This window comes from Harpia harpyja, chromosome 6, assembly GCF_026419915.1.
Source record: "Harpia harpyja isolate bHarHar1 chromosome 6, bHarHar1 primary haplotype, whole genome shotgun sequence".
Classification (NCBI taxonomy): domain Eukaryota; kingdom Metazoa; phylum Chordata; class Aves; order Accipitriformes; family Accipitridae; genus Harpia; species Harpia harpyja.
In genome coordinates, this window is record NC_068945.1 from 49,997,725 (window position 1) to 50,141,903 (window position 144,179).

General features: G+C 38.6%; 2 protein-coding genes across 14 annotated transcripts; one reads left to right on the forward strand and one right to left on the reverse strand.

Moving 5' to 3' along the window:
• Nucleotides 1-1,735: 1,735 nt before the first annotated feature.
• Nucleotides 1,736-28,704, reverse strand: ZBED4 (zinc finger BED-type containing 4). 5 transcript variants are annotated; one of them, XM_052789957.1, is made up of 4 exons: nt 28,519-28,704; nt 27,364-27,508; nt 21,665-21,742; nt 1,736-7,024 (listed from the first exon to the last, which is right to left on the reverse strand). In XM_052789957.1, exon 4 carries the CDS (start codon nt 6,614-6,616, stop codon nt 3,098-3,100), a length of 3,519 nt encoding a protein of 1,172 aa, XP_052645917.1. In that variant the 5' UTR covers nt 6,617-7,024; nt 21,665-21,742; nt 27,364-27,508; nt 28,519-28,704; the 3' UTR covers nt 1,736-3,097. The 5 variants fall into 5 exon arrangements, with proteins under 5 accessions (XP_052645917.1, XP_052645918.1, XP_052645921.1 ...); XM_052789958.1 differs by lacking the exon at nt 27,364-27,508; XM_052789961.1 differs by lacking the exon at nt 21,665-21,742.
• A 64-nt stretch (nt 28,705-28,768) lies between these two features.
• BRD1 (bromodomain containing 1) lies at nt 28,769-106,588 on the forward strand. 9 transcript variants are annotated; one of them, XM_052789947.1, is made up of 16 exons: nt 28,978-31,828; nt 32,391-32,505; nt 32,920-33,004; nt 36,517-39,524; nt 45,982-47,362; nt 61,547-61,703; nt 68,123-68,254; nt 71,659-71,787; nt 72,606-72,918; nt 73,714-73,974; nt 77,214-77,702; nt 92,659-92,794; nt 94,113-94,240; nt 99,740-99,849; nt 102,225-102,379; nt 105,123-106,588. In XM_052789947.1, the coding sequence occupies exons 4-16, from the start codon at nt 39,503-39,505 to the stop codon at nt 105,304-105,306; spliced, it is 3,597 nt and encodes a 1,198-aa protein (XP_052645907.1). In that variant the 5' UTR covers nt 28,978-31,828; nt 32,391-32,505; nt 32,920-33,004; nt 36,517-39,502; the 3' UTR covers nt 105,307-106,588. The 9 variants fall into 9 exon arrangements, with proteins under 9 accessions (XP_052645908.1, XP_052645914.1, XP_052645907.1 ...); XM_052789950.1 differs by lacking the exons at nt 32,391-32,505; nt 32,920-33,004 and having other exon boundaries at nt 36,517-36,649; nt 37,673-37,810; nt 39,422-39,524; XM_052789948.1 differs by lacking the exons at nt 32,391-32,505; nt 32,920-33,004 and adding an exon at nt 28,769-28,907 and having other exon boundaries at nt 31,575-31,828.
• The last annotated feature ends 37,591 nt before the right edge of the window (nt 106,589-144,179 follow it).

Genomic DNA, 144,179 nt, shown 5'->3' on the forward strand with positions numbered 1-144,179 from the left:
TAAGTCTGCTTACTCAGTTTATTTCTTAAGTTGCTCATGTACTGAAATTAGCTGTTTAAATAAAACCAGTATCACTGTTGCAGGTTCACCATACCATTATGCATTAGGGAACTGTCTGCTGCTGCATGGACTGGTGCAGCACAAACTCAGCTCAATGAGAACTCCCACTGTTAACAGCTTGTGCTTTATTACAGTCCGAGAGAGGGCAATGTAAAAATAGGGGAGTTTCCTATATATTACAAATAGGAGAAGGGTTAGAAAAACCAACAGTTTTAGCAATCGTTAAGAATTTATGTTAAAAATAATAAAGTAAACCCAACACAAACCCCACCCACTCAGTAACTTACCTCAATACTTCATTGAAAGCTTTCAGCCGTTCTTTTGAAGTCATTCTTTTCTCACAGGCGGCAGCCTGAACTGAAGATGAAGATGCTCCCGTAACTCCTATAGAAGGATCAAGGCTTACAACTGAAAAATAGCAACTTTGTGCTTTCAGTCTCTCCTATTTTTATTTAAGTTTTTAAGAACTAAGTGTTTCGATTTTAAGGCCTTTTGGGCCTGCATATTATCTTTAAAGAAATTCTAACATAAGCCTATTATTAATTCTTAACCAAGCTAACACTGAAAAACTGCAGTCTTAAGAACTAAGCCCTTCAAAAAAAGAAAGGAAATTGCGGGTACAAATAAAGTAGACTAACTTTAACTGATAAAATTTTACTTTTAAAAATAGTCACTAGTTCTCATGCTCTCAGGAAAAATTTTGACAAAAAGCACAACTATACAATTAAGTTTCCCCATGAGTAAGATGCAAATTGGGGGCAACAAAATGCCATCACTTCAGCTTTCCACATGAGAGTTACATAGGAGCTACAGTGAAGACTGCCTTCAGAGGAGCCAAGATGCTCATTTCCAGAGAACTGGGATTTTCAGGTAAACTTGTTCACTGCCAGCACTCCTGCTGGTATGATGCAGCTCTGCAATGCTTTAAGCCAAAGGCTGTATTTACATTCAAGCCTTGAGTGAAAATTCTATCACTCGTTTAAAAAGGAAAAAAAAAAAAAAAAAAAAGAAGTTTCTTCATCCTCTACCTCCATCTCTACTGGTTTGGAAAGATTAAACATCTCCTTTACAAAGGTCAAGGTTATATTCACAGTTAAAATGCAGGGAAAAAAATTGAGATAATAATTAACCAGTAACCATTTAAACATGTTTCCCAATAAGCTGCTTCAAACTCACCTAGTTCCAACTATACATAAACTAGAACAAATGGTTTTATTACTGCAGAAAAAACACACTGTTCTCATTTAACCCTAGAAGAACAAAGAAATGCTGACTGTTGATAGAATGAAAAGTTACCTTTTAAAATACTGCAGACAAAATGCAGTATTAGTTTTTCCCAAGTACGCTATATAATAATTTACTTAAATAGTACAGGTGTAAACATAATTGATGGAATAACAATTGAAATACCTGAAACCATAAAACGTTTAGAGAAACGTCACATGGAAACCAAAGCCACCCGGGAAAGAATTCAACAAATTTTCCTGACGTTGAATAGCTTGAGTGAAATGAAAAGAACCAGAATCCAGGCTTAAGTCCAAAGAGCTAAGTGGAAGACCAATCTTTTCACATAGCATGTTCTGTGGTATACTTATGATTACAAATGTATCAATTAATTTTTATTCAATGGTTGTCTTAAATCCATCTGAAAAGAAAAGGCAGTGTCGACTACCACTAGAAAATTGCAAATAAAATGTTTAATTTCAGAAACTGAGTTCACCATTTATAAATACACTAAAACATAGTAAATGCAAAATTAGATTAGGCATAGGTACAGTATTTTAACAAAGCTACAACTTTTCTAAAAGGTCATAGGCAAATGATGACTTGTTTCCCAAAAAGTATTCAAGGAAAACTGAAATGAGAAGATTAATCTTTCTAGAGTTAAACCATGGAGAACATTCCTTTCAAATTAAAATGCTGGCTATTTTTTTCCATCTTATTTGAAGTTTTCAGGGCTCTATATCCCATTTGCCTGATGGACACCAACAGTTAAGAATCAACCCTACTACATAAAATTCTAAGCAGTGCACCATATCCGTAAGGCTATTACTGAAAATCAGAAGATCAGTTATTTCTGTACTAGGAGCTTTAAGACAGGCTGTTCTACACAACTGAAATTACCTTAGGAGTAAGGGCTCAATTTTTACAATAGGGAACCTTATAGTTTCGATGCACTAAAGATTAGAAAAAGCTTTAGAATGACATTAGAGTCTTCATGGTAAGTTTCTTGCCTTTTTTTGTACACGGCATTAAATAACAAGCATTAATTCACAAACTTTGATAAGACTTCCAAGAGCTTTTATAAATACCCAGAATATTTCTGTAGTTCAGTTAAAATGTAAAACCTGAACAGGAGAACCCAGAATGGGAAGTTTTACTACCAATTGCTGTATAACTGACATTCTGTATCATCTCAAATTTAAGGTTTATTTTCAGATACTAAGTCAATAGTCTCCTGTAAACACATCTTCCTCAGTAACTCTTCCTAATCTTTTACGTACTCTAGGGCTTGCAGTTAAAAACACCACATGATAAAAAGATGGCTTGAACCCCATCTTTCATGTACAGCTTTCTTTTGACAACTACAAAAGCTGTTTTGTTGCAATTAAAGCAATGTTCAACTAAAATACAGTACCTGGTTTATGGTTTTTACATAATAATTGAATAAAAAACTACAGAATAGAACTGTTTACATCTTTTTTTTTTTTTTGCCATTCTATTAAAACAAATGACTGAGCTTTTTTAAAGTTCATTTACAATTATGGATTAAAACCTACATAATTTTGTATAATTTGACAAGACAGGCTATCTCTAGTGTGAACTTTTAAAAAACATATATACAGTATCTGGCCTGAAGTACTATGAATAAGGCACATGTAGACATATTGAAAGCTGAAAAAAATTAAACTAAAATTTGGAATTATAGTCACTGATTAGATGTCATACATGGCCCCTATTGGAGCAATTTAAAAATCCAAGTTACAGTTATCCAGTGAGCAACAATAGATTTAGTCTAGCAGTTTGTTCATTAGTTTCAATACTGGAAGTATATTAAAGGAAGATTCACTTTCAAAAAGATAAGCTTTTCAAAGTGTTCAATCATTAACCTTGACTGACTAAAGTTGTTGCTTTCATTGGATGTATTGAACAATCTCTCTGAAGGAACAATGCTTGGTGGGCAACCCAAGAACCTGACAGCCAACTTTGACAGTACTGGCCAAGATGACTTCTTAAAGTTCCAGTAAGTGAGAGGATCACAGTTATGCTCAAGCACTTCTTCCTCCAAGTAAGAAAGCACCATTTCCTCTGGTAACTTTGCTCTCTCTTTCAGATCTTTTGTTTTCTTCATGTCACCCATGAGTGACCAAAGATTATCTTCCCCATATGAATTTGTAGATGGTGAACCTATATCACATCCATTGGAAACAGGTTTATCATCATCTGAGGTAGAACTCATTATTTCCAGCTCCCTGATTAAGTCTTGTTTATATTGTTCAGCCTCCTCTTCTGTAAATAAGGATGTTTTATACCGGGGATCCAGAAGTGTAGCAAAAATGTACCTTGGATCATGAAGTGTGGAGGACAATCTACTCACCATAGCTTCTTTTAAAGATTTCAGCATAGTATCTATGCCCATTGTTTCCTCAAATAGCATTTCTATTTTCCTGTTAAGTATATGAATCATTGGAATCACTTGGCTTAGAGTAGACATGTGTGTACTCATCTCCCTACTCGCAGCTTCAAATGGTTTGAGAGCATGACACACCGACTGCATGACTTCCCACTGATCACAACTTATTAGCTCCCGAAAGCTGCACTCTATTGACATTTCATCAATTGCTCTTTTCTGTTCGATAAGACGTTCAAGCATATGAAAAGATGTATTCCACTTTGATGGAACATCTTGTATTAGCTGATGCTGAGGCAACTCATACTCTTTTTGCAACTCAGCTAACTTCTCTTTTGCTTTTGCTGACCGATGGACACGTTCACAGATCTTTCTTGCAATACTAAGCAAATTCTGAACCATTCTCTGGCTTTTGATAGCCTCATTTACAATGATATTAACAGTATGACTAAAACATTGTACACTTGAATGATCACCTTCATTTAAAGTTTTCTCTATACTCTGATTATCAGTAACAGTAATCCCAACCTGAAGGCCAATGGAAGTAATCCATGTTTCCCACCAGTACTCTAACTGCTTTTGAATACTGATTCCATTGTAGTCGCAATCAATCTGTGATACATTTAATAGTGCTGAACAATGGTAATCCTCACACTGTGGTCGAAATGAAGACTCAAATGTTACCCAATGAGCTGTCAGGGTTAGATATTCTCGTGTTTGGTTGCTCATCCATATTCCAGACGTAAAATGGATCACTCCACTTTCAGCCTCTTTAAGATGTGAAATAATTATTTGTTTTACATTATCATACATATCTGGAATTGCTGTCCTAGAAAAGTAAGATGGAGAAGGTAAAGAATACTGAGGTTGCAAATATTCAAGCAGCCTGTTAAAGCCAATGTTGTCTACAAAAGAATATGGCTGAAGGTCAAGTGCAATCATTTCGGCTACGAGACTTGTGATTTTTTTGGCAACTGGGTGAGAGTCACAAAACTTGTCATTGGTTTCATCAAAATTTGAAGATCCTAGTAATTCTGTGCTCAGTGGCATGTGATTATCCGTAGATGAGGGTAATACGGTCTCTGAAACATCAGTTTTCAACACATTGTTATGAAAACGCTGCAAATGTCTTAGAAGGCAACTCGTGCCTAGATTTGTTGGCTTTTTCCCCCTACTTATTGTACGTCCACAGTGCATACATACTACTTTTGTTGAATCTGCAGAACAAATTGAAAAGTGATTCCACAGTTTTGAGGTCTTCTTACTATTAACAGGAAATATAATTTGATTATCATGTGTAACCATTGTAGGCAAGTCAGTCAACTTTGAGGATGAACATTCTGCAGAAGCCAAAGTGGCGTAAGGAGAATTTGCCAAACTCACATCAAGAAAGCTCTTTTGGTTTCCAATTACGTCAGGATGGCGCCTATATAGATGCCTCATCAAGCAGCTTGTGCCCACATCTCCTTTCTTACCACGACTTATCATACAACTGCAGTATCTACATACTGCTTTTAGACTGTCTGCAGGTGACAGTGAAAAGTGGTGCCAAACTTCTGATTTAAGCCTTTTCATAGTTCTTTTATTTTGCTGAAATACAGCAGCAGGTTCAAATATTAGTGGACCTAATCCCTCACACTGTTTCTCAGGAGATGAAACAAAGGAGACTTCGCCTATATCATCAGAAGACGACAGCATTGAGTCTTCCACTAGAGCATCTCCAGAAGAGAGATTAGTATGGATGTCCTCAGAGATTCTGTCTGGAGAAGAAGAAACAGAAGTTGATTCTTTCATTAGTTTTCCAGGAGAGGATGACATAGAATTCAGATCGCTATCTGAGGGTAGTAAAGAAGGCAACAGAGTTGGAGGTGCAGTGTAGAGAGGTGGTATGCTGGTACCACCCCCATTCTCTTGCAGGACAATGGATCGATGGGCTCTCCACATGTGTCTTATTAAACAACTCGTTCCCAGGTCTTTCCCATTTTTTCCTCTACTGAATTCATTCATGCAGTGGATGCAAACAGCTTTAGAATTATCTAGAGGTGACAAATAAAAGTGTTTCCAGACAGCAGATCTCCTTCTGGAACCTGATGTGCTCTTTGGAATTACAACATTTTTTTCTGCTACATTCTCTACAGTGTCATCATACTGGTTGTTGGGTAGCTGTGGAGATGACCCAACCATGACTTCTTCTTTGCTGCACTTTTCAGAAACTGAGAGGTCTGATATTTCTTCAGAAGAAACAATAGAAACAGATTCCTCAATTATCCGATCTGGAGACGGTATTTTCGAAGCCATTTTCTTGACCAGTTTTATGGGGGATAACATAGAACTCAGATCTCCAACATCTGCAGACTGAGGTGGCAGTAACAACGTAGGTGAAGAAAAGGAGGATATACCTGGCATACTTCCATTTTCTTGAATTAGTACAGTGGGATGGGCTCTCCTCACATGTCTCATGAGACAACTTGTACTCAGGTCCTTTTCATTTTTACCCCTGCTAAATTCTTTCATACAGTACATACATATTGCTTTAGTACTATCTCTAGGAGATATAAAAAAATGGTTCCAAGCAGGCGACTTTTTTCTGGAGCTTATGTTTCTGCTAGAAAGGAGGCTTTGCGTCACAGCTTCCATTGCTACATCATACAGCGTACTACTATACTGAGGAAAAAGAGATCCATAATCATCTTCATTTTCTGTAGATAAATATTTGCCAGCGTTATTGGTAATGAAGTTCTTTTCTTTGTCTTCCTGTTCATCACTGCTGTCCACATGTTTGAAATCATCTTGTTCTGTCTTTATATCCATTCTTTCTAGAGTGCAGTTAATGCTGTCTTCCTCTTGCTCTACTTTTAAGTTATTGATTTTACCCAACACAAAATTACCATCCATTCTGGGGTAACCTGCTTTACTCCTGTCCATGGATGACAAATTCTTCTTGCCAAGTCTTCATTTATTAATAAATATAGATAATTTAAAAGATTATTTAAAATTTGATTAAAATGATTTATCTTGTATACTGAATGCACAAACACAAATGTGCGTATGTGTTAAAATAACCTCTGGTTTATGAATTCTGTATCTGTGTTGTGACTAAGCAAATATGATTAGTCATAAAAATGCATTTAAAAATTATAGACTTAATTAATGGAATCTCATTTTTTCCCCAGGATCAGGACATTTCAGGTCATACATGAACGTTCTCAAAGACAGCTACTGTTAAATGCTTCATGTTGTAGACATATTTCTAAAAAATGAATGTTCTATTTTCTTGTTGAAGGAAGCCATTCTGTTAATCTTGATTGGGCAACTGTGATTCTTTTGCACCATCTAGAAATAAAAAAAACAGAAGACAAAGTTGACTAACACACTTTAAATAACTACAGTAAAGGTGAACTGAAAACACGCACTAAAGGTTCTGTCATTTTTTTTTTTCTCCTTTGAGATAAAAGAATTCAGTGTACTACTTAAAAAAAGAAAAAACCCCAACATTTACTCAATACATTTATTGTAGGCAAATACATGTCTATACATGCAGCTCTGGTTCAGCTCTAACAAAATCTAGTGTCCAGGCATCACTTTTGTATTTGCTTGGACATACGTATGCCTTACCCTACATCCTAATTCAACCACTACATAATCATACATACACACATATATATACAAACATTACTATGTATGTGTCTGTATCTACAGATATAGAAGACAAGCAAGCATTTAATCATGTTAGCACAGAAATATGTACTTAAAAAAATGTTAAGTTACACTCCTGTACCTGTGAGCCCTTCAGTACTGACAGCCCTTCATTACTGACAGCAGTGTTTAAAAATACAACATTTTACAAGAAACCTCTGTAAGGGTATCCAGTGTTGTCATACTAATCTCTCTTTCTCTGACCATAGTCTCACATGGTTATACTCATGCCCTAACACTCCCAGACAACACCATACTATAGAAACAAGCTACTTTTAGAGTTCCACAATTAAAAACTGAAATGAGCTATGCAAATGCCATATATACACTGAGATCACCCAAAAGCATAACATCACTCAGAAGCAAAGATACATACGGTTGCATATGCTGCTGCCTATTGCAGCACTGCCAGCTCAAGTTCCTCACATACCTGAGGGTTATACTAGAAAGCCCATTTACACCGAGATAGCTTATTTCTCTCATGGGTAAAGATTTCCTCCACCAACAATTGCAGTACAAAGACTAGGTTTTTGATGTATAGCTGCATAAAAATCACTGGGCAACAACAGGCTCAAAAACCAGAACCCCCCACTGGCCCCACACAAACCTGAAAAAGCTGTCTGCATTTGTCAGCTACTTTTTTTTTTTTAATTATTTTTTACTACAGTTCTATCAGAATTCTAAATTTTGCCAAACCCTTCCTCATTTATTCTCTTGTGTCATTACTGTAGTTATTGGTACTTGTCATTCAAGGTGATAAACATTTTTTTGACCACACAGGTGATGCTATGCTATGCACTCTGATTTGTGCAAACAGGATTTTATGGGACTCTTTCTCCCCAGCTGAAGACAAAACACAAATTTGAAGCAGCTATTTTAGAAACTTCTCACACAATTTTCAGGTGTTACTCAAACACAAGAAGGATTTCAGCAGACAAAAGGTGAAATTAGCCATAGCTACAAGACACACAAAAAAAGTCTAGGTTGTACTCACGCAGCCAATCCCTCCCCCCCGCCCCCCCCATACAAAGACCAATGTCATATTAGGTTTGTAACCTATTTTAATTAATATTTCTCTGAGGCCTGTTTACAAGAGACATCAATAACAATTATTTTCTGTTGATTTCAGATTTCTGGAAAGCCTATCGTGGTGAAAACTTACTTTCTTTTCCAGTGCAGGGGAAGGGGCAGGGAAAAGGAGGGGCAATCAGCTTATTGCAGCTATTTTAAGAAAAGGGAGATAGAGCAGTCAGAACTTGCGAAGAGGAAGGCAGTAACTCTGGTTTTCTTTCTATGAAAGTTTTAGTACTTGTGCTCTGCCTTCCTCTCTCCTTCTCAGGGAAAAAAAAAAATGTTTTTGGACACCAAAAGATATGAGGGTTGAGCATGAAGAATGTCAGTTCTAATGAAGGGAGAGACTTGAAGAAAAAGAAAAACCTTAAATTTCTAGAAGAAATTTAACACATTACACAGTACTTTCCACAGGTTGTGAAATCACATCTAAGAACAACTCTGGCAGCAGAGACTAAATTTACATCACTCAGTATAAAACTAAATGAAACACAAGTCAGTGATCACACACGTATTGAGGACATAGAATCATGTGCATCTGGGACAAGAGAGAGCATAAGACAGTCAAAATTTTTAATAGCAATTAATCTAAGAGGATTTTTTTAATCTTTATTTTGATCTAATCTGTGAATTTGAAGCCTGTACTTCAAACAGTAAAAGCAAGAATATATAATAAACTGTTGTGACTTAGGATCACAATAGAAAGGCTCACAAGCAAGTGACTCCATGCAGAGCTTACAGAACCTAAATTATGCATGCAAGTGCCAAGTTACAGTAAGCACATTACAGATTCCTAGCTAGATTCGCACAAAATACACACATGCATCCATTGGCATCAAGTTCTGATGAAGGTGTGCACACCTCTAGCCTGCAATTCCTGTAATTTCTTAACTACGCCAAAACAATTCTAGGCTTTGAACAGAAAAATCCATGGAGATGCTTCACTTGTCCCTGCCTTGATAAGCAGTTACTGCTTAACACAACTAAGCATAAGGTAGCTGTGATGGGAAGATCTGGAAACCTGATAAATGAGACCAGTTGCAAACTTCATAACCAAACTTAACTAGATTGACATTCGTTAACAATACACATTACCAATGGTTAAATTCTTAATCATTATCAGCCATTATCACCACATATTCAAACAGTTAGGCCCTAACCATCTTATCCTAAATTAGTTTTGAGTACACAATACCACTGAGCTGATGCCATGTAGTTAAATACTGATGGCTATGGTCCTTGATGGTCTTAGTTGCTGAAGTTGAGGTGAAAAGATGAGAGTGCTGTTTGGACTCTGAAGCAGGAACGGCAGTGGTAGACTTCTTTCTTCCCTATTTCTCCTTGCTGTTGATGGGTGTTTTTAATGCTTATAATCTCTTCCACCAAAAAAGGGTGTGGGAAGCAATCTCATCTGCTCCTGACATTATTTACCTTCTTTTGTTTAGGATCACAAACTGTTCTTGTTCCACCGCAAGTCTTTCTTGCTTATTCTGTATCCTTTGTTTTTGCTTGCAGATTTTACTACTTGAATTGTTGATTCACGTTTTTCTGTCCCCTGTTTGTGCAATTAAACATAGGTCTCCCTTTCCAGCTACATATTATTTCTATACTTATGCTTAGCTGTGATATAAAATGCTTTCACGCTGTTAGGAGAGTTATGCTATTAGCAGTGTTACAAAGCACTTATATACTGTGGCCAGCGACACTATATTAGTGTACTTATGGCTGAGTTTAAGACAAGAAAACATTAATTATATCTTGGCCACTTTATGGTGTTACAGGTCTCTGGCTACATAGTACATATTGTTCTGGGCATTGTTGCTGCCTTCTAGGAATGCAGAATAGCTGAGATTTAGGGGAGACTCGTCAGGGCTGCTTGATCACTTCCCGGGAAATCCCCAAAGTTGGATGCCCCTTAGAGGATTTTGCATGTATTTTTTTTCCATTTTCTTTCAAACATCTAAGGAAGATCTCTATTGCTTTGAGTGTTACTACATCATACTGTAAAATTAAGTCAAGCTCCCTCCCTTCAAACACCCTGGAGGGTCCAATACAATTTTCTTTAGAATACAGTCCACAAAATGCTCAGGGTTAGAAAAGTAGATATGTTTTTCATCTCCCCCTACCATACCAGCTCTGTGGAAGAGTCAATCTGTTTTAAAAACAAACAAAACACTCTACCCTATTTTTAAATGTTATAGTAACCTAGAACGAAGTATGAATTTCATTATGACCACCTTTACATAGCTTAGTTACACTTGGACACAAGCTACTTTAAGTTAAGGACTACTGCTAAACAAACAGGCTATTCAAGGAGAAGGAAAATGTTTTTAAAGGTACAAAAGGCTACAGGCAGTCAGCTCAAAATTAAAATGATTTATGCCTTTGAAATCTCCTCAATTAGATACAGACAAGAAGCAAAACAAAGAGAATTAAGAGACACCTTGCAACAAAAATCTTCAAAGAAAGTAAATGGAACTAGAGAACAATTATCTACTCAAATGTACTACTCTAGACTGTTAGCTCCTGAGCAGCTGTAGACAGTCAGTGGTTTGCTGTGGCAAGAAGCCTGCACAAACATTTTATAGGATTTTCCATTCAAAATGGGATTACTGAAAGCGTATGGTGGTTGACAAGAAATGTCAGGAGAATGTCACTGATCCAAAGAGTGCCACAGCAGACTGCCATGGCCAGAAGAAATCACTGCTGAAGGAAGAGGGTAAAAAAAAAAAGAAACACTGGTGTCTTGGGATTAACAGACACAGAAGTATGAAAAGTATGCAAGAACACTGAACCATGAGCAGATTATTTGTTTGTAAGGCAGATAGTGGCCTGCAAGCTTTAAACAATTTTATATTGAGTAGTCAGACAGTAATCATGGACTTGATTATGTTGCAGAATCCTAGCGCAAATAATGGTCTAGAGAAAGTAATTTAAAACAAAAACTTCAAATTATTATTATACAAGTACATATAGTGTAAATACAGACAAACACACATGCATGCAAAATGCAAGAGGAGTTGTTTCAAGAAACATGCAAAATGTGGAGACAAAGTGAAAGCAAAACTATTGTACTAGTTTGAAAAAAAAATCAAAAGCAGTGAGATTTTGAGCATAGAAGGTACATAAAAGCACATTAAATAACAATTTGCACAAACAAATGTCAGTTTTGGAATAAATAGTGCTAATCTTGTTTATTTTTGGAAATGTACAGGCATCATTAAGAACATCAAGTAAAAAAAAAAAAATCCCTAAAAGCAAGAATACAAGCAATAAGGAGGAGACATTTTAAGAAATTATTATTAGCTTCTACTTCAATGGCAGATACTACGCTAATTAAGGAATATTTGCTAAAAAAACCCAAACAAACAAACAAACAAAAAAACCCACAAAACCCCACACCTCCAAAAAACCTGAAAACAAAACACATCCAAAAACTTGTAACACATAAGCAGAACATTTTTATAAATTTATAGGCCAGATGAACCTTACTGCTTTGAACAGTAACATTTTCTCTACAGGAATTTCCTATGACAAAATATCAGTGATAGCTCACCCATTAAGAGCTGCAGAAGTTTGCAAGACACTGAGCAGTTAAAATGTGGTATTAGAAGAGACTGCAAAATTAGCATGTTAGTCACACTCTGAAGCAAGGTGGGTCCTACGCTCAAGTCTCACTGAAGCTCACAGGGATCCACACAGAAGTACAAGCATGTACTAGTGGATGCAACAGTGTAATTGGCATCAAAGTACAGAAAGTTAGGCTTAATAAAAGAAACAAGCTGGTTTAGACCTCATGGGAGGTATGATTTGCAGAGGACTGTTGGGAGAGAAGAAAAAAGGAAGGTAAAGCCACCTTTACTATTCCATTACTTCTCCAGTCACCCAAAAGGCAGATCTTACATTAAATGATAACTGTTGTGGTTTTACAAAGGTATTCCCTCCAACTTGCAAAATAACCTCTCATGTCCACAACCCCAAATGCTCCATCTGGACACGAAAGAGTAAAGTGTGGAAACAGCACCACCAATACTGTACATTGCTCCTTGTGGACAGGAATAGTCTTCACCCTATCTGAATACTGGAACAGAATATAACAGTCAGGACAAGTAACATTAAACATTTTTATTAATCTTATATGAAAAAGCTGAAGTTTATAGGAATCTGTATACTTAACAAAATATGTAACAAAAAAAAAATCTGAGAAGCCTTTGTTAATGGAAGGGGAAACATCATAACCAAAATCATATCTAAGTCAATAAAAAAAAAAAAACAAAAGGGCATATACAGAAAAAGGAAAGAAAAAAAAAAGATAGAAACTATTACTTGTATAAGTGCTCTCTTTTACTAGATAGAAAACCCCTGGTGTTAGAAACTGGAAGTATTTTTATTTAAAATTTCAACTATTTACTATGCTTTTTTTCCTACTTATATCTTAAAAAAAGTGATATATGGAAGTAACAAAAATACAACATTTTTGAACATTGGCTGAGAAATAATATCTAGGTTTAGCTCTTGTTCTGTCACAAGCTACTGGTCTTGCAGAAGTCTGAACTTCTCCCTCCGTGACTCCCTCCCAATTAGGAGGGCTGTAATATTTTATCTTTCATCTTTTGTTTTTATTCCATCTATTCTGCCATGAGTTTTACAGGGTCATCTTACTACGTGGCTTATCCATCAAGGTCTCACTCTCATGAAGGCTCCCCAAGTACTCCTGAAAAACTTGCAGAATGAAAAAAAGGTTTTATAATTATTTTTAAAGTTCCATTTTGGAGTGAGACAAACATTTAGAAAAATCCTGGTTTACACATAGGGAACATTCATGTACAGTTTTATATGTTTGTGTAAACAAGAAAAGACTGATTCAGCTCTCAGACTAGGGCTGGTGATGGGAAGGAAAAAAAAAAAAAAAAAAGGGAGGGGGATTATTCCCTCTAAGGGTGGAGCATTTCACGGATGTGTGGCCAGCCAAGCAGGACACCACGGGCAGGAGCTGTAACAGGCTGGGAGGCAGGAACCAGGCAGCTCCCGAGGATACTGCGACTGCTGGGCTTCAGCTGCTGGAAGAAACAGGGCAGCATCCTGCCAGGGCAGCTGATGCCCTCAACTCCCTCATCCCTGAAGAGAAGCTGGGAAAAATTACAAAGAGAAAATAACATGTCCAGAGTAACGCATAAGGAAGGAAACGAAAACATGCTTTGGAAAGCAATGGGACAAAGGTACATGCTCAGAGGCTTGGGAGACAACGCAGGTAGAATGAGAGCCCTCCAAGAAAGGTATGTGAACTCCCCAGTGCGCTCATGCTACTTGTCAGGACATGACACAGAGACCTCCGATTTATCCAAGTATAAAGATCATTCATGCCTCTTCACGTTGCTGAAAAACTCAGTGCTTAGTGCAAGCTGGGGCCTAAATCAGTCATTCCAGACAGAGAAAAACCAAGGTGTGGAGAGCTGAGTGTAGTAGCCATAACTATCATCATTAGACACTGGATACTCAAACCTAATTAAATATGCAGGAATTTAGCTAAAGTAGAGACTGAAAAGTCAAAAACACTACCAGCTAAATGTAAATATCCCCCCCTTTCTTGCCTCCCATCTCCAGAAACATCAAATAGTTTTACTGTGCACATGGACTATTTTATATTAAGCAGTAAAATAGACCTGCTAGTGCCAAGTTAATATTTCTTTGGTTTAGCGGTCTCTGGACTCTTCTCTCTGTCTTCTATTTTCACCACCACCACTAAATTAACCGTAATGCAAGAAGATAACAATCAACAGCACAACTCAGAAGCAACAGCTTTAGTCTTAGACTATTGCTAAAGGGACAGTGTCGAGTTAAAATCTAACCAGCACGCAGAAAACACCTAACATTGCACAAACACCAACTCCTCAAACTTAGTCTCTTACTCTTTTAAAAGCTGGTTTATTTTGTACATCTGTTTTCTCCTCTTGCTGCTGTAAACATCAAAATCTCTATGGGACTCTGCTTACTGATCATTTTCAGATATTCCCTGAAACCTCAGGAAAGGTTCAAGCACTAAAAGCCCCAGCTTTGTACAAATATCTCCATCTCAAATCTTAAATCATCTGCATCATGGTGCATGGAAGAAAGTGAGCACACCAGCTCCCCCTGCACAAAACTACACTGCCTCTTCCACTGATGTATAAAAGGAGTGAAAATAATTCATGACAATGGCAAAACTGAAGAGAAACGGTACGATTTCCAGATTAGCATAATTTAAAAAAAAAAAAAAAAAGGCACTTAGAAATATACACAAAGCAGAAATGAAGTATGATTTCTTTTTAAAAATTAATCTTTTTTAAAAAACAGGATCTGGTTCTTAATTCAGTTCTTACACCAGTATATCCTCAACCATAAAACTTCTTAAAAAGATTGAGATAATGTTTTTTAAATATTATACATTTCATATTCATTATTTTTGAAGTCTGATATAAATAAGGATGTTTGTGTTAGCATGCTTATTATTCACATCTGGCTGACATTTAGTTCTGGCATCCCTGTTTAGCGCCCAACTGGATTTGCTAAACATGCTCAGTACCCAAATGTTTCATCAGACCTCAATGATACAGGCTGAGTGCTCAGCATGTTTAAGAATAAAGCAAGCGTCTGATATAGGGTAGAGAGTCAAAACTCAAGCTTATTTCTGGAGAAATCAGTCTTCATCATTTATTTGACAATTTATTAAGCATATATATATTTGAAGCATCATCCTCCACCACCTAGGTTTAAGCAGTACTGTTAAACACTATAAAGCCCATAGCACAGAAATCTCCATTCCATATGATTTCAAACAGCATTCATGTTAAAATAAAAATGCAAAGCTAAAACAATAAAAAAAAATCACTTCAGCCAAAACAATGTCACTCCCAAGTTTTACATAAAAAAATTAGTATCAGTGTTGTATGTACCACCATACATAATACTATGTATCACCACAAATAGTAACACTACTCAAACCTACAACCACCTGATAAGCCTTTAATAGTTGCTATTTTTTTTTTCTTAGTGCACTAAAAATACCATCAGATCTCAAATGGGGCGATCTTCCTTCACACGTCCTTCGCTAACTTCCCATAGCAGCACACTATAAGAAAGGAGGAAAAAAAAGCAGGCTGTACACATGCTAATCATTTCTGTCCCAGCTTTTACCAAGAGATAGCTTATAAAAAGCGCATCTGTCACAGTAAGCAAATTATGTCAACATTTGTCTAGGATCCCAACTGTCTCTTAAGTGTTGAAGTGTTCTTTCTCATTATCTGGTATGATACTACTGAAGCAATACTTGCAAGATATGTTTCTCTGCTATTGTTCATACCTACCAAATGTCAGATCTGCCTGTCATTTGTTAAAATGCTGGTGTTTTAAGCAATAATTTCATTAAAACTTTAAGCAGGATTTTCCTAAATCTTACGCATCAGTTCAATGTTCCTCCAAGTGAAAGCTACAGATTATACTCTTATTTTGATATTTTTATCACTTGCAAATTTTGACAAACATACGCTAATAAAATGGGGCAATTCTTAATGTTACAAGAGATAAGGTGGTTTTCTTAAGAAAAATATTTAGATTTTTTTTTAAACAGCTGAAGCATGTATTGTTCAACTTAGAGCATTTTTAGTGCAGGACAAAACTGCTTTTAGTATCTCATGTGGTACAATTTGGGGCTGGGAGGAGGGGAGATTAATGAAGGTTACAGTAACACAACACGAGGGTAAAATGGAGAAGATGATAAAAATAAGAACAGAGCAGGGAAGATGCATCAGTATTATCATGGAACGGGAAACAACACACAACCAAAGACACAGTACCAACTGCTAAGTTCCAAAAGAATGAAAGACAAAAGACGAAGCATTTACTCCACGTTGCTAGAGAACAGCATCCTGCTTTCAGAAAAGCATCAGAAAATTCAAAGCAAGGCTCCTCTGATACTTTTCCCCAAGAGATCAATTCCTCTGCTTAGAGGAGGAAGAGAAGAGTGTAATGGGCTGTGCAGTCCACAGGTGACAAAATAAATGCAAAAAGATTAGGACAGGAGATTCTTCTCCTGACTAGTCCACCTTCCTATCTTGCAATATAGTAGAAAACACACTTTTTTTTTTTTCTTTTTTAAGATGTCTATCTTTAAACTCAGTAAGAGTGAAACTTTAAGCAATTTAAGGATAATTTCAAACAGTTAAAAATGAGACACCTGTAAAGGAGAAAGCTGAGTGTTACAAAGCTAAATAGGCAGGATGATGAATGAAAAAGTGGTTAAGAGTGTACAGTAAGTCTTCTTGGAACTCTTGCTGAAAACATACATGTAAGTATAAAGTGAAGAAAAACCTCACAAAATGTTAGCAGGGTCCTTTACAGAATGTAATGTTATATTGAACTGTTTGAACTATAATTTTTCTAAAATTAAAAAATTGAACAATATCTGTTGAACTGCTAAGACTATCATATGTTAGTGTCTATTCTGACACTAACCAGATAAGTCTGAAGAGGTCTGTTTTAAAAACCCTTCATAGCTACCCATTAATCCAATTCTGTGTTCATATTGATGCCAGTTAGTTACATGTCCTCAGATAGTTTCGCTTGTGCTATGGAGAGGTTTTCCATTATTTACACGTATCGTATTCATGTATGTGTAATATGACAGAGCACTATGCTTGTATTATACATTTGTATCCTGGAATGCTTGTACACACAAAGGCAGGTTAGAAAGAAAATGCAGTTCGTAGTCCCTGAAAAGACAAAAAATATTTTCAAAAGGATAAACAGTAGTTTGAATACTTCGTAGGGATTTTTTACAGCTAAGGTTAATCATTCTTTTGTCACAAAACTTTATTTCAAGTCAGAAAATACACTCAATTGCAAATGATTCTCCAAAGAAATCTGTTTCTTCTCTGTACCAGGTATCTTTTTTTCTTCCTCATGCAATAATATGAGGAAATCCAGCTAGATTTTACTTGAGGCAAGGAAAAGACCATCTCTCTATTAAATATACTAAATATAACAGAAAATTAATATTCACAATACCATCCAAGATAATTTTTATAGAGTTCAGAAATACTCAGTTTCATCTTGCCAACAAGCACAAGAACTGCTACAAAAACAACCAGGTAACTTTAAAGCCAAGCTTCCTTATCACATGCAGGCATAATCAATCATGTCCATGATAACAGTGAACTTCTTATGCCCCTTTCAAGTATTTTTTGTCATTCGGTATTTTCTAAGTAAACTGTACGTTCATCAGTAGCATATGACATTTTTTACCTGACATCCCAGTTTACAATGACCTCAATTCTGTCCCTCTCAAAACAAACATTCCTATTCATAAAATGGGGGAGAGGGAGAAAGAAATGGGCTTACAGATCTCCCTATTCACTTGTCAACCAGCCTGTCCCTAGCCTCCCTGACAAGGGGTCTTTTCCCTCTTAACCTCTTTTATGGACATATTCTCTTTGCCTTCTTCAAGGCAAGGTGAGAATTTGCAGCAAAGACCCAGCTGACACTGACAACCAAGCCAGGAAAGCCGACGTTGTTTCCACTAGCACCACATCGAGCATTAGCAGGAAATCCAAAGAGACACTCCTGTCCCTGGCAAACAAATAGCTCAGTATTCTTCTCCCAAAAGAAATGGTTTATAGGACAACCATCCTACTGCCATAGACACAATTTTAATTTGAGCAAATAAGGTTTTGCTGGAGGAGTTAACAAAAAATACAACAAGAATTTTAATTAAGAATAAAACTTTTTGTAGTACTTATTCTAACCAGTGCAGTTCATGAGCTTTAATTCATGTAATGCAACCTGTAATTTAAATAAGTTTTACAGAAGAAAGTTACACAGGTGTTTTATTCAGAGCAGGATCCAATTGCAGAACAATTTCAGTACCAGAGCAGGTAAAGGATAGCCCTTGCTGTTCCCATTTGCTTGATTTCTATTATTACACAGAAGACATAATAATTATTTTAATAAACCTAATATTTTGTGAGGTATAGAAAAGGGAAATAAATGAAAACATTTAGAGAAAGGAGAAGGATCAGGAATCTCCCTGTTCTTCATGAGCAATATTGTATTTCCTGTCATAAACGGATTGCGGTCTCCCCACAGCACAGTAAGACACAGAAGACAAAATCAGTAGGAAAGGAAAAGAAGAACGGAACCTCAATTCCTCCTGTTTCCCACTGTCAAAAGCAAAGATGCTGCCAACAGCATGGTCTGCACACCATTTAGTTCCCTGAAAGCTGACCCACTCTTCCTATTTCAGTGGCTACTAAAGCAAGTCGCAACGAGTGAAAACCTCTCATGTAAGAAGTACTACCCTGTTGTCTTTTTGTTGTTTTTTTCCCGTCTGTAGATATGCTCCCACAGTTATTAGCATATCATGTTCCCACCTTTAATGCAGAAGAAAGAAGGGGAACCACAGAGTAAAAATAGAAAATATTACATGATTGCCGTTATCAATGCCGCATTTTAGCAAGGATCTGTGGTCCCGAATCTTAAATAAGAAAAACTCTCAAGAGTTGGGAGCCAGTAGTTGGGTAGGAGTTATAAACAGGCAGCAGCAGTTTCCACACTGCTCTTTCCTCTCCCACCTCCTCATGGCATATCTGACACTACTAGATCCCTTTAATCAGGAGCTATTTTCTTCAACGATCTAAACTGCACATAAAAGCTGCTGCATAGCATATGCACTGGAAGTCTTCAATTCTTACAGTGGATACTAAAGGGTGTATACCTATAACATTTCTGATCTACCAAAATTCAAAATTTTAAGACAAGACAACATCTGGACAGCAGAATATTCCCATCTTTGTTCTCAGGAGACTCCAGCTCTATGTAAGTACCCATTCTACCAAAAGAGTGCCTTCTTAATCACAAATGAAGAAAGCATCATAGACAGAAGGCACATTTGCAAAATGCTAGCTCTCTGGGCCGCACTACTCAACTCCAGGAGCTAATATGCAGTAACTTGTTCATAATACACTGCATGGTGCAATCTGTACTGGTGAATACATCACATGTTGCATATTGATATGCTGAAACACAGAGGAAAAACAAAGTCAGTCTTCAACTACCATGCCATGAAGGAAAAGAACCCCAGCAGGAAGTAGTACGAGATCACTTAAAAGATATACCTCACATTTCGTATTTCCCAAAATAAACATGTAAAAATTACTGCGTTCTATAAAACCTTAACAAAATAGTTAAAGAAAGTTGTTGCAAGGAACTCAAAATATGTTCTATAAATGCATTTTTTTAGGGTGACCAAAATTATCTAAGCTCTATTCCAGAGTGTTTACAACTTGAATTTCAATGAAGCACATGAATATGAGAAAAAACAGGTGATAAAATGTATACGCTTTCCTGTTGGAGCTTGTATTGGCATTTAATGTCTTTAAGACTAACTACTTACAGATTTTATTATCTATCAGAACAACTAAACTTGCAGTCAACAGTTATTTCATCTGGGATTATAATTCACACAATAGTTCTTTAAGATACTAAGACTAGACACTCATTTTCAGTAGACAGGTAGTACTAAAGTGGGTATTTTCATTGAAGGCTTTTAGCCTTGAGAGCCACATTAGAAAGGCACTTTAGGTAGAACTATAAAATGCTACAATGCTTGACATCATGTAATGAAACGGTGCAAAGCATACAGTGATCCTGAAATATAAGAATTCAGCATTAAATACATGAAAGTGAATTTCCAGATATTCTGGCAAAAGCAACATTGTCCCTTTTATCAGATTTCTTCAGAGTGGTCTACAACTGACTCAAAAGGCTGCTGCAAGCAACGACTACTCTTACCTGCTCTTTGGCTACACTACGGACTTGGAAATCACTAGCAGTTCCATTTTTGCTTAGACACTGATGAGGAATGATCCACAAGCAGATTTAGTATGTAACAAAATCCCCCATACCTTTTTTATGTGTCACCTAGGAAAACTTTCCTTCAATAAATGAAACTGAATCATGTTTTTATTTTTCTTTTCCTCCAGAGGCCAGAGTCTTATGAGTAAAGGCTGAGAGAGTTGGGGTTGTTCAGCCTGGAGAAGAGAAGGCTCCAGGGAGACCTTATAGCAGCCTTTCAGTACTTGTAAGAAAGGGGGCTTATAAGAAAAATGGGGACAGGCTTTTTAGCAGGGCCTCTTGCGATAGGACAAGAGGTAATGGTTTTAAACTAAAAGAGGGTAGATTCAGACTAGATATAAGGAAGCGATTTTTTACAACGAGGGTGGTGAAACACTGGAACAGGTTGGCCAGAGAGGTGGTAGATGCCCCATCCCTGGAAACATTCAAGATCAGGCTGGACGGGGCTCTGAGCAACCTGATCTAGTTGAAGATGTCCCCCATCGCAGGGGAGTTGGACTAGATGACCTTTAAAGGTCCCTTTCAACCCAAACTATACTACGATTCTATGACCCTGCCAAGACTTCCTAGCTCAGCATTTTACCTATCTTAACCATTTTGTCCATCTGTTGCTAAGATGTGTGTTAACCAATAATACAGGCAGCTTAAAAGTTGAGCTATTTTATTTGGGGCAAGGGGGTAAGAAAAAAAAATAAACAGAAAGCTCTGAACACTATACAAGAATAACATTTATTGTTAATTTACATATAAATGCTGATCTGCATACGAACAATTTTTTTCTATTGCATCTTAGTCAGGAATCTCAGGCTTCCAAAAAATCTGTAGTCAACAGCCCAACTGAATATATAAAGAAAAAAAAGTTTCAGACAAAAACCCTAGAAGAAAATATTAAAATTTACTTTATCAGTGAGGACATCAAAATCTGAATTAAGATGCGTGTAATTTGAGGATAGGATGAATGTAGCAGGTAAGTTACTTCCCCCTTTTTAAGAGGCAGACTGCAGGGTAAGGATGTATATATGCCAGCTGTTACCACAGAGTAAGAGGTGCCCCACAAATCATAAACTAGTTACTAGTAGTCTAACACTGTAAAGATATCCAGGCTTCCAAACTTAATTTTCAAGTCTCAGGCACTCACACAAACCTCCTGCTAAATTACTAAGCTCCATACAAGTCAATGCACAAGCACAGAATTATTCATTACCTTTATCCATTGGCTTACTCTAAATTAATAACAACAGCAACGATACAAGACCCAAAACAAACAAGCTGCCCACTAGTTTATTGAGAAAAACAAGAAAAACAAACACACACACTTACACATCTGTTCCACTGCACGCAGGTGGCTTCATTTGAGGTTAAAAACTTGCTACTCAAACTTAATGATGATGATTGTATCTAAGAAAAAGAAGAAAGTAATTCCTTTTAATAAATTTTTTTAATCATGTTAACTGCCAGAGTGGCAAGTCATGGGATGTTTCAAGTTTCTCTTTAGGTGACATCTCCAGGAGTTGCACTTACATGACTAGCTCTCGCTTTTTTTCAAAATCCCTAGCCCTCCCTCATAATCCCCAAGAAAAATTAGACATTTTCAACTCTAGCGCTCCAAAGCAGAAAAATCAAAATATGCCTGTGAGGGGCTGGAAGAGCTAAGGCCTCCAACGTGGCGGCGGGGCGCGCTCTGCCCGACAACGGGCCCGCCCACTGCAGGTGAGGAGCCGGTTGGCTACAGGGGGCAGAGGGCGGGCCGGAGGGGGCGCAGCTCCCTGCTCCGATAGGCCGAGCGGGGCAGCTCACCGTATATGGCCAAAGGTCAAAGCACCCTCACGCCGCCAGGGAGGGAGAAGTCGCTCCCCAGGCCCGCCCACCCCTTTCCTGAAGGTTCTGGAAGCACAAACCCCGCGCGACACCTGATTAGCCTAATGAGTTCGAGTGCCCCCCCAAGGCGGGGCCAGGAGGTGATAAAAGGGCACCAACTGAAGCCCTGCACGCACGCAAGCCCGCCGGAACCGGACCAACGCTGGACCCGGGAGCGGCGACATCTGTCTCTCCTCTCTCTCTCTTGGTTTTTTTGGGGGGTTTTGGGGGTTATTTTTGTTTGTTTTTCTTCCTGTAATCCCTACACCTCATCCCTTTCGACATAAACCCTTGACCAAGTCTGGGACGAGGAGCAGATCCAGCCGCCCCCAGGCTCCTCTCTGAGAAGGGGTCTAGCAAGCAAGAGGGTCTGCTCTGAACCTCCTGACCCAACGGGAGGGATCTCCTTATGGTCTTCCCTGAACCGATCCCCAAAGAAGCGAGGCCTGTGCTATAGGTTTGGTGACGCATGGTTAGCACGTGTTATACACGTATTCACTGACGTAGTTTCACGCCAATTCTTGTGGTGAGCGAATAAAAGTTGAGTTTAAGGATCCCTGGTGTCGTTTCACCTGAATCCTGACCTGGGAATTGGTGAACCTGAGTCATCCTGGGATGTGACAATGCCCCCCCCACCCCCCCCAAATGAGTACTAAAATGATTTAAAAGTCAAATTTTTGTACTTGTCTTGGCGCTGCTCCATTTTTTTTATGCTTAGGGATGACTACATCTCATGATGAATGAAACCAAGTCTATACCACATGCAAGATTTCAAAGGAGCTTGCCGACACCTTTCAATGCACTACAGGATTCATCTGGCGGCTTGTTACACCTTCTCTTCAGGAGCTAAACACGCTGTTTACACACTGCACCTAGCACGTGTATTAATCAACATGCAATAGGACAGGATCAACACAAGATTATCATCCCCCACGTATGAGAAAGGAATGATTGCAAGTGGAGCATATTAAGTCAGATATTTTGACTCAGCAACAAAACAGACCAAAACGGTCTATCACAGGACACATTTTTGGAGTTTTGCAACTTCAGTCCCACTGACCATTACACAGACATGAGTGTCATTATGCAGAGGCCCGAGCTGTTTCACTGCCCCAGTACACTAAAAAAAAAAAAACCAAAACAACCAACCAAGAAATCTTTCTGCCATCTTAGAAAATCCAGAAAGTAAACTGACTCCAAATCTGAATGCAGAAAACACTGGACTCTGCAGTGCTTAGTGGCCAGGATGGTGCTCTGTCCTCTTTTCTGAGCTTCATATGGATTAAGCATCAACGGGTTAAATCAGCAAAGCATTCTCCCCACCAGTCAGGGCTTACTGCTCTTATTCAGATCGTAAGACGGTGATTGATATATACACATACATATATATATACACACACACTTTTTTTTTTCTCTTGAGATGGAGAACACCTCTCAGAGGGTGGAAAGTCCCAATTGCTGGCTTACTGTGTGTTATGGAATGAATTATATTACTTCTTTTACTGACATTTTCACTTAAAAATACTTCCCTACTCCCTCTTAAGCAAGTGAAAACATCTCCAGAGCTGTGCGGCTGGCTAATTTGACTGTTAAAATGAGAAACTTCAGCTGTCCCTACTACAGTGAACATTTAAATAATGTATACAAAGAGGAAGGTGTCAGCCAAGGAGACACAGACCCACCCAACGCAGGGTGCTCAGCAGAAGCAGTTGGGGAACTCTGCCGAGATGTGGATTCAGCTCCTCAGGCAAAGCAGGGAAGCGAACCTGGCTCTCCCACATTCCTTGCAAGTGCCAGAGCCAGACTACAGGCAAGATAGAGTACAAATAATGCATCTTTATCCTCCCCGATGTCTTTAAAAAACAATACCAAAACCTCACAACCCTTTCATTCCCATTTTCCCATTCTTTTATTTGTTAAAGATGACTATAAAAGAGTCTCAAGCCGGGCCAAACATTTCATTCAATTCAAATTAATGTTTGGGTTTTCTTGATTGTTTATTTTAGTGAGAAGAATAACAAAGAAAAAGTCATTTTAGCTGGATCTGAGCTTATTTTCTTTAGAGGCAAACACTGATTCAGAAAGTAGCATACAGAATTACAGCAACAGGTAAGCAGCGTAGTTATTGAAATGCTAATTAAATGAACCTATTTGGGGCAAAACTGGTACGAATTTGTTAATCATTGTCATGAGACAAATACATTATTAATTTTAAATACCTTTTTCCATACATTTTGTGAAGAATTGCAAAAGAGTATTGCTAAAATACATCGCAGCTGTTAAACCAAGCCTATTTTCAGCCATAATTTTCAAGCTATTCACTACTGAAATCCAGAACTGGCTTTTGTGTTAAAGGTACTGAAAATCTGAGCACTTGGTGCAAAAATTACTCTACCACAGCAAGGGAAAAATATATCTGTATGACACTATAGAATGTAAACTAGCAGACATGATTCAAAAAGAAAAATCCAACAAGCTTTCAGACAGCTATAACAGTGAACTAGTAACCCTCTACACCTTCAAAGAGGGACCGTCCAACCCAACATGTCACTACAAAGCAAAGGGAGAAGGGAAAGAGTTGAGAGTTGGAAGGGAGGCAAGCGTGCAGTAATAGCTAAACACAGCACACAGGCTGCAAGCTTAAATAAAGATTATGGTAATACCGTAATATTTCGTATGTCAACATCCACTGAAAACCAGTCTTATACTGGTTATAGGAAAGACTGATACTTCACTTTCCAGTATGTTGTTCAATATCAAAAAGTCACAATTTGTTCTGAATTGTGACACTTGAATGAAAGTAAGGACCTTAAAAATCAAGCTATTTCCCTGTTGTTGCTTTAACAGACCATCATAGTATGCTCTGTCTCATCACAAAAAAAAAAAAAGAAAAAAAATCAAAAACCAAAACAATACTACCATGGCTAAACTATGTATCACACTACATAATTTAGGATAGAAGTTCCTCTACTTTGGGGAAAAAAAAGAATAAAAGCTTTAGTTGTTGTTCTTGTTGTGTGCACTTTAAACTCTAGATTTCACTTGAAAGTTATCTTTAGGCCACAGAAACTACTCAATTTTTTCACTAGTTGGTTGAAATTAAACAATCCCACAGTTGTGAATTGACATATATTGATGATGCCAGTAGCAAATGCAAAATAAACAGCCAAAATTGTACAGAAAACAATGCACGTTTGCCGCATGCAAGAGAACACCTTTTTGTGAAGCCTTTTTTGAAAGTGTGTATTAGAACATATAACATGTAAATTACACTAATTCGTGTCAATACTAGGAAAATACTTAGACTGTCCCTACTTAAGGAAAAAAAAAAAAAGTCAGTCATGATGATGAGTTGAACATTATGGTCTACACTGTGCAAAATCCCCAACTAAACTATCAATAATACTTTTTTTATAGCTAAACCTAAGCTAATATACATGTATAATCACACCTATTTGCATAAAGCAGATTTTTTAAAAATTGTACATTACAGTGGCAACCCCATAGTACAATATGCTCATTTTGAAAATGAGAACTCCTATAAATTAAAAGTGAGCCTCAAAAGACAGCATTTGCAAAATCCTCTCACAGAGTCCTCACTGTGAATGGTGGTAAAATGCAGCAAGGTGTTGGGAGATATGGCCCAAAACATCTGCATTCCTTAAGTCAAACTTTCTCAGAGCCACAAAAAAAAATCTCTTAAGAAGTTACCGTATTCAGGGTTCTGGAAAGTTAGAAGAAAACAAATTCCAAGAAAAAGGGGAGGAAAAAAAAGAAAAGATACAACAGGCTCAAAGGCCACATAAACCAGCAACTATTCCCTACGACCTAAGAGTTTGCCAGGACTTCCTTCAGTAAGACCTAGTTCTTAAGAGTCTTTGATAGGAGGATATTTACGTGGACAGACAATTTTAAATGTGTGAAATTCAGTTGCCCTCCTGTACTTCCAAAGGACCTGTTATAAGCCTTAGTGATGTATTATGTGTACTGAAGTAGACCCCCTCCGCACTAACCACCCGTGACCCCATGACACTAGCTGTTCTGTAAACACAATTCTTGCTCAGAACGTTTGCAGTCTAGGTTTAAAAAGAGCCAGAATAGGTGGAAACACCAAACAGAGAGAGAGAGGCTGTAGCAGACAAGGTAACAGAAAGGCAGTAAGCATTACTCTAAGCTCATCACCTGTCTAGCCTTCCGCTATTATATACTTTGCCTTTCACATTATCATTGAGGATGCTGTACCTGTCCCAATTTTGCTTTATACAGAGTAACAGTAAAAGAGTTACAGTTATTCTACAGTACAAATGTTTAGAAAACTTTTCTCTGAGATGCTGAATTTAGATATTTCATTTTACTTTCATTTTACTTATTCTCAATCAATTCTTACATTTGTCTGCTCTGGAGAACTTCTATGGAATAAATTCCTCAACATCTGTTAAAGTTGGAAGATACTAGCAACGCTGTGAGTATCAAAAGATAAACACCCAACCGTATAAAAACTTCCAGCACCTTGCCCGTTGGTCTTATACCAGCATTCAAATTTCTAAGACTCCACAAAAGAATTTCTGCTGCTTTTAATGTACAGTGAAGAGATGTGAGATTTTTTTTCTCCACAAAACCAGTCTCCATAGTAAATAATAACTAGAATGCCCCTGCCCAGTATTTGTACAAATATAAGCTTTCCAGTAGCAGCATGGTATCTCAGGGATAGTTGATAAAGTCTTCCAGACTTCATTACCCCCAGGATGTACTCTGTGAACATCCTCCCGAGGGTGCACATCCGCGCTTTAAGTGAAACGTTCCATTACTGAAGATAACCTTTAGAAGAACTGCGCTCACTCTCTTGAAAAGCAAAACACACGCACATACAGAGCGGGCCATACAGACAACACATAAGGAAAGCCCGAGAAGTGTGTTTATGTTATGGTGGCTTGAAAGACTTTCTCTGCTTGGCATTATAGGCACAGCACGACAGCTCACGCTGAATTATTGAAATCTCTCGAAGATACCCCCCAGAAACAAGACACAACTGCTTCTAACACATAAGCACCAGGGCGAAAGGATTAGGGAAAAAAGGACTTTTTTCTACACTGCAAAGCCAAACGCTACTAAACTTAGCAACGACAATTAGAATCCCCGTTAATGCAAAAGAGGCCTTTTACCTTTCATTGCATTACTAAATGTTTTTACACTATTAGTAGACTGCATGTGCAGCAGGCAACTTCAAGCGTATCAGTCACCCTCTGAAATCCAGTAAGCATTGTAACGCAGCCAGTCTCTACCCCCAGCAGCTGTCTCGGTGTAGATCTAGAAGTTACAGAAGAGACGTTTAAGCAAAATTACCGCGTCCCAAGTAGAAGACGAGAGCAGCAGTACGTGAAAGTTCAATTCTGCCCTTTCTCCACACGCAGCCCACTTGAGCGACTCTGCCCAAGAGGGACGGGGCTGGGAACTTCGCCCCACACAGGAAGAGATGCAGTGTTTACGCCGCGGCCGAAGCCGCTGGCAGGCGCCTGCCCCCCTCGTGTCCCGCGTTCTCGGAGGGGGAACGCTTCCCATGATCTCCTGGGCTTTTCGGCGCCGGCGCCCGGCTAGCGAGCCAGTACCGGCGGAGCCCGCCCGCCCGCCCCCCGGTCCCCGCGCAGCCCCGGCCCGCGCCGCGCGCCCTGCGCCGAGCGGCGGCCGCCCGCGGAGGGGGCGGCGGGCTCTCCGCCCCCGGGGCTGCCCGGGCCATCTTAGCTCGGGATGGCAGCGGCCACATGGCCACCGCTCCCTCCGCGGGCCCGGCTCCCGCGGCCTCCCGGCGCCGCGGCCCCGCCAGGTGGGAGCGGGCGCGGAGCCCCGGCGGGTCCCGCCGGCCCGGCCCGCGCCGCGCACAATGCCGGGAGGGCTCGGGGCGCGGCCAGCGGCGGGCACCCCTCCCCGGTCGGGGCGAGGACGGAGCCTGCCGGGCGATCCGGGCCAGCGCCGAGCCCCCCGGGGACCGGCGACCCCCGCCCGCCGGGCCGGCCGGGCCCCCTCTCGGGGCCTCGCAGACAATGGAGCCAGCACCGCGGGCCTAGTCCCCGGCTTCCTGCGCCGCCCCGCCGCCGCACGCCCCCTCCCCGGCCTGGCGGCGCTGTCCTGCGGGCGCTCCCAGGCGGGACGGGGCGCCGCCGGGCCCGGGGCGCGGGGCCCCGGCCGCGCAGGCACCGGCGCCGCTGAGGCAAAACCCGGCGGCGGGGGCGGGGGGGGTGGCGGCGGCGGCGGGGGCCGGGGGAGGGCGAGCCGGACCGCCCTGCCCGGCCCCCTCCCGGTGCCGGAACGGTGCCACTCACCTCTCCGGGCGGCCGCCGCAGGGGAAGCCGGAGGTCGCCGCCGCCACCGCCCGGCCGGGCCCGAAAGAGTTAAAAGGAAGGGCCGGGCGGGACCGTCCCATTCATTAGCCGGGCGCTTTGTCTCCGGCCGCTGCCGCCGCCGCGGCGCTGAGCAGGCTGCCCCGGCTCGGCCGCCACGGGGCGCGGTGCGCAGGCGCCGGGCGCGGGGGGCGGTGCCGTTCCGAGCGGCGGCACGCACGACGCGCAACATGTCATCCGGTCCGCGGCCCGCAAAATGGCTGCCCCCGGGGCTCTGACGCCCGGGGGGCGGCGGGGCGGCTCCGCTCCCGCATCCGGATGGCGGCGGCGGTGGGGAGCCGGGTGTCCTGCCGCGCCGCCCCGGGGCCGGGGTGAGATGCGAGCTTTCTCCGCAAAGGCGCAGCCGCTTGCCTTCCCCCGTTTCGTTTCTGCGGCGACTGAGGGGGGCGGCAGCGGCGCCGGCCTGGGGGTTCCTGCGGTGCCGCGGGCCTCCAGGGAGCGCCGGGGCCTCTGCCCGGCCGGCAGCGCCTTCCCCGGGAGGCCGCGGGCGGGCGCCCCGAGCTGCCCGCGGGCCGGCCGCGCCAGGAGCGGCCGTTCCCGTCCTCGCAGCGGGGGCCGGCGGGTGGCGCAGCGTGGGGCGATGGTGCCTGGCAGGCGGCCCGCTCACGGCGGGCTGCAGGCAGGGCCCCGGCTTCAGGAAGGGCCGGCAGCCTGCCCTGGCCGAAGCCCCGAGGAGAGGCCTTCGTGGGCACCGCTCCGCTGGAGCGCGGGCACGCCGCAATGCTGAACGCAGCCCTCACCTTTTCAGGAATTTGATCTCCGTTATGCATATTTTCGTTTAAAAAAACCCCACCTCGATACGTCTTTGTGGTGTACCGCACGCTCGATTTGGTTCTGGGCTCTGTTTTGCTGTACTTGCAGCCACTGTCTGGCTCGGGAGGGGCACTTCACATGACACTTCAGTCTGATCTGGGTAGCCATCGCAGGGAAGGCTGTTCTGGGGTGAAGGATATGCGTCACATCGGTTCAGCGAAGCAGTGGCTCGCTATGTGCTTGAGATCTTGGAATTTTTCTGGAGAAAGCTCCTCCAGTTTTGGTGTTCAGTTGTGGGTCGGTGGTTGTTGTTTCTGATTGAGAGAGATTAGTCAAGGTTGTCAAGTGGAGTGAGTCATCCCGGCTTTTGGGGTAGAGGTGGGGGTGAAGCAGAGTGGTTTGTTGCAGTTTTTTTTAATGAATGCCATTTCTGCAGAGAGCTGGGTAAAGATATGATTTGGTGAGATTTTGATATTTGACTGTGTCCAGTTTCCAGTGGCAGTCATAGATTTCTGCTCCTTTGACTTCAATGTCGCTGGTCATAATAACTTACGTCTTAACTTGGGAGCGGAAGCAGGAGAAAAACATTAACAGCACTGTTTTGGAAGCAATGCTAAGTTTTCGATTCAGACAGTGTTTAGAGAGAGAAATAGTGTTTAAGCAAGTACTTGTTTTTTGGTCTGAGTTGTTTTCATTGGTTAATTGACTAATTTTTATTTTTTTTTTAGTTGAACAGATATAGTAAAAAATGTTTTGGTGGATATATGGCAGTATATGAAGAAATCAGTTGATAGCTTTTTGATTTGAAATAGTGGAGCTCTTGAACATTCTTTTATAGTATTCTTATGTTTGTACTTCTATAGCACTGGTGTGGTCTTCTAAATGGACAGTGCCAGTCAACATGAAGTAAATGATCTGTTAGGGTTAATGCTTCCTTTGGAAATCTCATGTGAAGTTGTTTTTTTTTCATTCATGTGCTACTCAAAATCCCAACAAAATAGCTATTACACTGCATGCTGGCAGTCCTTCTTTGTTCCATATTAGTAACTTTTTAACTTGCAGTGTGTTTTTACTGATACAGTTCAACTGGTACTATAGACGATTCAGGCCAAAGTGATTTGAGGTAAAGTTACTTTGACTTGCCCAGTTTCTACTGTTACAAAGTGCATTTATGTGAATACAACTACTTAAAAATGAAGTTTGGTCTTGGCCAGATCTGCCAGCTAAACTGAGTAATAGAGGCATGAGAGCTTAGTTAAGAAGCCTCTATCACCAGTCTGTTGACGAGAAATTATGGTGATTATTTAACACACAATAATAAATAGAAACAGATCATTGCATAAAGCATCTCTTGGAGAACTATAAAATTGTTACAGTTATGTTGAATTTTACTTGGAATTACATAGTTACACTTACCACACCACAGAAAGCCTGACAATATTAGAATACGTGGCTCTATTAACTGCTTTTTTTTTTTTTTTTAAACAGCTATGAGTTTAAAGAGTTTCCCAATTGGTAGTTGAAAATTTTGCGGTAAGTTAAAAAAGACTAGATACTCACTTTGTGCTTTCCCACTGCATGTTGCTCATTCTGTCTGCACCTCTCTGTACCTCTTCATTGTTTTTTATACATCCTCTACTGAAAATTTCCTTAAGGGTTAGTGAAAGTTGAGATTAATGAAAGTTGATTTTTTTTTTTTCTTTAAATTACCTTCTAAATGGCTTGAGAACCAATCACTGGTTCGGTATATAATCTATTGATGTGTATCACAGATTGAGTGAAATAGTTGGAACTTCTTCCTGTTTTACAAAAATACACCAGAAACTTAAAGTAGGTCTTAAAAATCTGAGCAAAGCTGAGGCCAGAAAGTCTTTTCACGAACAACCAAGTAATATGAAAAATAAAACAAAGACATGATGGTGATCTGGTGACAGGCAAAGGAAAGAGTAAGGAACTGCAATTCCTAGAGAAGGCTCCAGACTGCCAGCTTGTGCTGTATGTAGCAGCACTGGTGTAGCAATAGTCTAAAGATACAGATTCTCCATAAAGCATGCAGTCTGAGGTTTAAGTATGTGAAAGAACATAGTAATTTGGCAAGATGGATATTAGGAAAGTCTGTGCAAGGCATCTTGACAGGAAGAAACCACAACTTTCCTTACTTAACTTCATAAGAGTAATTTTTTTTTCTTTTTCCCCCATTTATAAACTTTTTATCTGTTTTTCAGATACTGTGAATAAACATCTTTATTTGCACGTTTAACTGAACCTGGCATGAATTAAAAGTGACCTGATGTTAAATGAATACAAAAAAGTAATTTCTCACTCCAGCCCCTGGAGCAAACTGCAAGTACCTGGCTGCCCGTTATGTTTTGTAGAATACTGGAAAGCTAAGAGACCATGCTCCCAAAGAAACTCTTTGGGTTCTCTGGACAATAGAGGTTACAGGTTCAGAGAAGAAGGAAACATCACTGCAGTAACCGTAAGTAACCAGCGCTCTGTCGTTCTCAATATTGGGGTGCACATTGAACTCGGAAGGCTCCCAGGAAGGCTGTAACAAGAGCCTAAAAACAGTTGGAAACTAGATTAAATCCTTGTATGCCTTCCTACTGTGACAGAACTTAAAATATGCCTTAAATATACCTATTTCTCTGTCAATATTATGTTATGTGTTATTAGATGATTGTAGATGTTCAGCTGGTGCAGACAGAGCTTTGTGTTCTGTGGTCCCAGAGTCTCTCCAGTCACTGAGGTGTTCATCTTAATCTGATTTTTTGCTTCCTTCCATCCATTTCTTTCTTGGTAATAAAGATAACATTGGTACTGTAGTGATAAATTGATGTAGTTCTGTCTTTCTGAATTTATATAACTTTGGAAACGTTAAATGTTATAATGGCATATTGAGAATACCGGCGTTGGGAGTATTAGCCCTTTTGCTGCTGTTACCTTGTTTTAGCAGAATTAGGCAGTTAATGCATTTATCTCCTGCTCTGATAAGCTTATTTTCCTTACTGAATCACTCAAACCTTTGGCTTCGCCCCTAGCAACTTCTGCATCAGTGATGCATTTTCCATACGACATCATGAAGACAAAAACTATATCAAGAAATAATAGTTCTTAAGTCAAGTACAAAGAATTGCTGCCTTTGTATGCACTGAGGTAATACATCTAATAAAATGATCTGTTTTCCTCCTATAGACTCCAGCTTCTTCCAGGACCCTATCTAGGCAGTGTCACCTTGATGATCAAAACCTTAAAATAGAGGTCAGAAGTACTAAATTTGGATGTCCAATTTTGTATCACCAGGGTATGATTTCTAAGAACACTTAACATAGGAGAGTACTTACATATTTAGCATACATACCCCATTAACTTCAGCAGGCACTTGACTCTGCTCTTCAGATCCAAGGTGTCAACTGCTCAGAAAATAAAGAATGAGCAATTACACAGTAGTTGTGAGCAGCTGTAAGCAACGTTCACTGCCAAAACCACGATGCCTTTGTGCTTTTATGTTAATGGCCTCATTTGTTACAAACACAACTGTCTAATCTTGTTATCATCCTGGATTTCTAGCACATCGGAGGTCTACATCAGTGATTTTTGACTTGGAGTTGAGCATTGTCACATCCCAGGACGACTCAGGTTCACCAATTCCCAGGTCAGGATTCAGGTGAAACGACACCAGGGATCCTTAAACTCAACTTTTATTCGCTCACCACAAGAATTGGCGTGAAACTACGTCAGTGAATACGTGTATAACACGTGCTAACCATGCGTCACCAAACCTATAGCACAGGCCTCGCTTCTTTGGGGATCGGTTCAGGGAAGACCATAAGGAGATCCCTCCCGTTGGGTCAGGAGGTTCAGAGCAGACCCTCTTGCTTGCTAGACCCCTTCTCAGAGAGGAGCCTGGGGGCGGCTGGATCTGCTCCTCGTCCCAGACTTGGTCAAGGGTTTATGTCGAAAGGGATGAGGTGTAGGGATTACAGGAAGAAAAACAAACAAAAATAACCCCCAAAACCCCCCAAAAAAACCAAGAGAGAGAGAGGAGAGACAGATGTCGCCGCTCCCGGGTCCAGCGTTGGTCCGGTTCCGGCGGGCTTGCATGCGTGCAGGGCTTCAGTTGGTGCCCTTTTATCACCTCCTGGCCCCGCCTTGGGGGGGCACTCGAACTCATTAGGCTAATCAGGTGTCGCGCGGGGTTTGTGCTTCCAGAACCTTCAGGAAAGGGGTGGGCGGGCCTGGGGAGCGACTTCTCCCTCCCTGGCGGCGTGAGGGTGCTTTGACCTTTGGCCACATACGGTGAGCTGCCCCGCTCGGCCTATCGGAGCAGGGAGCTGCGCCCCCTCCGGCCCGCCCTCTGCCCCCTGTAGCCAACCGGCTCCTCACCTGCAGTGGGCGGGCCCGTTGTCGGGCAGAGCGCGCCCCGCCGCCACGTTGGAGGCCTTAGCTCTTCCAGCCCCTCACAGGCATGTGGGAGCATGTTCACAGGATTTATTCATACTCACCCTTTACGTGGAGTGAGGATGGTGCTGGAATACGTCTTTCAGGAGCGCTCAGTTTGAAGTTCCTATTCTAGCATTTTTTTGAGCCTGTTCGAGAGTCTCTGCTTTATGAAGCCGTATTGTATATCAGACCCGATTTATATATGTGTGAGTTTGGAAGATCTCTTTATTAGCCAGCATCAGGCACTGGCTGAGGTGGTAGATGCATCTGAGACAAAGCAAAGCAAACTTGCATAGGGCTCATTACTGTTTGTTAAACGATTGTCCTGGTTTCAGCTGGGATAGAGTTAATTGTCTTCCGAGTAGCTGGTACAGTGCTATGTTTTGAGTTCAGTATGCGAAGAATGTTGATAACACTGACGTTTTCAGTTGTTGATAAGTAGTGTTTAGTCTAATGTCAAGTATTTTTCAGCTTCTCATGCCCAGCCAGCGAGAAAGTTGGAGGGGCACAAGAAGTTGGCACAGGACACAGCCAGGGCAGCTGACGCAAACTGGCCAAAGGGGTATTCCATACCATGTGACGTCCCACCTAGTATAGGAACGGGGGAGTGAGGGCGGGGAATCGCCGCTCGGGGGACTGGCTGGGTGTCGGTCGGCGGGTGGTGAGCAATTGCAGTGTGCATCATTTGTACATTCCAATCCTTTTATTACTACTGTTGTCATTTTAGTAGTGTTATCATTATTAGTTTCTTCTTTTCTGTTCTATTAAACCATTCTTATCTCAACCCACAAGTTTTACTTTTTTTTCCCGATTTTTCTCCCCCATCCCACTGGGGTGCGGGGCAGGGGGAGTGAGTGAGTGGCTGCGTGGTGCTTAGTTGGTGGCTGGGGTTAAACCACGACAACGATATGTATGAGTTAGGTTTCTCTGAACAGAGGAGGCTATGAGCTTTTGTTTGTTTGGGGTTTTTTGTGGTTGTCATGTATTAAGTCTTGCTTCTGACTTATTTTTTCACTTTATTTTTCCTCCCCAGATTTTGATTTCACCTTGCTTTGTAGTTCTTCCCCATGTAAATGAGGAGACAAGGTTTTAATTCTGAATAAGCCCATCTATTTGGGGATTTCTTTTGCAGTAAATGAGTAGGGATTCTAACAGCGAAGCTTCCTCCATTGCATACTGTCTTAATCATCTGCAGACCAGATCTGACCTCTAGAATGAATGAGGAAGAGGTAGTGAAGTAATTAAGACTGGATTTGTGTCTCATTGCTGATTGAATTTTAACTTAATTATACTAAGGCTGAAGTATTAACTCATTGTAAACATTGGAGATCGTTTCTTGGAGATACACCTTTGTGAGTGACCTAACTAGGAAAACAACTTCACTCTGTCTATACTTCATCACATATTACACTTGTACGTTTTGATACTGACAGCAAGGAATTGAGAATAGAGAAGTCACTCCAAGGGATTTAATAAATAAGAAAACCTTTATATATTATTGAACTTTATGAAGGCAGTGAGTAACTTTTCTTTGCTTGGATGAAGGCTGTGTAGAGGATCCTTTCCAGTGTAGAGGAAAGGATCAGGGAGTAGGAAGGGGTTATCAGAGAAAGTAATAGTGTGTTTGCAGTAATATTGTTTATGTGTATGTGGGTTATGCTGGCTTAAGCAGTTACCTGAGTTCATGCTAAATAAAGTATCTTCTGAAATCCAAACCTGATGAGAAGAACAACCACAGGGAGAAATTAGAAGTAAAAGTACTGAAACTGATGTTTGATTTGAGAAATATATTGTGTATCAGATATTTGTGTGGAGAGCACTTTGTTTTCCCTTCGCTGTGGCTGCCTTTGACAAAAATTTTCAGTTCAAATAGGTGCAAAAAAAAAAAAGTCAAAATCCAACGTAAATTGTTTAGCCACCATGTTTTGGGATTCTTTGCTTTGCAAGTATGCTATTTTTAGAACTTTTCACATAGTAATTACTGTTTTGCTTTTTGATTCCTACCCATTACCACTGACATTTTGTCTTTGCCCATAACTTAGGCCAGTTAGTTATGCTATGTAATTTGACAGACACTCCAATTCTAAACACGCAGCTTCTTTTGCCAGCTAAGCTGATGATGGCTAATGACTAGGGATGTTGAAGGGGCACTCAAAAACCCTGGATTTACTTTCCTGCTGCCTCCCTTGCGCTGGCAATCGTTTTCATCTGGTCATGCAGGGAGGCGGTTCAGGGAGCTAAACAGAAAATCGGTGACTTGTTTATAAAGGGTTATTCTGATGGCAGTTACCATTTGGCAGGAATACCTTCCCATAAAGACCTTTGCAGGTGGAGTTACTATGCAGAACATAATAAAGGTGCCAAACTGTAAACACTAGGAATTGAATAATTAATGCCAAAGAGGCAATGACGGGAGAGAAGGGGAATACTATTCCCTCGTTTATGGCTCTGTCTGCTCTTTTGTAAACAACAGTATCATTGCATAAGAGTGCAAGTAACTCTGCTCCAAAGGTTTGTACTCGATAAAATAGTCTCCAGTAAATAGTAGTTTTGCTATTTAGAAGACCTACAGGTGAGTAGATGGGCAAGCTTTGTGTTTTTGCTATAGCATTTTGTAATTTGGGGATGGTTTTTGTTTTGTTTTGTTGAAGTGTAGTTTACATATGCTTTCATGTATACCCTAATACTGAAGTTCGTTGTTTTTTTTTTTTTTTATCTTTGCAGTGTCTGTAGGAGTAAGCTCAAGCTTCACCTTCCATCATGCAACAGTTATAAGCTTATATGTTAAAGACCGTCTTATAACTGCAAAATCCCAAAGGTACGTGATGTTAAAGGATTCAAGCTAGATAGTGGAAGGGTAAGGCAGGAAGTAGGCTTCCCTGTCAATTGTGTATCTCAGCGAAGTGCTTAAGATATCTTTCTGTCTGCAAGTGACAGTCTACATACCTCTTCCTGTAGTAGGTGACTCCAAGCAGTAGTTCCCACAAATGCTTAAATGGAAATGGGTAAGGGCCTTTGTATAGCAGCTGTACAGCTTAAAGACCACTCTGTCAAATGATCTCTAAGTATTATCTATAGATAACATTCCATAGGACTGCTTAGCAGATGCAACTCACAGAAGTGTTTTATAGGAAGCACACTGATGTAGCTTGAGTTCTGATGGAGCTCTGATGATAAAAGGGCTCTGTCTTTATCAGTACCATAAAAGGCATCGACACAGCCTCTAGTCTGTTTTAAAACTTGTGTTTTGGTGAAGACCGTTCATTTGGATCAACATGAACTGTTCTGGATATCTAAAGGGTCTTCTTACCAATTTTACAAATAGAGAACCACTTCAATTCTGAGGATGACAAAGATGGTATGTGCAGGAAGTAAGAATTAGTGAGGCCATAAGAAGCAGAAAACTTTGATTCCTTAGCAGTTGGTGAACATGGATGAACACCAATATTACTTCATCTTTACTCACCCTTTTGTCATAATATGGCTAAAACTTCAGGATCAGAGGAATGAAAAGGAAAATGCAGACAATTCTTCCTAGCCTGGGAACAAGGAATATATTCAGTAAACATGTAGGGGTAAAAAGGGCCAACACTTTTCTTCCACATTTGAAGCCAAAAGGTTGATCCCCATTCTGGAACTGTCATCTAGGACTTTGGACCATATATCCCACTCAGTCTCATATGAAAAAGAAGTCAGCCTTTCTGCCAAAGTATCAATGATAACTAGGAGATGGATCAGTGATATGTGGATTTGTCTTTAAATATAGTAGTTTGCAAAGATCAGCCAGAAGAGGTGGAGGGACACTACACCACTTCACAGACTGAAGATAACAGTTGTGGTTTTGTTTGTCAGCACACTGCCGTAACATGTCTTTTGATAGGGTTGCAGCATCTTTTCCACAGCGCATGCTGTTCTGGCTTCTGTGAGGTTTGGGAACAACCTTTCTTTTGAGAACAACCAGCCTTGCACAGTCATGCCTGCAAGTACTTCACCAGTGCCATATACCACAACTGATGAGGTAAGTGAGATGAAAAAGCATCCCCTTGCAGGATGAGAGGACCACAGTAATGTTGTATCTTACAAGACAGTATTCTGGAGGGGAATACTAATCATGCATAGTTGAGTCTGAAGGTGTAAACGATATAGTGGGGAAGCCAAACATAAAGTTTATAGTGATAGATTGGCTTGAGGCATCATACAGAGGCGTCACATGACTTAGCAAGGTTAGGCAGATTAGTCATCATGATAGGAAGAAGACCCCCACACACATGCTATGGCAGTCCAAAACCTATCCTGAAATGGAAAGATTCTCGCACGTTCTAAAGAATGTGTGGAGCCAGGTCTGCCTCTTGTTTGTCCCTTCACCAGCCAGCTGTTCAGACCAGGAAAGGGATACAGAGTTCCATCCAGGGAAGATCAGCACCACTGCCGATATTTAAGTGCTGCAGCAAGCCTGAGTTGATCTTTATTAGTAAAACAAAGGTGATACTATGTAGGTGATAGACTTCAGCAACGTGGAAATGTGTCTCATGAAGTTTGATTCTGCAAGGAAAGAGGAGGATACCAAAGCAGATAAATAGCACTTGTGTTTGTTTTCATGACCCTTACTTCTTGAAGTGTTTCCCTTGAGAATTTGATAACTAGTGCAGGTGAAAGCTGGTAGGCAGAAGATACTCCTTCTGTGGAAGTCTTCCATGCAGGGTGAGTCAGCAGTGGCAACTTGAACAAAAACTTGATGCTGCAAAGTAGGGGTGTGAAGATTCTGATGGACTGGGACTGAAGCCCCATGCACATGTTGAGCTAGTGCCAAAAAAGGTGGTGAGGGTCCTGTTGCCATCAAACTGTGGTTCAGAGGGCCAGTTATTTTTTGCTTGAAATTGTACAGTACCCCAGTAGAATTGTTTCCTCCTTGTCCAAAAATAGAAAGAATACTATTTTGAGGCACCAAGTCTCAATTGTGAGATGGAAAAGGCAAGAGAAACAGATCTTTGAGATTATAGTGCGTGCTGAGGACTGGTCAAATGCCCCAGACAATACTACATACTGTTGCATTTTGAAATAATGTGGGCTAACATACTAACATCTAACGTGGAGGCGTTGAGGATCCTGATCGTAAGGTCAATGAGAAATTATTCGAAAGTGTAAGGCTTCTAATACTGAACTATGTGTTGAGCCTGCCCTGATTTTTGTGCCATTGCTCTGAAGTACCGTATCAAGGAATGACATGCATTCTGTGCCAGAGCCTGGACAGTCCATAGCGAAAACTCCTCGTACCTTCTTACTGAGAATAATTGAGAGGGTCTAGAACACTGATGAACCCTGCCTGCGTGTTAGTAATTTGAGGTGGAGACACTGTCTTCAGTATGGGAACCAGGAAATGAAGCTCAGCAGTTCTTTGAAATTCTGTAGAGAATCTGAGCAGCAGGGAGGCCTTTCTGCATTAGGCTAACGTGCATCAGAAGCTTTTCATTTCAAATCTGTTAGGAGATCAGGTTCTTGCACCATAGCATGCTGTTGTGATTGATTCAGGCTGTGCTATGAGCCCTTGGTCAACAGGTTGTGGGAATCGATGCTTTTGCTGTCTTTTTAATGAAACCGTTTTGGAACTGCCACTTCCTGTTTTTATCAGCATCAAGTTTAAGACCTTACACCTTATGGATGGAGTGTTTTACCAAATGTGCGCTATGCACTGGGCAGGCAGAGCAGGAAGATGAATCTCAAGAAAAAGTCACGTAAGTAGAGCTTACTAGAGAGAATAAAGTGTGAGTTTAAACTACAAAAAGATGGTTAAATGATGCAAATACCAGTAAGGAACGCTGCATTGTTGAAGGGATGTCCAGCTGTGGAATGCTGTAGTCCACCTGGCAGAAAAAAGGAACTGGAAAAGTGCCAGACTTACTTGTGCATTAGACACGTCAGAGTATGGACACCATCAAGCTCTCTGTGGAAAACTTGTCTCCAGTTATAAAGCATTTGTACAGCTGCAGGGCAGATACACATGTGGATTATCACTTAAAAGATAAAACAACGTGCTTTCTATCATAAATGAGATATTATTAGCTTCTTGACAACACTTATAATTTCTAGTCATTTTTATACTTTGCGCACTAATGTGCATGATTTAGTATGCTGCTCCCTCTTTCATATCTATCACAAGCTGAATTCCAGTGCAACAACATTAACTTACATCAGCATGTTGTAAAACTTCTGAGACTGATGGTAGGATCACTTAAGTGATACAACCAGAGAATAATTCCTCACAGGCAAGTACACAAATGAACAGATGGCCTTGACAGTTCATACAATCTGGTTTTTTTATATATATATATTGGAAATTTAAGTTACCGGGCCTATCTGATCCTAATGATCTATTTCCACACCAAGTACACTGCACAAACGTTAGCTGTTTCAGTAGCTTCTGTTTTGTTAAGAGATGGGTCTGCTGGATGGTCCCTGATGGGGAAAAAGGAGTGGGAAAGTACTTTGCCTATTCTACAGGGTTGCCTTAGTGAAGTTACTTCAGCTCTCCGGACCTTAATTCACTTTCTACAAGTAATGACAGGTGTTAAGCTATTTCTGATTTCCTAGTCATAAATTTATTGTAGGGCCAACTACCGATTGAGGCAAGCGAACGCAGAAGTGGTAGAGAAAACGTAAAAATGAATCAGGGAGTCGTTTTGAAGAAAGCTTTACTCGGTGGATGGTTGTTAGAGATGGGCAAAGAGAATCATAGCTACTCTTGACTGCTTTTTACTACATGCAGGACTTGTTCTGTGTGATCGGCAAAGGCAAGCGCTTGTCTCGGGCTGGGCTAGCTAAAAGTTGTTTTTTAAGCATGTGGGTGCAGCTGCCTCGCAGGAATGTACTGCAGTAAAATCCTCCAGATCTCGAATGTGGCTGTAATGGCTGTCTAAAAATAATACCTAACAAAGGGTGTCCTTTGCAGGGAGAGCTAGAAATAACTTGCTTTTGCTTTGTGGAAACGTAAGGCTATTCTCACTTAATTTACAAGCAGCAGCCTGACCTGGAGACCAGGCGAGAGCTAACTTTCAAGCGGATTTTCTACCTACGACGCTGGAGCTCGGACGTCCCCCAGAGAAATAATAAATACCACTCGCTTGTAGTTTCGAGCCTTGGTTTTGTAACAAGCCGCGGCTCGGCCCGGCCCGGCCCCCTTGTCCCCCTCCCCCCCTTCGCCCTTTCGTTCGCCCTGCTCTGGGGCGTTTCGACGGTCTCGCTGGGGGCCCGGGCCCGGCCGGCCCTGGGCGGGAAGGCGGCGGCCGGCGCAGCGCGGTCCCGCCCTGTCCCCCGAGGCGCGGCCCGCCCCGCCCCGCCCCGCCGGAGCGCCCCGTGCCGGCTGGTGCCAGGCCGGCCGGCCCCGCGCGGCCCTCCGCCATCCGGGGGCGGGGGAGCGGCGACGCGCAGGCCCCGCCCGGCGGCGGCGGCGGTGGCGGGGCTGGGCGGTGCCTGGCGCCCTCACGTCCCTTCCCTCCCTCCCTCCCTCTCCTCCCCCCCGTCGGCGCAGCGCTGTGGTGAAGCCGCATTGTTTGTGCCGAGGGGGGAGGGGAGCTTCTCAGCCCCGGGAGCTGAGCGCCGAGCCCGCAGCCGGACGGCGACCAGCGCCGCGCCTCACGAATGCGCCGCGCCCGGCTGCAGCAGCAGCCCCGCAGCCAGCGCCGGGTCGCCGCCGCGGGCAGCGCGGCCCTCTCAGCGCCCGCTCGCCCGCCCGCGGCTGCCGGACGCGGGGCCGGGCGGCAGCACCGGCGGGACCTCCGCCATTAAACCGGCCGCAGCGTTCGGCCGCAGAGGCGGAGCGGGAGGTCTGTCAGCCGCGCTTCGGCGGCTCCCACAGCGTGAGTGGAGCCGGGCGGGCGGCGCGGGGGCCGGCGGGCGGGGGTGGGGGGGTGCTGCGGGGCCGGGAGCCGGCGGGTCCCGCCGCGGCGAGACGGGGGCCGGCGGGGGGAAGGGCAGGGCGGGCTGGGCACGGTAGCCGGGGGGGGGGGGGGAGGCGGCCGGGGGCGAGGCGGGCGGGCGGGGAGCGCTGCGCGGGGGGGAGCCGAGCGCGGCGGTCGGGGGGAGGGCGCCGTTCGAGCTGTTTTGTCAGCCGCCATATTTGTGGGCCGAGTATTTTCGCGGAGGGGAGGGAGGTGACTGTGGGGAAGGGTTGGAGATGATGGGCCTGGGCAGGAACCATCCTCCCGGGGGCCGGGAGGGGGGAATGCCGGGGCCGGGCAGGAACCATCGGCGCGGAGGGGTGTGTGTGCGCTGGAGGCTCCCTGGGCGTGGGCAGGAAGTGTTCGCGCAGAACCGGCGAGGGCGGGCCCGTGGGCAGGCCCCGCGCGCGGGGTGGCGGAGCCGGCGAGGGGGCGGCGGGAGCGGCGGCGGTAGCCGGGATGGCTGCGTCGTCCCGGGGGGGGGGGGGGGGTGTGGCGGCGTTGGCGGTCTGCTGCCGGCTCGCTCGGGGGGAGAGCGGCGCTGGTGGTCGCCCGCGCCCTCAGCCGTCCCCGGGCCGGTTGGCGGGGCTTCGTGAACCCCGGTTCTTTGCCTCCCCCTGAGGGCATTGCTCTCGCTCCACAGCTGAAGTTGCGGGAGGCGTCCGCCCCGTATGCCTGTAAGCACTGTTTGCTTACCCTCCCTCATTGTCTGGGAGTATAGAGCATTCCTGTGTCTTTCTCTTTTTAATGGTCTGCATGAAAGTGTCCATTGAGAATGGAATTCCCTTTTCCATTGAGCAGGGGATCCAGGGACCAAAGGCAGTTTATTTGAAGAGGAGGAAGGTAACTAGGGCAGAGACTGTAAAAGGAATTTGTAATCAAAAAGCCTACGTTATCTTATTTTTCCTGTTGGTTTTAGCTGTCCTACACCTTGATAAAAAGTAATTTTTGCCTCATACTGTGCGTTCCACGCAAACGGCTGTTTTCCTGTGCTTTTGTTGTGGTGAGGGAAAGTGTCTGCTGGTGACTTTCTTCCCATGCAGCTGATAGAATTCCAAGAGAGGAAAGCTGTGGGTAACTTTCCTGTTTTATCTTCTGCGGTCTTTTGAATTGTTGCAAGAGGCAGGAAAGTGCTAACAGAAGTACATTTAAGTAATTTCATTTTGCTGTTAATGGGGTATCTTTATTAATGTTGGATGGAAACTGTCTTAGTTTATTGTTTTTTCCAACTTAGAGCCATGGTCTTCGTTCCTGTCGACCTATAGGCTACTATGGAGGGAGGGGAGAAAGATACCTGATAATTAGGAAAAGCAAACCGGTTGCCAGTCACGAATTTGCTATGCAGAAATCTGGTCTTCATCTGGAATATTTATAGGGCATTTGCAAACAGAAGAATTTTGGAGAAACAAAACAAAACACTGCTTTGCCTTCAGGAGCATTTAAGTTGTTCACACGAAGTTTCTATGAAATTTGGCCAGAGTACTACCAGTTCCAATTCTGTGTTTATTGCGTTGTATTTGTAGGGTATCCATTCTGTGTTTAACTGTGACTATAATTTGTTTCCTAAGGTAGCTTTATTTACAGTTGAGTATTACAGGGAAGATGCTTAGATGTTATCTCAGTCGGTTTTTATCATTCTGGTTCTTACACTTTATTTGACTTTTATGACAGTAGTCCTAAATCTTAAAGCAAGAAGACTTGTACTTTTGGATATCTTCTTCCTGTTCTTATTGCCTGCTTGCAGCCATGCTTAAGAACGTTGGGAACAGAGGGGGGTGGAGAGCTTGGAAACCTAGCATTAATACGTTTTTCTGTGGTAGTGGGTTAGGTTAGATAGTGAAGTGTGGACATGTTGCACATTTTTTTGATTTCTGAAGGCTACCTCTCGTCCCTCCCCCAGTATTTTGTTCAAAACAGTCACTATCCTCATGAACTGCTATGAACAAGTACACAACCAGCTAAGATGTAGGAAGGGACATTTAAAAAAAAAATACAGATTTTTACATCTAGACAGAATTAGAGTGCAATTATATGAGGTAAACATAATGTAAATGATTGTTTTTCTTGATTGGTGAGATGCAGATTGGTGATTGGTGAGATATTAAAAAAAACTGCCCCATAAAGTGAAGCCATTCTGATCTGTAGTAGGTTGCTATACATTGACACATCAGTGTGTTTTAGCTGAAGAATCCCTCATTATTTGTTCATAATAATAAACAGAAATCAAGGCCATTGTATTATCTTTGGCCTCTGAATTATAAAATCTGTTGTGAAACTGGGAACTAACTTTTAATTCAGTTAAATTATCTGTATGCCTTTGTTTCTAGTTATTGGACCTTCTGTAGCAGTATCAGTGGTTTAAACTTTTTCTGCAGTTAAGAAATCAGTATGGTTTAATCCAGTGTTGTTTTACAGAATTAAATTATTAAATATTTCTTCCAAACTTGTTTGAAGAGGTGGAGCCTTTTTTATTCATCTGTTGTTTATATAGAGCAGATCAGAGGTCTGTCATGATTAAACACTGACTGTTGTCTGGTTTTGTGCTTATGCTATAAAAACAAGTAATAAGAGTTAAGGATTATTTGCGTAAAAGTAAGATCTATGAGCGACACAATTCTCACATGAATAATAAAACCAGCTTAGATTGGGAAAACAAGGGTCAGTTTGTGAGGGCAGATAGATCAGACCTTCTCAAGAACTAGTTTTAAAGCTAGCTGCTTAAATTATTTTGTCTTCCTGTAAAAGGAGTTCCTTCAGTACTTTGAAGGTGCACCTTTAGAGATTAGCATCATAAACTAAGCAAAAGGCAGCCTATGTGGAGTAGTTTATGTAATTGTTCCAGTCCTTGCTATTTTCTTACTGAAATAAATAGACTAGTCTTTAACAATAATTGTGTTTTGATCTCTGTATTTCTCTGCTATTTTGGCAATACATGCTAACACTCGTTGCATTATTTTAACTAAGACATAACACTGACCTGAAGTGCAGAATTGAAACAGTGAGGCCCTAATAATATTTTAAGCCAGTGATTAAAGAGGAGTTTTTTCTTTAGCTGAGGTTGAATTTTGCTGTTTATTAATGATTTATTAGGAAGAAGGAAGGAGGGGGGTAGAACTTTTAAACTTGACCTTATCCATTGTTTTTATAATGTTTTCAACCCTTATAAGGAAAAAAAAAAACAAAACCAACATTAAAATGTCAAAAGGCGTTAAGTATGGAAGCTTTTAATCAGAAATTTTGTGATCAAAATGCATGCTTGTCCTAGTCATGGTGCTTCATGGTGGCGGGGAAAAAGCTATGTATGGTATGTGGAATTATCTTTTTCCAGTAAGTGATAAACTTCAAAATTACGTTAAAAGCTTGGAATTGGATTTAAAGACAGGGAGATTTTTATCCACCCCAGTTGCTTCAAGAACAACTCTTGAAGAAACTGTTGAGGGAGGAGGGTGTATGTACATGCACACTTACGTGCAGGGAGCATGTTTTCACTCTAAGTCAAATCTGCCTTACAGGTGAAATATTTCCTAGTTGCAGTCCATACTGCACTGTATTGGGCACTGCAAGTTCAATTGTGTTCTTGTAATTTTGTAAAGAATAATAGGCTTACTGAGAATTGAGAAAAATAAAAGTAAAGGGCTGTCAGACTGCATACTTGCCAAATTTGGAAGTATGCGTGGTTTTCTAGCTTTAAGTATAGCTGTAGTAATTGAGTTGTTAACGTGACTATGTCAAATTGCACTGGAAAAAAATGTGGGGAAAACTTGTTCTTTCACAATTATGTTAGTTCTTCTGGGGGAAGATCTGGAGAAAGTAATCTGTAGCTGTTGAAAAAAATTTCAAACTGCAAACACCCTTAAGGTATTAGGAAATACTGTATTAAGGGTTTTCTTACAATGTAACAAGTGTAATTTTTTTTTCTTTCTGTGGCACTTCTGAAACCTTTTTTTCTCATGCAGAGGTATTACAGATAGGATTCTGTAGGATTTTTGTATCAAGGAATTTGTATAGCTGTGTTTACATGGAGAAGCTGTTATTTAGGAGATCTGTTTGTCATTAGGTTAAATTTGTACAAAACAGCATGAGCAATCCTATTAAGTAAGGGCGACGGGCTTTTTTTTTTTTTTTTTTTTTTTTCCCTAATTGAGTAGGTAGGTTGGGGGCTATAGAACTGAAAGGTTTTTTTCTTGCTATAATAAAATAATATTTTCATATGAATGTTTGGAGTTCATAATATTAACTGTTCCTCTAATTTTAGGTAAACATTACCAAATGAGGAGAAAAGGAAGATGTCATCGAGTATCGGCAGCAAGGCATTCTTCTTCCCCATGCAGTATTAAGCACTCCCCCACACGAGAAACCTTGACATATGCTCAAGCTCAAAGAATGGTTGAAATAGAAATTGAAGGTCGCCTGCATAGGATCAGTATCTTTGATCCTTTAGAGATTATCTTGGAAGATGATCTTACAGCCCAGGAAATGAGTGAATGCAACAGCAATAAAGAAAATAGTGAAAGACCACCAGTTTGTCTAAGAAGCAAACGGCATAAAAATAACAAAGTGAAAAAGAAAAATGAAGCTCTTCCAAGCTCACATGGTATACCTGCTACAACAACTCCTCTTCCAGAACCAAAAGTACGGATTGTTGAATACAGTCCCCCTTCGGCTCCTCGGAGACCTCCAGTTTATTACAAATTCATTGAGAAGTCAGCAGAAGAACTTGATAACGAAGTTGAGTATGACATGGATGAAGAAGATTATGCGTGGTTAGAAATAATAAATGAGAAGCGGAAGAGTGATGGAGTGTCAGTTGTTTCACAAAATATGTTTGAATTCCTTATGGATAGGTTTGAAAAAGAGTCTTATTGTGAGAACCAAAAACAGGGTGATCATCAGTCTTTAATTGATGAAGATGCAGTGTGTTGTATATGCATGGATGGTGAATGTCAGAACAGCAATGTAATCCTGTTTTGTGATATGTGTAATTTAGCAGTACATCAGGAATGCTATGGGGTGCCATATATACCTGAGGGCCAGTGGCTCTGCAGACACTGTCTGCAGTCCCGTTCTCGGCCTGTAGACTGTGTGCTGTGCCCAAACAAGGGAGGTGCCTTTAAAAAGACTGATGATGATCGTTGGGGACACGTTGTGTGTGCTTTGTGGATTCCAGAAGTTGGATTTGCCAATACAGTTTTTATTGAGCCAATTGATGGTGTCAGGAACATTCCCCCAGCCAGATGGAAGTTAACATGCTACCTCTGTAAACAGAAAGGTGTTGGTGCCTGCATCCAGTGCCACAAAGCAAACTGCTATACTGCATTCCATGTGACGTGTGCTCAAAAGGCCGGTCTGTATATGAAAATGGAACCTGTGAAAGAACTAACTGGCAGTGGGACAACATTCTCTGTAAAAAAGACTGCCTATTGCGATGTACATACTCCACCAGGTTGCACACGGAGACCTCTAAATATTTATGGAGAAGCTGAAATCAAAAACGGTGTTTGTAGAAAGGAAGGATCAGTCAGAACTGCTAGGTCTACATCAAAAGTCAGAAAAAAGACAAAAAAAGCCAAGAAAACAGTGGTTGAACCCTGTACAGTTATGCCAACGGTATCTGCTCCTTATATCCCCCCCCAGAGGTAAGCAAACCATCCAAGTGAGAGAAACCTTTACTTAATTACATGTTTAATTTTAAACCAGTGCTTTTAGATGCTGACTTTCAGTTTTTGTGCATTTCTTGTATGCTTTCCTTGAAGGCCATACTCAGAGGATTAATGTAAATTATGTACATTGTACTTCTGTGAAATTGCATAAAAAAAATGCAGTAACTTCCCCAGAGAAATTAGTAAATGGTCTGTCTTGTCCTCAGAAACTTTTTTTTTTGACCAAATCGCGTTGTGTGTTCCATTGTTGTCGTTCGCTGTACTTTTGAGAATTAACCACTGAATTTAGAATAGCATGTGTAGTTGACCTTCATATTAAAAAAATGGCCAAGCTCAAGGTTAACTGTATTTGTAATTTGGGAATCCGAAGTTATTCTCCTCGTTTTAAGAGCCCCAAAATGAAAATTACATTTGCATATATAAGATTTGAATCTTGTTCGTCTCACCTAAATTTAGTATAAACTTGCACTGTAAGATCTATGTAAGTAGTACAAAAAAACCCTCCAAGAAGTATTTTCCTTGTGGGGCAGAGTAACTTTTCAGCAGGTTTTTCCTAAATTTGCGTTTTTCCTTTTGCAAATGCAGTAGTGTTTATCAAGGGTTGGATGAATTTGGTACCTTGCAGAATTTTTAGAAAAGTTAGCAAGTAAATGATGGTAAGTTAGGTGGTTAATGTATTCTTAGTCATGGAACCTGAAATGAAAGTTCCCTTCTGTTCAATGATGCTATCAAATATGTGTCATGTAAATTTAGTAATACTAAGCATTTATGTTTGAACAAAAATGAATTAATGCATGTGACGAAGAGTTTTAGTCTTGTTTTTTCTTACGAATTTATACTTTGTAAGAAGTTCTGCTTAAGGTGATTTTTATATTAGTCTGTCTTCTGCAGTTCTTGCAGGAGCTTTTGTTATGTGAGTGCAAATAAAGCATGAACAACAGAACTGAAATTGCTCTTTGCATTTAACATGCCATGGTTTTGTATTTTAAGTGGTGATTGGGGGGGCTGGCAGATGGCTCTAGTTCTGGTGAGGCTAGTGAAGTGGTACATCAGAAAGCAGGGATGTTTCAGGTGATGTTTTCATAAGTAATAGAATTGGAGCAAAACAAAGATTTTTCAATATCTTTATTTCGGCAGTTAAAAAACTCAGCATGAACTTCAGTTAGCTTAGCTATATCTTAATTTAAAAGTAGCATCTCTTCAGATTTCTTCCAGTTAATCTGAGTTGTGCATTTCAACAGTGGAAATAATTCTTTTCTGGGATTTGAGCAATGACAGAAAGCTCTGTGGTAGAAAGATAGTTTTGGCTTTGCTGAACATTTGAGACATAATGTACTGGGCTGAGAAATGCAGAATTGGACTATTGGGACTAAACCCAAGTTTGTCTTTATGGAGTATTGGTTTTGTTTCTAGCATTTACAATATCAAGGTTTTCGTTTATCCCTTGAATTAAAGTCTTGCTGATTTAAGAACAGTAGTTTAGGAATTTTCTCAAAACAGGCATACTTCCATGTGCAGGTTCATTAGCTGTACTGTGACAGGACTCTGAATGCTCAAACAGTGAGGGCTCTTAAAATAATACAAATAAACCATGCTTTTTTGAAAGCTGACTTCTAAGTCTCAGGTGGTGGACTTGTTTTCAGACTGCAGTCCTTTCCCATAATAAGTTTTGTTAATGCAAGTAGCTACTTATTGACCGACTTTGACGAACAGCCTTTAGCTCTTGTGTGGTGTTTACAAACGTCAGATCAATTGCGCTGTTCTCTGTTATGATTTGCTTGGTAAAATGGTATTTCTGTTTAGTGATGCCCTGCAGAAAAGCTTAAGTTGACAGTAAGCAACTAATACTGTTATTTAAACATGTACTCTTGTCCATGGGAGGGAGGAGGTTGTATAAAAGAATTAGGCTTTGTCTTAATTAGGACAATTCTGATTGGTGGTGTAGTGTGTTTTTGTTTTGTATTTTTAAGACAAAGTAAAAAAGAACTTTAACTAAGTGAGAGTTGAGGATTAGAATGTAAGTTCTCAGTTGTACCTCTGGCAATTCTTTCCATTGGTAACTTTCATAAAAGCCAGACCCTAAAAGGATATTATCATCAGATTTTTTTTTTTTTAACAGTGTTGTTAGATGCCAGGAACAGAAATATAAAGACATTTTTTCTTTTTTTTCTTTTTTCTTTTTTTTTTTTTAATAATAACTAAATTTCTTTTCAAGACTGCAAGGAGATTCAGCTTTCTTCTGATTGTGCTCGGTTTCACGTTACTGGACACAAGTATAGTTCCTATATTCTATGTCAGAAGTGTAAAAAATGGGCGCAGTTTAAAATGATTTTAAAGTTAACCTTTATTATAAATTATGTGTCTTCAGCTGAAAGAGAGACTCTTGCTTAAGTACTTTGAAGTGTGAATGTGCTTAGTCCTAGAAAACTGATACCTGAATTAAAAGCAAAACAGAAATGAGCATATTGAAAGGAAAAGTGGTTATGCTGCAGACCCAAATCTTGGTTGTCTAATTTTCTTTTGCTATTCTTTTTTTTTTCCTTTAGAAAAACTTTTGTGTGTGTAAGAGTCAAATACATACCCATGAATTAATAATGAACGATGTGGATCATTTCGCAGCAGTCTTCATTTAAATGATCCCTTTTCTCTAATCTGTTTTTTAATGCACGTTTTTTTCCCTTGGAGCTGAAACATCATTTGCCTTTCCAGAGATCTCGAGGAAGAGCAATTAAGCTATTTAAATTATCAGAGAAGAAACATATATGCTTGGTGTTTAAACACTAGTGCTTTTTTCCTAAAGAATTTGAAATTAACATGTTTTCAACATCTCTGGAAACTGAGGCACACGTGGAGATGTCTGGTTTACTTTCTTAATGATTAACAACTAGACTATATGTCTCCTTGGCATGTATCTGGTTCGTTAGAGCTGGTAGCTGGAGAAGTATAGAAATATGAAGATGATACTGAGGAGGAAAATACTTGGTGGATGCAGCCCCTGAGCACACCTGCTGAAGCTCGAGGAAAACCCCCTTGCCAATTACGTTTAGTTTAAGGTGGAAGGATTGTATGCTCTTTCCTTACCTGGATAGTGAGTGTGTATGAATAAAGACTGGGCATTTTAATAACACCATTTGTAACAATTCTGTTTTCAGAAACATCTAAATGTTCAGGATATGTTAAAAAGACTGGTGTAGAACAACATACTTCATAATTTCTACATGACTTTCTGTACCTCATGAATTTCTGTATCAGCTTATCTGTAGGTCAGGTTTCTACACTACTGCTTTGAACTATTTTGAGAGCTGTACACTTCTCAGTTACCAGAATTTCTTACACAATTGTCATACTCTTAAGCTTTTTGCTGTTAAATTACATAGATAGTGTCATTCTGTTGGTCATTTGTGATCTAATTATATGGCCTCTCAGACTATCATCTGTGAACTACAGATTTAAGAGTCTAGGATCAGAAGTTTTTAACCATTGATGATAGGAGATAAATGCTTGCTTCCCCTGCCTTTTTTTTTTTTTTTTTTAAGCTGGGTATCTATCTATCCTGTTGCCTAGGTATTTTAGAAAGTCTATACCGAAGTATCCACTTCCAGAGGTGCAGTAGGTCATGTTAGAGCCTTAAGGTGACTTCCGTTTTCAGTGCTGCCAGTGCTGACTTCTTAGTAACCTGCTTAGCACTTGGAATAATAACATGGGACCACTGGGGAACCTCTTATGCATATATGATTTGCATCAGGCCTTCTGGCTACAGAAGTGTGTTACCTCTTCACTAGGAAATTCCATTGAATTTTTCTTGAAATATAAAACTGTTGAAGATAGTTGCTTACATTGTACTGCTTGCATTCATCAGCTTTTTTTTTTTTTTTTTTTTTTTTTGTGAAAAGGCAGAAATTAACTTGGTCTAAAAGCCACATGTTTCTGGGAAGTGTCAGAGCAGCTGTGTTAATGAGGGGGCAAGTGGGGAAGCACACTCCCTCAAACTACACGTCTGTATTGGAGGGACAGACAGTACCTGCACCTGTTGGCAAATGGTAGTCCAAAAAGCGGCCTCCCGCTGCCAGCAGCCAGTTTGTCTGAAGAAAGTGGCAAATTTGTCCTTGCAGTGTTCGTACACCACTGGTGATGTGTGATAGTTGAATTTTGCCTAGTAGATAAATGATTTCCCCCCCCATAATAAAATACTAAAAGTATTTTATTTAGATTTCAGGTCCAGAATTTCCAAGTTAGGAAATCCTAACTTGAAGGGCTGACTTGACAATCTAAATCTAGCTTCTTGTCTGTTAGTTATCTTGTACTGGCTCTGCTCCATTTCTTGTGGATTTTTTTTTTTTTCCTTGTTGCTGCTCATCCTTGTGCTTTATAACAGCTGCCTTATCCAATGAATAGGATGGATACACAAAGGGGAAGAGTTGCAGTGTTAGTTGTGAAAACTCTCTGGTTTCTCTTATTTTTGAATGCTTGATTCTTCAAATAACATCGTTTTGGTGTATTCTCTTGATCTTGTGTGTTAAGAGGCATTTAAAATGTGTTTACTTGATGAAAAGCAAAGCTCGTGTCAATGTTCATGTTCTTTAAAAATGTTGTGAAGCTAGGATATTGTGGCTATGTACTTGCGGGGAAATTGAACGTGATATAACATATTTAATCTTCAGTAGTTTCAAAACACACTGAGATATGGTGTAATGTGCTTTATTAAAATACAGTTCATGCAAGTATTGCTCTATTAAGTGGAAGCAGATTTTTTAAAGTGTATAAATATTTGCTTTCATATTTAGTTTTGGGTTCTACATGGTATGCTTGTAGTGTCTGAAATTAAGAAAGCATTTGAAATGTAATACTTGTACAGAGAGCAAAAAATAAGCAAAAAAGCCCCACTTTCATAATACATAGGAACAAGGTGTTACACTTGTTTTCCATGTTGTATGCATCAGTTGTGTTGCATCATGTTATTGAAAGAGAATTAAAAGATCCTTATGAAAGTAGGTAAGTTAGCAGGCAGATAACTGAGAGCAAAAATTGCTGAGACTCTTAAAAAAGTACTTTCAGCTGTCTTTAGAAATCAGTATTTATGTGCTGCACATTAGCTGATTTTTCTGTGTTGACCTTTGCTGTTGTTAGAAGCATATTGCTCCTGCTGGTAAAACTGGATTTCTGTTATTGCATGTCTCAAGGCAGAATGCAGTATTTCCTTTTGTTTTATGATTTATCCAATTGAACTATCCTGAACTTTCTTACCAAATAATTAAATGTAGTCTTGTTATCTCAACACAGGAATCTTGATTGACTCTAAAATAAAGTATGGACCAGAAAAATAAATGAACAGAAAGTGATGAAATACACTGTAAGTGGAAAGGAACATTTAAAAGGCCTTTGACACACTGTTAGTCTGCATTCATAGATGATGCTTCTTAATCATACATGTGGCTTGTGGGTTTCTTTGGGGGATTTGTTTTAATTTTTTTTAGGGTACTGTTTTGGTTTTTTTTTAATACCTTCAGGAAGTTTTTAAGTGGGGGAAAAGAATAAGAAATGCTGCTTAAAATTCAGCATAAAAATGCCTTTGGAAAACACTACTAGACCCAGTGTTGTAAAAAACCTGAAAGCTGAATAAATCCAGACTAATGTCTGTTAGCTGTTTATACTTGAATATACATGTATGTATACTTTCACAAAATCATGTGGAAATACTTAATTACAGGAGAGCATAATGTAGGTATGCCTTATGGCTGTACCTAATAATTAGATGATGGAATCACATAGGTAAAGTGGAAGGGGATGCTAGCAGTCATCCACTGATGTTTCTTGTAAGATTGATCAACTTCGCAACCTTTCTGATACATGTGGAAACTACTGCTGATGTCATCCAGACATCTCTGCTTAAATAAAGAAATAATTTTGCCTAAATCGAGAAAAGAGCTACTATTGTGTTCACTAGCTTTGCCTCCCTGGCATTTAAAAATAATGAAATAGGGGAACTTTAGAGCTTTATTTTCAAGCTAGTTTGTCTGGACTCTGGTTGGCTTATTAAATAAGAATTAATTAATGTATTTGAGAGAGTGTGACTTAATAAATAAGTCATAAAAGTGGGTCTTGATTTTGAGTAAAAATAATGGAGAAGATACTTGTATATCTGATATTAGAAGCCACCTGTTGATTGATATCCGAGGGGTGATTCTCCCCCCCAAAAATCCAGAGGATAGAAGTGTTGTCTCATACTTAAATATGCCCTTTTTACAAAGTGGATATAGGAATATGTTGTACATACAATTTTCTTTTTTTCTTCTCTGTTTATTTTGCATGTACAGGGCAAAGAGGCTTAAAACAGAATTTAATACATTAGACGTTTCTGTAGGGTGCATAATTAGTATTTTCTGCATTCTCTACGGGTTTCGGTCCACAATTATTGTATATGTGATACTGCAGTTATGAAGATAAAAATTAATGTGTTTTTATTTTTCAGTACTTCTGAGTTTCACCAGTTATGTGAACTTTCATTAGATTTTTTTTGGTGGCAGTTAGAGGGTGTGGTGTCCTCTAAGTGCCATACAAAAACATGATTTTCAGAATGCATTGTCTGAAGAACCATCTCCTGGCAGTTTTTTATTCAGTCGTCAAGTTACAGTGTGCACAAAAATTAGTAGATAAATACTGAGATTTCTTTTATTACAGATAAAAAGGCCATTTTTGATTAATACTTTATCTCCTGCTGATGTGAATTTAGCCTTTTGAGATTAGATTTCAAAATCATGTGTGGTATGGTTATAACTACTACAAAAAAAAAAAGCACAGAAAAATATTTTGAGTGATTTTAAGGAAAAGTCTTGACTCAGTATTATGTGTAGGAAGTGGCAGAAGTAAATCTATGCACGTGATTTTTCTGAGAAGACTAAGGAGGTTTTCCAGTGTGACAAGGTGGGGGCTTTTTTGATTGTCTTGTTTTTTTCCTTATCCAAAGGTTTGGAAGACCACAAATGTAATTGTTAGAATAGGAACAAAGTAACCTGTTGTAACTAATGGAGAATTGACTGAAATAACATAGCAATTTCTTAACTCTGAACTTCAATGCTACTTTCCTGTCTTAAGAAAAATCTTACAAGCTGTTTGCTCAAGTAGAAAAATAGATGGCTGGTTTCAGAGTCATGTGAAGCAAGAAAAAGTGCTTTCTACATGTTGAGTCCAAATACTATTTAAATACCAGTAAATATAGAATAAATAGGAACCTGGAGAGACTTCCAGGTTTCAGAAAAGGTATCAGTAGTTAAAGTGCTAGGTTTGCGGTTGGACTTGATGATCTTAAAGGTCTTTTCCAACCTAAATGACACTATGATTCTATGTTGGACTCTCAACCTAGCAGAGAAAGGCAAATTCAGTAGCTAGAATTTTAAAACATACAGACGAAAAGGAATAACTGTGAAGGTGATTAAACACTGTATTAGACTAGTGAAGGAAGTGTTTCGTCAAATCTTCAGTACAAAATCTGGAAAGTAGTTAGGAAAGTGTGTCTTTGTCACATGGGGATTCTGCAGACTTGTTGCACAGAAGTTTAAATGAAATCATTGTCAGTCTTTTCAGGATTTGGTATGTACCGTCTTCGGTACATAACTGACTTCGGCGAGTTACAAAAGAAACCTTATCCTTTTTCAAAAGCAAATAAAGACACGCAAATGGACTCCAGTTTCTACGTAGTTATTCATCTACTTTTGTTGTCTTTAAAGCTGATTTTGGGGGGGGGGTAGTTAAGAAATCATATAGTAAGTTGAATTTTTTATTGAGGGAGGGGATAACATACAGACACAGCGACAAAACTGTCTCTCTCCACTGTTTAAAAAAAAAATAAAAGGTATATTGAAAGGCGAGTTTTACAAACACTGTTTGATAAGCAGCTGCTGCCAAAGGTTCTCTGTGGTAAGAGTAGGGCTTGATCTGTCCAAGCAGGCTTTCTCATCTTCAGAAGCTGAAGTTTATGGGTACAGAGCTAGGAGGACTAGTTGGCAAGGCCCCAGAATTAATTCCACTTCCCAAAATAGACACTTCCATAGTTTTTTATTCTGTTTTTGTGCTAATTCTCTTCCAGTTAGTGTAACTGGAATTACTATAATTGTTTGCAAGTAATTTTTGTGTCTTTCCTGCTTTTTATGAGTCTGGGTATACTCAGTGGAACTTTGCTGAGCAAGGCTTGAAAATTCAAATGTTCTTGAAACTCGGTTTACTTTGTTACAGCTTGTTCAATTTAGATTTTTTATGTTTTGTTCTGACAAACATATCTGCAATCTTTGAGTTGGAAAATAGGGGTATTTTATTCACCCAGTAAAGTGGAACATCATTTGACTGTTTATGGGTGTTACTGTAGGTCAAGAGAAACTGGTATTTTAGTGGTACTAAATAGAATTTTACAGAGTACAATTTAGTATTGCTAGTGTTTTGCATGTACCTTTAATACAGCTATGTTGGATAAAGGAAGATGCAAAATAACAAATCTATGAACCTGGAGGCTCTGGACAAGTATAGTAATTAAAATACTAGGTTTAGTTCATGTTTAAAAATTGCTTGGTTTCAGGAGGTATTTTTTTATTAGTTAATCTTACCGATTTTCATATTAAGTTCCTTCTGCCTGAGTTACTATAGTAATACTGGCAAAATCACATACTTGCTTAAGGAAATTTTATCTCCAGTTTGTATTTTGAAAACTTGAGAATGGGGAGATGCTATAGAAGTCTTCATATATTGTAATACTAAAATGATATCTGTGGGGCTAAAAAGCATGTATGGTCTGTGGGGCGGCTAGTGATGATTAATAGAAAAGTGGCTGATTATCTCTCATTGGCTTTCTTATGTTAAGCTGCCACATAGTTAGTCACCAAAAATATTGTTTTCACTTTTTCTTGTAACCAGTTGCCGTAGTTGCCACAGTGACACATAACTGAAGCTGGGAGAGGAAGACAGTCATGAGTAGGAAGAAGGAAGCTGTGAGATTGTTAATATGACAAGAGCACATCTCTTATGTTGACGAAAATTATTTTATGCATTTATCTAAAAGATGAGGAAACACAGGACTGAGTAACTCTTAGCTTTCTCTGAATGCTTTGACCAGTGCATAAAGATTATCACCTTTTGCAGGATAGATTATCCATCAAATGTCTCCATGTGAGGAGAGGGTTAGTGTAGAGCAGCTGATTACAGTTTCTCACCAAAGCTGTTGTATATTAACTTTCATTTTAAATTAAATTATTTGAGTCTCTTATCCTTTCAAACAAGCCAGTTTTCTCTCCTCATCCTTCTGTTGCTTTTGTAAATGCAGTGTATTTTTAATGCCATAATTTACACTTCAGCCTGAAGTATGGTTTCAGGCTGGGAACTGCAGGTGCTATTTGAAAGGTTCAGTTGAAAAGGGACCTGTCCCTTTTAAAGACAAGCAGGGGATTGTATGATGCCTCTGTATCATGTTTGTAGTGCATGTCGCAGTGTTTTACAGTCGCATACAAGTGGAGCTGGGGAAGGGTAGTAGTACTGGCTTTCTCAGTTGCCCATGGCACAAATGAAACAGTTTTGAAAAATGTTTTGATATCTGTGTAGTCTTGAAATGTAGCCCAAAAAAAAGGAAAAAACAAAAGGGGGTATGATCGGTGGTGCCAAAACATCAAAAAGGCTGCAGTGGTCATCAGCTTGAAACCTAATGCTTTTTTTATGGGACTAGTTATATAACAGCAGCTCCTGAATTTCATGGGAACACAGCTATCTTTTTAAGAATTTTCAAATTCTTCTTTCGATGTACTTTATTTTAAATAACTGATGAGGGGAAAAACAACAGAACAGTGGTTCAGGCTGTAGCAAGTTACAGTCTTAAGAACTGTTCCGCTCTGGGTTTTGTTCAATTCTGTTAATTGTTTAAATGTTTTGAGAGAAAAGTGTTTAGCCCTTAACATGTCCATTTCGGGATGTTCCTTGGGAATTTTGTCTTAACAAATTCTCTGTTCCATGCAAAACCTGGACAGTAAGAACATTTCTCATCTTCCTCCTTGCTTTCTTTAGTCACTATAGTTGTGGCTTTTTTTTCTCCTGACGTGTCTAAAGTCAGTTGTGATAGGGGAGACCATAACTCTGGTAGTATCTTCCAGATGTATGTTTCTACATTCTCTTCTTTGTGAGCTGTCTTCAGTAGTAGTCTTGCACTTAATTGGTAATCTTAACAGATATAAAAAACTATTAAGTAATGAGATTGCTTATTGCAATGAGTTTGGTCTATTTTTTCTGAAGAGAAAGCTAAGGGTCAGTTCATACACTTGTGTTTAATGTGCGTTCTAAATATCTGATATTTTTTTTTTGTCCCAGTACTTACTATGCTTGACTTGCCATTAGAAAATAAAACAGTACAGAAAGCTGTTCTTTCCTGATGTTCTTACACTTGGAAAAAGTTCTAGGGTGGACAGATACCTTAGCAAAAAAATGCCTTTGAGGTGTTTTGTGTAGTTCTGGGAGGTAACCCAAGTTCTGTAAGCCTTGCCTCTGCATGGGGGATTTGTCAGTGTAGTGTAGCAGTTAATCCTGTCTTGTGCAAGTCAGATCCTGGATTGCAAAACTATTAAGTCTTCAAACAGCTCTCCCTTATCTGCCTCAAGTATGTACTTTTTTTTTTATTCTTCAATTATTTTTTTTAAATACATCTGTTGAAAAAAAGGAAGTGTGGTGTGCAGCAAACTCCTTTAAGACCTCAAAGAAATTCAAAATTCTGGTTTGAAAATTTAGTTTCAACATTTACAAATTTAGTTCAAGCACAGGTAGCAGAAAGGAACTTGTTCAAAACTGGTGCATACCTATGTGGTTTATTTCATGCTTGTGTTCAGTTTCACTGCAACTGAATGTATCTTTGTGAGTGAAAATCTCGTTCCCAATATGGTAGTGCTATCAAGGATGGGAGCTTCAAAATCAGTACCCAGTCTGTGCTACTTCTAGGGATCTACGGCAGTGGATGAATCGTGTCATATTTCTCCCAAATGGTTGTATTGTCTGTCAAAATTCAAAGTTTTTCAGACAGTAAAAGTCTACCTGGGAGTATCTGACTAAGAAAAATATGATCAAAGAATTGTGCTATAGTTAGTGGGTTCTTAGGGTGTAACAGCAGATGTAACATCCTCGTAATATGAATAAGATCATAGTGTAGAGGCTCTGTAGATATTTGCCATGTGAAGAGCCTCTGACCTCTGTATTTTGAGAAATTAAGGGTGTTTGGTGGTATATTGCTGCTACTGAAGTCTGGTGTCTAAATGAAATACGAACAGCTACCCCTAGTTAGGTAGTTTCTTGTCATGGTTTAACCCCAGCCAGCAACTAAGCAACACACAGCTGCTCACTCACCCCACCGCCCACGCCCCCCACCCAGTGGGATGGGGGAGAAAATCAGGGCGGGGGAAGAAAACTAGTGGGTTGAGGTAAGAACAGTTTAATAGAGCAAAAAGGAAGAAACTAATAATCATAATAACAATAATAAAATGTCAATAATAATAAAAGAATCGGAATATACAAAACAAGTGATGCACAATGCAGTTGCTCACCACTCGCATACTAGTGCCCAGTTAGTTCCCAAGCAGTGATCCCCTCCAGGCCAGCTCCCCCCAGTTTATATACTGGGCATGACAACACATGGTATGGAATACCCTGTTGGCCAGTTTGGGTCAGCTGCCCTGGCTGTGTCCCCTCCCAACTTCTTGTGCCCCTCCAGCCTTCTTGCTGGCTGGGCATGAGAAGCTGAAAAATCCTTGACTTAGTCTAAACACTGCTTAGCAATAACTGAAAACATCAGTGTGTTGTCAACATTCTTCTCATGCTAAATCCAAGACATAACACTATACCAGCTACTAGAAGGAAAATTAACTCCATCCCAGCCAAAACCAGGACATTTCTACACTCCAAATTACCTTCTGTTTATTTTTATGTTGAAAGTTGGAGAATATCTTCTGTGAACATCTTTCCTAAGCTTATTCTAGCACTTTACTATTATAATTGCCTGTTAATAGAATGGTTCATTATATGAATGGGCAAATGTACTTAAAGCTGTAATTAAAGATGTTTGCTTAGTCTTGCCACATCTGATGGGCATGAAGCCAGGGCACCTTTCTTCATGTTAAGTTATGATTCTTTGATCTTTCCAAATAGGTATATATTTGGCTGTGCTTTTTTTGACTTGGTTCAGTAGGTTTTGCTGTTTCCAAGAGAGAGATGTGAAAGTAATTATTTGATTTTTATTGCATTCTATAATTAATTGTAATTCTTTTGGTTTTGAAGTTTAATATGGTCACATCAAGGTCTGTTCTGTATTGAGTAAGTCTTTGTGGAGCCTGCCTCTGCCCTTCAGTGACTTACAAGACAGTCCTAAGGCCATCTGCAGACTTTCTAAGCTTTAAGTTAAGCTAAAATTTTTCAACAATGCTGAACTGTCTTAGTTATTAATTGAAAAACAATGTCACTGAACAACCGAAAAATGCACTGGCACTGTATTTTGAAGAAAACCTCTGTTTGCTCTACCTTTACCCTGTGATGACTGAAAGCTCTGTAGCTACAGTTAGCGTAGCCCTAAGTGGACGTATTGCAGCTTAACTTCTACGCAGCCCAGAAAAAACAACCAGGGATAAATGACCTTTGGTGAACTCAGGGTAGACTCACTGGTATGTCTGTCTGAAAAATATCATTCATGTTTCCCAGCTATTCTTAAAAATAATTTTACACAAGGTTAACTTACAGCTTTACATTTTGTTTAGGTATTTGACTATTTTTCTTCTATCGCTTACCTGAGAAACTGCTTTATTCCTAATATTAAAAGGGAAAAAGCAGAAAAATACTAATATGTGTATACATTCATGTTTTTTATTTAAATGCTTTGTGGTAGTGCTCTACAAGTCAGACACTTCTTGAATTTTATTTTGCCTATTTTATTGGAGCATCTCTGATAAACCTACTACTGTCCTTTGTAGAGTTTTGCTATGGATAGTAATATACTGAGTGAAGAATTAACAGATTTCTGTTCATTGATATTATCCGTTCTGTAACTCTGTTTTACGCCCAGCTCAGCGAAATTCTTTTTCTCTCTCCACCTCACCTCTGCCCCCAAATGAATGAACAATCCCCCTAACAATACAGGTGATTGGTGCCTTGGGGCATCTTGTGTTAATTTTGAAAGGGCTGCCACCAGGGACAAATCCCTGCAATATCATACAAAGACAAAACCTTTTCATTCTACAGCCATTAACTTTTTTTTGGAATTTTTTTGCTGTGATTTCAAGATACTGTAGGCACAGAGGGTTGAAGATCTGTTTCAGATAAACTTTTTTTGAATGTAAGTTTTGAGAGGTTAGTGTTGTGTGTGACTTGGACATTTTAATGTGTCATTATTTAAATAACGAGTCAAGGTTATTGCATGTGGTGTTCATATAGCACTTTCCTAGAGTATTTGTAAACAGTATATGCCAACAGTATTTGCATCTGTTAAAAAACAATTTTGGAGAAAATACTGGTTTTTTTTAATCAAGATATTTTGCTTAACTGTTTGTGTCATCCTCTCTTGCATCTTTTCTGTGTGCATATTTTCATCATATATGTGTGGTAAAATCATAAGTGTTCTTCTGTTTTACATTTTTGCTCACTTTATTTACCAAAAATTTAATATTAGTAGATGAGTAATACAAGTCTTTTGTTGCATGTTTTTATGTAAAAAGTTTGAAGACGTATTGTCTTTAAAATAAACACTAATTCTGTGTGAAGACAGCAACAAACGATCTGAAAACTTTTGTAGGGATTTACAGCTTTATTTGATGTTATTTTCAATAGGAAAATTATTCTGAAATGCACATAAAGCTTTATTCTCAGCCCTAATCTGGGATTGCTCTTGAGATAATGATCATGAAAAAATTGATACCCTTTAGCTTTATAAAGTATCTTAACATATTTGGTAGAAACTACAGTGTCAAGCAGAGGTATTTGATGGTAATCTACTGCTCAGAAATAATTGTACTGAAAGGGATGTCATTGAAAGAAATTAGTAATATGGTGATCACTGCTGTTATGTTATACATTCATACGTATATGATGTTTAACTTCCATAGACAAATATGTTTTATGCTTTGCTGTGAAAAATACAATATCAGTTTTTCCATATTGTAGATTAAATAAGATTATGAATCAGGTGGCCATTCAGCGGAAGAAGCAGTTTGTTGAACGCGTGCACAGTTACTGGTTGCTTAAAAGACTGTCTAGGAATGGTGTTCCTCTGTTGAGAAGGCTGCAGTCCAGTTTACAGTCACAAAGAAACACACAACAGGTATGTGACACACTTTTTACTTGTAAGAAGAAATGAGAAAATCTCTATTTTTATAGAGTAAAAAATTAACCAGGAAACATAGCGTGGACTAAAAACTTCCTCTTATTCAGGACTAAGTAAATTCTTTACCTTATTCTTAAGTGATATGACCTATATTGGAAATTGGGCATTATCTAAACCTTTTTAATTTGTACGATGTGTGGCGGGGGGGGAAACTGTGGGGGTCTTTCTTTTGTTTTGCTTAAATGTTTCACAAAAATACTGTTACCAAAACTATCCTAATACCATTGTTTGTTAAGTAGTATTGTAGTTTTTTTGAAACTCATTCCTCAATGTGCTCTGAGTTAGTAAGATAAAAAATAAATTTTATTTTAAATTCATGAGAAGGTGCAAAGCAAATGTCATTTTTGACACTTATAACTGAGAAACCCAGGGATTTTTACAAAGTACAGTTTAGACATGCTAATTTACAGTTTTCTAGTTACATCCTTATTGCCCACCTTGTTTGGTAATAATAGAACAAAGAGCAAGTTGTTGATGAAGTTTAAAGACCTGCTTCAACTTTCAGTTTCACTTTTGACATAGTTAAGTGGGATCGTAGACAAGCATAAATTTATGCTGATAATTTGTTCAAGTAAAACTCGTCCTAGCTAAAATACGTCTAGGCTGGTTAAAGTTGTACATGTTTTCCAGTCAGAATTGCTGAAAACCAATCACTCCACGTGTGTATCAGATTCGGAAAGCAGTACTCTTCTGCTTCCCATTTTTGTAATACGAACGTTGCTTCCCATCTTCGTAATGTGAACAGCTCTTCAGTGACATTAGAGGTTTTGGCAGGTCTTTTGTTGTTTTGGTTTAAAGTCACTGGGTGGCTTCAAAAATAATTAAAACTTCTTTTCTGAATTCTGTATATGGATCCCTGTGTGTAGACCTTGAAATACTGTGAAGCATCATGGTGTGGAAATTCTTAGTGCATCGCACTTACCTCCTTTTAATTGAACTGAAAATGTAGTTGGCTGCGTTCTTTCCATTCTCCAGGTGTTTGATTTCCAGTGGAATTATTCCTGTAAAATAGCCTCTAGAACTTAAGAATGCATTGTATAATCTTTTACTTATATTAAATTGAGATTTTTTTTTCCCTTTAAAACTTAACTATTATTTTTGTTTGAATTGCATTGCTATTTGCTGATTTAAGTCATTAATTGATGTAGTCATAAAAATACCATGGTCAACACTGCTTCCTAATTATTTGATCTGTCATTTTTCTGTGTGTGTTTCTTTTCTTAGCTTTTCATGAAAGTAAGTAAGAATTCCCAGAACAGTTGAGGTTGGAAGGGAGCTTTGCAGGTCATCAGGTCCAACCCCACTGCTAAAGCAGGGCCGGCCACTTAGAGCAGGTTGCCCAGCACCGTGTCCAGACTGCTTTTGAGTATCTCCAAGGATGGAGACTCCACAGCCTCCCTGGGCAACCTGTGCCAGTGCTTGGTCACCCTCACAGTAAAAATTTAAAAAAGTGTTTTGTGATGTACAGAGGGACCCTCCTGTTTTTCACTTTGTGCCCATTGCTTCTTGTCCTGTCACTGGGCACCACTGAAAAGAATCTAGCTCTGCCGCCTTTGCACCCTCCCTTCAGGTATTTATATACATCAACGAGATTCCCCTCCACCCCTCCCTACCCTGAGCCTTTTCTTCTCTAGGCTAAACAGTCCCAGCTCTCTCAGCTGTTCCACATAGCTGAGATGTTCAAATTCCTTTTAGGTGGAATTTGGGTGGATTCCTTTTAGGTGGAATTAACTTTGACTATAAATTGGCCACTTGTTTTTCTTTCTTTCATTGCTTCTGTATTAATCCATTTTAATACTATTAATTGGGTTGTAACTTCTTTAAAATATGTTGTATTCTGCTTTTAAACTCTGATTAATCTTTTAATTCTGTATGAGAAGTTTCTATTCTGATGAGTGATGCCTGGCAGTTACCTAATAATAGCTGAAATTAATTTATTTGGATAGTAGACTTCTTAAATGAGTTTGAGTTCTTTAAAAAATAGTAAAAATCAAGCACAAAAGTCTGGGGCTTGTGTGGCACTATAGACTTAGACTATAGTTAGTGTCTGAAAAAATTACACTTGCTAGTTGGTAGTTGGGAATTACTTTTCCTATTGAGATGGCATGATGAGACTGCAACATTTCCAAATATTTAAATAGTAACTACCAAAATAAAATGATTCTTATAATTGATGTTTGATTGTAATAAAATAAGCCTTAGGAGCTGTTTAAAAGCCCTTTGCCTCTTTGCACTCCTGTACAAACACTATTTCTTTCTTTTCTAATTTCAGAACTATGCACTATTCTTAAGTAAGAAAGTAATTAAAATGTTTTCTAAATTAATTGGAAACATATTGGTTTATTAAAAACTGGGGCACTTCTGCGACTTCATTCTTAAAAACTTGTAACTGAAATTAACTTTGTCCTTTGAAAAGAAAAAGCAAGTTTCAAGCAAAGCTGAGTATTAAATGATTCTGTTGATGAAAAATGTGTAGGTAGTGCTTTTCACCAAGTAGCAAGTGTCCTGTCTATGACATTGTGTCTTCTGCATAGCATCTTCAATATATATTTATAATACCTATTAAAGTAGTCATAACTGCAATGCATTTGATGCATTAGTCATCTTTGTTACTCCAAGTATAAGCCAAACCATAATGAAGACTTTAATAAACACCTGTGGCATAACTGTTGTGAGAATGCCTCAAAATTTTTGAGAAATAGATGATTATTTTATTCATTTTGGTCTAGATGGGAAAATACTTCTTATTTTATGTGTGAGGTCAAAATGTCAATAAACCTAAATAGGTTTTCAATCAATCAAAGGAACATAAACACTGATGTAATGCAGATTCAGAGGAGAATTTTTTAAGTTATCATTATTATTTAAATGGAAAAGAAACGTTAAGATGAGGAACCAAACCCCTGACAATGGTTTCAAGATAGATGCCTAGTGGAAGGTGGTTTTGATCCCCTCTCTAATGTTTGTTTACTAGAACAAATTTGGCAGGGGGTGAAGCGTGCATGATTTAAATTTACTTCCTAATGAACGTGTTTCAGAGCTCAGTTATGATATGCTTTTGAAGCTGATGTTGTATCAAGTAACAGTTCTAAACCAGGGAAGAGGATCTTGGCTTATATACTACCTCACCATCTGCAGGAACAAGGAACCCTCTGAAAGAATGGTTTATATTGTCATTTCTCTCTCCACCTAGAAATTCAGAAAAGTTATTGGAAATACTCTAATAAATTTACATCCCCATTATTTTAGGTTTTTTTCTGTACTTAAAGAATGCTTGAATAAAAATAAGGCATGAAATTTAAGTGTAGTAGCTTGTTGCTGCTGTAGTGAGGTTGGTTTAAAACTGCTGTTCAGAGAAACAAAGTAGAAGGTGCTGGTGACTAAGTTCATATCTGCACTGAAGATTTCAGTAAGAACACAAGTTGCAACCACTAAATGATTTTGACTGATTGGCATACAAGTGCCAGCAGAGGGTCTTAATAAAAATAATTGTATTGATCAAGACCCAATTTCATCACTGTAATTCTATTTTTGTTTGACTCGTATTAAGTTATGGTCCCTGCAGGGAGTGAGGCTGTCCTCATGTGTTCACATACAGAATAAGGAGTGATCTGTTGGTACACTAACATTATTCCTGCTGGTATGCAGAGACTGCTAACATACTCATGGTGGGAGTTGGAGCGGAAGACCAGTTCTCAGTTGATGAAGGTTCTGTGTGTAGACTTAGAAGTGTTTCCCTCTTCTCTCAGTATTAGTGAATGTGTCAGTTTTAGCTTTTCTAGATAGTATTTGGTGTTCAGCAAGAACTAAGTCCATGAGAAAATATCACAATTTCTTTCTAAATTTTTTTTGTGTTGTCAGCCAGAAGAAAGTTTCTGGCTTCTTTATAGAAAGAAAGATTTGGAAGAAGAACTTTTTACCAGGAAGTTAATAGAAACTTTCCTTGTCAGAAAGCTTTTGAAAACTAAAAATTTTGAAGGAAACTTTTAATCTAAGTTTTTACTAGTTAGATACTGGAACCAGCGCATCATGCTCTTTTCAGCTTGCCTGGATCTTTTCATCTAATTAAGGTATCTCTTGTATGTCAGGTAGTAAACAGGTTAGGGTAAAGCGGGTTTATCTTGGCTATTACAACCATGTCTGCCAACATTACTTTGCATAGAAGTGTCTAAAAATTGGAGGCTTGCTATTAATCACCAAGCCAGAGTGATGTTCAAGAAGGGGGGGCGTGTGTGCACAAAAAAAGCAAACAAGGCGCTCTTGATACTTTGGATCAAATCTGCAGATTTACACCTACCTGCCTATTTTATGAAATGAAATTGGTCAAACAACTGATTCAACTAAAAGAATATTTTTTTTTTTTTGAAGTGCAACTGCACCTTCAGATTTAGCCAAATACTTAAGTCTCTAATGAACTACCCCAAGACCTGGTGTAACAAATAACATTTTTTTTCTTGCTGTATTTCAGTTTCCTGACCCACCCTAAAACTAGTATGGTTTTGTTGACTTAGCTTTCAGCAGGATCAGTTCCCCAGTTTCATGAACTATGCAATTACATAGGGCAAAAGAGCAGACTCTGAATGGCTACAAGCAAAGGGAGGACAAGCCTTCCACTTTTAGCAATAGCCACAACTTAATTTTGGTCCTGAAAAACAGTGAAACTATGAAAAAATTGTATAGCTATGTTAGTTAACAGTTAGGTTGCTTTTCCACACATGGGATCTGTATTTAGAGATGAAGGGGTGAAGGAGAACAGCCATTAGTGGCAGTGTAGGCTTTCTAATTCAGTGAGTCTCTGAGAATTTTAAGGAATTGAAAATGTGCATATTACTATTTGTTCTGTCAAAATTTACTTTGGTCTATTCTGACCCTCGGCAGTTCAATTATTTGTCTAAGTCAAGACTTAACTCCTTAAAAGAAATGATAACTGTTAGTAGTAAGAGTCATTAGGAAAGGGAACTAGAAGTTTCTAGCTACAATTTTTCAGTCTTTTTTTCGTGTTTCTTTTTGAAAAGAGGAGCAAACTGTTGTTTCCAGATTGCTATATTGTAATACAGAGATAGTTGATAGTTAAGGATTTTCAACTTCAGTGAACCCAGAGATTTGAATAAAGCTAATTTCATAGCTTCCACAGCTACTTGCCTTTACTTTTACAAAGTTTATAAAGCAATAATTCTATGCAGATCATAGAATCATAGTGCTTGCAAATCTATTAGATATTTTTGTAAACTGCCAGTTTTTGCAATTCTATTTCTAGAACCTTTTGTCTGAAAAATTGTACAAGCTTCCTTTAGAGGACCTATGATATTTGTAAATTATCTTTCTGTTAAGGAGGTTTTTGCTTTGTGTGTAACAATTTGTAATGTTGATTATTGTTCATCTGCTTCGCCAGTTTTCTTTATTCCTCTGTCGTCTTTTTTTTGTAACTTAGGGAATTTATTGTTTGTTTTAGTTAAAAAAAAAAAACCCAACGATTACTTATCAAGTATGTATTGCGTTATGCTAGTTACAGGCAAGCATACAAAGCTTTGAATCACTTTCTGAGATTCTTTTATAAAATATTCATTTTAAATGTAATAATTTTCCCAAGCAGATGTTTCTTTTTGTGTACTTGGTACTAATATCAGGACTTTTACTTTTTTATGGCCTTGTTTGTGGCAAATTACCAATACCATTTGAATACTACAGGTAGTATTCCAATATCATCCTTTTTCGTATGAAAAATAGTAAAAACAAACAAGAAAGTCTCTGTTTTCTGTATGTACAAATCAAACTAAATACTGCAATTGTTTAAACTGCTTCCTAAAAATGTGAATTGAATTCTTTCATCCATTCAGTGAAAGGTTGTATTACTGCATTTACCCATTTGCAGTACCATTTGAAGTTACTATATTATTTAATAAACTGCTTTTCATTTCCTGTCCTCAGAAGTCATAATGATTTCGTTCTGTAACAAGTGTGTCCTAATTCTGCTGGGTGCAGTGGAGGTGGACACTTGAGTTTCTGAAGAAGCTGATGATGTTCACCTCATTTGGATTTTGATGTGAAAATACTGAATCTTATTTTGCAAATTGCTATACTGCTGGCTTGCTGTTTGCTATACTGCATTTTCTTATGTAAATAGCCTTCATCATAGGATTGCTTCCCAGTTTATAGATGTTGTTTTCAGCTAGATGGTTGAGAAACTCTAGCAGATATCCTCTTTTGTTGCAGTATGAAGCTTATGACCAAGTGCCGTAGCTATAAGACAGTAGTTTCTCCTTTCCTGTGAATATGTTCTGTAATTGCATAAAACTAGCTTATAAAAAGAGGTTAGCATTTTTCATTTCATAAAAACCTTTTGATTCTTTTCTTAGAGAGAAGATGATGAGGAAATGCAAGCCTTAAAAGAAAAGTTGAAGTACTGGCAAAGGCTGCGCCATGATCTTGAAAGAGCACGTTTGTTGATTGAACTTATACGTAAACGTGAAAAATTAAAAAGAGAACAGGTAAATGGAGTACCTTTTAATTTGGTGAAACTTTTCTGAAGGAAAGATAGTTTAAGTGTTCTCACACACAGTTTTTGCAACAGAAAGGCTGCAGTGTTCGTCTTTTAATCCTCACGTAGGATCAAGAAACATACGTACATGCGTGTGCTCATGCAAACTGTTTAAAATATATAAAATTATCATAGAATCATAGAATGGTTTGGGTTAGAAGGCACTCTTAAGGGTCATCTAGTCCAACCCCCCTGCAATGAGCAGGGACATCTTCAACTAGATCAGGTTGCTCAGAGCCCTGTCCAGCCTGACCTTGAATGTTTCCAGGGATGGGGCATCTACCACCTCTCTGGGCAACCTGTGCCAGTGTTTCACCACCCTCATCATAAAAAATTTCTTCCTTATATCTAGTCTAAATCTACCTTCTCTTAGTTTAAAACTATTACCCCATGTCCTATCACAACAGGCCCTACTGAAAAGTATGTCCCCATCTTTCTTATAAGCCCCGTTTAGGTACTGGAAGGCTACAATAAGGTCTCTCTGGAGCCTTCTCTTCTGCAGGCTGAACAACCCCAAATCTCTCAGCCTCTTTTCATAGGAGAGGTGTTCCATCCCTGCAATCATCTTGATGGCCCTCCTCTGGGCCCACTCCAACAGGTCCATGTCTTTTCTGTGCTGAGGGCCCCAGAGCTGAACGCAGTACTGCAGGTGGGGTCTCACGAGAGTGGAGTAGAGGGGCAGAATCACCTCCCTTGACCTGCTGGTCACACTTCTTTTGATGCAGCCCAGGATACTGTTGGCCTTGTTTTCATTGGCAGTGTTTCCTTTTTTACAGTCATCAGGGACTTCACCTGACTGCCATGACTTTTCAAGTATCATGGAGAGTGGCTTGGCAACTACATCAGCCAATTCCCTCAGGACTCAGGGATGCATCTTGTCAGGTCCCATAGATTTATGTATGTTCAGGTTTGTCAAGTGGTCTGGAACCTGATCTTCTCTTACAGTGAGAGGGACTTTGCTCCCCCAGTCCCTGCCTTGAGGTCCATCCACTTGAGAGGTGTGGGAAGAGAGGTTGCCAGTGAGGACTGAGGCAAAAAATTAGTTGAGCACCTCAGCCTTCTCATCTGTTGTTACCAGTTTGCCAGTTGGGTTCATTGGGGCGGTATGCTTTCTCTGACATTGCTTTTCTGGCTGCCATACCTGTAAAAGCCCTTATTATTATTCTTTGCATCCTTTGCCAAGTTCAGCTCCATCTGCACCTTGGCCTTCCTTGCCCCATCCCTACACAACCAGGCAATGTCCCTGTAGTCTTCCCACGATACCTGTCCCTGCTTCCACTGCCTGTGCATTCCTTTCTTGCCCTTTAGTTTGACCAGCAAGTCTTGACTCATCTCTTGCCTTGCTTTCCTGATTTCTTACACCTGGGGATCGAGAGCTCTTGTGCTCTATGAAAAGTGTCCTTAAAGATCTGCCAGCTCTGTTTTGCTCCCTTGTCCCTGAGGGCAGTTTCCCAGGGGGTCCTGTTCACTAACTCCTTGAACAGCTGGAATTTTACTTTCCTAAAATTCAGGGTCTTGACTTTACTCTTTGCCTGACGTGCATCCCTCAGGGCTGTGAATTCCACCACTGCATGATCACTGCAGCCCAGGCTGCCTCCAGTCCTGATGTCTTCGATTAGCTCACTTGTATTGGTGAGCAAACGGTCCAGTATCTCATCCCCTCTGGTAGGGCTATTACCTGGCCTAAGAAGTTATCTTCAGTGCACTCCAGGAGTCTCCGTGCTTGCTGTGCTACTTTTCCAGCAGGTGCCAGGGTGGCTGAAGTCCCCCAGCCAGATGAGAGCCTGCGAGTGCAATGCCTTCTGTGGCTGAAGCAAGCAGCCTTCATCAATAGGCTCCCCTTGATCAGGCAGCCTGTAGTAAACATCAACCACAAGGTTCCCTTTGTCGCCTCTGTCTCTAATTCTTACCCATAAGCTTTCAACTTGCTCGTGGCTATTCTTCAGAGAGACCTTCACAGTCTATCTATTTCTTGATGCACAGAGAACCCCTCCTGTCCCTCCTTCCTCACCTGTCCCTTCTGAAGAGCCTGTAGCCATCGATAGCCACACTCCAGTCATGGGATTCGTCCCACCAAGTTTCAGTAATGGCAGCTAGATCATAGCTTTCCAGCAGCATGGTGGCCTCCAACTCCTGTTTGTTGGCGATGCTGCGTGCATGGGTGTATAGAAACTATTTAACAAGCCATTCCGTTAGACTTGCAAAGACAATTGGTTTCTGAAGAACTGAAGAAAATTTGATCTCTTCAGGTTTTCCCAATACATGTGCCTATACTGAGTAGCACTTTAATGTCACTAAAAAAAGAAAAAAAAATTAAAAAATGCATGTCAGTTGTACAACATTTTAGAGTTAACATTGCTGGGAGAAGAGATTTGAGGAAGCGATAATGCAGAAAGATAACATTTTGTATGAAAACTGTGAAAGCAAAATGTTTGCCCATATGAATGTTGTAATTGTCCTAATTTATAAAAACACCATTCCATTTTTACTTCTTGCAAACTGTGAACATTCATTGCAAGCTAATACAGTTTGTAGTTCTTGAGTGCTTTCTGGAATTCCATGCATCATTCCTGTACGTTCACATATCACTTGCTATACATATGTATTACGTGTTACTATATATACACATGTATTTTATGTGTGTGTGTATAATTTGTTTACATGTTTATATTGTGTGTATATACACACACCCCATTAATGTGTCATTAAGAATTTATTTTTACCATAGCAAGATTGTTTCAATGATGAGAACTTTACATGGCCTGAAAATAAAACTATAGAGGAGTTGTAATGTTGTAAAAAATAATGAAAATTCTGATGGATGATCAAGTATCTGAAGGTGTTGTTGATTCTGGTTTTTAAAATTATTTTCTTGGAATTTATGTAGAACATTGTCTTTAAAATTACTCTTTGTTTTGGTCTTACATAGCCTGTAAATGTTCATCAGATTCTCTTTTTACACTTTGAACATGGCACTACAACTGAAATTTAATTTTAAACATGTTACCTTTAAATTCTTGTTCTTATATTTGCATTGTTGGCAAAATATGAAGCTGTTCTTATGTAATACCTTTTAAAAGAAAAGACAGTTAAAAAATGGAACAAAGTTATAGATAAAATAGAAATGTGAGTTCTGAGGAGCTGGAGTTGAAGTTGAGTCTACAATGAAGGGATTAGAATGAGCTTAAAATGTATGTCAGACAAATGCCAACTGATGATACTGAAGGTAGCATTGAACTGTTTACTTAAATATATTTATATTGTGTTTCATATCTAAAGTACTATTGCTGCAAAACAACTTTAAAACAGTTTCTTAATGAAAAATGCTCAATTGAATAATTATTTCTTCTTTAGGTCAAGATTGAGCAGGTTGCTATGGAACTTCAGCTTACTCCATTCACTGTACTTCTGCGATCAGTTCTGGATCAGCTGCAGGAAAAGGATTCTGCTCGTATATTTGCTCAGCCAGTGAACCTTAAAGAGGTATGTTTTAAGCTGTATTTCCTTATGTTTAGGTATGACTTGGTGACGTTTAAGTGCAAGAAACAAATCGTTGCTTGCAGAGTTGGGAGCAGTGTTACCTTTTAATCTCTATTCTGATAATTTATGTTATGAGTTATGACTTACTCCTGTGAAAGTCTATTTATGCTCATATACCAAAATAATTTCTGGGAAATACTTGTACAGAATAACATGAGTACATATTGATCTTTTGCGATAAGATTATTTGATAAAGCAAACCCAAAGGGTGTCTTAAATTTTGAAATGTGGATACTGTGCTCTTACTTGCAGGTGAAATTCCTTTTCATTCACTGGGAAACTAGATAGAGTGTGCGTGTGTGTGTGTGTGTGCATACATACATACATATACAACACATACACATGTATAAATAACATGTAGACATGTCTATATAAATTGTATATGTATGTGTGCAGATACTACATACATGTGTATATCATACGTATGTGTACATAGGTATAAATACATGTGTTTATGTGTATGCATAAACACATGTATGGTATGTACATAAAAACACAGAATTCTAAAAACACGTAGTTTCACCATCTGTTAGTAGAGCTCCAACTTGTTACCTAAGATGCAGAATCTTGTAGTATGTAAACTTCTGTTGGAGTGCAAATGTTTCTAATATGAAGATGTGCAATTCTAAGCTACATTTTGAAGTTCCTGATTTGAGGTGTTACAAAATATGTTAAAAAATGTGGATCAGTTAATAGCTAATGTTACTTTGTCTGTAATAAGATAATTTTACCCATTTCATGTTTTAAATATTTATTCAAAGGTTCCAGACTATTTGGATCATATTAAACACCCTATGGATTTCTCTACCATGCGAAAACGGTTAGATGCTCAAGGCTATAAAAACCTCAGTGAGTTTGAAGAAGACTTCAATCTTATCATAGATAACTGTATGAAATACAATGCAAAAGATACAATATTCTATAGAGCTGCAGTGCGGTTAAGAGATCAAGGAGGTGTAGTTCTCAGGCAAGCTAGGCGAGATGCTGAAGGAATTGGTTATAATAATGAGACTGGAATGCACTTACCTGAACGGCCTAAACTTGAGTCACCCCAGCCTTTCTCTTGGGAAGATGGTAAGATGTTTTTGGATTATTTTTAAAAGTTGCATTTTTCATTACACACAGTGTGTACATTCCATACAGATGTTTAAGATTGTTGCTGTTCAGTTTGCTGACTACATTTCCTGCCCCCGTGAAAAACACTGCTTGAAAGATTCAAATGTTTGTATTCTACTAGATCTGTCATTAGAAAACAATGTTATCCAGATTCTGATTTGGTCAATGCCAGAGCCTAATTTAACAAGATACATGAAAAAGGTTTTTAAATTGAGCGCTTTCTTTCACGTGATTATATATGCTTGTAAGTCATGGAAAATGACTACCAGTGCATATAAACTTAAGCATATTCTTAAATAACCCAATGAACTAAAAAATCAAGCACGTTTGTAATACTAGGAAGTAAAATGACTTCTTTTGACATACACAGCAGTTTTCTGAGGTTTTGGCAGTAAAGGAGGATAATTAACACATTTCTTTTATAACCATAATCTTGCCCTTTGACAAGAAGGATATCATCTATTAGGGTGGGAAGGATTAATGATGTCTTCCTTCTGGCCTTTTAATTCTTTGCTCTACTACTTAGTTTTCTTGAGCAAAATGCTTATCAAGAAGAATAGTAATTATACAGTAGGAATTTGTTTCAACATTTCTTCACTGGTGAAGCTACTAAGACTGTAATCTAAGTAGCTTTTTGATGACATTTTTTAATTTTGGCAAGTGAATTTTATTTTTTTTTCTCCTGTGGGTATTATTATTCTGGGAAATATTCTGGGAAATGCACATTTTCAATTATGCGTATTTTGACTTCAGTGGATAGGTTACTGAATCCTGCAAACAGAGCGCATATGTCCTTGGAAGAACAGCTGAGGGAGTTGCTAGAAAAACTTGATCTCACCTGTGCAATGAAATCCAGTGGGTCAAGGAGCAAAAGAGCAAAGCTGTTAAAGAAAGAAATCAGCATTATTCGCAACAAGCTAAGTCAGCAACACAACCAAGCTCCTCAAATAGAATCAGGTATTGGAAGTTTTGAAGAAGAAAGTGCAGCATTAGAACAAGACGGAGAAGAAGAAGGTAAGATTTTTAAACCATGTTTAAATCAGTACTGTTCTGAACCTCTTCAGTCAGGTGCTTTAATCATGTGAATTAAAGAGTGTAATAAATGAATATTATATTTAGTTTTTAAATGGACAAATAGCCACTTAATCACAACAAATATTTTAAGAATAGGAGAATTATCTTTTTTTAAACAAAACCTCCCTCCATTATTTTCCACAGTAGCAAGGCTTTTTAAAAATTTAGGTGTTAAGAAATGAAAGTAAAAACAGTCTCATACAAAAAGGAATTGGAAATGCCTGAGTGGAGAATATCTTTGTACTTTCAGAAATCCACTTAAATGCCAAAATACGTACTAAGGATCATGTAAACCTAGGTCAGTGGTGCTGAAAATTCTGGCTGTTGTACTGCCTTTTGTAGCTTTTTTGTTCTCTGCTCCAGACTGGCAAGGGTGGAGGGTAGGTTTGGCTTGGGGTTTTATTTATTTATTTTTTTAAATAAAGCTAACTATTGATAGGACTTAACAAACTTAATGTTGTAGAATTAAGTCAGCTGTATCTAACCAGCCCTTCTCCTTGCGCTTCTCTTCCTCCTCAAAACATTGGTCTTAGAACTGCATCTACTCTTGTCTAATTCCTATTGATTTCAGTGAGAGCAATATACTAGAAAGACCTAACTTTATATTTCAGTTGAATATTGTATTTGCATTTTTAGCTTTTAAATCAGTTACTGATGTCTTTATTGCTCATTTTTAAATGATGCAAAGAAAATCTAGTCTCTCAAAAAAAAAAAGGTTCTATTGAGTTTGTTTCACGATCAGCTCTTCTCTAAAAAGCTAACCTATTTTTCTTTAGGAGAGTTAGAGACGTGTTTCATTTTGAGTAAGTGCATTGAATGGGAGGAGGAAAGAGCTCAAGGGAAAGTGGAAGCGTAGTAATAAATAAAACAGTCTGTGTCTGGTGCAGCTTGATCCTATCAAAATTTTTGAAAAGTGAAGTCAATAAAATGACTTTCCTTAACTGCCATTCAAAGAGCAACTTGGTGTTTAATTCTTAGTTGTGGCTAAGAGAATGCTTTTCAAACATATAACTTGCTAAAGATTTGAACGACAGTAGTAGCAAAAGTGTACATGAATTGGCAAGCTTATCTTGTTCTGAGGCCATTAAGTATTCTTAAAATGTTTAATGATTTTTTTAAATTTTTTTTCTTTTTTTTTAAATCTCCAAGTGATGATGCTGCTGAATATAGTTCTTTAGGAATGCAGTTTCTGGCAGATAATGAATACACTAACTTTTTTTACTTGTAGCTTAACATTTTTATGACACAGCCTTTCACTGCAGCTGTTGTGCAAAAAATAGTCAAAGTGAGCGGTAGTTGTTTTCTTACACTTACAGTATGCTTTTTAAAAAAAGCATAATGAAGAGCATGATACAGAGTTGATTGGCGTTGTTAGAATTCTGATCTAGTGAAGAGTAATAGTCATTAGTTCAAACTTTGATTCTGAAATGTAAGGTACTTAGAGGAGTAAAGAAAACAAATTGCCAGAGAAGGATGAGGAAAGTAGTAGAATCCTGTGCCCAGGATTACCTACAGGAGCTGACTTTAGAAGAGCTGTGAATTACCCCCTTGCAATTCTGTTTTCAGTTTATGATCATGTGGAAAATATGGTACCAGAATAACCCCATGAAATTAGGTTTTAGTGTCCAAATAGTTCTCAAGTGTTTTTCTGTGCTTAAATCTTTTTGTGAATATTTTCTAATTAATTGTAAGAAAATCAGGATTTGTTCACAAAGAACAGTCACTTTGGACATTCTAAACTACAGGCTTCTTTTAATTGGTGGTACTTCAAATGTGCTTATCTGAATGTAAATTTCATTCTAAATGTCTTCCTGAAATACTGTTTACCAATTCTAATACTTGTATGCCTTCAAAGGATGTGGGCATCATCACACTTTATTTTAGCAATGTATTTTTAATATGAACTATGCTATTGTTTGATTAAACCTTAAACAATGGGGCAGAGATTTTTCTGCACTTAGAAGTCATTGATTTCCAAGTAAGCATTGCTGAACCAAAACAGTGTAGAGATAATATTTAATCCACTACAGATACAGGGCTTAAACCCTTGGGTTTTTACACCCTTTTTTCAGGTAACGTAGAGAAAGTAACTACATTTTAAAATTTCATGTGATAGCATAAATACTACATCAGTCTCATACAGTTACTCTAGAATAAGCATCTTCTTTCTTCTCATTAGTTTATATTTTAAAAGATTCTTTTGGAAGCTGGAAAGGCTTTAACATCTTTTTGAGTTGATAATTACGGGTTAGGAAGTGCTTCTACTTGTATTTGAGAATGCTGCAACAGTAGAATGTTTCTTTTCTTTCCCATCACTTGGGATGAAAGACTGAAACTAGTTTTATACACTCACAGTTATATCTTCGTTGTCTTTTCCCAGCATGGAATTACTGGATTTGACTGGGACATGATCATGTTTTAAAAAAAAAAAAAAAAAAAAAAGAGGAAGGAAGAAAAAATGGTAGAGGGTGGTTTTTCTGATTTCTCCTATCAAGTCTGCATTGTCAAGTGTGTATTTGCCAACTAGTGGCTAATGAAGCTTCAAGACTTCGGGGGTGGGGATTTCCACCCACCCCCCCCCTTTTTTTTTTTTTTTTTTTTTTGAGTTAAAACTTCTATCTACAACTGTCAGATAGCTTTGCAAATCTTACCTTTCTATAAATTTTATAACACGTTTTAGCTCACTGTAGTAGATAGGTTACAAATGCTTTTTTTTAATGCTTATCTGATAAAATTTGTCTTAGGTGGGTAAGGTGAATATTGATAAGGTGACATAGATAAAAATGTATATTTTCAAAAATTTTACTTGAATGGCAGTGTAATTGCATTTAACAGATAATCATCCACCACCCCAACTTTCTATTTAAAAAAAATAGATTTCTTAGTTATTAGTTAATGAAACTAACATAACTGCATGAGAAGTAAAAAGTATTCATCCAGGTGTAAATTGTTAACACCAACGATAAACGCCTACTTTTCTATCCCTATTACATTCCCAGTATAAAATTAGGAACTACTAACTAGGACAGATTGTTGCTAGACAAGGTTTGTTTTTAAAATGTTATGCTTTGTTTCCAAACAACAATTTATTTGGTGGGCTGCACATTTATAGTGAGTTTTATAATAGACTTTATAACTACAGGTTTTCAAAAATCACACTCTATTTATAATTTTTTCAGGAGATAAATCTCCCCCTAAACTTGAACCATCAGATGCATTACCTCTTCCTTCAAACTTGGAGACTAATTCAGAACCACCAACCCTCAAACCAGTAGAACTCAATCCAGAGCAGAGTAAGCTTTACAAAAGAGTAAAATTTGATAATGAATTATATAGCACTTCCATTCAGAAAGAAATAAATGGACACACTCCAGAACACTTACTTGACAGTAATCTCAATGAGTCGACTGTTTCTGCTGTAGCTGAGTCATCAACTGATGTAAACAGACGTACATCCATTCTCTTCTGCAAATCGAAAAGTATAAGCCCCCAAAAGTCTGCAAAGAACACTGAAACCCAGCCAACTTCTCCACAGCTAGGGACCAAAACCTTTTTGTCTGTAGTCCTTCCAAGGTTGGAGACACTTCTGCACCCAAGGAAAAGATCAAGGAGTGCATGTGGAGATTCTGAGGTTGATGATGAGTCCCCTGTAAAGCGCTTGGATACAGGTAAATGTTACAAAACTTATTTGAATGGGTGCATGTCGAAAGTTAACATACCTGTTAATTTTTTGACATACATGTAATTGTTAATCTTCAGATTTTAGCAGTTGAAACAGTTTTTCCTCATAGTAGAATAGTTAAAGTTCAGAAAATTACTGATTCATTTTTGTGTTGGGCCTACACACTTAGACTTAGTGAACCAAGTTTTACTTTTTCACAGTTTTCACTTTAGCAATGGAATCTTCAAGTTTACGTGTATGGGTGGGTGATTTTTTAAATTTTTTTTTTTAAGCTGTTTTGTGTTTCCTTTTGTTGCAACCAATAGGAAAGGTGAATTAGCTGCTTTTTTGGAAATTCCCTGTTAAATTATATGAACTTTATCTATGTTGCCAAAACCAGAACTCTTATAAGGAGGAGCATGGAAAATATATGTTCCATGTATGACCTCATTTTGCTGTAGTGTTACTCCAAGCATATTTTCATGTTATGAAACTGATGACTATGTATGAAGTGCTTTGTATACCCATGTATTTATGGAAGTGTTAAAGTCCCAAAGTATAATCATATTTCCTGTGTTTCTTTTATTTAGTCTGTGCATCTTAATAAATAAATGTAAGAGTGCAATCCTAATGAGACTTCTCTAAAAAACATTAAAAAAAACCCATTATCTTGATAAGTTGGTGCAGTACAGTTGAAGACATTAATTACACCTTTTCTTAGCAAACCATAATTCTATTTACTGGAGAAGTTTGAATAAAACCCTCTTTGAGAAAGAGCAGCAGGATAAGGAAATTACTTAAGTATATTTCCTTAACATTATCCATGGCCATTGCTATGACTTTTATATTACCTTTGAAAGAAATACTTTGTTTCATTGTCATGTTGATAACCCTTACACAGGTATGAAGACAGCATGTGGTTTTTTGTGTCTTTGAATGAAAGATACAGGAATTTAATTTGAACATCTATTGTGACGATGTGCTCCAAAAGCTGTTTGTGTGTTTTGTGGGGGTTTTTGTGGCTTGGCGGGGGAAGGAGGGTTGGTTGGTTGTTTTGGTTTGGGTTTGGGGGTTTTTTTGTTGGTTGGTTGGGGGTTTTCGTTTGCTTTTGGTGTTGTTTTTGGTTGTGTTTTGGGGTTTTTGTTGTTGTGGTTTTTTTAAATGATCAAGTGAGGAGGAAGATTATTCTAATGCTGGAATCATAGCATGAGAAAGTGATAAGTAAGATTCGGGGGGGGGGGTGTCTTTTCGTTTCTTTACTTGTTTCGCCTCTTTGGAAAGCCCCGGTTTCCATTTCTTTTCATAACAGCTTGGAAATAGCATGTAGATTTGATCTGGTACTTTAGTTCTGAACTAGGAATCATGTGAAGGTAGTGTGATGATAGAAATGAGTTAATCTTCATTAATGATATAAAAAGCTTTGGTTTCCAAATACTCCAATTTATGGGTCTTTAATCTAGATAATTTCATTGTGTACCTTTATACAGATTGCATTTTATCACACGCACAGTGAATCATTTTGTGCTAGATCACACCAGGAATTAGTACTAATTCATTGAAATTTTTATCTTAAACATTGTGAATTGTTTCTTTGGGGAAAAAAATGTTTTTATTACATAGGAAAACTTGACTTAATTCTTGACACACACAAAAAAACCCACCCACCAAAAAAAACCCCACACCAGTTTTCTGAGTATATTTAGAATCTGTCATTTTGTTCCTTTTCTCTGTGGAGTTAGGTGTATGTGGGGTAAATATGCTTTTGATTATCTTCAAAACAAACAAAAAAGACCCAACGCAAACAATTCTGGATAGTTTCTTCTAATTCTAGTACTTTTCCCATTTCAGAATTTCTAGGGTTTTTTTTTTTTAATGTAATAGCTAGGCTAGTAACAGGAGTAAAATCCAAAAGGTTAAAACATTTTATTTTTCTAATTTTTAAATAAAGTTCTGAAGCCTCTTCCTGAAGCTAATGAAGATATGCACAGAATTAAATGTATGTAGAACTAATACTTAGGGGGCATTTATATTTAAACTTTTTATTTGTTTGCTCAAGAAGAGACTGTGTATGTGAATTGAAATGTTTTAGCCAAATTAAATTCACCTGAAGGTGTTTGAGTTATTCTTTAATAGTATGTGGGTTTTTAAGCATGTATGGTTCATACAGATGTGTCAGCTTATCAAATTTTATTCCTGTATTCTTCTTCCATTTGCAACCAAACATTTTGCTTTCACGTTGGAGATTTTATTCCTCATGTTATTTCCAAACTTTTGTCTCCGCTAATTTAAGCAATTTGCAGTTGGCAGCTATTTTGAGCTACAATTCAGCAGGAAACCAGCACAAACCTCAGATGCTTTCCAAGATTTAAAACCAGTTGAATTGTTTTACTTTTGCCTATGCAAGCTGGTGTCGATTCATGCAGATGTCTGTGTTCTGATAAAAACAAATGAGATGAAGTATACAGTAATAGATATTTTTTTTTCTATTTGGTTATTTTTCACAAAATTTTAATTACATGCTGTTGATAAAAAATGCTTTTATTCAGAAGAATTCAGCAGACGTGAACTTGTCCCTCCAAATCCATACCATGATAGAAGAAGTGTGCTTCAGGCTTCTTACATGTGTTCTTGTGATGTAGCAGCTTCAAAAGCAGTCACTGTAGTTGAAAATTAATTATTATTGCACAGTTTTCTTTGACTGGTAGAAATGTTAAATATCCTCAATTACAGTGGACATAGGAAAAAAGTCATTTAAAAGGACTTTGCTTAATATACAAAGCATTGAAATTTTTATGTGGTCAAGAGCTGCACCGTCACATCTTTTTTCTTCCTTACCTATTCATAACCAATGCGGGGGTTTTGCCGTTACTTAAGGATGCCTTGTTTTGTCCCTCACCTCACTCCTTGGTGTTTCCCCTTTCATGTCACTCATATGTGTTCTTGTATGAAGAAGTTCAAAGGAAGACTCTAAAGCTTGCCTAGTTAAGTAAAACCACACCCACTTTGATGTTTCAGTAGTCTCACAGACTGCCTTTTGTTATGCTCACTTGAATTACATTCGAGGTTTGTATGCTTGCCAGTTAGTTTCAAGAAAGACACATACAGGATCCATTGGCACACTATTCTGTAAGTATGGTGTCCGATATGTTGTTGGGTTTTATATACAAAATAATTACTGAAATACTAGCTTTTTTCAGAAATGGGGGACTATTGCACAACATGACTTAACCTTCAAAGAGGACTGAAAGCAGTTCACTTTAATAGTCTGACCTCCCTTTATATGTGTATCTTTGTTTAAAAAATATGAAGCAATAGTGTAATGTAACCTTAAATTTTAATTTCAGTGTACTACTAGGGCATTATCACTTATATATATATAGCACATCTTTCTCCATAGCTGCTATGTGGAAACTGACAACTATGTAGTAGAGAGATGTGCTTAAAAATTTTCTATATGTACTTAATGTATCTTGGTTTTGCTTCACATGGTATCTAGCAATTTCAAAAAGAAGATAGGTTGGTTTTACTTAAGAAATTTTGGTCACATCAGAGGTTGATGTATGATTGTTGAAGTTCAGGCATGTCAAATCTTAACTGCAACAAGTTCAGTGACCTTTTCAAAATATCCATTGTATACTTACCTTACTCTTTTGTTACAAAGATGAAAACTCTTCATCAGGAAGTTAGTTGGTGCAATTATTACGTCTGAGAAAAATAAAGCTCAGTAATGGATAAAAGGTAGATTTTACCAACCATTTAAAAAATTGCCTCTATCTGTTGTGTATAGGTAAGACAAACTCCTGGAACAAATGACTGTTTTAAGAAACCTTTTAAGCATTGTAAAATGCTAGATTAGGTTCAGATTAAATTTTCATGTTGTTCTTGGTTTTATCAGTCACCTTTTAAGCTTTCATAAATTCAGGATAGTAATTCACAGTTACTGTGTTGGTACGCTCTATTTTAATTAGAAACCAAGTATTCAGAACATACTATCCTAAAGCAATCACTTTAACTTACCATTGAATTAGGATTGCAAATAGCGATTATTATAGTGTGGTATGTTGGTTTTCTATTATTTCTTGGCTAGATAGCAGTAATAGAAAATTTCAGTGAAACATACCATTTACTTAGTATTCTTCTTGCTTCCAGCTACACAGATTTTCTCAAAGCACTGAAACAGATGTAAACAAATATTTATAACAAGGATCACTGCATTAGAATATTTAACACAGTAAAAATCATAGGGTTTTTTGGGGGGCAGGGGAATTTATAATTTCTTATTATATACTTCGCATGCAGTTGTCAGTATACAACAATTACACCTTATTAAATCTATTAGTAAACGTTGGGCTGACTTTGTGCCCGATTGCTACAAAATGTTTGACGGCACTTAAGAACTGTCTGCAAGTAACCTGTATGTGAATTCCACTTGCATTTGATATAATTTAGTACTATAGCAATGACCACTTTTACTTAATTTTATTTGGTGTGCTATGGATAGAGATTATATCTGTGGTAAAATGGAACACAAGTTATTTTTTGAATTCTTCAGTACTTGATTTCTAGTAAATCTTTGGCTTTCTGGAGCAAAGGCCAATTTGATTAAAAGTCAAGCTTCGTATGTGCAGCATTCAATTCCCATTCTCTAAATGGAAGGAATGAAAGTAAAACATACATGTCTAAGAACATAATTTGTCCTGTAGGTAAATAACAAACTAAACTAGAGGTTGCTCAGTGAAAAAACAAATTGGCATAATTACTTGCCTGGTTAACGTAGACAGGAATGATAGTATATACATATATTCATGAGTAAAATGCAGTAATTTAACTAAATCTACTGACAGATCCAGAGTCCTTATACTTTGAATTAAAGCTATTCTTTTTGTTTTCTTTTTCCTTTAGATGCATAGTGATTGTTTTCTGTGGAATCTGATGTGAAATTTAGTTATTTAAGTGCTTAGCGATGTCCAAAAACTTCAGCTGCCTGCCTTCAGGAAATTTCAAAACATAAAACATTTTAAGGTGTATATGCGAACAAACATAGCATTGAAGATTGTGAATGCCTAAAAGGAATTATCCCCTGGCTTGTTAAATTTGTCAGTGTAGAGACACAGGGACTACAGGACCTCGACTGCTGAGTTGTCAGGATAAAACCAGGCTGCACAGCAGCCCAGAAGTAACACAGAGGCTGAAAAAGTGAAGTTTGACTGGAACACTACCAAAATTGGGGGGGGGGGGGGGGGGGGGCATGGTAGTGCATTTTTTCTTTTTCTTTAACAAGTTTGTTTGTTCGGTGGTTGGGTTTTTTTAATGGGATGATAGGCCACTGAGAAACTTTGACCATTTGCTAAGAAAATCAAGCAAATTAAGGAGAGAAGTTTGAAAAAAAACTTAATGCTGCATTTCTTTATCTGTATTTGGCCCGCTCAAGCTTTAGACGGGAATTGTGGCATCCCTACTAAAATTTTTGCCAATTTAATTTCTGGAAAAATTTTTATAAATAGGGGAGAATTTTTGTAACACGTGGAATAAAATAAGTGCATAAGGCAGAAAAAGGGGGAAGGGAACTATTTTATACCAGTCAGCAGTTGCAATGACATATAAATGTTCCTTTTGGTTTTATTTCATCTAAAGAACCATAGTATTAACTTCCTCACCATTAAAAATCCTTTGCTTATTTCGTGATCTATATTATTAGAATAGAGGGAATTTTGAGCAACGTAGTCAAGAAGACTGGGGTTGACGAACAACTAGATAAATGGGGGGTTTGTCCTTTTTCAAGGCTTGTGAGGTGTGTGCATGCATAAGTTACAATATGCATTAATATTTTAGAAACTTTTCTTGGGACTTAAACCTGTTAATTTTTTTGAAAGTACTATATTTTGGGTTATTTTTAAGATATTAATTATTAGCACCCAACTTACTGTTGCTGTGTTTTCTAGGATCAATATAACTGAATCTTCTGTAATAATAAAAAAATATTTCTTGATGCCCTTCTGTTTTTCTTTATGCTGTAGAAATTGTGGAGCCTTTTACTGTATTCTGGCATTAAATTTTTTTTGAATTCTTAGCTCATTTCTTGGCCCAGGTTTGGCTTTCTAAAAACTAAAATGTCATAGTCCCCTATGCACTTCATCTGTGGCATTTAACACTGATTTTTCTGTGTGGTGCAGATGGTAAACAGAGAACTGTGGGATTTATTGAAGGTATTAAAAAAAAAAATAGTGAATTTGGAGATCCACACTATGCTTGCAAATTAAGAACACACTTGCCATGGTGTTGGGGCTGAGTATAGATGACCTACCTTAAAATTCACAGGCTTTGATATCATAAAGTCCCTTGTATCAGGTACATAAAGTACCAGAGTTGATCAAATCACCATTATATTTGACCTGTTTGGAACATCATAAAATCTTAGAATAGTTTTGGTTGGAAGGTACCTTTAAAGGTCATCTAGTCCAACCCCCACATACTTGCCTACAGGTCTGATTTAAGAGATTGATGATCATAAAAATTAATCCAATGACTCCCAGCACTAACTTGGGGCACTGAACCTGGCAGTCCAAACTACAGGTGACTTGGGGCTTATTCTGCTATGAGTGGAGAGAGAGGGAGACAGTTCCCACAGTATGACTGACTGCAAGATAAATGTCGCTCAGAAAAGGTTTGTGTGTGCATTTGTTTTTTTTCCTTTCCCCTTTTTTCCCCCTAGATGAGAATAGATTATGTAGTTAGGTGTATAGAGGGAGGTCCTTCAGACCAAAGTAATTATGGTAGTATGTACTCTTTTACTGTATCATACATGCAGTCCAATATTTTGGGACATTTTTAATTGATAGGTCTCTTCTGTGTTTCCCATTGTAGTACCCAGACATAGTTTCTTCGGTGTGCGTAGAGGAAGTGTACACATTAAGAAGGTATCCCATACAAAGAAACATGTATTACTCAAGAATAGGTAAAATACTTGAAACAAAGTTGCTTTTATTTTGTTGGTACCAAAACAGTGTTCACTGGTCCTGCTGTCACTTGGCCTTTGTCAGGCCATGCTATCCTAACATGGCAATGCTCCCCCCCACCTCTTTCATTTTCCTTTCTCTCCTCCTTCCTTTTTTTTCTCTTCCTTTACTTTTCTCTTTTCCCTTCCCTCCAAAACTGTAATACAGCTGTCACTCAGAACTTACTTTCTAATAACGTCATTGGAAAAAAAAAGGAGACGAAAGCAGATGTTGAGGACTAACCTTCGGCTGATAGGAATGGCTAAGTATTCCCGAGTTGTATAAAAATATTTTTTTGTTGAGGATAAAGTATTTTCAGTCGGGGGGGGGGCGGGGCAGGAAACATACTATAGATTCATCTGATTAGATACAAAGATGTGTATATGCAAGTCAGCCTTATTTTAACTCTTTGTGTTCAGTGCTGCCTAAATGTAGCAAAGCTGGGTTGGTGTTTAATAGCCCTTGATTATCTTCACTTGACGACGCTTCAAGCACTGTCAGGTTGACTGTATGAGCAGTGAAACATCTTGTGTTGTCTTTGCTGCTGCTTTCATTGAAGCCAGCAAGACAACCTTAGGATTGCAGCACTGTTAATTTTTGCTTGGCTAGAATAAAATTTTTTGTGTGATGTTACAGTCTCTAAAAGGATTCAGATCACGCACTTCCTCAAGTACAGTGTAAGCTATCTTAGAAGGAGGCTGTTCCATGCCTATAGTAAGCACTGGATCTTTTATACTGAATCACTTGAAGTTTTCATCTCCCTGTGTGAAATACCTCTCAAGGTACAAAAAGCCTGGAAAATTAGGTCCAAAAATGCAGCTGTGTAACTTCATTAAGTAACTGGCTAGTTCGAGGACGTGTGGTTTACTGTGTTGTCCTGTATGTCATCTCAGGAGTGGCAGATCTCTGGTAAACATTTCTGCCTTCATCTTTCTTTCAGATGGCAACTTCAGTTTCAGTTTCTGTTCCCTGTCCTAGAGTGAGGCACAGATTAAGAACTGATGTTTCTAAATAGCTGTAAAAGGCAAATAAATAGCAACTGATTTGTTTCCTTTTTAATACAGTAGGATTGCTGGACATGCTTATATAAGAGAGCTCTAAAGTTCACCTGTCCGTCTGTTTCCTTTTCTTTGGATACCATGCACAGCAATTGTGTTCTCACAATTACAGGGAGACATTTACTTTCAAAGACGAAAAAATGTGTTGGTAAAAGCTCTGTGTAAAATGATTTAGATAATAATTTAAGAAAAAAGTAGTTAGTTCCATTTAGGAAATGAAATAGCCTGCCTTTGTAGGTCCTGCTGGGCTGCTCTGAAGGACTGCTAGGCACTAGGTTTTTGATGCAATGTATTGATAGATAATTATGATGCTTTTTCATGATAAAAGTCGAGAATGAAAAGAATCTTTATTGATTTTAAGTTTTTAATAACTCAAGTTTTCTAATTTATATCAGATGAGAAAAATAGAGGTCTTCAAATGGAAGATGTGTAAGAAAGTATTTTTTCTAAAGGATCTTTACCTTTTGCGTTACTGCATAATTCAGAAAAAAATGTTTGTAAAAAAGAATCTGATCTTAAATCCTCATAAGTAGTCTTTGCCAAGATAATCAGAAGTAAATGGTCCTAAATATTACTGACTTTTCATAGTCATTATGTTTCTTGTATCCTGAATGGCATACCATTGATCTATGTGTGATTCAGGACTTAAATCTTGTACTTTACAATCATCTGTGTATGTTTTACATGTCATAAATCATATGAACTAGAGCTGACTAAAGAATTCAATTTGTAAAGTTAGTTTTAAATTCTTCAAGTTTTGTGCTTGCACTTTTTAATGGCATTTTGTACTATGCTACTACTGTCATCAGTCTTTTCTATACCACTGGAACGGCTGATACTTTCTAGAAGTTGTAAAATGTCTTTTTGAGAAATGTTTCTGCTTGTATGTTCTTTTTTCCTTTCAGATTTTTCAGGAATGTTTTCAAACTTCCACTAGTGTTGCCTCCCACTTGTATATTTTAAAATGTCTTGAACAATCATCCTACAGTACAGTGATCCTATTGTTGTAGTGCACAGAGCAACAGACAACTGTTATCTTGTGGAAGCTGTAGTTACTCAATGTTGGTTAGTTTTCCTTTCTGTTGTGCAATTCAGATTCAGCTGTTTTAGCAGACTCTCATCTGATTAGCCAGAGACACTTCTTATTCCCAGATTTCAAAGAAAATCAGTAGTTACAGGATGAATTCTTAAGCATTCTTTTGAAACATATCAGACTTTGACTATTCGGTGAGCCACCAAACTATTCATTACATGTTACTTAAACTGACAAAGATGAAATTTTTCTGTTTAGGATCTTGAAAGCTGCTGCTCTTTAGTGTGTAGGTGCCACATCATGGGCTCACACTGAGCTTTCTTTGCTGTCTTTGGCCTTGACCAAATTTTAAGCAAGTTTTCAAAGCTTTATTTCCATGGGGATTCTCCACACCAAACTTTATCATCCTTGTGAGTAACTGGGTCCCATTTTGTCTGCATACTGAAGACTGTTTTAAGAACTGTAAACTTTGATGTGCTCAGATATTCATCTGTGTATTCTGAAAAGAAGGATTGTGTCTAATAGTCTTACTGCACTCCAGAATTTACTGTTGGAAGTAGACATTTATAGGGTTACTCTAAGGTTCACTTTTTAAAAACTTTGTGGATGCCTTCCTGTTGCTGCACTATGCCCATTTTCAAGGTTTGCATATTTAAGAATACAATAACTTCTGATTATTTATTACCTTAAAGTATTCCTTTATCCTGTCTGTGCATACCTGTATATATAAATTCTCTTAAATTAGGGTCATCCCCCTTCTTACTCTTAATGGAGGGATTTTTAGATACATTTCAAAACCATGTTCTTGATGCATATCATGCACGTGGAGGTTGTATTCTATGCTTTCAACGATTTGCATACATTTTCTTTTTCAAGAAAGAGAACTGAATCAAAGTGAAACTTTTAATCTAGTTTGACCTCTTTTGAAACTTAGCTGAGTATCAGTGTTAGAATACGTGGAACACTTGTATCATTCTGTCTCTGGACGCTGCTGTAAGGATGGCTTATTTATTTGAAAGCTCTGTTTCCTTTCAGAGAGACTTAATGGCTTTTTCACTGTCTTCCAGGTTCTCATATTAACTAATATCATGCTGGGTATTTATCTCTTTGGATCCTAATTATTTTCTGTTATCCTCAACATGGAATGGAACTCAGTTAAATGATCATTTTGGAACGCAGAAAGACAATTACATTTGAAGTAATTATTTTGGATCATGTTGGAGACACCAGCCATCCTTAAAACAAAACAAAAAAATGAACACTGTTGGAGGAAGTCTTTGACATATATGAAACTATGCTCTTCATTCAATATATTGCCCCATTTCCGTAAGTTATAAGTTGTACATGTTGTAGTATATGTGACACAAACTGGTCGCAGATTTTTAGCGGTCCCAACGTTCTTATTCCCAGAACATGCTCTGTGAGAGCAGATTAATTAAAAATGTTCCATCTCCATCCTCTTCCTTTCCCCAAAAACCAGTCTCATCCTCCGTGGAGAAGTAAAGCTTACAAAAAAATGTTTTGCCTATTTTTGTGCATTTATGTAGTTTTGATAAAATACACATTTTTCTTTAATATATATATATTTTAGTGAAGACTAATGTCACTGGTGCTGGGTAAGTGCACAAGTCAGGACTTGATTAGTCCTTGCTTGGTAAAATGAACCTAAATAGTGTTACATAAGTGCTGGTGCGCTGTGTGCATTGTTTTTTGAATGCTCTCACTTTTTTAGTGGTTGAAATTATTTAATGGTTTTCATTATTTCTCAGCTGTTCAGATCTGGTTTTATACAGCACTTGATCTTACATTTGGATATGCTGGACAAGTTCTGCTTCTCTATTTTTGTTTCAGCAGAACTGCAAGATGCGATTGCAGTCTGAAATGCAAAATTCTGTTTTCTGTGGCAGCATTTTTGTACATTCATGGAGCATGCAGCTCCTTGGACTATCTTGAGTTTTGTTCCTGTGTCGTTTTTTCTGAACTTCTGCTGTCTTTTGAGAGTTACCTTTTCCTGCTTCCACTTGGTATGGGCAACAAGATTCTAACTTGCTTGATGTAGGTAGTCAGTGAAAGTTTTAATTACAGTTTATGAACAAGCTGCTACTGTTGAGAAAAAGTTGAAACTTTCCCTGATGAATACAATTTTCAGGGCAGTGAGAAGCCTGTGAAAAAGTATCAAGCTGATCATCTTTGGCTTGCTTTTTTTTTTCTTCTTAGTTTACAGTTGTTTGTTAGTGTTTCTTTATTTTTAAAATGGTTATGTGTGTTATATGCCATGAATTCCTTTTTTTTTTAGATGAAAGAAGTTGAGTTCTGCCTCTCAGAGCAGACTGCTTTTTTGAAGAAATGTAAGAAAAGAGGGAAAAATCCACTAATTTTAGTGGATTTTAGTGGGTTTAGTTTGATGTTTGCGGGTTTTTTTGGTTTTGGGTTTGGGTTTTTTTTTTTTTGAGAGAGGTTGTTCTCAATCAAGGGTGTTGGTGAGGGGCTATGTGTATGAAGTTCAGTACATGACAATAAAGTTTCTCTCCATGACTGTAGAAAAAGCTCATTTGACCTAACAAAACGATGAGCTTTTGGAAAATGTACATGGCTCATAGAGGTTTGTTGCAGGTTTACCCAGGCTACTAATCCGCAAATGCAGGATGAGTTACATCTCCCATGGATTTTCTTTATTTGACCTGCTTAGTAGTATCTTTTAAGCCAATAAAACGCAAATTGCTTAAAGCGAATGAGATCTTCTTTAATCTCACTTACTCTAGTAGCTACAGAAGATGGGGTGTTTCTTGATTCATGGGAGAAAGAGTTTTGTAATGATCTAAAAAAAAAAATTCCCAGTTATAGCATATAAATGTAGTATATCTGTTTAGTTTTTGCACAACAGTGATGACCATAAAGCACTTTTATTGCCTGGATTTTTCTGGCAAGTTACAAGGTCACTTGGGAACTGCCGCATCTGTGACTACATAGGAGTGTGTTTTGTTTAAAATAAGCATTGAGGTTTTCCTTTCTTAAAATAATGCCTATTCCTTATAAGTTCTGAGAAGTGGACTGTATAAACTTGAGTCTCATGGATTGTGTAAGCTGATGTCATTCAGGGATTGATATTCAGGGAAATTACTCCTGCTGATAGTCTGCATATTCTTTGTTCTTCATACTTCCACAAGCAAAAGAGCAATGTGTCTGAGAAGCTCTAAATTCTTTTGCACTTTAATATTGCTTATTTGTCAGAAAAGTTGGGAGTTTTTCCAGTGTTGGTAACCATTCTACAGATAGAAAAAACTTTGCTTACTGTAATCTTAAACACCTCTGTTAGTGAATTGAGTCGTTAAACTCTTAACGTAGGTTATGTTTAAACTAATATAAGGCTGGACTACCACTGCAGAGAGCTGTCTCCATTGCTATAGTTGCATGTTTCTGTTGCATCGCTTGTTCAGCAATCAGGCAATCATGTGGTTGCTTTGCACAGTGCATCAATAAAAACTAGTTCATTACTCTGACCACATATTTCTTGGTACTGACATGGTGACGGTGAGAAGAAACCATTGCAAGGGACTTGAGAGCGCCAAAGTGTCCATTTCAGTGGCAGCACAATCATAAACTGATTGAAGCAATCAAATTGTGAAGCTACTCCCTAATTTTTTTTGTTCTGGATATACACATACATACAGAACCAGTGTACATAGAGATATGTAGCCACGACATATTTGGCATACCTATGGTTAAACATTTTATACATACTCTTACAAGAATAAACAGATATTTCCTTCCACTTTCTCAGTCCATTGGGAACCTGAACTGTGCACTGGTTCTGGTAGCCATAATTACTTGATCTGTCTTTAAATTTAAAATTTAATCTGTGATCGAACTTGTTTGCGCTGATAGCTGATTTATATTAGCTAGATGCCTGAATGATAACTTGACTAATGTCTCTCTGGCTTGTGGCAGGATGAAAACTAAACAGTTTCTACACCTCACTTGAAAAATAGGTCTGAGGGGATATCTAAGAATAAAAAACAGTTATTTGCAGAGATGTAAGAGATATGCTTTTTATCTTTGCAGAATGTTTTTTCAGCTTTTCATTTCAGATGCTATGTGAAGTGTACTGTGGTTGTTTGTAGGGGAATTTAAGCTTTCTCATAAAGCATACTCTGTTTTGACAGGTCTTTCAGCATAGTCTATAACTGAACTTCTTAATCTCCAGCTATTTGTACTGACTTGCTGAGAATGAGAACAAGATTAATCAATAGCATGTAGTTTGGTGCTTGAACACTGAAGACAATGCTACCTTTAATTTTTTTTCTTGTATAGGAAACCAAAGGCAAATACAGGAGTTACAAAACAGACCCTATTAAATGAATGTTCTACAGTATCAACTAAATGACTGTGGAAGAGAATGCTTATCTATAAATCTTTCAGACCATTGAAAAAATTCTCCTTTTTCTCTTAAAAATCTAAAATTGTGTTGATAAACCAAACAGAAGGTCTCCTGGGCGTGGAGGGAGAAATCCCTTAATTCACTGTATGGAAATGCCTTGAAACATGATTGGATCGTACAAAGCAACTTGCTAAGCTCAAGTTCCTTAGTTGTCAGCCGCCTTTGCAGAGGTCTTCATAGCAAACAGACTGAAAGAATTAGAACTTAATAAAGGGAGTTCTGCCATAATTGTCTTATACTATAATGTTCTATGGAGAGACACGTGAAGTTACATAAGCTTATTTGACTATGTCTGAATGAACAAAGATCATGATGACCTTTAAGACTCTGATAATTGGATGGCTGGGATGGGTAGTTCTTTCTTGCACTATGAGAAGCATGCTGGTCATACGACTTAAGTAAAAGCTTTAATTTATTGTAAGGAAATAAATGTGCTCAGAATTGAATTAGTGTTAAAATTTTGTTCTCTTTGCAGGTTACAGCTTGCAGTAGCTGTTTGCAGGCTAGTACTATTGTCTTTAGTCAGTTCATTTGTGTTGATACTCTCGAGTCTGTGTTGGATTCTTCCTTTTTTAGTCCTGACTTCCACCCCTACCCCACCCTTGGGAAAGTCTTCAGAACGCTATCTTAAACCTCTTCATTTGTCTATTAATCAAACATAGAAGTGGCTTAATAAGAACTACACTGTTTGTGAATTAGCAAACCCAGAGCAGGATTGGTGGCAGCCCATCAAGTCAGTAGCTTGTAATATAAAAGCCTTTTTACGTTTTTCGTTACAATTATGAAATTAAAATATAATATCCTTGGACATATATAAACTTGTGCCAGGGGAAGGATAGTCAAAAATAATAATGTGCATATTATTGATTGTTCATCACAGAAAACAGACATGATAATTTCAGTCTGGATTTACTAAAATGGAAAGACTTTCAGGAAGAACTAGATAGCATCAGGAGGGAATCCTTATCACACTCTACTTCCAGTGTTTGAAAAGGTTTTTCAGTATTTCTTGACTTATGGTTGTAACGTTGTATGCAAATGAGTCTTGTGTTGACTTGGTAAATCTGCCGGGTTTGTAACGCTATTTGGTTTTTTCTTGTTTTTTCTACCCAGCTTCTGCAGCCTGGCTGTCTTAATAGTTGGAAACATTACATACAAAGACTGATTTGATACTCCATTTGGCATTTCCCATATTATAATCTTCACCTTTTTTTGTGTTACCTAAATTTCCATCCTGTCTTTAAAATCTGGGTTACAGGAACCTCCTATTTATAATACTGTGTTTTGAAATGAAATTTTGTTAATGTGCTTTCTTTTTGGTCACATCAAAATACTTGAATTACAGAACAATAATGATACAGTGTGTGAATACAAAAAGTTGTTAATGAAAATGATGTGGTTTCCAGTTTGATGCAGTTTGTTTTTGTGTTATGCTGTAGGTCTGTCAAATGGTTTTGGAGATGGAAGTAAAGAGAGAGCATTAGATGATACTCCGGGAAGAAAAGTTGAACCTCGTCGCCGCTGTGCATCAGAATCTAGTATTTCATCTAGTAACAGTCTTTTGTGTAGCTCAAGGTAAACCTGTAAATCTGAAATACAAATTTGAGACTGAATGTATCAGTTTTTCTATACTGCTTGTGACCCACATCAGTGGATAGCGTAAATTTTAGAAAAAAAGAGTACATTTCAATTTTCTCAGTTGTGTGTCAAATCTGAGACATCTTTCAGGATTGCTAGTATTCTTTTGTTGAATTCAGGTTGTTGCAGATCCGGGCAGTTACACTTTTTACTTTACTATGCTTCTCTTGCTCTGTATAGATACATAGACATGTTTGTGTATATAGTATCTTGTTTTAATTATCTTCCTAATCCTGAACACTAAAAATGGGTGTGTTTGCTTTGGCGAGGGGAGGAGAAAAGCAATTTCCAAAGCAGAGTCTTGTACACAGGGAAGGTAAATTCAGTAGCTGTGGAACTGTAGATTATCAGTCTGTGATCTGGATTACTGGCTAGTTACTGCAGTGATGATAGTACCCGTATACCAACTATTGACCATCTCTTTGTGAAGTCTGTTGTTAAAGACAGGACTGCTGGAATGGTCACCTCTGCCACCATTGGTAAATATTTCTCCATCACCAGTGGTGCACATCTTCCAAAAGCACACTAATCTCAGGATAAAAGGTAGCTGTCTCCAGTCCTGGGCTATGAGGATGGGGAATATAGGAGTATAGGTTAAATCTGTTAGAGAAAAAAAAGGCTTTATTCATGTGTTCAAGATTGGTATTAAACTGTTTAAGGGAATGGTGTTAATGCACTCATGTCAAACAAGCTTTCAGAAACAAAGAGAATTTAATATTGCATCTCTTGTGAATGTGATGTATTGAGGATTTGATCTAGAATAATTGCCGTTCACGTTCTATGATCTCTTTAAAGAAAACTAAAGTGTGCAGAGAACAAACTTCTTATTTTGTGTATAGACATTCTGCAATTGAAAGACTTGAATTTGTAGCGAAAAATGAAAGATAAAATAATTGTGTTTCCTATGTAGTGGAACTGTTGGAGCAGAGGGAACATGTTTTCATTTGGCCAGTATCCACTGTAACACTGGAGACAAAGCAGCTTCTCTCATTTGTGCATGTCTAACCTGTACAACAGTTGAGGTGCAGTTGCATACTGTTTGTCTTTTGCTGATAACCAGGCAATTCTGTGCATGAAAATAATCTGGGGTTTTGGTTTTTATGTTGTTGTTTGTGTTTGTTACATAAAATTTGTTAGAGATTGCTGCTCTGATTTTACTGTGTCCTGATGAATTTAAATTCTTTTTCAAAGTCTTGATTTATAGTGAACAATGTTCATTATCAAGTAACGGTTTTAATATTAATACTTTTTTTAGTTTCAGCCTACCAAAGTGTGGTAAAGGTAAACCTGCACTTATACGAAGACACACACTTGAAGACCGAAGTGAATTGATATCATGCATTGAAAATGGAAACTATGCCAAAGCAGCAAGAATTGCAGCTGGTAACTATAAATAATTGTATTCTTAATAATATTGTATAACTATAATGTTTTCCATTTATTTGACAGATTCTAGCATTCTTATTTTTGCTGCTGAAATAGATTAAGCATTCTGAAAATGGTGTTGATAACATTGCAGAAACGACTTGTTTCTGCTTTTGACTCTAAAGACTTTGAAGAGAAAAGAATAGTAGCTGATTTTGGTTTTTTGATTAAGAAGTAGTATTTGAAGTGATCAAGCTACTCTAGTAATACAAGCAAAACTTCACCTGAAGTAGTATTTGTGGTTCTGTCGATATTTTTCTTTATTGGGCTTTTTCATTTAGGGTTTATTTCTCATATACTGGTCTGCATAAACATGTTGGACAGATGGATAAGACATGGTCTGCTTTGATGCAGGAAAAATTTGAAATTGGAAAGCAGTAGAAATTTCTAGGAATGTAGAGGATAGTACGTTACCAAATTTCAGGGAAATAACTATGTTCTGTTGATATGTTTTCCACCTGTTTCTATGTTTTAATTGCATTACAAAGTTTAAGTAGGTCATCTCTTCCCTAAGTAGAACTGTATTTGTGTAATGCAGTGCTCCCATGCTGAAGTTAGGCATCAGCCTTGCAGTGTCTAGCACGCCTGTCTTTAGTTTCTGACCTTAGAACTCCTCTCCCCCTCATCCTGGGTGTTCCTTGTCCAGGACACTTTCATGTCTTTCTAGTGCTTTTATCTGACTCTGTTTGCCTTGGTCTGTTCTTTCTTCCCCATATGATCAGTTTTGTCTCTTTCTTGCAGCTAATCTGTTTTCAGCTACTGCTTCATTACTCTAAGGTTTAGTATCTCTATTATCTGTATGGTAACCTCTCATACAGGACTTAACCTTTCCCATTTGCTTTTCTTACTCTGCCATGGGTAGTCTTATATTTAACACTTTCCACTTAAAATTCCTGTACCTGTTTTTTCAGAACTCTCCTTGTTCTCTTTCAGTTCTGTCTCTGTTCTCAGATAGGTTATACAGCTACCTAAAAGAAGGAGCAAATTACATTTAACAGCATTATTTTTTATATTACTATATATTCTGTCTAGTTTGAGCTCTTTTGGCTGCCTTCTGCACCCTGTTACCTCAGCAGATCAAGAGGAGGAAATAAGTAGGAGGGAAGTGAAGACTCCTGCTTATGTTCTGTGCATAACTGGAATTTTACCATGATTAACTTTTATTAGTTAAACCCCAGATTTTATGAGGTGACTTAAAGGGTTGTTCATTCTTGGCAAAATGTCTCAAACAGTTCTGTTTGACAGAGTATATATGCTTTAGAAACAAACACATTGCTTACAGTTATGCTGCCTTTAGGTCAAAGGAATATCTTGTTTCTATTTACAAGATGCTGTCTCAGAACCTGTGGTATGGTATGTTGTAACACTGCAATTAGGATGGGATGCAGTTTTGCATTGATTAATGGATGTAATCATTGTAATGCATGCACACTGAAATACGTTAGTCCAAACACAAACAATGTTACAAGAGTGCTATTGAAATCACAAAACCAAGTGTGCAAGTTGGGGCATGCTGTTTTCTGTAATACTGCTGCCACATTCAGCATTTTTGACTTGAGAGACTGAGCGAGGTATGCTTTAGAACCAGCTCCACTCAGCGTACTGGACAAGTTAAGACTGTTATGGAAAAATATGTTCTATATCGAAATATGAAGATTATATTGAGATATTAATACAGAAGATGGATTAAAGTTTCAAAGACAGAATTCTGTCTGACTTTTGAGGCTTGGACTTGTAGGCTTAATAGGGTTTTCTCGGTTTTCAAATAGAATTATTTGTATGTAGTACCTTGTTGTCCTTGGTGTGCAAGAGCACTGGAAGATGAATAGGCTTGTGCTACAAGTGGTTTTCATTAATAGCTGCTGTATACAGAGATGTGCTGACGTTTGTAGGTCTTGGATTCCTTTATAGGGTCAGGAAGTTGCTGCGCCAAAGTGGCAATGTTTTCTTTGCCTGTCCCTCCTGAACCTTGCCCCAGTCTTTTTGCCTGGCTATTCCTTGTTCCCTGATCTAAGATTCTTCTCTAGCTCTCCTGCTCCCAGGTTCTCTCGTGCTTTTTGTCCCAGTTTTCAATTCTTTGTCCCCATCTTTGTCCAGCCAGTTGATCCACCCTCTTGTCAGATTTTTTTTTTTCTTTCCCCCTCAGTAAATCTTAGTGATGGTATTTTTTCCAGCAGTGTCTAGATGCTGTCTTTCCCTTCAGTCCCATCAGACTGGTGAGCAAGAGTGGGCAGGGCGCAGGTTGTAGGCGAACATTTTGCTGCATTTGACTCAAACAGCTTTTCCCTCTGCGTGGTCTAAGTTTCAACAGGTAACACTGACAGCAGAGAGAACACTTTGTCCAGCCGAGAGTTACACAGTAAAAGGAAAGTATTGATTTATCATCTGTGCTAATGAATGAGCTGCAGATACCACAGCCACCCCTTGGGTGGCAGTAGTTCCAGAGCTTAAATGTCCTTAATGTCAGTGGATTTGTCTGCAGATTTAGGTGTTAAAATAAAAGTTTCCTCTATGTAAACAAAACAAAACAAAAAAGGTAACACTGTGCACTATTAATCTGTGCACTATTAATCTGGTCATCTTTCAGTAGACTTTCCTGTTTGTGGCTGAAGTTTCTGGTTTAAAATAAAATTGTCCTTTGAAGAGCTCGCATTCCTCGCTGAAAGCTATGCAGATACTGCGTTTGAAGTTCTTAGCTCTGTTTTTGAAGACAGAAGTGCCTTAAAGTTTTGAGGCTTGTGACGATGGCATGTAATGGGTGTTTTGCTCAACTTCCCACAAAAAAATTAAACATGTTGACTCTATTATGAGACTGATACTGAAAAAAACACTGGTTGATTTAAAAATATTGTAAGAAGTCTGTAAGGGGAGGAAAACTGTAATGAGACATCCTTATCTTTACCCTAAACTGTGTAGGGTCTTAAGTCTGGTTTGTGGTGTTTCGGTACTGTTGGTTTTCAGCTAATGGGAATACTGTTATTTAAAATCTTTAGCAGTACGTTGTCCTGACTGCTAACTTAAATTCATTGTCTCTCGTAGCTTGAGGAAATAAAGTGGTGTTTATGTTGTAAAGGAAAACTAGTAACCTATATGTGCTAGTATAGTAACCCCCTATCACCACATGGAATAAATTCTGATTAGGAAAAATTCTGGGACTCTTTTCTACTGTGTATACACCTGAGAATTCTCTGAGGGGATCTGGCTGCATGCATCCTGTCAGACTGTGTATGACCTTCCACTCAGCATTAAAATACCATTTTCTTTGTGTCATATTAACTCTGCAGCTGAGAATAATGTAGGTTTCTTTTCTTTCTTGTCAGCTGCCCTGAAGAAGAAGACTTGTACTGTTTTTATGTACCAGATACAATTCTATATATATTTTTCAAAACAGTCTGTGTATGAAGGATACATTAATCTAAACCTTCATGACACTTTCTAACTGGCATGTGAATACTTAACATACTGTTATTAATAGAGCAGAGAAATAAAAGAAATTGTCTAAGTTGCTTTTTCTGTTGTGTTAGCTATTGCTCTGATTGTTTTATTCTGAGATATTACCAAGATGGTTCATCTGGATTTAACATGTCTTTCCATAATATCCAGTGTTTCATGTATTCAGCTATACTCTTAGAAGTACAAGAATGCTGTATGTATTATATTTGTGTGTATTATATGTTTATAAATCTGAAGAATATTACTGTGGCTTTTAATGAGAAAGTTAATGTCCAAGAATGCCCTCTCAAAATATACAGAAAGGAGCAAATAAACAAAGTAGTAAATAGATTTAGTAACTGTTTTTCCAAGGTCATGTAGTTCAGTAAGAAATAATGTAAATAAGACAAATTAATTTCATGGGTTTCTGTAATGGAATCCACAAATTAAATATCTCCTCTGTAAAGCCTGCAGAGATTGATGACAAAGATACCTGTTTTCTTTAGGAGACTTGTTCAAGGTCTTAAAGACACTGGAAAAATTGCATTTGTTTCTCTTTCTCCTATGATACCCACACCTATAATAGAACCTGTAACAACTTTTAGCTTCAAAAACATCCAACATCATTGTTATGCTGTGGTGGCAAGTTATTATGAACTATTGCGTTTTGATAACTGATGTTACATAGTTGTGAATCCCTAAGGTCACACTTCCCAACAAAGTATTTTCTTGAAATGTTGATACCATTACAGATTAAAAATAAACTACAGTTGAATGAATTAGCCTTTGGCTGAAAATTGACCTAGAATGTATTGTGGAGAATGATTGACTTTTTTTGTGTGTGTGTGTGTGATCACCTTAAACAGTTTTTCCTTGCTATTTCTACTCTTATAAGGTCTGAAACCACTACTTTTAAAGTACTGTTTTGTGATATTGAGATAGAAGGTATATCTGCATGCCACATTTCATAATAAATAAGCATTGCCCATTTTAAATGGGAGCAGATTGGGAAGAATTGAGGAGTAAATCATGTTTTGGCAAATAGAGAGCTACTTCTATCAAGTATTGCCTTACTGCTGAAAAAAAGTGTGAGTGTGACTGCAATCTCTGAACAGTATTTTGGTACCACGTTTCCCCATACAAGAAGTGCCACCTCATCTTTACAGCTTGTGAACTTTCATTACCTTCTTCCTACTTTTTGCACCCCCAGTTCCATCTTGAGGCGATAGTCTTCTGCCCAGTGTCTTGACCATACCCCTATGTGTCTGGGGGCAGTTGCAGTTCTGGGTGACTGAAAGACTTAAACCTGTCTCATGCTTCAATCCAGTGGTGAGCAATGGAAGAAAACAGGATTCTGGTAGAAGGGAGCAGTAACATAAACTCGGTTTTCTGTTATGCTGCCTCTTGAGAAGGAAAAAAACCACTATTGTAGCTGCTTCCTTGAATCCTGTTGGTCTTTCTGAACTTTGCTGCAGGAAAGGCTGGGCAGAGAGACCAAGAGGGCTGATAAATTAAAATGCAGATTATTTATTTTTTATATTTATTTAGAACTTATGCATAAGAACAGAAAAGTATACCAGACAAGCATTGTAAGTTTTCAGCTGCTAATCCTACTATGGATATCCAGCACTCTGCAAGTTGCAACACCAGTTTCAAAAGAAACTGGTTATTTGGAGTACCATAATTTTAGTTTTTCTTTTGAGCTTTTTCAAAGGGAAAGGCTTATTAGAATTTGGCAAACACTTGGATTTATGATAATTAAGCTGTTCTAAGATATGCTGTTTCTAGAAGTATCTAAAAACTTGTTCTTTATCTGTAGGCTTGGATTAAAGTACTAGTATCATTTAAAGAGCTGTTATGAACATTACCTGCTTTTTATTGGTATGTGCATGAAAGGTAGTATTGGTATTTGGATTCTAATGATATCAGGAGCTATTCATGGGGAAACAAAGAACTTCAGAAGATTTATCTGAGGTTTCATTCTTTAACATTTTAATTTTATATTTAATTATTATTTGTTCTTAGAAGTTGGGCATAGCAGTATGTGGATTTCAACTGATGCTGCAACATCTGTTCTTGAGCCTCTAAAAGTAGTATGGGCCAAATGCAGTGGATATCCCTCTTACCCAGCTCTGGTAAGTACACAGGTTCCCATCAGTACTCTAGTGATACTGTTCCTGGTCTGAAAATACTGGTGCATGAACATCAGGTCATTGGTAAATTCCCATTCAGGTTGAATAAAGGTGATTTATTCTGCCCTCTATACCGTGCATCCAGTTTGTAAAATTATTGCAATATCAGATGTTGTGTCAATAATCTCTACCAACCTTCCCATCTTTTGAGATGTGCAATACCTGTTGTTGTGGTTTAACCCCAGCTGGCAACTAAGCACCACACAGCCACTTGCTCACTCCCACCCACAGCAGGATGGGGAAGAGAATCAGAAGACTAAAAGTGAGAAAACTCATGGGTTGAGATAAAGGCAGTTTAATAGGTAAAGCAAAAAGCCACGCGCACAAGCAAAGCAAAACAAGGAATTCATTCGCCACTTCCCATGGCCAGGCAGGTGTTCAGCCATCTCCAGGAAAGCAGGGCTCCATCACGTGTGATGGTGACTTGGGAAGACAAATGCCATCACTCCGAACGTCCCCCTTCCTCCTTCTTCCCCCAGCTTTATATGCTGAGCATGACATCATATGGTCTGGGATATCCCTTGGGTCAATTGGAGTCAGCTGTCCCGGCTGTGTTCCCTCCCAACTTCTTGTGCCCCCAGAGCCTTCTTGCTGGTGGGGTGGGGTGAGGAGCAAAAAAGGCCTTGGCTCTGGGTAAGCACTGCTCAGCAGTAATGAAAACATGTCTGTATTATCAACACTGTTTTCAGCACAAATCCAAAAGATAGCCCCATACCAGCTACTATGAAGAAAATTAACTCTATCCCAGCCTAAACCAGCACACATGTCTCAGTACTTTGTTTCTGCAATATATATTATTGTTTAAAGGATGAACTGAATTAGCCTTTGACAGACATCTTGTTAGTGTTGGAACTGTAAGATATTTTCTGCTGCAAAATTAGTATAAAAATATTCTGATCCTGCAGTTCATTAAAGAAACAAAAAACTTGGTAGAGTTGGAATAAATTGAATGATTGTATCCAGTTGTGAATGATGTACTGGAAACTTAAAGCTGTTGTGCCCATGTTATTTTAGGAGAAGCACACACAGTTCTACTTACATCAAAGCTTGCAGAGAAAATGTTGTTGATAAAGTGCATTTGGGGTTAAACAGTTCATACACTATTGGTTGATTTATATAATAGACTGGACAATCTTGACTTTTAGTATATGTGTGCTGGGGACATCAGGAAATGTAATCGTACAGAATCAGGTTAAGACCAGTGGAGGTGAGATTCAGAGCACTTGAGTTTAAGTGCCCTCAGTGGGTGATTCGAACACTCTTCGGTCAGATGCTGAAAATTTGATGATTTGATTGTGTCTTGAATGGTATTAGCACATTAGTGTTAGATTTAATCTGGTTGTGACCAAATGGCTCCTTTTCTGCCCACTCCTTTGTCAGCAGTGATGTTTCTCTGAATGTGTGATGAGTTGACTGAGGAATTAAACCTCAGTCAAGAGAAGAGAGTTGTTTTGATTTCTACAAACTCCCCACAGTGTTAGCTTTCTGTTGATTTAGTTCCTATAATCAGTTTACTCTGGATTAAGATTGGTGCCAGCGTGGATGCTAGAAAAACAACAGGAGTTTGTAGGGTAGGAGGTGGGTGGAAGAGGCATGGAGTAACATAACCCTTCTTTGGTGGAAGCTGAGCACTTGATAATGCTGTGATCTGCCTACAAAGGAGTGTTTTTTCCATCAGCCTGATTAGTTTAATGTTAGCAGCATCTCCCCCCTTCCCCCAACTTTCATTCAGAAAGAATTTGTGACTGTAACTGCATGTTTTGCTGAAATTAAATTTGATATGTCATTAAATTGGATATGCAAGATACTTGAAAGTGACTTCTGATTTCTTTTTTTTGGTTTGGGTTTTTTTGCTTGTTAGAGGGCGCTTTGCTCCGGATTTTGAGTGCGGGGTTTGTATTTTGCAGAAACAAATATTTATACCTTAACATAGGTTGTTTCTTTAAGGTATTCTGAAATTCAAAACCAAAATTCGAGGTCACTTAGGCTTTTAGAAATCCTGGTTCAGCTTTCTCTTTCTGAAACTTGCTTGTCAGTCTGCAAAGTTGTACTAAGTGGAATTCAGATGTGACTTTTAAGAAGAACTGATATAGCTGAAAAATGCTCTAGAGATAGTTTTTTCAGTTAAATCTACTGCTGTGCCTCCACTATACCTATTCAGCTTATCTCAAGAAGTTGTGTGTGTGACACAAAGCCAATTTATATGCAGTAGCTGTTTAGTTTATGATTCTTTTCCTATTAACTTTATTTGTAATACCTCCTTAAAATAAATGATGTAGTTTTAAAAATTAGGAACTGTCCTTTCTTTTCTTTTGTAGATTATTGACCCTAAGATGCCTCGTGTTGCTGGCCATCACAATGGTGTTACTATACCAGTGCCACCTCTGGATGTACTGAAAATTGGAGAACAAATGCAGACCAAATCAGATGAGAAACTATTCTTAGTACTATTTTTTGACAATAAAAGAAGTTGGTATGTTATTGAAATGTATTGTTTGATGCAGAGACTTAAAATTTTAAAAGCCTGTACCTTTAGTCTAGAAGAAAATTGAAACATTATCTTTCCATGGATATCTTTCCTATGAAGTATCAACTGTAATCTTAAAATTGCATAGATGAGTCTATTCTTGGACTAAGGCATATCATTACTGAAAGATACCTTTTTATGGTCAGTTTCAAAGAACATAACATAAGTGGTTAAATAGTCTTTTTGTTTGATTTACAAGCTGGTTTCATTTATTGACATGATAAAATTGCTGCTTTGGCTAAACAGGCTTTTTAAAGGTAACAGTCTTTAGGGTTATTTTACCCAAGTCTGCTCAAGTGTATTTTCTTTAACTTTTTAACCTCTCTGGTTTAAATGCTTTAACAACACTCTCATCTGAAGTTCTTAGCCCTTTCTAAATTTTTTCACGAAACCTTCCCTTTTTCCATTACTTTCAGTATCAGCAGTATGCCATGTGGAGCCTGAAGGGATAATTCACCCAGTAAAACATTCTTTTCCCCTTCCAGTAGCTTTTTTTTTTTTAATTTTATTTTATTTTTAGGGGGTTTTTTGGTGTATTTTTGTTTGGTTAGGGTTTGGGGGTTTTTTTGCCAGATACGGAAGCTTTTCATCTACCTCTCTTTCTTCCTTTCATCAAATTATATATTTCTTTCCTGTGTTCTTCTTAATACCTCTACTCTCCGGCTTTCCACACAGGTCAAGCTAGCTTTAAATCTTTTTACATCTTAATTTTACTCTTGAATTTGCTTACATTTTCAGATACCATTTTCCACTTTAGCTGATTATATGGGATGTCTAGAAATGCTGCCATTCTCCTGATTCTCTCTGTCCCAGTATACTATCACCTAAATAACTTCTTGCCTGAAATTTAGAACTGATGTTTGCTTTTCTGTCCTCATAGATCCTTTGGCATAATAGTGATTCTTTGGCTTGCTCTCTCTGTTCTTCAATTCTTTTCTTAATTAATTGGTACTTCTTCATGATCATCTTTCTTCAGTTGCACAGGATTCCATGAGATCCTGCATTCTTCTGCCTTTGTTCGTGGAGAACATCCAAATTTAAGCATATTCAGTGTTCTGTTTCTCATTTTTCTCTTATTGCTATCGCAAGTCTAATGCATGCTCCCCCTAGCCACTTCCTTAATAATTGCTGTTATTTGCTTCTTGATCTTGGGAGTCCTCTGCAGCTTAAACCTTTCTGATTTGTCACCATATGCAGGTGGTCCTAAATCTTGTAAATAATATACAAAGCTGTCTTTAATGGATACTATGCACAGATGGACAGGAAAGGCTAAATACTTTTCTAGCCCCTTGCCCCTCCTCCTCTCCACCGCCACTCCCCCAACTTTTTTGTAAATTGTTTTTATCCTGATTATTTTGGCCATTTTGGCACTCATCACTCTAACTCACTTTTGTCTCTTACTCCTGAACCCATGTCTATGATTTTCATTCACTTGCAGGGTATATGTCATCTTCAGTCCATGATGCCAGCTTCTATCACCTATGGATTACTTTTTCAAATAGTCATACTTGTTACTTCTCCTTCGCTGCTTGCATCTGGAGGACTTGGCAAGCTTTCTGTTAAAAATACCTTCTTAAAACTTCCCTCTTATCTGTGTTAAAACTGATAATGGTTAGACTGCTGCTTATCGTGCTGATGTTACTATTCTTTACTGTTCTGTCTGTGTCCTTGTACTGACTCTACATTTTTTTTGTTCCACTGTGTGTGGTCAGTGCAATAGGATTGTAGTTTAGAATGCTTTAATAAAAAATAATATTTAAAGAGACAATTCTATTCAGTTAAAAAAATCTTGAATAAAATGTTTTATATGAGACTTTACTGTCTGATTTGCAGTTGGTTTGGTTCCAAATGGACTCCCAAACTGAAGTTTTTAAACAGAAGCTTGGCTTTTGCCATTTGCAGGGTTGGGACTGCAGACTACAGTAATATACTTTAATAGATAATTCATTAGTTTACCTAATTTTTGTTTTCCATAATACTTGTAATTTAAGAAAACAGGATTAAGGTAAACATTTATGGAAATTAAGTAAATTTAATTGAATATTTAGAATGCTTTTCCTTTAACTAGAAGAATGGGGTGTAGAGCTTTTTTCATTATCACTGCTGTATGCCCAGGAATTAATGATATTCATGGAGCTTAAAACAGAAAAGTACTCTGAATACTGAGTTAGTGGGATTTCATACTGGGTAAAAGCATACTAAGCAGAACTTACCTGACAGTTTAGCTTTCCCCATAAAAAACAAATTGAGATGTCTTAAATGTAAGGCAAAAATTTATCATCTGCAAATTCCTTGTAATAATGGAAATGAAAGAATGAAGAGAAACAAAACTGTCAAGTGAATCTTGAGCCACATTCATTGTTAGTTGCTGCTGCCTGTTCTTAAACTAAACTGCCATCAGTATTTCAATGCTGATTTTTTTTCAGTTAATACTTAATATCAATCATTAAATAAGTGTGATTGAATTTGAATGTATTTTTTGTTTCGTGGAAGAGGCTTTCTTAATATTTTATGTTCTTAAAATAGTTAAGGAAAGTGAGTACTATCTTGAAAGGAATTTTATCACTTTATTTAAGATAGTAAAGCTGATCTGATATATGAGAAACACAATACAGCAGCCCTGGTATTTCTGGACAAACTTCTTGATTTTATTCTGTATTTAACATACTTATTTTACCGTTTCTTACAGGCAGTGGCTTCCCAAATCCAAAATGGTTCCCCTTGGGATAGATGAGACCATAGACAAGTTAAAAATGATGGAAGGACGTAACTCAAGCATACGAAAAGCAGTAAGAATTGCTTTTGATCGTGCTATGAATCACCTGAGTAGAGTCCATGGAGAACCAGTCAGTGACTTCAGTGATATTGACTAACAGAGATTCTATCAAGGCCTGAAAAATACCACACAGACTTGAACTCTACTAATGAACCTCTTTGTCTAAAAGAATGTATTGAAGATACAACCCCTTGTTGATTCAGTGGCTGAGTTCTGCAAACTTGAAATAGTTGAGCAATTCTTCTAAATCACCATTGCCATGCTGATTAATGATTTTATCGTGTTGTAGTTTGGAGGATTTTCCACTAAACCTGTTAAAATGTCTTGTTCATAGTGTTCATAATTGTACATAAATGTATATTCAACACTTAACTTATTCTGATTTTAGAAGTAGCTCTTTAATTCCTTTTATAATTTTGCTGGGGAGGGAGTTGTTTTTTGTTTCCATGCTTTTTACTTCTTTTTTTCTTTCTTTCTGAGGTTAAGTTACCTAAGCACCATCTTCCAGCTTAAGGTGTTTAGTGGATTTTAGAGCCTAATATCAAAATGGCATCAAATATATGTTTGCCTAAATCATATACAATATGGTGCTGCTTGTATCATTTCTTCCTTGGTCTGTAGCTTCTGAAAAAGACTTCTGAATGTTTGTGTAAATGATCGCTCTTTGCACAAAGTACCACATATTTAAGATTGATGTAAATTTACAATTACAAATATGTATTTTAAGAAAGGAAGTTGCATTATTTTGGAGGGTACTTTGTGAGAAAGACATCAACAAAAAAAATTATACTATGTACATCACTTGCAAATCACCAAAAACACTCCATTGTTGCCCAAAATAACTTAAGATGGTTTTTGTTTTAAACAAACCTGGCTTAAAGCCTGCAAGCACATTCTTTCTTTCAAAACCATATCCCATTTATCTCCCACTGATTTAATTTTGTTGATATGTGTGCCTCCCTGTGTTTTATTTATTGTAGAAAATGTATTAATTTGCTTTATAATGAAAAATAAAATTGACAAATATATTGATATGCATTTTTATACAGGCACATGAGAAGACAACTTGCTTTGGGAGAAAAATGTATTGGAAATTGTATAAAATAACTTGATGGTTTGTGTGTAATTTGATTTTTTTGTAACTTGTAATCTTTTGTTTCCAATGAGGGGATTTATGTAACTTTTAATTTAGAACACTTTGGTAGCAATAGAAACTTTGGATACATTTTTGTATGGTACATGTGATGTATATAGAATTAGTACTTTATTTTTATTTTTAAGAAGTAAAGCATTATGTTTGGGCAGGGGGAAGAAGGAGGGTGGGTTTCCAGAACTGCATTTTTATATTAAAAAGAAAAAAAATAAAGTCAAGATATTGATTGTTGTAGCTACTTTATTCCTACCTTCACTGAGATACCGAATTTGTAACAATGAAAATGGCAAGGTATGTTTGCAATGTGATTTATAATGACTCCATTATTTATAAATGCACTGTGTTTGAACTCTTTTGCAGTGGTATCTTAAATACTGTACCAAGTTATATAATATGAAACACCAAATAATGCATATGAATGCACGAAGTATTTATGCCCAGCTTTTTTATAAAGGATTAGCAAATACAGCAAAACCAATACTTTTTAAATCTTTTTTTAAAACTTCATTGAATAGCATACTTCATTGTTAAACCTGCTTGAATCTTTATTTTAAAGGGACAATTACTTTTTAAATAGTTTTTAATGTTTTTATTCTCTATTGTTTGTAATACCCCCTTAGAAGCTTGAAATAAAATTTCTTTCTCAACTGTTAATTTTGTCCTGAATTTAGCCCCTGAGATTTTGCTGTAGTGCCCATTTTCTTACTCCATGACTGAGCTGTTAACAGAGGTGCTAGTTCAAGAATCTGATTGTTTTCTTGCTGTGACATGCAGTATCATCCTTACTGAGCCCTCTGCATGGTAGGTATTCTAGCTAGCTAAACTAGCTGAGACCAGTTGCCTGTAATGGACTCTAATCCAACTCATCTTCGTAATTACTAAATTTCACAAATGATCAAGCAAATAGTTTTCTCAGTCTGTACAGTAAACACAGCTTTAGGGGGAGTAGTGATGGCAGGTATCCTGCAAGGACCATCATTGAGGTGTGCTGCTGTGATAGAAACAACAGCCACATCAGGTAGAAAAATAAAATTTGGTTGTTTGCCTTAAATAGAATTTCCGTGTAATGACTTCAAGGATCTGCCATATAACCATGGAGTCATAGAATGGTTTGGCTTGGAAGGGACCTTCAGAGATCATCTAGTTCCAACCCCCCTGCCATGGGCAGGGACACCTTCCACTAGACCAGGTTGCTCAAAGCCCCATCCAACCTGGCCTTGGACACTTCCAGGGATGGGGCATCCACAGCCTCTCTGGGCAACCTGTGCCAGTGTCTCACCACCTTCACAGTAAAGAACTTCTTCCTTACATCTAATCTAAATCTATCCTCTTTCAGTTTAAAGCTATTACCCCTTGTCCTATCACTACATGCTCTTGTAAAACCATGGTCATCTTTGAAGGGAATGGAGCTTAATTTGTACAATATTGAGACAGTAGAACCACTTGTCGTTTGTTAGGACTGCCTCTTAAGAGTCTTCAGAAAAATGGCCTGCACCAGATTTTATTCCAGACTTGTTCTGCCAAATATACTCAAATTTGGTCTGTGTGAAACTGGATTATGATTCACAGCCTCATTCTGGCGAGCACAGAAGATGGTTTTTTGGATCTGTCAGACCTTGGAAAGGTGAAATTGCAGTTACAGTAGGAGTTGGAAGATGGTAATTTGGTATTTGTATGATAAGAATTATGGTATCTGTGAAGTACGAAGTGCCAGTAAAAAAAAAGTATACACACAGTTGCAAAATGATTCTTTAGGCGGCTTCCCAAGTTCTCGACTGCTTCTGATGGTGGCAACATAGAAGGGGGAAAAAAGAGCTCCTTTTTTGAGACCAAAAGCAGAGCATTAATTTCAATACTCTGTAACAAATAGTTCAATCATGTCTTCAATGAAAGCTTTAGTTGAATTTTGCTCAGACTTCCAAGTTTCATTTTCTGCCTTTAATCTTCAGAGACAGATCTATCAGTTCTGGGACAAGGTAAATCTGCTGCCTTGCTCTTACAGGTAGGCACTTAAAGAATTCTGAGCTGGAAAACTACTGAGTAGAAGCAGCCTATTAAGCATCCTGATGAACCGCGTTGCGTATTTTTTGATGAAACTGGCATGAAAGGCTATGTTGGGTTTTTTTGGTATGTGTTGCAGAAACTGTCCCAGGAATTCCTCCCAGATACTGCCTGAGAGGAGGTTGCAGCTGTGGCTACGGCTGTTGCTGTACTCTCATGCTAAAGTCGAGTATCATCCAGTGGCTCTTCAGATTGGGTTAAAGTCTAAAATAATTTCTCAGACTGACAAGTCTTCAGTGTGGCTTGTGTGTTTTTAAGGGATTTCATACCTATTTAGGAAAGGAAGTCTGAGCTCCAAAACTGCTTTATTTCCAAATTCTAGGGCCTAACCATGTACAGTAGTCAGATGAATACGTGCATATCAGAATGTGCTTCACTGCATTTTAGACCAAGTTCTTCTATGACACCATTAATAACTGTAACGTAATCATAGAGTGGAAGTTAGTATTCCAGCGAGGGGGAAAAAAAAAAAAAGGAAGACCACATTGTATCTTACCGATTTCTGGGGGAGCATTAGAGCAGTAAATAACAGGGTGTAGACTTGCATATTCACTACTCCATTCAGGTATGATCATTTCCTATTAATAAAAGTGCAAGAGGCCTGGATCAGAAGCTGAAACTAAGATAAAATTTGTCTTCTCTTGTATTAAAATGTGAGAAATTATGTTATAAACATTTAGGGAAAAAATGTGGGTAGAGAATTACTTTTTTTAAAAAAAACAGTTTGTTACCAAACTCAGTGATTTTTTTTGAATGTTTGTTGATTGTGATTTTGTATTTTTTACACTAGAGGGAGCAATACACACAGACCATCAACATTCACCAACTAGATATTTAATATTTTCTTTTCAAAATGCTGTTATTAAAACTTTTTGCTGGTGAACAGTCTTTTCTTCTTCTAGTATTTGTAGCCCATCAAAAGTAGCTTTGTCTGATGTTCTTGCTGCAAGTGGACCCTTTTGGGAATGCTTATTTTTAAACGTAGAGCTAGTACATAGAACAGCAACTCAGGATTTTGTGGCTCTCTCACTTATGTCTAATTGCTAGTGACAGGCTAGTTTTTACACTATTTTATTTAGCTGTTGATTTTCTTTTCAGAGGTGTACTGCTATGGGTGCATTCTATAGTGTTAAAACCAGAAAATTACTCGGCTGCTTGCTGCAAGTAATGCAGTGCAAGTTGAACACGCAGCAATTATCAACAAAAATACTGAAGTTTGGAGGTGAACGTGTGAGATGACACAATTGCTCTGTCCTGCAGGCTGGCAAAGGAGGTTGTCTTGAGGATATTCACAAGGGAATTAAATAAACTTGGTTCTGGTGTGTGATTGTGTGGGTAAAGGTCGTTATCTATAAAAGGAAAACACTTCTTCCTCTCCCTTCCACCTTGTTAAGTCTGTAACACAAATGTAGAAGTGAAATGGAAATGGAGGAAGCATTTACTGTCCACGTTCTCCTTAACACCTTTTGGTTAGCTTGTTTACATTTTTGTATAACATCATTCAGTTATGACTTACCTATTTTATCAGTTCTTCCTTGAAAGATTTATTTCCTCTGAAACTTCTCTTATAAGGTAGAAAAAGAGTAAATTCAAGCTAATGAAAGTTTAAAAATATTCTTTTGGAATAACATGAAATTGAGAAATAAGGTTTTTTTAAACTTTTTTGGAAACTGGTATTTGATGAGAGGAGGGAGCTGTAAATTTATTTTTATATGCCTAGTGATTCAGCTTTCTTTTATTGCCAGTGCACAGAAACTGCTATCAAATCTCTGCTGGTCAGGGAGGAAAATGTAAGATCTCAGCAGCTGTACTTTAAGGTTATTCAAGATCCCTTTCTCTTTGATTGTTTCTATAGTGTTAAAAATCTAAGACTGCAGTGACTGCAGTCGCCCTGTTCTATCTTCTGCGAATACTACATGGGGAGAGGGGACAGAATAAGGAATATTTTTTTTATTTAAATTTAATTATTCTTTAAAATTTTAAAATTATTCCCAGCAATATCACATATCTTAGAAGACAGTCCTCTGGTCAAACTGCTGCTTTGCTGCCTCTGTTGGTTGTTTTCACAGTTCCTCCAAGCTCAGCTCGTTTTTTGTTCGACTGTTTTGGTGTCTTCACTGCAACAAGTCAGGGCTGCCAGCAAGCACTGCCAGCAAACCAGGGAAGTCTCAGCTTCCTGGGCTAATGTCTCGGTGTACAAAGAGGTCTGGGGTAATGTGAATAGTTTCCATGTCCAGTCTTTGATTGCTCCTCTTTATACAATGAGCCTAAGTATTGGTAGTACTTTTCCCATCTACCCCATTAATCTGCATTTTAGCAGGTTTTTGGTGTTGCCTAAGCTGTCTGGAGCCATTCCTGGCTGTGAAGGGCTTCACTTCCTGAACCCTAGGGAGATCTGACTGTATTCTCTGTTCAACTTCCCTGGCAACAGCCCCAGGTAACGGATTTGTTTTAGCCTAAGATGATGTGTTAGGAGAGCTCACACATCTTCCTCATCTATGTTCAATTATTGTGTCCTTCACTCCTCCATACTTGGCTCTATGAGGATGGGAATTCTCACATTCTTATAGCATAAAACAAAAGAAAAAGCTTATCTAAATACATAGAAAATACAAGGAGGATAAAGGAAAATCTGTGCTTGTCATTTTAATGGGAAAACAGAGTTGCTAATAGATGATGCAAAGATGATGAAGGATTGGAGTTGTTTTGATTGATTTCTTTGCTTCACTCTTCACAGAGTTGTTTTGAGATGATGGTAGTTCACTTTTTCATACTGCTAGTCCCTGATAAAAAGAAGTTGATAATATCTTCCTTATTTAACTATTCTTTAGGGCTGTAGAAGCTTGATGCTCATGCTCAAGCAGATGGAGAACTACAGGAAGAACATTAGCAGTTTGTGTCAATAAGTCAAAGGGGAACTATAGGAAAAACATTACCAATTTTCATCATGAACTCATGAAGGAATTTGGGGCTTTCTAAAGAACTGGAGAAGTTCTAAAGTAGTGTATTCATTTAAAAAGAAGGATTTGGAGAATTGTCCACCAGTCTTGCTAAAGATGAAGCCACTGCAAGGACATGGTGAGAGAAGTAATGGTGGCTGGATTTTAGGTAGAAAGTTAGTAGTCGAGAGATGGGCAGAGAGAGGGCAAGTATTGTCCTACTTTCCTACTTAGAAAGATACAAATTATGTGGATTTATAAGCAGTTAAAAGTTATGGAGAACAATTTTTAGTTTATTTCAAAATATTTATTACTTGTGTAGGATAGGATAAAAGTCCTAATGGTGGATAAAAGGGGAAGTAAGAGTTGGAATTACTTTTGACCTCACCAATGCTTTTGAAGTTCTTCATCATGTTTTCTTAGGTGAACAAGAAAAGTATCACCTAGAACAAACAGGTTTTTGAAAAACTGCAGCAGTTCACAAAGTAATTGTCAATGGTTTGATGTGAAACTGGGAGAACATTTTCAATAGTCTGACTTCGCATCTGCATATTAGTGAATACTGTTTAATACTTCCATGCTAAATAGCACTGCAAAACTCTTAAATGGTAGTCTAGAATTTTTTTTATCTAAATCTATGTTTTGAATGAACTTTTATTTTGCTTTAGTAGTTCTTTGGCTCATACTTTGCTTCCTACTTGGTGTGACTTTCCATCTATGATATGGACATCACAGAATTAGTTGCTTCACAGACTGACATGTAGACTTCACTGAACTAGCCATAAAATGTGGTGCTTGAATACCAGTAGGTTCCCCCCCCCCGCCCTCAGCACAGGGGGAACTTGGAATTAAAGAGATGTTATTTGTCCAAACCAGGATAAGATGATGCATTTGGGCAGCAGTTCCTTTAGAAAGTAAAGACCTGTATTAAAAGTATCTTTTTTTTTTTTTTTTACATTTCAGTGGAAATAGTCTGTGCACAAGGAAAATGACTCTTACAAGATAAATAGAAAGCAAGTAGAACTACAGTCAAGTTATACATTAACTTAACTAGCAATCTAAATTTTATGCCTTTTCTATAACTTCCATATTTACGATGGTGCAACTAATTAGTCCTTAATTTATATATTTTAGAAGAAAAGTGAAACTGAAGTTAATCATCATCTGGCAGAAGTGCAGAGGAGTATGGGGAGAATGTATACAAGATGCTGGTAAGATGCTGATGAAGCATGAAAATCAATTTTTCAGATCAATTTCATCAAATAATTTGAACCAAGCTAATCTAATTTGCTGCATAATTGTCTGCTTCTTTCCACAGATGTTTATTTCTTCTGAAAATGTCTAATACAGTACTCGTCAGCAGGTGTTTCCAGCTGAGAAAAATATGGGGCTTGGTTGCCATGTTGATTACATTAAAAGATAGTCCTAACTTTTAATGAACACATTACTGTAAAAGGGGATTTCAGCAGTGTAGAAAAAAGGCTTTTTGCAGTGTGTGACTGGAAGAACAAATGCGTGTATACATGTTGTGTTGTGTTCTAGGAACTCACAAATTGGTATATTTTTTTCTCAATTTCCATTACACCCTTTTCAATCGAAGATCTTTAAACCGGCTTAACTTTATAAGATCTCTTAAAATTCCTGTGTTTATCTTGAATGTAATTTATTATTAGTTATTTGTTTTTAATACTTCAACTGCTGTAAAAATGCTGAGGTGTATGTAAATAAATTAGAGTCTTAGCTGGTCTTTAATAGGTAATGAAATGTTGATAGTCTTTGGTACTAAGTAGGATTGAGCAGCCCTGTGCATGGCTTGATGTACACAGTAGGTTTCACCTAAATTCTTTGGTGGTTGTTTTGGGGAAAAGAGTAATATTTTCATCCAAGAGAATGTGTAAAGGCATATCTTAAGTGAATCCATCCCAGACTTCTTCATTCTTCATTCTTCTTAAACATTCTCAGATCTTACTCAGCTGGCAAATTAATCTGGATGAGAATAAGCTTCTCAAAATCTTCTAAGCATAATGTATTTCATAGCTTTAGTTTGTTGACAGACAGCACTGTTGAGCCTTTACCTCTTTTCATTTTGTATACCACCGTATATACTTTAATGGCTACAAAGGCTTTTTTACATTCTTCTGCTGACCATTAGATTTACAAATCATGTCCATGATTGCTATGCAGTTTGCTTCCCTGGCTGTGGGAAGTGAGCAGTGTAAAGTAAGGAAGGGTAAATTTGAGGCACCTAATACTAAGTAAATACCCTGAATATGTCACTTTTGGCCTTTGAACAGGGTAGATCTGACAGTGAAAGATTTCCTGGATATTACATACTGCTGTGCACAAGATTAGTCCTGTTTCTTGGAGCTGGGGTTGTTGACTCTGAGGGTTTTAGCTATAATAACTGGAGGATTGTGTTGAACCGCTAAAAACACGGTATGTGCTTGTGATGTCACAGAACGACAGAGCGGTTGAGGTTGGCAGGGACCTCTGGAGATCATCGTGTCCAACCCCCCTGCTCAAGCAGGGCCACCTACAGCCTGTTGCCCAGGACCTGTCCAGGCAGCTTTTGAGTATCTCCAAGGATGGAGACTGCAACCTCCTTGGGCAACCTGTGCCACTGCTCGGTCCCCCTCACCATAAAAAAGTGTTTCCTGATGTTCAGAGGGAACCTCCCATGTTTCACTTTGTGCCCATTGCCTCTGGTCCTGTCACTGGGCACCACTGAGAAGAGCCTGGCTCTGGCTTCTTTGCACCCTCCCTGCAGGTATCTATATACATTGATGAGATCCCCTCGAGCCGCCTTTTCTCCAGGTTGAACGGTCCCAGCTCTCTCAGACCTTCCTTATAGGAGAGATGCTCCAGTCCCTTCATCGTCGTTATGGCCCTTTGTTGGACTCTCTCCACTATGTCCATCTGTCTCTCTTGTAGTGGGGAGCCCAAAACTGGACCCAGCACTCCAGGTGTGGCCTCACCAGAGCTGAACAGAGGGGAAGGATCGCCTCCCTCAACCTGCTGGCAATACTTGCTGGTCTAATGCAGCCCAGGATACCATTAGTCTTCTTCCTGAAGATTGTCTAATTTTTCAGTGTGCAGAGTTCACAAAGGTTTTGTAACACTTTCAATTAGTTTAAATTAGGAGGCACCTTGGGGAGGGTAAGAAGTTGTGAGGAAACCAATCATATCTTCGGTTATTTTCTTGGGACTCATTTAAAAAATAATTAAAGATTATGATGGTGTTCCTAAAGTGCTGCTGCTTAAGGTTTTCTCTTTAGCGAATTTGTATGTACCATTTTATAATGAAAATAATTAAGACAGATAATATAATTTTATGTTCTAAAACAAAGATCACTTAACAAGAAAAAAAAAAGGACCAGCTTTATCTAGCACAAGTTTTTCTTTTGCAATAATTCTGATTTTTAATGCTAACATAAAACTCTTTTCTTCCTCAGCTGTTTCTCTTCCACTGAAAATGAGTATTATAACAGCAAACCAATACACATTAGGAGGCATGAAAACAGAAGAAAATCACAAGATATTACACAGAAGAGGGTAGCCATCCTGGGGTTTGGACAATCCCTATCAAGGTCCCCTCCGCAGCAGTGTTTCCCCTCTGTGATTCATGCAGTGCATTAACGCATAGGCAAAGAAAGCAAGCAAGCAGGCTTTCTACAATGGATTTGACATGTGGCCTCTGAAGCAGTAGGGTAGAGGCAACTGGGCATTAAAATTTAACAGGACAAATCAACAAAAAAGGTAGCTTAGTAATTTTGCAACAGACACTATGTAACTCAATTGTTTACAATAACAGGTGATCACCCTTGATGGCCCAGAAGGTCTTTTCAACACTGTGTTGCTACTTCCTAATTGTTAAGCTGCCCCAGGACAGGTAAATATGGCTTGGTTTTGGCTTTCTAGCTACTTTTCATAAGTTGAATTCTACTATGAATGATTTCCCCCTTCTCTTTCCAATTCATATGTTAAAATAAAGCCAAAATAAGTCATCGGAATTAATGGTTCCCAAGATGAGAAAAGCAAACATTCTGGGTTTTTTGCTTTCCTTTTTGTTTATTTACTCTCACATTCTGTTTATGATTTACTTCATAATATTTTGCATTCTCGCAAGGGTGGTTGTGGTGGTGTTTATACAAGGCATATCATTAAGAGATATAAAAACTCTAGTTTATTAAAGATAATGATATTTTAGGTAAATAAAAATGTGTAAACCAATACTGTATTTTTTTCTGTTTTTCAGAAGATCTTCTGGAATGGAGTGAAAAACATTTCTCATCTAAATAAGCAGTAAGAGAGAACTGTTAGCAGTTAGAAGTGTTACTGAATTATTTATCAGAGACTATTTGATTTATCAGAGACTATGACTGTCAACCAAAAAATACAAAAAAAGGCAAATAAAACTGAATTTGACAAACAACAGTAAAACAGTTGTAATTTAAAAATTCCTAAGTTCTAGGCAAGGAAAAGGAGGCGGTATGGAAAATGAGGGCAGAGTTCTCAGTTTAGAGTCAGAATAATAAAAAAAATAAGGTCGAAGACAATAGCAGCAGCGGATAGTCGCATGACACCTCCTCCAGAGCCTTGTATGCCAGAGACCCTGCTCATGCTGCTGTCTTATTACTGCAATTGCTCAAAGTGTCTATCAAATCTCCCATGTTTCATATAAGCTACTTGCATAAAAATAAACCATTAGCATTTTAACACCTCAGCAATAAAAAGTTTTGGCTTTGAAAACTCTGGTCTTGTTTCATATTTAACATTCAGAATTTTCATTAATCTTAGTTAGTGTGAGACTATCTTCTATGTCCAAGGTTACTGGAGTTGACAGTGATGTATTCAATCAGTCCTAGGGTTAGGTGTAGTTAATGAACTACACAAGTCTGTTTTATTACCTGTCTTTCTAAAAATTAGTTTTGGGGACAGTCTGAAGTTCATATTAGCTCTTGTATTCACCTGTCTCTTTACTGTTAGCCATGTGTGTACAATTACCAGCTAAAGAGCAAACAGCCTTGGAAAGTCAAAAAACAGTTACAAAGCTGAAGATGAGCCTGCTTAGCTGCTGTGTTTGCAGCAAGAGAACAGGTGAAATCTTTGCAGTAGATGTTAGTCCACTCATGTGCATGTAATCAAATTACCACTATCTTTTCTGATCTTCATGGGATCTGTTATAAAATGAAGCCAGAGGCTGTATGGCTATAAGTTTAAATGACCACTTATTGATTAATTTGAATGCAAACAGGAGGGAAACCAGTTCTAGAGCAAGACAAAAGCTATACAGTGCTTAGTGCTGCTGCTGCTCACATCAAGCTAGTTTTGGTTAAAAATAGAAACCTCCTGCTTGTGGAAAACTATTTAGTTTAAAGGATCGAGGGAAACTCTGCATCTGAAAGGCTGATAAGAAAAAAAACAGGATAAAAGCCTCCTAATTGGGATCATATGGCCACATGTTGGCCACATATAGGACTGTGCAACAACCTGTGAATACTGCCCATAGCAGACAGAACAGGTGAAATCCTCTAGATCGTGTATGTAAGTCTGCAACAAAAAACCTTAGCTGGGATGGCCCATACTTGAGTCAGGTATGCAGAACTAACCAATAGATTATCATGTATACTTGATGTGTGCATAGACAGATATGTGTGTGTCCTGGTTTTGGCTGTGATAGAGTTAATTTTCTTTCTAGTAGCTGGTATAGTGTTGTGGTTTGAGTTCAGTATGGGAAGAATGTTGATAACACGCTGATGTTTTCAGTTGTTGCTAAGTAGTGTTTCGACGAAGTCAAGGATTTTTCAGCTTCTCATGCCCAGCCAGCAAGAAGGCTGGAGGGGCACAAGAAGTTGGGAGGGGACACAGCCAGGGCAGCTGACCCAAACTGGCCAAAGGAATATTCCATACCATGTGATGTCATGCCCAGTATATAAAGCAGGGGGAGTTGGCTGGGGGGGTGCAGATCGCTGCTCAGGAACTAATTGGGCGTCAGTCAGTGAGTGGTGAGCAATTGCACTGTGCATCACTTGTTTTGCATATTCCAATTATTTTATTATTATTATTATTATTATTATTATTATTACTGTTGTCATTTTATTATTGTTATTATTATCATTATTATTTTATTCCTTTCTGTCCTATTAAACTGTTCTTATCTCAATGCACAAGTTTTACTTTTTTTTCTCAGTTCTCTCCCCCATCCCACTGGGGGGGGGGGGGGGAAGTGAGTGAGCAGCTGCGTGGTGCTTAGTTGCTGGCTGGGGTTAAACCATGACAGTGTGTATGTGGTATTATGAAGGTATATATGAGGGTACTTTTAATGATCGTTAAAGGGAAATGCACTTCCACTGCTTGTATTCAGTTTTATATGGTATTGCTGACCCTCCTGCTTGGGCTTCTGATCTCTTGCTTGTGTTTGGTCTGGTATTGTACTGTGCCCCACACCATTCCGGGGGCTTGGCTGTAATTCAGATGCAACAGAAGAACATAATAGGAAGTGTTGTTATCTCTGGCTAACACATAAGGGAGTGAAACAGAAATTTAGTGGAGTTGTCCAAGGCCACAGAGGAAGCCTGAGACAGAGCTAGGAATTGAACTGAACACACTTCTCCCTGAACTGCCAAATTATGGCTTCTTTTTTAATCAGCTGATAAATTTGGAACTTAATCACTGACTCAGCCGCTCGGTGAATTTTGTTCGAAAAAGAGGTGTGATGGGCTGACTGCGGCCAGTGGCGAAGTACCCACACAGCTGCTCGGTCACTCCCCACTCCCAGTGGGATGGAGGAGGGCATAGGAAGAGCAAAAATGAGAAAACTCATGCGTTGAGATAAAGACAGTTTAATAAGTGAATATGGAATATGCCTTTGGCCAGTTCAGGTCAACAGTCTTGCCTGTGTCCCCTCCCAGCCTCTTGCCCAGCCTACTCACTTGAAGGGTCAGAGCGAAAAACAGAGGCGGCCTTGATGCTGTGCAAGCACTGCTCAGCAGTAGCCAAAGCACTGGTGCGTTATCAGCGCTGGTTTAGTCACAAATCCAAAACACAGCCCGACATGGTCTGCTGTGAAGAAAGTTAACTCCATTCCAGCCAGACCCAGTGCAAAAAGTTTGAGGTTCTTCAATTTGGTTTCATCTTGCATCAGCATCAAAGGTCTTGCTATGATAAATTTTTAAACTTATTTTTAAGGCAGAAGTCCTCTAACCTCTTGTCAGAATAGTCAATGGTGCCATAGTCAGAGCAGTCCCATGGGATACTCAGATTTAAGGTCCCACTTTGAACTTGGCACAGGTACTTACCTGTGAAGCCTCTGTGTCCCATGTGCATCCTGAACATGGACACTGAACTCAGGCTCCTGGTACCCCAACCATTAACAATTAAGATTGTTACAAAAAAGAGCTTAATATTTTTGTTGAAATGTTTCTCATCGGTACAATTATTTATCTCGGCCTCTTATCTACTGATAAATCTTGACTCTACCTGATCTCTACTCTTGTGCTGCATATGTGAGACACAATATAAAACATTCTTTATAAAACAGGTACTAATTGCTCCTAATCTATTTACTGCTATATTGACTGCTGGTACTAGCTGTTCCCAGTATAAAATCTATACAGGTATGCCATGACAGGATTGAAATAAATAGCAGTTCCACTGTGCATTTTGGGAATGCATTTGGGGACTACCAAAACAAATAATTAGCGCATGTAGTTAAAGAGTTTAAATTCATCTATACTGTGTTTAAAGTTATGGGGTTTTACCATTCTCTGCTTCTTCATTTAGAAACTGTATTTCCATTTCTTTATTTGCTGATTGAAATATGAATGTTTTAACTTTCTATGTAAGTTCACTTTATACTGCTAGATCTCTAGGCAAAAAGATGACAGGTTGTTAAGTATGAGTCCCGAAATGCATGTTAAAGTAGTAAAAAGAGAAAAAAAAATCCCTTATTTAGGAAAAGTGGAGGCACTGAGTATTAATCAAATGATAGCACTAAATTAGCACAATGGTCTTTAAGGGATCTGAGTACTTCATTCTGATGGATGAGCTGCTCATTTAGTACAAATATACTACGAAGATGTAGGAGAACTATGGTAGGCATAATTTTTCTTGTGGAAAACTTTTCTCATTAAGACCATCTTATTGTGAAAACACAGTAAAATTATAAACTGTTTATCCTGCTTATCTATCTTTCACAAACATAATTCATTTTCACTAAATGAGTACGACCTTAGTTAAATAGTTCTCCCTCAGAGGTAAGATATAAATACCTTTACGGGCTGAATTTTGCCCAAACTTAAGGTTTAGGCTAAAATTCATATATGGTTACTGAAAAATTACAGCCATGGATGAAAATTTTGGCAACAAAAGACTAAACCTAACTCTTTTGCTCTGTTAAGGTTGTTTGCTTGCTTGTTCTAAAGGAGTCGTGGAAATGCAAGCACAGAAAACTTGTTCTCAGCCAGTTTGCTTGATATAAGTGAACTGAATTGTGATATGCTAAAATGCTGAAGATACCCTAATATCTTGGAAAGGTTTATCCTAATGCACAGTAGACCTCCTTTGTTAGTTAAGAAGAATTATTATAATATACAGGGGGCCTGCTCTTGGGTAAACGGAGCTGCTGCCAGGCTGCTCCAATGCCTGCTGTTTTTACACTTCCCTCAGGCCCAAAGATGAAGATTGGTCTGGACATAGGTTATAGATGACCATGCTCCCCTTCCCCCTCCCTCCGATCATCCCTTATGATTTCTGACAATCTTTCTCAAGGCTGGAACTGAAAAGTAACTGCCTGGAGACAGAGATGAAAAGGACTTGGCCCTGCCTTCCATTTTCTCTGTCTTCCTTCATCTTCCAGATTTCTTACGTGTCTGTTTTTAAGAGACATTTTCAGGTTTCCCCTTGGTTGATTTTCTTTCTCCTCCTCCACTTTGAGAGAGGAAATGAAAATGTTAACTCTGAAGGAGGTGAACAAACTGAGCAAATCTTCAGCATGGGACTTTTACCATTGCACAATGTGAGAAGGTGCACAAGAAACAGTTTAGCTACATCCTGCTCTGTACACCCCAACAGGCCTGCTGAAGCAAGCAGTCTTAATTTTTAAGGCTAACGCTAAGGCATTTACAACTGTGTGAAAATACGTATCAAATAAGAAATTTTAAAGTAGCTATTTGATTGGATTTCTTGTGTTATCTTTTTAAAAACAATACATATTACAGACAAATACAAGTCTGAAAAGATGCTGATTTCCAGACAATATGCTACAACTAGCAGTTCAAACAGAACAAATATACACAAATAATGTAAAGGTAATTAAAACATTTTATTATTCAGTAAATATGCCTGCATTCTGTAAAGTAGAACAGATTCACGTTCAATTTGTTTTTTGTAAATTAATGCTTTTTAAATTAACACCTCTTTTTGGATTATGGAACACTTGTATGAAAATATTGTAATATGTAAAATCAGTTCTCTTTCACTCAGTTTATTTCTATTCCCATGGTTGAATTCATGCAGTCCAGAAATGAGAGGCAATTTGCAGTGTCCTTCAACTTTAACTGAAGTAACAGAGTGGACTTACTGCTAACGATGTCTAAAGATCATATAGATAATAGCAATGTCAATAGGCCTTTGGCAGAGAAAGCTGATAATATTCTAAGACTAAGTTATGAAAGTTAACTATTTAGAAGATCATGGGAAGCCCTAGGGTGTGACAGAATTAAGTCCTGACTTGTGCTTCAAGGAAGATATGCTGGCAAAGGATAAATCTCTAAGGCATAAGTATTAAACAACTTTTCCATTTTAAAAAGTTTATCAAAAAAGGTCAGTTTGCTGAACCTTAAGCTTCTATGAAATAGAGAAATTTTAACACTGGTTTTGTAAATGAATATTCTGGGGTCCAAGATAGACCTTTTAGTTAACCCATTGTATTGGGTTTGCGTGGCAAGGGTTTGGTAGCGGGGGGGCTACAGGGGTGCTTTCTGTAAGAAGCTGCTAGAAGCTTCCCCTATGTCCGACAGCCAATGCCAGCCGGCTTCAAGAGGGACCCGCCGCTGGCCAAGGCTGAGCCCATCAGTGACGGTGGTAGTGCCTCTGGGAGAACAGATTTAAGAAGGGGGAAAAAAAACTGCAGCTGGAGAGACGAGTTAGAATATGTGAGAGAAACAACCCTGCAGACCCCCAGGTCAGTGCAGAAGGAGGGGGAGGAGGTGCTCCAGGTGCCGGAGCAGAGATTCCCCTGCAGCCCGTGGGGAAGACCATGGTGAGGCAGGCTGTCCCCCTGCAGCCCAGGGAGGTCCACGGTGGAGCAGATATCCACCTGCAGCCCGTGGAGGACCCCACGCCGGAGCAGGTGGGATCCCGAAGGAGGCTGTGACCCCGTGGGAACCCTGCGCTGGAGCAGGCTCCTGGCAGGACCTGTGGATCTGTGGAGAGAGGAGCCCACAGAGCAGGTTTTCTGGCAGGACTTGTGATCCTGCGGGGGACCCACGCTGGAGCAGTCTGTGCCTGAAGGACTGCACACCATGGAAGGGACCCATGCTGGAGCAGTTCGTGAAGAACTGCAGCCCGTGGGAAGGACACACGATGGAGAAGTTTGTGGAGGACTGTCTCCCGTGGGAGGGACCCCACGCTGGAGCAGGGGAGGGGTGAGGAGTCCTCCCCCTGAGGAGGATGAAGCGGCAGAGTCAAGGTGTGATGAACTGACCCCAACCCCCATTCCCTGTCCCCCTGCGCCGCTGCGGGGGTGTAGGTAGAGAATCCAGGAGTGAAGTTGTGCCCGAGAAAAAGGGAGGGGTGGGGGGAAGATGTTTTAAGATTTGTTTTTATTTTATTTCTCATTACCCTACTCTGATTGGATTGGTAATAAATTATTTTTCCCCCAAGTCGAGTCTGTTTTGCCCGTGATGGTAATTGGTAAGTGATCTGTCCCTGTCCTTATCTCGACCCACAAGCCCTTAATTATATTTTCTCTCCCCTGTCCAGCTGAGGAGGGGGGAGTGATAGAATGGTTTTGGTGGGCACCTGGCATCCAGCCAGGGTCAACCCACCACCCCCATCAAGGAAGCAACTCTCGTGGTCCCAGTAAGCTGGCAGTAACCATTCAGGATGGATATGCGAGATCAATTCTGTGCCCTGCTTGAGTTTGCCAAGGAAGCTGAAGGCAGCTGTGCTGCATCTAATGCAAATGTCTTCACTGCTGTCTTCATGGCTACAGTGCAAGCAGATAGTTTTGGTTTGGTTTTCTGGTTGAGCTGCTCAACTGTGGCAAATTTTAAACTGCTTCTGCAAGGACTCACTCTATAGGCCAGGGAACAAACATGAAATATAAGATCTCTGGATTCAGATTCCCTGCCTGATAAGTATTTAGTTGCTTATTTAATGTGGGATAACTTCAGCAGTGGCGAGAAAGACCTTTCTCACTATAGGCAAAATAATTAACCATGATGATTTAAGCTTATCTGTGTGACCTTGCTTTGGAACAAGGCAGCAATGCTGACCCAGACAGATTCTCTACTCAGCTGGCAAGGGCTGTTTGTTTCTGTCTTTCAGTCCTTATTTTATGTGATATATTGTATAATGGAGAGCCTAAAGCATACTGAGAATGGACAGGTCTCATTGCAGACCTTCTGAGGGTTTCCAGAGTGAAGGTGGCCTCAGCTAAGCAATTAACTCTATAGATTTTAAAGGACTTCAGGTGAAAAGCTTGGGTTTAAATCAAACATGTAATGTAGATATTTTCATTGTTTTCATTTCTCTTACATTTTCCAGATTTCTTGAGTAAAAAACTAAAAGGCAATTTTTATCTCAGATTAAAGATTTGAATCTTCTTCTGAAATAACTAAATTTATTTATTTGAAAAATATTGGTTTTCTTCCTAACTATAATTTTCCCTGCACCAGAATTCCCATCCAGGTGTCTATAAAAGTATTAGAGTCTAATACTCCAAGCTGCAGCACCTTAAATGTACAGCCAGTTACCTAAATGCTATGTTATATTTTCATCCTGGCTGGATCACTCCTGTTGCAGAATTAGCATAGTTTGGGGGTGCCATTTAGTAAGTTGTTTTATGTTTTCCAAATTTCTTTTGTTTAAACCATTTGCAGAGTGCTATTATTCCCCACTGTCCACAATCTGACTAGCGAGCACTAACTTCTCAATTTTCCTGATTCCTGATCATTAAGCTGCTGTTTCTACATACTGATTCATCACTACCTGTCCAACATATCAAAATGCATTAGCTAGAGTTTCTTTTAAAATTTACTGATATTATTGAGTGACTTTCCATTAAATTAGTATTTGCTGGGCTGATGGGCTGCAGATCCATCAGTCTGGAGCATATATGACCAACATAGCACAGTTTAGAGGAATCTGATGCTAAAGCAGATATTTTAAGACAGTTGTTCTACTGTTAATGAAAGCTTTAAAGTGACAACAAACCTCAAAGGCTGAGCGGTGACTGTTTTATCAGATTCAAAAAAATACAGCTTCTCTTTTGTATTTGAATAATCAGTTGGAGTCACAAGGCTACAGAAATAGGTAGTGTAAAAATGATTCCTACTTCAAAGGGCACAGAACGAGAAACAACTTCTGATATCTTGAGAGTATATACCAAATGAATCTATGCAATATCATTTTTTGCAATTATTTGCAGCTCTGCTGTTGATATGAGTCTGAAGCAAAGACTTAAAACAGTTCATTGAGGTCTAGGCATAAGAAGTAGTATCTAAGTAATTACAGGAAACGTTCTGATGAGACCAGCTGTCCAATTCAGCTTCTGTGCGTCTGTATACATGTATAGGTAAACCTGTATGATGTAATCCAGTTCAGACAGGGACTCTTCATTCATTCTGAGTGCTCTTTATGTTGCACAGGCATCTGAAGTGTATCAAAGCTAACAAATGGTTCAGGCAATCGCTAGCCATGTTCCAAGACCCTTAAATGAGGCTGAAGCATCGCTGCTGTTCCCTATCCTCCTGGAACATTGCAGTAAGAAAGTGTGTATTAAGACATAAAGGTACAGAAAAAAGCCAACAAGGAATAGTTTAATAGTTTTATGCTCTACTAAGAGTTTTGCATACACCTGACAATTTTTGTAGGTTTTTGACACTGCTGGTCTGGATGATGGCCATGGTCCTACTCTTGCAGTGTGATGAAAGGACAAGTCTGACTGCAGGATTCAGGCTCATGTAAATAAAATTTAGAGAAAAAAAAGTATATGCTTAACACATATATTTTTAGTAACAACTGGGTGAGAAATGTTTGGATCCAGAAGGGCCCAAAGACTGTTTTCTTCTCATGATATTACTCATCTAGTCATTTCTTTCCTGTCCCTTTCCTGCTCTTAATTCTCCTAACAGCAGCAACAGGAAAAGACAAAGCAGCATAAGCCCTGCTATCTTCATCATTCGGGAGGTTTCATGCAGTGTGAAACTGGCTCTATTTTCAGACAACAGGAAAGATTTAATTTTCAATAGAAAGAGAAATGTCTAGTGGTACATACTGCTGGTGGTGGTTAATTCTGACAGGGGAAAATTGAGCCTTCAACATGTAAAAAGTAGGTTAAAAAAGAAACTTTTTTTCTGCAACAACTTTTGTGTAGGAAAAGAAATAATAGGCTTTAATTGCAGTCAGGATGGTTTAGGTCTGACATTAGGGAAAAAGCTCCCTAATAGTAATAATTTCACAGCTCAGGTTTAGATGGCCGATAGATTTTGTGGAATTTTTGCAATTTGCTATCTTAACAGAGAAATTAATTAAACTATTTTAGGATGGATTTTTCTTTTTTTCTTTTTGTATAGTAATATTTCAATCCCCCTTTTCTGCAAATTTCATTGTGATTAAAGCTTTTACATCTGATACAAACCATTTTTACATTTTCCCACTTGCAGGGAGTCAAAAATAAACATAGGCAGTTTCTGAAGTAAAATGTTTCCAAGTGGAAAACTGAAATGGCACACATTAAAAATGGTTCAAAGTTTTTGAAATTTTCTGGCTGAAATGTCAATCTGTATGAGTTCAGGAATATTTTTGTTGTAAAAAAAAAAGACAAACCATTTTATGAGATGAAATTGTCACCAACATTTCAGTAATCAGTAGAGAGTTACACAAATAAGTAATTTTCTTATTTTTGCTGGGTTTTTTGTTTGTGTTAAAAAAATGAAAACAGCAAAGCTAAATTAGTCTGTTGAAACTGCACTTATTCACGCTCAAGATGTTTCACATGATCTGTTAAACACAAATGCATTTTAATTTGAACAATGTTTGCATGTGCCTGATGCTATCCATATTTTTAATATTGGTATAAGTATTTGTCCTGGTTTCAGCTGGGATAGAGTTAATTGTCTTTCTAGTAGCTGATACGGTGCTATGTTTTGAGTTCAGTATGCAAAGAATGTTGATAACACTGATGTTTTCAGTTGTTGCTAAGTAGTGTTTAGACTAATGTCAAGGATTTTTCAGTTTCTCAGGCCCAGCCAGCGAGAAAGCTGGAGGGGCACAAGAAGTTGGCACAGGACACAGCCAGGGCACCTGACCCAAACTGGCCAACGGGGTATTCCATACCATGTGACGTCCCATCCAGTATAGGAACGGGGAAGTGGGGGCGGGGAATCGCCGCTCGGGGACTGGCTGGGTGTCGGTCGGCGGGTGGTGAGCAATTGCAGTGTGCATCATTTGTACATTCCAATCCTTTCATTATTGCTGTTGACATTTTATTAGTGTTATCATTATCATTATTGGTTTCTTCTTTTCTGTTCTATTGAACTGTTCTTATCTCAACCCACGAGTTTTACTTCTTTTCCAAATTTTCTCCCCCATCCCACTGGCGGGGGGGGGGGGGGAGTGAGCAGCTGCATGGTGCTTAGTAGCTGGCTGGGGTTAAACCACAACAGTATTTATGAGTCTCATCACATTTCTTAGTCTTTTAATTGTGAAATACTTAAAAATACTGACATTTAAAATAACATTATCAGTATTAGAGTTAACAATTCTGAAATTAATCGAATAGTTGAAACTTTAAGAACAACTTTGTTCTACAATAACAGTGTGTTGCGCACTTTATTACAATTTTAATAGAAAATTATTTCATTATTATGGGTTTGCTATCATCTGAACTGTCATAAAAGTGCTCTGAACAGGAAAGCTGTGTGTGGTTGAGGTGTAAAACTTTTTATCCTAACTTAATACTATTAGACTACTAATCTGATAAAAAAATGTGCCTGGAAACATTTTGGTGGCTTACAGACTAAGGAGAGCCAAAGTGTGCTACAAATCTACTTTGGACGTCACCAAAACCTTATCAAACCTCTTTCTTCACAGAAAGTCTCTTACATCTTGACATCTATATCTTAAAACCAGGAGGTTCCTCTGTTTGTTACCAGAAATGAGAGCAACGTAATCATTTGTGTTGTTCTTCATATGTCAGTCTTGATTTAACTTCACATCCAAATCCTATTTTAATCCTTTTAATGAACATGTCCATTCTAATTGCACCCAACAATTACCCAGAGAAAATGCCAACTATTATTTGAATAAAAACCAAAGAATATTGACAACTTTGAGAAGAATTGTGTGTTTTCCCTCATGAAGGCCTGCTCTTTATGCTGCAGGTATTCTCTTTGATGGATGATGCCACAGGGACAGTTTTGTTTTAACATAATATATTGGCTGTTAAAATAAATCTAAAAGAACACGGAGGTCATACTGAGCTGGTCCCAAACGTCCCTATAGACATATGTACAGACAGGTGGTTAGCGCAGCCTCCCGTCCAAAACAAGATCTGGAAGGATTTCTTCTTATTCCTGACAGGTGGTCAGCTCTTCTCAGAGATGTCTGAATATGTCTGTTTAAAATATTTACGTGATGTTGAGATGGACCTATGGGTTCTTCGACATGTGAGTAATAACAGCAAGGCTTATTTTGTGGCATTGCTTAAAATTGTCTCTGTATTTCCACCAAGATTATCTACTTGCACAGGTAGAGAATGTAGGTACAAAAATGTCTAGGCTCAATTTTAAACACAACACAAGAGAGAGAGACACTGAAAATATGTTCCCTCATAGGCATGTGTGAATACATCAGAGCCTTTGGCTCTTTAAGTCTTGTATTCTGGTATAGAAATGTCTTTTCAAGCCTATTCTAAACCGACTGAAACCTCAAGCTGGTTTGCAAGGACGTTTTTCTGTGTCACCTTTTGCATAATGGTGTTCAGTGTCCTTGTAAATACTGAGGCTCCATTAAGCTAAGCGAAGCAGAACAAGTTTGTCTTCCCAGAAAAGTAGATTTCTGAGAAAGGGCTGTGACTTTTTTAATCAAAGGAAATTTTAAAGTGAATTTCGGTGTGTGGCTGCAGCAAACATATGGACCAGCAGATGATTAATATGTGCATACATAAATTCCCAAGAAATCCCTGTTGCTTTGGTAGAGGAAGATGACTCCCAGTGAGCACAAGGTTCTAATCTGTGCTAAAATCAGTTGTTAAAAAAAATCGGTTTGCACGAATAAAGTGTATTAGCCTTAGAAAGCTGTAACTGTTGATGTGCATGGCCTTAGCATTAACCTTATTGATTTCAGCCTGGAGAAGTTTAGCCCTTGCCTGAAAGGTAAAATACCACAGGTGTATGCTGTTGATGACCAAGATACACATGTCTAAATAATTTCTATTGATGTTTGATTTTTTTCCAAAGGAGTAAAACCCACCTAAATTGTTTCCTAGTAATAGTTTAAACTTTTGACATTTGCAGATGACTTTTCACATGTACAAACAGTAATTCTGCTCTTGTTTTCCTATTAATAATATTACGGAATTATTAGATGTAGTCCACAGCAGGATTCCTTACATATTTCTCTTTGCAGCACCAGGTAGAAGGGCCACCATTTTCATTTAGTATGGAATTTTCTATGTCCCTGTGTCCCTCTGGGCTGTAACATAAAATACAAGCTACAAGTTAGTAGCTGTATCTCAGGAGCTCATTGTATTTATTTCTTTATGTTCTTCTCAGTGGAAACACTGGTCTACATGCAGCACTGTTGCATTACACAGCTCTTTAAAAATAGGCCTCACTTAATGGTTCATGTTGGAACCATTGGAAGAAAGATTTTGATACATTGGTAATTAGCACTGGAGGAGATTAAATGCTTGTGTCCTTGGTGTTAAAAGTCACTTTCAAAATTTTGGGTTTTGTCAGCTGATATATCCAGGGGCATTAAAGAGTAGATGGACTCTTTAGCTACCTATATTCAGTTATTCTCTATAGGTACAATTATATTTTCCTTTTTATGACATCTGGTGTCACAGCTGATGTTTTCTTCAAAACTGCAATTTAACAGAAAGGTGATAATGTAAACATGTCAAAATATATCACATGAGGAGATGTATATTTATTATTGTTGTTATTCAAAATATCTGTTTCTATTTACATACTTCATATGAGAAATTTGGTAACAGTGAAAAGTTGCAAAGTTGCAGAATCTGAACAAAAGATAAAGTAATAAAACTGACAAGCTTACTACAACAGCAAACACTGAAAAGGGATAGATGTTGGTTTTGTCTTATCTCTGCTTATGGCTTATCTGTTCTTCTGTGTTTACAGCCTCAATAATAGCTGAGTGGAGGTCTGTGATTTTTATTCTTCTGAGATATGATTATGTTAGCACGGGAATGCCTTTTGTTAGCCAAATCCACACCTTAGTGTCTGGTGGAAGGGAGCTGGCCTGTTTGCTTGTCTTTCTTGTTTTAAAGGACTGAAATATTCCACCCTGTTCTTTGCTCTAGAGAGTGCCATCTTCACATTAATATAGGTCTGAGCTTTTTAGACATGCACTGATGTTCATTGAGGTATTATGTTGTACGTTTTCAAATACAACAATCTTACATGCCCCATTCAAGATGTTCATGATTCATTTTTCAAAAGTGGAGCAATATTTCTATTAATTTAATTTAGACAGCATAAAGTTAAGAGCTTCTGAAAATCAGGTATGAATAATTTCAACTTGGAAAGTCAAAATGAATGTTCACTGTTAAAATTAATCTGATTATTACGGATGCAAATGGTTGAATACAACTGCATTTTTTCAGCTTCTGTGATAGAAGTTGTGTGTGTTAACTTAGAATCTCCCCTGTGTACTACTACACCAAATAAATAGCAGAGTAAATAGAGCAGAGACAAAATTAATTGAGGATAATTGATTATTATATAAGATATAGAAAATTACATCAGAACTCTCTTACAGTTAACTAGCTGATATTATATATTTACCCATCATTTTAAATTACTGCAATACAGTATAAAATATTAAAGGAAAGTTTCCATTTAAGAAAATGAACCTGTAAATGAAATGCAAATCAGGCTGATAGTAATTGATTATTATTGGATTGCTACTATGTGATTAGATTTCAAACTTGTTATCGTTTGTCATTTGTATCTCTGAAATAAAATGCAAAATGTTTAAAGAAAAATTTTATTTCTTTGTCTTTAATAATGTCCCAGTTTGATACTCTCTATACCATGTATCCCCAACATATTGTTAATATTGATCAAGGGGACCTTTCAACACATGCTCATTGGGTTCTCAAATGAATTTGGCATTTTGAGGTCTCATTGTAAGCTACATATTAACAGTACAAAGAAGGAGCCGCGCATACTGCAGGGCCTTGGAAAACATAAAACAATGCTCTTAGCTTTTATCTTTGGATGAAATAGTCTCCTTGATAGCAGATGACAGAGCAGGGAGCAGGGCTCATCGTTCCCCATAATGAACCTGCATTCTCCAGATGTGCCCTGCTGTTGGGAGCATCTGATTGCCTGAGATTTCCAAGCCCAGCAATCAGACTCCAGGAGGACAGTCTGCTCACAAAGCAAGCAGTTTGAAAAAGTGTGGCAATGGTAAAACTAAGTAAATCATACACACAATGCTGCATCATATATGTATATTGGATATATGCTATCTGAGCCAGATAATGGTGCTTCAAATTTTCCCTTATTACACTCATCTTTCCTTCAACTCTGAATGGCTGGCTTTTTTTTAATCAACTTTCTAAAATATTTTTAACTAGGACGCAGATATATTAAAATATTTTAGGTCAAAATACTGAATAAATAAATAAAATACTTTATGCCCACTAACCTTTTCAAAGAAACCACACTTATCTGGGTAACTCAGTAGGAGAGCAGTTTTCCTGTATTAAAGCTCTTTCCTAGCTGATGTCTCTGTTGGGAGAGCAGATTTCTTTACCAAGCCACTCACTCTCTAAAAGATTTAATTAAATTTTTATGTCTGAATTTATAAACCATTAAATTATATTGAAAATTCTTGTACATAAAACCGTTCCCTGTAATTGTAAAACATTGCAGCTGTAAAATATTTATTATTAGATATTATTAATATTTTTTTGTAAACTGCAATTTCTCTGATTGTTTCAGGAGTACTTAACATCCTTGCCTTGCTCTTAAAGCTTCATTAAAGAGTCTTTAAAAAATAATCAACTTTTGGGGGAGTGCAATAAACGAGATGATAGATACAAAATTTGTCTTCATCACTGATCACAGGATGGCAAGCCTAGATCTAAAAATTTTTCTTCTGCAATCGCAGTCCACAAGATGGCAATCTTGGACTGAGAGTGCCTCCACAAATTAGTCCGTTAATGGTCTTGCTGCTGTTCCCAGCTTTGGGAGCAGGTTTGAAGCGTGCTGTGCTGTGCTCATGGCTGGGGCTGCACCGCGAGCAGCCCCGAGGCACTTTCAGACGGGCTCAGTAGCCTCAAAATTGGCAGCTCAAGTAATGCAAAGCCATGCTCCTTTGCTCTAACCAGTTTCCAGTGATACTCACTCTAATTCAAGCAGCCAGTTTAGAAATAAACTGTAGGAAAGTATAGAGGCTGTTTAGTAGTGTGACTACCTTTTAATGGCGTCTGTACATTTAATGCAAACAAAAGCCTCAAACAAAACCGTATACTGTACATTAATAGCTGGGTGTAAATGTTCCCCTGTCCCTACCACAGCATTAAATCCTCTGACAATCTTTTAAAAAACATACATCCTCTCGACAAGTTATGAAGTACTGTTGCTTCTTTTTACAAGTGGTCTTTCTCTCTCAGGAAAGCTTAGGAGAGACCCATATGGACAGAGGTTTCTTGTGGACTTTCATCGTGTACAGGTCCACTCGTCCGGCTGTGCTTCTCCAGGGATGTAAAGGAAGAAACACCTGAGAAGTCACTGCCCTGGTGTCAGGCAGCCCTTCCTCTGGTCTTGCGGGTAGGGCTGAAGAGTAGGCAGAAGCACCACTTCAGCTACAGACTAGTCTTCACAAAGAAGAAATTCAGTGATTTTTGGACTGTGGACCACTGCATCACTCAAACTGCTCTGCACTGGGTGGAAACAGCAGCATATGGTTGCTCAGAGCTGATAGGTACCTAACACTTTAAAGAAGGACAACACATGGATTAAGGTGTCTAAATCCCACCAAAACTTCACTTAGGATGAACTTCTGGACTAACCAGAGTCATAAGAGTCTGCAGTAGAGCTGTGCTAACTTAATGTGAGATTATCAGTATTAGCACGTCACCACCACAGCTGTAGCTTCTCAACATCGTGAACTCGTGTGGGTGGCTCCATTGAATTCAGCATTATCACCGTGGTGTACACCCTGAAACGAGATACTCATCTATCTCATGGGGTGCTCAAAGATTTAAAGGCATTATGCCAATTTTAAGATTAGGCTATTTAACACGGTGTAGTTGGCAGTGTAGTCCTAGGGGACAGTTCAGCCTTCCTGCAAATGATTTCACAGACGGGCGGCAGGAGGCCCTGAGAAGGTGTTTGGAGGGGGCCATGCAGAGCATGAGCGTCACAGCCATGTATCAACCCTGGACTTCTGGTTGTCTAGTTGTTTCCTGCAGCTTAAAATACGATTTCAAAACCTGGACAATGACAAACCCTCATTTGCTAGCCTTAGTGAAAGAAAAAAAAAAATCATTTTGTAATTTATTTGCATTCATTCAATGAACAAGCTGTACCTACTCATTACTGTTCAGGGCATCTCAACTTGCCAAGGCTTGAATTTGGGATATGGAAATGACAAAATCCCAGAATTAAGTATGAAAAGGAAATTATCTGGGAGAAAGCCAACAAAAATAAGATGAACAATTTTCTCTTTTCTTGTGTTGGATTTTATTTATATTTTCTGAGTTACTGAAGGCTTCTGAGGATCAAAATGAGGTGCTACTACCATTCTTTAAAGCATAAAGTATACAGAGACCATCGTGACTTCTTTCTCACCAAGCTTAATTTAAAAAATAAAGATTGGTGGGGACCAAAATGAAGAAATCCAGCTTGCTTTTCCATGTCCTTCAGGAAAGGGGACAAAATCTAAGATAGCCATAGTGAACTGCATTAGCCGAGGCCTTCCTCCGACCCTATGCTCATCCTCCGTGCAAATGGACAAGAGCTCATCTGGGCAGCTGTAGTCTCGGCTTTGTCCAGAAAATAGTGGTGCAGGCAGCCTGGCGGGAGCCGATGCTATCACGTAGCTATAGGAAATTGCCATCAGCCTGACACCCTCTGATGTAATTGCTTTCCTGGTTTCTCCTGCTTTCAAGTTTTGGTCTACATTAGTCTTACTCAGAAGTATGAGACTGTATTTCCTTAAGCTGTACCACTTTTTGATATCACATTTCTAATTTCTTCAGATACCTTTGTTTTATTTCTCAAATTTCCTTCTATTAGCATCAGGTTTTACTCCTACTTTCCAGATCTGCCAGGGAAATTATAAACAAAACTGGATCTTCAATACTTTTGCCCACAAATCAAAACTTTGATATTTATCATTGATATGTATTTATGGCTATTCAGATAGTTTCCACTTCGTATGATTGTCTTTATTACTATTCCAATTGAAATTAATTTTGGAGACATTAAGGTTTTATGAAACATTATACAAAGTGTTTTAATAAACCTAGCTCACCTCTATTCATCACCTGCAATATTTTTTTGATTATGCATGTATAAGAAAAATCGTATTTTGCACATTTCAGCTAGTACTGCTGGGGGAAAAAAAAGAGCTTACCAGAATGCAATATTACTGAATTATAGTGTGTTTCACTGACAGTTGATTGTGAAATTAATTCAGAATAGTCTACAATAATTCTGCCTTAGTATCTCATGTTTATTAAAGAAAGGTCTCATTCAGAAATACTAGTAGGAAGGTTAGACCTGATCCTCACAACTGTGTGTAAAACTCATAAAAAAGGTAAACACTAAGAAAACCTACCCGTGTAATTTCTCATTTTATCTCTACTGTTGGCAAAAAACCAACACACCTAACAGTGTAGAAAGGTGACAAAAATTAAATGTCTCATCTAAGTCTTCTTACGTAATGGGGAGTTTTTCAATTGCTTTTAATGAGAGAGAGATCAGGTCTTGAGAATGTAGAGTCAACAGTTATTTGTGTTAATTGCTTTTATTCTTAAAATGTCCCAGCAGGAGCTCTTTTTTAGTCCAAACTGCCTGAAGAAACATTATAGTGTGTATACATGAACGGAGTTTCTTCTCTGCTTTTACCATTGTGTACACTGCTAGTCTGTGTTTCTACACATAAAGCTGTATTATTTGCAGAATAATTAAAGGGAGAATATTTCTCTGCAGCAAACACATGCATGATCAATATTATCTTTTTATTTATTGCATACACTAAAAAGCATAAGATAAATTATCCTTAAAATAAAAATGCATTAAAAGAGAAATCACTTCAGAGGGCATGAAATTCCTAACTGACTGTTTGGATTTGTAGGTTATCACAAAAGAACTATTATAGAAAGTAGTATAATTAAAAAAAAAAAAAAAAGAAAAAAGCTTTTCTAAAATTAATTACTGTGTAAAAACCTCATTGTATTACAAACTGAGATTTGTATAAGAACAGCGTGGAAACCATTTGTTATTCTAAACCCAAACTGTAATACCACTTTGGTTTTACTTTGAGGGGAGCAGAGTTGGATGCAGTTGGATGCTCAGACTGCACTGCTGCTCCAACGCATCTCTTGGCAGTTCTTCCCTACGGGGCCTTGCTTCCCACTGTTAAGCGGTGGGGGTTCACTAGGCAAGGAGGAAGGGGGCGGAAAACAAAGAACACTTAGTCATCTATTTTCTTTTCTCTCAAAGCTTATTGCCTTTGTCTTCACGAAGTAAAATAAAGTAAAAACGGTGATAAGTGATAATCATTCTCGTAGGTTGTGTCCAAAAGCCTCTCCGGTGCGTGGCTCATTTGTGTTTGCTGGGTGGGTGTTGCACAGCGGCTGAAATGGTGTGCCTGGTAAGGAGGGGGGCACGCTGCCCATCTGTGTGTGCCCCCACTGCGACTCCCTGCCGGGGCCAGGGCTGGGGCTGAGCCCATGGGGAACCTGCACTTGGAACCTGCACTTGGGCCGTCCCCAGAGCGGCTTTGGCTAGGGAGCCGTCAGATGCCCGTGGTGGCAGCCACGGCAGCGCGCGGACCCTGAGGGGCCGCGGGACTTCTGGTTTCCAAACCTTTCCTGCAGGTCATCTCATCCCGCAGAGCTGTGCTACCCCTGCGGAAGGCGTTACCTCACTCGAGTTTGGCATTCTTCTGATCGTCTGCAGACCCGGGAGAGTGTAAATGTGGGTATCATCCGATGTGTTCACTCTTTGGAAATGGCGGTGGAGCAGCTCCCTTTCAGGACCGCAGGTGAGTCAGGATCTGCAGACAGCATCTCGTCCCACAGGGAAGGTAGAAGCCGGCACTCTTTTGCTCCCCAGCAGCGTGGGAGCTGCTCCTGGGCCACGGGCTCCCGGCACAGCGGAGACCCTCCGATGGCAGGTGTTAGCTCGTGCCAATGCGGGGGTTTGACCCAGAGCGTAGGTGCTTCTCCGTCTTGAGAAGTGACTACGGTTGGTCAGGCATGCAGCCCCTCTCCCGTCCTGTACATCGGAGTTGTATCGACCTCCTGTCACTGGCGCTGCTCTTCCTGCAAAACGGGGCTCAGGCTCATTAGTGGGGCAGCTTGTTCAGCTCCTGCCCCAGCTGTGGCTGCTTTTGGAGGAAGTTCTGAATTATTGACATGGTAGGTCTCATGAACACTTATTCCTTGTTAAAAATAGAGGCCGTTGATACACTCTCCAGATTAAAGGTTTTTTTTTTTTCCCCTGTCAGAAATTCTTCTTGCCAACTGTCAGTATCATGCTTAGTTAAATAATCTGTGAGGATTTATTACAATATTTACACTGGAATAAATTATATTACTTTCATATAAATTTGGCTAATCAACTGCTGCTATGATATTGCACGGGGTTACACAGCCTGGAGACCTGCATGCCGGTTTGGAGCTAGGCTCTCTGGCTTTCCAAAACGGAGCCTGTCACTACGATCACCCTGAAAGGACGAGGACTGATTAGTTTTCTCTGAGGCATCAACTCATTACATGATGATGCAGTCTAATAAGTAGATGAATACAGTCTGAGCTTTTACCTGGGGCTTTTGGGAACCTTAGTGCTCCTTGCTGCCTCTGAACCCTAACACTTGGTTCATTTTCAAAAGCAGCTCACCCCAATTCATCCAAAACCCTATTTCAGTTTCTTCAGTTGTGAAATGGGACTAATAGCTGCATTGCCAGTCTCAAAAGCTGAAATGTGACGAACAGTGTTCCAGAATATTACCAGTTTGTTTTCAATATTCACAGGTTTTGTGTTGTGGTTTGGAGGGGTTTTTTTATTTACTGTGTAGAGGTTTTATGCCATTAAAGTATTAGAGACATATTTTTGTGCTTTTTGCTGTAGCTCTAAAGGCTAGAACCTTCCTTGAAAATAAGAAATCAAGACTGGATATTTTCATATATTCACAACATTGTACTGGTAAGGTGCTGAAAAGAATCCAGCAATTTTAAGAAGATAGCCTGCAAAGCTATCTATCTGAGAAATAGGCTGCAAGAATGAAATTAATTATTATTTATAGATAAATTAACAAGGTGCCAATCATGATGATTTTAGTTTGGCTCCCGAAGAATCTGAATTGTACCATTTACATATAATATGGATATACTTACTTTAGTGTTTTTAATATTTCAGGCAGCCTAGAATCAGCTGGAAAAAATTTCTCCTCAGGGGTGCAGAGTCTACTGTGGCAAAAGATATTCAACTGGTTTCAATAACATAATTCTGTTGGCTTCAGCAGAGTCTTTAGATTGATTCTGGCTTGGGATCTGGCCCAAAATGAAGAGGACTCATCCCAAATTAATCTGCTCTTTCAGATATTCTATTTCTGAGATCTTCGCTTTCCCCAGTGAAGGTCAGGGCAGTAGGAGGTAAAACACTGGCATGATTAATATTCCCCACATCTGTCTGGAGCTGAATGCCTAGTGCAGAAAGCCAGCAGCTGATCAGAGGGCATTGTTAAAGAAGGTGATGCATTCGTATAGCTGAAAGCACAAAGACACTAGTGAGCAAACTTTTTGGTTGTAAAGAATAAGGTCCAGGTCTCAATCTGGCATATCAAATTGTTATAGTTGCACCTTATTCAAAGATAGGCAGAAGTTGGTTTGAGGTAGATTTTTTTCAGTCACAATGAAATGTTGCCTTGTTTCAACACTAAAAAAAAAAAAGAAAAGCATAGCAATTTCTTAAGTAAAATCATTACAATTTGTGATTTTTTTGTCTGTAGAAAATCTTTAGAATGGGAAGATTTCCAGCATTGGGAGGTAATACTGTTAGTAGTTCCACAGGAATTTTAGGGAAATGACCTGCAAGGACTATGTTCAGAATCTGAATTTATGTGGCTTGCAGGGTAAAAAAAGAAAAAAGTTGCATGGGACAGGGATTAAATTTGCATACCATTTCTGGGATTCAATAGCATAGGAAATATTCTGCAGTGGCCTTGGAAATGTCAAGACCACCACAGTGCAGAGAAAATCTCATTCTGTTTTTTTCTGATGAAGACTGCCTTTATTTCAGTCTGTGTACACACTGAGTACTCCACTGCCTCTGAACAACCAATGAAGTGTTGAGAGACAACAGTCATCTCTCTTAGATGCTTCAGATGAACTTATTTCTTTCAGTGAAGTTTTTGATGAGAAATAAAAGAAGAATCATCTCAATTTTTCATTTAATGAAGAAAATGTTAAATATTTTAAGCAGATTATAAAATACTAGAAACAGATACAAAATTTGAAGATGAACTTATTCAATATTAACTTTTCTATTTTATTTTTTCCCCTGTTCCTAATTCATAAGCTAATCAGTTTATCATGTTGATCAAAATGTCAGAATTCCTGCAGAATGGAGAGTTTCCAGTTCACGTGAGTGGCAGCTATTTTGCATTTAAAAATCTCAGGTAAAGGGAAATTTCACCTAGGAAGTCTGGAGAATAGCTGAATTGTAGCTCAGTAGCTGCCAGCTTCTCTTCTTCCTTGTCTGATGAGGGGAAGGTTTAAGTCTGCTACACAGAATGAAGCATTTTTGTAGGAAAGAATATTTACTAAAAAGTAATATTTTCCCAGCTAAAGTTACTGCTGTTAAGGTCAGTGCATAAAACACATTAATGATATTTTGATTTGTTCTTTTCCCAGAATCTCAAAGCAGAAGTCATTAAGTTTTGAGAACAGAAGTTTTGAGAAAGTCTCTGGTGAAAGACAGTGTTTTTGCACACTGGAGGTCAGTGACAGCAGGCTGTTAGGCGTTTCCTAAAGAATAATGACTTGTGTTACCATTAGACTGAGAGCGGGTAGGGCCAGGGCTTATGGCGCTCCATCACTGACAAACCTCACGCCTCAAATGTCATCAGTGACAGCCTTCACTCTTCCATACCCTCCTGCCTTACCAGAATGAAAAGATACAAGAAAGAGCCTTAGCGTGAACCCATTTAAGTCATGAAGAAGGACAGAAGCTTGATCACCTCCCTGAAATCTTTAGGCATCAAGTAGCATATAATTATAGAAGGACTCAAGGTACCAATAAACATCAGTTGTGACTACAGTAAAGCAAATAGTCTTTAATTAAATATCTGGAAAAACAAAATGTGTATACAAACATGTGTAAGAATGTTGCTCTGAGATCCTGTTTCTTCACATTCCAGTTGTTTGAGAGGTGTGTTCCTACTGCTAGAGAAGTCTTCCCCATTTTGAGTTCACTTTAAAGCAAAAAAAAAAAAAAAAGAGCAAGGATACTGTTAAACAATGCATCACTGAAATTCAGTAAATGGTTGTTTAGAGGTTGACTCAAGCTGTAAGAAAATCACTTTTTTTTTTTTTTTTTTAATGGCTGGGCATATACTAAGGACTTTGGTCATGTTATGAGTCATTTTGAAATGTAAAGCACCAAAGCTAATTTAAGGAAATACTTAGTGTTGTAATTGTATATCCTCTTTATAATGATGCTGTTAACCTGAGATTTCAGCCCCAAAGCTTACCAGACCTATTTATATGTTTACTTACCCCAAGGTACTAGCTGTGAAAAATCCTTGAAAAAGCACCATCATTAGCACCCAATTAAAGAGAAAACTTATGCTAATAAAACCAGGAGTTGCTTTTTAATACCAGGAAAAGGGAAAATATTTAATGACTGTATTTCTGGAAACCTTTTGATGTTTGTGATAATTAGTTCAGTCCAGCTACTAAACTAAGGGCAGTTTAAGTATTATACAGACATTTGAAGGTTGCTATATTTAGAGACGACCTTTTGCAGTCCTCTGGCAGTGAATGGCATCTTATCCAATATTCAGATTTAGTCAAAGAACTTCAGCAGTGGAAAACCTACTCAAGGATTCTGTGTGGTTTTTTGGATGCTTTTCGTAAATCTTAGATGAGGAAAACAAACTAAAATATTTGAAAAGGCAGCTGCATAGCTGCAGAAAGTTATAGTTCCTACATTCAAGATCATTGTTATCATCAGTGCAGTCCACTGAAGAATCTGTAGTACATAGATCTTGAATGTATTAAATCACAAGGAGTTTATGACTTACTTCAACCACAATACAGTTCTGAACCATTCTAGTACTGTGCAAATACCTCTCTATGCTAAATGACTTAATGTGTCTGATGCTAGTTTCAGAGGGCAAGCAACTATATGTTTTTGAATAGTCTAGATTAGCTTTTGATCTTTTCTCAGAGCAGTTCAAAGGGACAAAATTCTCTGTTATGCAAGTACCTAAAAGTTTGCTGTGGCAGAGGTGATCTGGTGGAATATAAAGAAACTGTATGGAGAGGGTACAGTACTTTCCAGTCCCTGGCTGGTCCTACAATCCAGAGGATGGGCTGGTACAAAGTGGTGCAAATTAGGGGTAGAGTTGCTCTACATTGTATTAACTTCTCGGTGTCCCTGTGGCAGACATTGGTCAAGGAAGCTTGCAGAGGTCTAAAGCCATCCTTGTCCCACCTTTTACAGTGAAGACCAGGGGCAACTTTGATGATCTGCTGCACACCTAACTCACCTTTCCACCTGATATACCTTTGCACAACAGATGCAAATATAAATAATGAGAATTTTTTTGGTTTTAATATAAAAAATTGGGTTTTGTTATAATTGAGGATTTTCTTCTGGTTGGGTAAGTGGGCATTTCAGTTGCTCTCTCCCTTCTGTATGAATTCCCAACACAGTCAGCAGGTCTTCTGTATTTTGTCTTTCCTCTCTCCTCTCCTCTCCTCTCCTCTCCTCTCCTCTCCTCTCCTCTCCTCTCCTCTCCTCTCCTCTCCTCTCCTCTCCTCTCCTCTCCTCTCCTCTCCTCTCCTCTCCTCTCCTCTCCTCTCCTCTCCTCTCCTCTCCTCTCCTTCTCCTCTCCATCTAAATGTATTTCTATTTTTATTTTTTCTCTTTGACTTACTATGTTAATTCTTCATAGGAGCACCTGAAGTGAGACATTTACTGAAGCCAGAGCTGTTGAAGAATGCATTGATATGCATGGACTCACTACAAATACCTCTTAACCCATACAGATCAGATTCCTTTGGGATCTACATAACACAGTCCCTAAAACACTGTTAAAAGCATATAAAGATCTATGGCCTGTATTAAAATATAAAATGGTGTAAATGCCATCACTACTGCCAGGCATTTGGATATTACAGTAAGGAAAGCTGCAAGAATTTTGATTGTACATTTTTCAGAATATGCCATGGTGTATGTTTGATCTAAGAAACAACACTGAGCTAAAACATCCTACTGACCTTGTAGCAAGCTAAACTAATCAAAGGAATGAAAATGTAAAAGATGCAACATTTCAAGTAATAAGTATATCTCTCTGGTCATGGAAAAAAATGACAAAAACATCTAAAGATGCTTAAATAAATGTCAAGAAAATTTTGCTCAGCTGTGTTCGTACATAACCCTGAACTAACGTGGCTGCTGCTCGCAGACTGCAGCCATAGCCAGCGTAAATCACATCATCTGAGAGACCCTACAGAAATTTCTGGCTGACAACAAGCTATAATCACCTGCTGAGGTTGCTCTGTCACACTCTAAAGTTAAGATCTGGGGCAATTCATTTAACCCATCTGTTTCTTTGTTTTCAAATCTAGACATTAGCAAATAGCACATTCCTCCACCACAGAGCTCGTGTGATGAAAAAAATTGTGCTGGGTGCAGGTGCTCAGGCACTGGCAGCGGGGGCTGCGGGGCGGGCGGCCTGTGTGAGGAGAGGCCGGGGCTGCCCCGTGCCGGACACAGCCGGTTCCAGCCGGCTCCAACCCGCCCACCCCGGGGCACCGCTCAGCCCCGCGGCCACGGGTGGGGCACCTCAGGGAAAATTTAGTTAAGAAAGGGCAAAACGCCACACAACAGCAAGGAAAAAAGTGTGAGAAACAGCCCTGTGACACCAAGGTGAGAGAAGGAAGAGGTGCTCCAGGTGCCAGAGCAGAGATTCCCCTGCAGCCTGTGGAGAGACCACGGTGGAGCAAGTTTATCCTGAAGGACTGCAGCCCATGGAAGGACCCACACTGAAGCAAGGTAAAAGTGTGAGGAAGAAGGAGCAGCAGAGAGGAGCTGCTCTGGACTGACCACAAGCCCCATTCCCCATCCACCTGCGCCGCTCAAGTGCTGGGGGTAGGTGGAGGAGTTGGGAATGAAGGAGTGAAGATGAGCCTGGGAAAAAGTGTTTGGGGGTGGAGGGAAGGTGTTGTTTTAATTTGTCTTTGTTTCTCATTTTCCAAATCTATTTTAATTGGCAATAAATTAGTTTTCTCCAAGGTAAGTCTGTTTTGCCTGTGACGGTAATTGGTAAGTGATCTCCCTGTCTTTATCTTGATCCATGAGCTTTTCTATCTTATTTTCTCCCCCTTTCCTGTTAATGAGGGGAAGTGAGAGAGCAGCTGGGTGGACATCTGGCAGCCAGCCAAGGTTAACTCACCACAAAAACCCAGCAGAGGATGCAAAGTGCTGTAGTTAACAGGAATGGTGGATTCACATAGGTATCATCAGGGCTGCATGTTGGCTGCCACACACAGGAATGGTTCTGCAGTTGTGCTTCTTTTATGTGAATAAGGAGACAGCTGTTATGTGAGGCAGTACTGAATTAGGGATATTCTCCTGTCCTGTGGGGCGGTGCTGTGTTGACATAGCATATATTCTATGCTCGGATAGGCACTACATGATAGTCAGCACTGTGGTGGAGCACAAGTCTGGGAGGTAGTCCTGTTTGATGTGCTAGATTAGCTTCCTGACATAGAATGATGTTGCAAATTATACTACCTCCCTTGGATGGGGTTGATGAGTCTTGACGCCGAGGCACAGAAGTTTAAATATTATCCAGAAAGGGATCAGTCTTCTGCATCAAAATTTTACAACTAAATCTCAAGGACAGATAATCAGACTGACTGAACATAAACGTAAAGTGGAGACCAAAATATGAGACTTACATTTCCCTTTTATGATAAGGCAATATTTAAGATAAGCAGCAGTACAGTACTGCACATAACAGTAATCAATTCTGCATACTCGATTTTGAAGAAAAGGGGTCCCTGCACATTTCTGCAGTGTTTGCTGCAGTCCTGCGTATGCAACTCAGAGGTGATTTCACCTATGCTGTCAAAACGGTTAGTTGTTTTTGCTACCAAAGATTCCTGCTTGCATTAATGTGATATGCTGCTTGTCTGTGGATAACCTTTCATAGGCAGTGAAAGCTTTTTAGGTATTTATCAGGATGACTTAGTGAATTTTCTTCAGATACAGATTCTTTTTTTAGAAATTTTTTAAGCCTTGGCATCTCAGTGATATTTTTCCAAGTGGAATTCAGTACAGTTCTGATACATTCCTCATCACACAGACTTCCTTATTTTAGGGTTCACGTGTTTCTCAGGGTCCCTGGAAATTCATGTTACAGAGCAATAGTAAAACAAAACAAAACAAAAAAACCATTATATATGTACACACACAATTAACACCTAACTAAATATTAATAAAATACTGCAAAATTACAGCAACGCTATTCTTATGGGTTCAAATTTGTTTCTTTTCAGGTTACAAAAGCCCATCAGCCACGCTGCCAAAGAAGAGTACAAGAATAGTTGTCCTTTGTCATTTGAAGAACCCAACTGCATCGTGAATACAGAGACACTTGGCTTAGGCAAGCCTTCCAGCAGTGTGAGAGAGATGGGAGGGGATCCTGGGACCCAGAAGGAGTGAAGCGTAGCTATGTTATTCTGGAGCTCAATCATGCAAGGGAGATGGGGCTCATTTAGTCAGATGCAGCACTGCTCAGAAGTTGTTTTACTGCTTCCAGCCCTGAGCTGTTTTGCCTGCATGTCACCTCACTGAAATGTGGCAGTCACTGCAAAACCAGGAAGCTACATGTTGGGCTCTGATATGCAGTGTAGACCTGTATCTTTCAAAGTCATCAAGGTCATGTATGTGCAAATCCAGAACTGAATGAAATGCAAGCAGTTGCATGTATGTGTAAGTAAAGAACACAATCTTTTTCTAAATTGCTGATATTTAGTAGGATAGGTTTGAAATCCCCCCTCAGTTGCTTAATCATGCTGAAAACATTAATATTAATCATACCAAACATTTGACTTCCTTATGTGAGAGGTTTTTTTTTTTTTAGTTAGGAAATGGTTGGCATCCTAACAACAAATCTGTGGTACTTTGCTAATGTCTATCAGAATTAAAAACTAGGAAGCAGAACAATGTAGCATGAGCATGGGTGAATGTAATTCAGTAAAAAAAAGTGAAAAATAAATACTTGAAGCACATGTTCAAAATACAAGACTGGGTAGAAAATTTAGACAGAAGAATGCAGAAACCAAATGAATCACTGTATAGAAAAGAGATGAAGATAGAGGAAGTCCTTTAGGTTGGAATTGCAAAGGGAAAAAAAAGAGACTAGAGATGTGTATTGGCTTTGTGTGGCAAGGTTTTGGTAGCGGGGGGGGGGTGGGGGGTTACAGGGGTGGCTTCTGTAAGAAGCTGCTGGAAGCTTCCCCTGTGTTCGAGAAAAGCCCATACCAGCCGGCTCTAAGACGGACCCGCCGCCAGCCAAGGCCGAGCCAATCAGCGATAGTGGTAACGCCTCTGTGATAACATTTTTAAGAAGGAAAAAAGTTGGGACGGAGGAAAACGGCAGCCGGAGAGAGGAGTGAGAACATGTAAGAGAAACAACCCTGTGGACACCAAGGTCAGTGAAGAAGGAGGGGGAGGAGATGCTCCAGGCGCCGGAGCAGAGATTCCCCTGCAGCCCGTGGGGAAGACCATGGTGAGGCAGGCTGTCCCCCTGCAGCCCAGGGAGGTCCATGGTGGAGCAGATCTCCACCTGCAGCCTGTGGAGGACCCCACACCGGAGCAGGTGGGATCCCGAAGGAGGCTGTGACCCCGTGGGAACCCCGCGCTG

What these genes read in the sequence shown, in the direction of transcription:
- ZBED4 (XM_052789960.1), bottom strand. Translation starts at nt 6,616, where the DNA reads ATGGACAGGAGTAAAGCAGGTTACCCCAGAATGGATGGTAATTTTGTG.
- BRD1 (XM_052789948.1), top strand. Translation starts at nt 39,503, where the DNA reads ATGAATCTCAAGAAAAAGTCAC. An exon ending in AGCCAGTGAACCTTAAAGAG is followed by an intron (nt 71,788 to 72,605) that starts GTATGTTTTAAG and finishes ATTTATTCAAAG; the next exon opens with GTTCCAGACTATTTGGATCA. An exon ending in AGTCTTTTGTGTAGCTCAAG is followed by an intron (nt 92,795 to 94,112) that starts GTAAACCTGTAA and finishes TACTTTTTTTAG; the next exon opens with TTTCAGCCTACCAAAGTGTG.